The 127,155-nt window shown below is 42.7% G+C and overlaps 5 protein-coding genes across 13 annotated transcripts; 3 read left to right on the top strand and 2 right to left on the bottom strand.

Annotated features, from left to right (window-relative positions):
* The first annotated feature begins 6,113 nt into the window (after positions 1-6,113).
* On the top strand, positions 6,114-53,610 carry ABCC3 (ATP binding cassette subfamily C member 3). Its single transcript, XM_032199793.1, has 31 exons — positions 6,114-6,196; positions 19,774-19,950; positions 20,835-20,960; positions 21,829-21,966; positions 23,701-23,826; positions 24,611-24,672; positions 25,863-25,994; positions 30,103-30,321; positions 32,591-32,768; positions 32,997-33,158; positions 34,212-34,304; positions 35,651-35,854; positions 37,071-37,217; positions 37,625-37,712; positions 38,737-38,803; positions 40,500-40,626; positions 40,969-41,145; positions 41,976-42,143; positions 42,932-43,115; positions 44,065-44,170; positions 44,736-44,889; positions 46,183-46,390; positions 46,953-47,263; positions 47,997-48,196; positions 48,299-48,425; positions 49,175-49,276; positions 50,293-50,439; positions 51,428-51,586; positions 51,935-52,101; positions 52,657-52,851; positions 53,487-53,610. Exons 1-31 carry the CDS (start codon positions 6,167-6,169, stop codon positions 53,593-53,595), a joined length of 4,590 nt encoding a protein of 1,529 aa, XP_032055684.1. The 5' UTR covers positions 6,114-6,166; the 3' UTR covers positions 53,596-53,610.
* Positions 53,611-54,606: 996 nt separating this feature from the next.
* Positions 54,607-63,750, bottom strand: ANKRD40 (ankyrin repeat domain 40). Of its 2 annotated transcripts, XM_032199781.1 has the most exons (6): positions 63,540-63,750; positions 60,876-61,024; positions 59,528-59,998; positions 58,770-58,951; positions 57,109-57,162; positions 54,607-55,553 (listed from the first exon to the last, which is right to left on the bottom strand). In XM_032199781.1, the coding sequence occupies exons 1-6, from the start codon at positions 63,659-63,661 to the stop codon at positions 55,527-55,529; spliced, it is 1,005 nt and encodes a 334-aa protein (XP_032055672.1). In that variant the 5' UTR covers positions 63,662-63,750; the 3' UTR covers positions 54,607-55,526. The 2 variants fall into 2 exon arrangements, with proteins under 2 accessions (XP_032055672.1, XP_032055671.1); XM_032199780.1 differs by lacking the exon at positions 54,607-55,553 and having other exon boundaries at positions 56,761-57,162; positions 63,540-63,744.
* Positions 63,751-65,856: 2,106 nt separating this feature from the next.
* Positions 65,857-86,444, top strand: LUC7L3 (LUC7 like 3 pre-mRNA splicing factor). Of its 8 annotated transcripts, XM_032199482.1 has the most exons (13): positions 65,857-66,044; positions 74,695-74,761; positions 75,723-75,762; positions 75,992-76,136; positions 76,476-76,550; positions 76,626-76,730; positions 77,617-77,790; positions 78,270-78,553; positions 79,112-79,272; positions 84,146-84,286; positions 84,392-84,497; positions 84,916-84,981; positions 85,842-86,429. In XM_032199482.1, exons 1-12 carry the CDS (start codon positions 65,946-65,948, stop codon positions 84,938-84,940), a joined length of 1,422 nt encoding a protein of 473 aa, XP_032055373.1. In that variant the 5' UTR covers positions 65,857-65,945; the 3' UTR covers positions 84,941-84,981; positions 85,842-86,429. The 8 variants fall into 8 exon arrangements, with proteins under 8 accessions (XP_032055373.1, XP_032055372.1, XP_032055374.1 ...); XM_032199481.1 differs by having other exon boundaries at positions 84,916-86,441; XM_032199483.1 differs by lacking the exon at positions 84,916-84,981 and having other exon boundaries at positions 85,842-86,425.
* A 1,436-nt stretch (positions 86,445-87,880) lies between these two features.
* Positions 87,881-94,564, bottom strand: LOC116496549 (ankyrin repeat domain-containing protein 40-like). Its single transcript, XM_032199728.1, has 5 exons — positions 94,385-94,564; positions 93,650-93,798; positions 92,489-92,974; positions 91,747-91,922; positions 87,881-91,077 (listed from the first exon to the last, which is right to left on the bottom strand). The coding sequence occupies exons 1-5, from the start codon at positions 94,525-94,527 to the stop codon at positions 90,934-90,936; spliced, it is 1,098 nt and encodes a 365-aa protein (XP_032055619.1). The 5' UTR covers positions 94,528-94,564; the 3' UTR covers positions 87,881-90,933.
* A 14,784-nt stretch (positions 94,565-109,348) lies between these two features.
* Positions 109,349-113,259, top strand: WFIKKN2 (WAP, follistatin/kazal, immunoglobulin, kunitz and netrin domain containing 2). The gene is made up of 2 exons (XM_032199857.1): positions 109,349-109,549; positions 111,748-113,259. The coding sequence occupies exons 1-2, from the start codon at positions 109,349-109,351 to the stop codon at positions 113,257-113,259; spliced, it is 1,713 nt and encodes a 570-aa protein (XP_032055748.1).
* The last annotated feature ends 13,896 nt before the right edge of the window (positions 113,260-127,155 follow it).

Raw genomic sequence — 127,155 nt, 5'->3', positions numbered from 1 at the left:
AGTGTCCCATCAGAAGGGCTGTGTGCTCACCACATCCCTATGCCAGAGCTCTGCAAAACCCTGCAAGTAGCTGCATGAGAAATACAAGAAGCCTTTCAGCCTTTCTGTAGGGAGATGTTCTGGAGATGCAAAAAGAAAGACGCACCAACAAGTTTTAGACACCATCTGTACATCACCCCTACCCCCATATCAATAAAAAAAAAAAAAAAAAAAAAAAAAAAAAAAAAAAGGAATAAAAAGCGATTTAAAGAAACGTGCCCGGCTCCCTTTATTTCCACCAGCACGGTGCAAACGATGAGCTGCGATCGGCTCCTGGGGGAGGCTCCTGCAGCTGGGGAGTCTCGGACCCACGCAGGGCAGGGGGCGCGGTGCTGGCTGCGGGCAGGGCTCGGCGCGGTGCGCAGCGTTTTGCTACCACCTAGCGAGCTGGGAAGAGGTGCTGGGCTGGACGAGCTGCCGGCCAGGGCATGGGGATACAGCTCGGGCTACCCGGGGTTTTGGTCAGAAAGCCCCTGCCGTGTAGCTCTGCCTGTTGGGGAATTGCTTCGTGTCCTAGTTCGGTGTGACAGAAGCAGCGCAGTGCAAAAGAAAAGGAGGGTTTCTCCTTCTGCGGGGTTTTCCAGCCGCTAAATGTATAAATATCCCCTCCTACGGTAGGAGGAGAGGAAGGATTTGTCCCAGATTCAGGTGCTCTGTGGCAGCCCACGGAGCCACGCATTGCTTGGTGTTGGCAGGAGCTGCCCAAAGCCAGGCTGATGTGCAGCATTTCTGTGCCTGGGCTCAAGCAAAGCCCCAGGAGACAGCAGCGCATCCAGAGATGATCCCAGGGCTGTTCAGCATCTCAGAGGCCATGGCAGCAGTTCAAAGGCTTCTTTGTCTTTGCATGTGCTGATGTTGCCTTGAAACATTTTCAAACGCAGAGCCCAGCACATCTCCCTGCGTGTGCCAACCTGTGTCCGCTCTGCGTGGGCACTCGCACACAGCAGCAGCATCTGCGACCCGTGGGCTTGGACATGGAGTTTAATCTCTGCTTGGCCCAGCATGGGAGGAGGATAATCACCCTGCCTTGCGTGGCTCGTGCTGGCTAGGCGCTGGCTGAGTGCTTGTCACTAGATGGCAATGCCACGAAGTGCTTTAACTGGGATGTTTGTGTGCCTTAGATAAGGCTGCACCTGAGGTCCTGCTGTTTCTGGTCGGCTTGGCGTGTTCTCCAGCGCCGCCAGCCACCGCCTCGCTGGCGTTTTTGCGTTTGAGGATGATTGGGGTTTAAGGGTATTCCATGTGCTGTATTCTATGCTTCAGATGTGTTTACAGCACTATATAATGTTGCAACGCCCTCTGGCATTTTCTATTATTGCTTGAGTCACCGGATGCTTTAACTGGCAAGTCCTCAAGGTCCTGAATAGATTATCTTTCAGTACCTATTTAATAGTGCGAATAGTGCAACCAAAGACCCCTAAGCTCCAGCTGGAAAATAAAAAGGACGGTTAAACCACTTAATTACTTATTGTGCTAACAATTATTTTGCAGAAAGAGAAGGTAGATTCCAGCTGTTCTTGGGAAAATCAAGAAGGAGTTAATGTTGGAGTCATTCTGCAAATTAAAAATGCTGCGGAGGACAGCATGTGCCGAGCTGAGACAGGTGAAGGCAGCACAGAGCCTCTCTGCTGGGTGTCACCATCCCAGTGTGGCCGAGGGCCAGTGACAACTCCCTGTTCATTCAAACAAAGCAGGACCCTGCATTCACAGCGGGATTCCTGCAGCCACTGTGACTTCTGCGAGCCAGTTTTGTGATGAAATCCTGAACGGCTCCAGCCCATTAAAACTAGGAGAGGCTTACGCGGTGGCCAAGCTGGCAGGGGGAGAGGATAACCTGTGGCAAGTGTGTTGGGGGCTGACATAGATTAGTTCGGGTCTTGGCCTCAGTAAGCTCAAGTGCCATGTGCTGCTTGTCTGTGGCTGTTTGTTCATCACTCAAATCTTTTTCTGCAGCTAAACCACCCACAAACTGAGGTGTGTTACACCTGCCATGGGTTTAATTAACCTCTTTAGGCACTTAAGAGTATGTATGTGAAATTATCTAAAATGGGACAGAGACACCCAGTGCCTTCAGAATTCAGGTGCTTGCAGCTGAAGCAGCTCCAGGACCACTTTGGGGCAATCTGGACGGTTCTCAGCAGTCCGGGTTCTGCTCACGGCTCACAGGGAAAAAATGTGGGAGCACAAAATGTGGGAGCACTCACGGAACAGGGGAGGATGGCATTACACACAGTGTCCTGGAGGAGTCATGCGTACACCATTTTCTCTTCCAACAGAGCACTGGGCGGATCCCACCTCACCCCAGAGCTAACAGGAGGACTTTACAAGGCAGCTGGAGGCCAAATGTGGTGTGGTCCCTCTCCCTGCGCTGGTTCTCCAGGGAAGTGCCACCTCTGTGATTCCAGCCAGGGGAAAGGTCTTGCCTTCTGCTCCTACAAAGCCACCCAGCTGATAAATGCCACAAAGCAAAGGGTGAAGCTGTGAGTAAAAGCTGAGGGCTGCGTATTCCCAGCCTGCTCACTCGTCTGTTTTAACTATGGGACTTCTAAACTGGCCATCGTGCTTTCCAGAAAGAAAGAAATTAAAGTAAAATCCTTTGCTGCTAGAAGAAAACACTATAAGCAACAGTGCTGATATTTTCAAAAAAAAAAAAAAAAAAAATATCTTCAGCTACTCATGCAGTGTTGACTTTAAGCAGTTTGTTGCAAGTCCATATCTTACTTGTTAAAACACCGTGTCATCCTCTTTCTAACAAGTGAATTTATAGGGCTGTAAATGATGCTATAGTGGCCTGTTTTTCCTATCATCCGTGACACCTCTGCAGGTCTCAGAAAGGGAGTTTCTGTGCTGTTCAGCAGAGAACAAAGGTGATATTTGGAGTCAACTAACAGTAAAGCTGTAAATCCCAGAGTTCAAGCCCTCCCCAGCCCTCACCCCTAAAAGTCCTTCTTTATGCTGATTTCCTTGAGAGTAGGTCACGCTTCACTTTCAGGGCCTTGCAAGTCCTCATGAGGTGAGGGTTTGAAGAGGTGCCTGCCTTTTACCTGGCATTGTGCTTACACAACTGGCTTTTCTCTCAGGGTACCTCCTTTCTGCCCAGCAATCGCTCTAGTTTATAGCTAACCTGCTTCTGTGTGGCCTTGGGTGTGCCTTTTAGGTCTTTCATGATTGCGCTGATTTTGAACACTTGCCCTACAAGTTAGCAGGTGAAAAGTCCTTTTAGCATGCAGCTGCCATGGAAAAAAGGATGCAAATACATTAATGAATGAACTCAGATCTGATCTTGCCACTCCCCAGAATAAAGATATGGTGAGAAAAGGTGAGTTCGTGACCTTCCTGACATTCATACAAAAGGTGCCATTGCGTTTTTCTACGTAGCCAGCCTGCGTTTTGGGGAACATCACAGAAGTGATTACATGTTCTAGGTACAGCCATCTTCCTTCCACCATCAAAAGGAAACAGGACCAAAGAGTGATAGTGCTTCAGGCTCTGCTTTGCAGCAGGTTCAGCAGAATCTTTCACCATAGCCCTTCCCAGGAGCTTTTAAGTTTTCCCTCCATCTTATCTGTCAGACTGTTTAATATTTCTTTCATTCTTGCTTTTGATTTTTTTTTCCTTCTCTGCCAGCTTTTTTTTTTTGACAGACAGCACCTGGAAGTCCATAACTACATTGTGAAGTCAATGCAAGGCGGCAGGGTCTGCTGTGAGGTCCAGACTGGACTTTTTCCTCCAGTCCGTGAGCTCTGGAGGGGCACAAGAGGTGAGCTGGCACCCCCGTTGCACCCACTCAGCAGAACCATCCCTCTTTAATGAGCTGCTACCGAAGGCAGAAGCTGCCCACCGCAAACTAGGAAATGAAGCAAAAGGCAGAATCATCTATCCCACCTAATTTAGAATCCTGTGAGACCCAGGGAAAAACCCTGATGCAGGACCTTTCCCTACAGATACGGTGGAGCATTCCTTCTGAAGTCAATATCTTAATCAGGGATTAAGGCACATAGCACATATCATGGAACCATGTACAGTACACTGATAAAACAAACCTCGCCCCTCCTGTACACACAGCCTCTGGTAACTGTTCTTGAGGTACCTTTTACCTGTGACATCTCGTAATGTTAAAGCCAATCTTAATTTAAGACAAGTTTCTAAACTTCACCGAATTGCAGGGGAAGAGGTTTAAAGAACCACAAAGGAGAACTCCTAGCTATTGCTGACTTTCCTTTAAACTTTCACTATGAACAAACACTGAACAGAAGTTCCTATGTCAGATTTGCAAAGAGAGCACACGGTGTCCTTCAATATCTCGCTCACACAGTTGGCTAGGGTTCCTGTAAGTATTCCTTCAGAAGGTTGTAATGTGATTGTGCTGATTAGCCTGGATCAGTCTGAGATTTCAAATCTTGCAGGCAAACACCCAAGAATTTAATCTTGGGTGAGATCTTATCTTGCTACAATAGTAAGTTCAGTCATTTCTACAGCAAAAAATAACTGTGTCCCTGTAGCCAGATTATAGTAAATGGCTAGAACAAATGCTTAGCACTGTTAGATGAAAGCATTTGGCTTTCTCCAATAATATCACCTCCAGTGGATATCAAACCTAGTGTCAATGGCCCAGGCATAAAAGATAAGCAGATTTTTTTTTTCTTTAGAACAGAAATATTTGGGGTGCACAGCAATTCTGGGCTTCTCATCTTTCTTCTTCCCTCTTTTGAAAATTTTTGATGGCAGCCTTCTTATTGACGGTTCTTCACCATGGACACTGGAACTCTTAAGATATTTAAGTAGATTTGTGACAACGGGGAGATTTGGGTGAGATGATGATATTGGACCAGATGCTACAGCAAGCAGGTCAACAAACAGCAGGTGCTGGAAGGGCAATAATTCTGAAGGACAAGTCCTGTCCAAGAGGAAAGCAAACAGTGTTCTTTCATTGTGAGGAAGTAAAAGCCAGGTTGTGTACAAGGTGCACTACAAAATCTATTAGTTACACATATATGTGAAATTTATTGACTGGAAGCTTTTAAAATAGAGCCACACCACTGCTTCAGCCTAATGTCTACAGAGGATGCAATTAGCATGAAGGAAGTGGCTGCAGATAGACAATAATTTAGGCACTTGCAGAAGTGGCCAGGCTTAAATGTAGCTTGGAGAACTCTTGATTCCTGTTAGTAGGATACCAGTGAGGCTAGGCTACAGCCAGGCAGGAATACAAAAAAAAAATAAAATAAAAAAAAAAATAAAAAAAAAATAAACAGAAAAAATAGGGAACTAATAGGGAACTAAGGCCATTTTCCTGAGATTCCAGACATCCATGACTCAAGGTACACCACTGTTTATGAACAGCCATCTGTTCTTTCTTGTCCAGCACCCTTGGTTTCAGAGCTGTGTGGCAGGGGCTGTGCCGGGGAAGCACAGGTCTTGGGCCTGGGTTTGCTGCTCTCTCTTCACATCTGTGGTGCTGCTGAGGTAACCACACGTCAATCCCTTCTAGAGGAAAGACACTGAGTGTCTCCGAGATGTAAATGTTGGTCTGAGCAGCTTGGATGGTTGGACATGGACAGCCTCAAACCCAGGACGCCAGCAGACATCTCTAGGTGACCAGGGACATGTGCAAGCCCCTCAGCCCTCTCTCTGCCTGCTATGTGGGAATTGCCAATGTCCCCCTCCAAGAGCAGACCCTATTTATCTCCACAGGTGGCACAGAGCAAGGAAAACGTCTTCCTAGGGGATTGATCCTTCCATGGGGAAGCCACCCTCACAGAGCAAGAAGCCCCACACTGGCAGCACCGCCTGCCTTTCAGTGCCCAGAGCCACATGCCCACGAGGGGAGACCTGGCACCTTCTCCCCGGCCCTAATGGCTACAGAGGGGTGCCTGAGGCAGCCTCGCCGAGGCGATAAAGGCCGGCCCGGCGCCTCCCGTCCTGAGGGGCCGATGGCAGCGGGGCGAGGCCATGGCGCCTGCCGCCGCCGCCAGGGAGGGAGCGAGGGCGGGCCGGGGGCGGGGAGGTGCGGGCCCGGCGAGCCCCGGCCCGCCCTGGAGAGGCCGGAGCCGGCTTCTCCCGCTGCCCGGCGTGGGCCTGGAGGAGGAGAAGGAGGAGGAGAGGCTCGGTTCCCCTTGCCGTGGCCATGGAGGTGTTCTGCGGGTCCCGCTTCTGGGTAAGCAGCGCGCCCGGCGCTCCGAGGAGAGGAGCAGGGCGGGGGCCGGGCTGGCAGCAGCCCCCCTGAGGAGAGAGGGGGGCTCCCCCGGGGAAGCGGGCGTTGTGCCCCCAAGGCTCGGAGGTCCCCGCTGAGGGTGGGCAGCACTCCCTGGAGGGTCCTAACGGGACTTTCGTGCATCCTCTTTGCATCCTCAGCAGCCCCTCTCCGTGGGCTTGCCCTGCCGAGTTTGCCCAGCGCTGGGGCTGGTCACAGCTCTCTCGTTTGGGCTCCGTTGAAGGGGTGCGAATCTGTTTTGCAGCTCTGCCAACAGCTGGGCTTCATAGTGATGTCCCCGATCGTTGCTTTCTCCGAGGGTCCTGTGCTGGCATTGCTGATGTCCATCAGAGTGCTGCCTGCCAAGCGCCCCGTTGCTGGCGGGTGGTGGGCTCCTGGCAGCTGAGGCTGGTCCCAAGGCTGGTGGTGGCTTGAGTTAGAGACTGGAGCCTTCAGCCCTTTGGAAAGGGGCTTGGAGCAGGTGTTGGGGCTGCAAGCAGGAAAGTTTGGAAAGTGCTGCTGTAGCCGTGTGTGCGTGCTGGCTGCTGCAAGTGCTCGGTGCAGCGTTGCTCCGCGGTACAGTAACAGCGTGCTGTTGTTTCTCTCCTGTTCCGTGCAGGCAGACCTTACGAAGTCATGGGGACTTGAGCATGTGTGGAGAACTTGGAGCTGCCTTTCAATAAATCATGTTTTTTTGCATGTTAGTTTGTCTTACGTTGACTTAACTCGAGAGGGATTTTTTCCAACAAAAGACCAGCAGGAATGAGGAGGAGTGGCTGGTGATGAAGCTCTTCTTAGTAACTGCTAGGAAGGTATTAAAGAGCAACACAAGAGCAACAAGCAGTTGGCTGTGCGGACTTAATGCTGGGCTTTGTCTTCAGATAACTAATTATCTGTTAAAATCTCTGTCAACATTGCATTTTAAAAAGAGGGCTTAGGTCCTGAGCCATTGGTTACATTTTTTGTTCAATCTCATATTTCCTTGCCAAGCACTCTGCGCGCTCACTGCTACAGTGCTTGGCGGATAAGCTTGCTCAAACAAGTATTTTCAGCTCTTATTTCTACTATAAACACTTATAAAACAGGAACAAGCACAAACAGACCAACACTGCTTGCTAGCTATTGACTACAAGGAGAAGTTTGCCTTAGCTTCTCAAGGAAGGCTTGCTTCAACTTCTATTGGTGCTGAAAACTTTTGATAACTATTTATTGATACAGTAATGTAAAATGTTCCAGCAGTTATGCAGGCTTTTTAGTACTTTGGTTCATTGCCTTGTGCAGCACTGTTACTTTGCTGTGCTGTGTCTGTTGTATGTTACGCTCAGATAGTTTATCTTTTTTGTAACATTGCCAAGGCTTTTCAACACAAAATTTACAGAAAGTAATATAAAGGTAATCCAGATAAGGGGGTTTAATTAATGAACACTTCTGTATAGCCTAAATGATGATGAGATCTGAATAAATTTAACAAAACATAAATAGTGATTAAAAATATATACCTTCTGTCTTGCTAGAAGTAATAGCGCCAATATGATTAACAGCAGTTAATCTGGAACATGGCTGAAATTTGGTAGTTTGGATTAGCAGAGGAATGCATTTTCTATCCAAATGTATAAAGGAAGGTGTCAGGTGTGTTACAAGGCTCTCTAGAAACTTGTGTAATTATCACATGCTTATACATAAACATAAATTACTACTAAAGAATAAAGAGAGACTGGTTGAAAAGTGAAGAGCAGCGTACCTCAAACAAGGAAATGAAATACTTTCCCTTTCTTTGAGGAGTGCCATTCACCTGAATGCGGAACCTGTCCCTTCAGTGCTTGCCGTAGGAGCAAGGTTATGAGTTACTAGGTCGTGAGCAGTGTCCAGCTTTTCTTTTAGGTCTTAAGGCTGGCAAGACTCTTCTGGCTAAGTCCACCCAAACACTCTTACATCAAAGTCCAGTAGTCTCTTGAGATTCAACAGGATCTGTTGCCTTCTTTTGATAAAATATTCTGCTGGCTGATGAACACTATTACTCTTCAGCTTACTGTGATTTCATACTTCAAAGACATGGTCTTTTTTTCCAGTTACTCCAGTAATGGAAATGTGTTTTGTCAAACTTAACTTTTGGTTTCTCCCAATCTTATTCTATGTACGTGGCTTTTGGACTGTGGGGAAGAGTTTCTAGGGAAGGAAGCTTTGATTTCTTGTTGCCCTGCAGTGTCAACATTGTCATTAGTTATGAGATAGTAAGTCAGTGATGAATAACGGGCAAAATACTTGGTCTGGAGTTGTTTAGAGTCAGAACAACCTTCCATCTGCCCAATTGTTTTTAAAAATGCTTCCCAATAACTTTGTGGGATGGAAGAGGTGACCCAGTGACCAGCAAACTGGACTCAGTAGCCAAGAGTCTTATACCCTATTTTCAGCAGCCAGGGGCATATTCCCTATTAACAGGAGGTGTACGCTGTGAACTGATGTTATGAGAGAGGTTGTAAGTGATGGTCATGAAGATGACCCTGCAGTCATCTTGAAACAATTTGCTTTGCAAATGCACAAATGTTCAATAAAAAAAGCAGGCATCTTGATGTCCACAAAAGTTGGGGGTTTCCGCTCAGCTGTACACTTTAAAAGGGGAGATCAGGGTGAAAGGCAGTTGCTGGCCTGTGCAGCCTGTGCACATAAACTAATGGTGTTCAGCCTTGCAGTTCAGATCAAGGCTTTGATAAAATGTGAACTAGTTTAAATGCTCACTTTTTCATAGCTGGTGAACTTCAACTCTTTCCCCATATTTTGCCAAATAAACTGAATATTTTTGGAAGCTGAATGGCATACTGGTGTCAGTTTTGAAACTGTTTCGAGCGAAAGGAAACACAATCTTCCAATTTAAACAGTTCTTCATTTTGGAGTTTAAACCAACTACAATAGTTTCTTGTTAAAAGGAGATCAGAATCAAAACAAAACAGTTCAGAGTTAGCTCATGAAAATATTTAGTTTGAGCTGAATCAACTTTAAGAGATGATTGACTTATCTTGGGTTTTTTGGCTTATCGAAAGTGTTATGGTTTCAACTCTTCACCCTGATGCAGGGTGGGGAATTTTGCTGGAAATGTCGAGGGGCTGGCTTTTTGTGTTTACACAGAGGTAAAATAATTTCCTGTCCAACCCATTTTAGAAATGAAAAACTAAGGAAAACACTCTCGGTCACATTAGGAATTTATGAAAGCTTCTAGCTACTGCTTTACCTGTTGAACATGCAATCTGCATACAAATATGGATTATTCTATATATAAAAGAGAAACAAGCTGAACATTTTATTTTCAAAAGGCAGTACGAGCAATCTCATAATCTGAACGCTTAGAAATACACTGTATACTTAACCTGAGAATTAGAAGCTAGTTGTTGATACCGCCTAGCTGTATTCCCATGCTGAATGCCTTTTGGGAAGCGGCAAATGTGATAGCACACACCTATGGACTATCTTGTGTGGGTGTGTTATTTACTATTGTTCACAATTACCTCCTGTTTTATTGTCACATACTTACTGCTGGAATGATGCACCAATTAATGTGACCCACAATCTCTGTACCGGAGAAGCAGACACTGCTGAATTATTGCTTTATTGCTCGTGTCCTCTGCTGCAGTGGGACATGAGTGGTTCCTCTCAGAAGTGAACAGGGTGGTCTCCCAGGGGGAGTTCAGCTGCAGGAGTGTTTTGAGCAGGTGAGGAAACAACGTGAGCTTAGAAAAACAAACTGTGCTCCAGGTTACAGACTTGTCTTTCTGTGGCTCAGACTCTCTGGGTGTGAGCAGGCACTATGGCTGTTGGGATAAACCACTTCATCTCTGCAGTATCGGGTACTGTTGGGATGATGGGTTGCATTAACACTGTAACCTACAAAAAGTCTGTGCATAGGCATGAGGAGGAGCTTCTCTTTTCTTATTTTTTTTCAGCACAAAAAGAACAAGTGACAAAGTACCTCATGTGAGAGACCACGGCTTCTAGTCAGTTGTTGGTGAGATCTGGGCTTGTTTCTTTTGATCTTGCTTAGCCTATAAAGCTTGGATTTCTCAGCTACTTGTGTCTTGGTATCCTGACATCTGTTTTTTCCTTTTTTTTCTGTCCCACGTGGAGTGCTGTCTCATTGCGCATCCAGAGGCTCTTGAGTAATTCACCAGGAAGTTGCAGCAACTCTCAGAAGTAAACAATACCTCAGACTTGTCTTTGAGAGAGTCTCATATATCCGAACACAAGCACCCCATTAACCTTTATGTTTGCAGATAGTCCTTCACTTTGAATCATTGTGTGAAATTTGGTTGGGTTTGGACTAAATGTCATGCTGTTCCCTGGAAATGCAGCTTCCTGCCCTGTTAGTTCACAGTGCCACTCTTCTCCCCTCTGCATAATTTCTCTTCTTGCTTCCTCATGTATCATGCTTACGTTTCTGTTTTCAATTCAAGATGACTTAGAATAGGTGTAGGAGGGGAAAATACATCTTGCAAGTGAGATGACAGACAACGTGCTCGTAACACGTGTACGAGTTTATTAAAACAAAAAAGCTTATGTTATCTGGCCCTAAATTAATAATAAAACCTAACGCCTAACATTTCAATTATTCTGTTGCTGTTTCAGCTCAGCTAGTTCCAGCAGAGGCAGAGTGAAGCGAAAGGTGGTAGCAGGTCATTGCAGAGGAGGGATTCAGCAGTAGGGTGGCATCATCCGGACTGGCTGTTCTGTGTACATCAGCTTCCCCTTCTGCCACGCTATAATAAACACAGAAAGTTCAGTGTTTATAGATCCTTTAAAATGACACAGACCTGCACATAATCTTTGTTAACTGCATTCACTTTCAGATAACAGGCTCCCAATTACATAAATCTCTCCACAAACTATCGTGTCGGGCGTCTGTGTTCTGTCTCGTGTTAGGTCGGCGATCAAAGTAGGTGGCTTGAGTGGTCTCTTCAGACGTCAGGTCTGGGAAGTTATTCTCTCGCAAAGGGTGGCTGTGTTGGTAACATCCTGAACTTAAAAGCAATTGAGTACTCATGTTTAAATCCTTAATAATTAACATTCTCGAACTGACTTGAATGGAAGCTGTTAATAAAGGATATGGGCATCAGATTCTGCAATGTCAAGAGAAGTATAAATATTTGTTATTAGATCTGGAGCATTAGCAGGGACCTGTTACCATTCATCTGTGCATGAACAGTAATAGACTGTATTGGAATCTGTCTGGGAGAGAAAAGTCTGGATTTGAAACTTGTGAGCAAAACTTAGTGCCAGTGAAAGCTGCCAATATCGAGGATTTGTGGAGTCCCTCAGTGGCAGTTGCCAATTAATGAAGCTCATAAAAATGACATTTGTTTCACTGGAATATGTGAATGCGATTGCTCATGTTTTTAAAGGGAATCGGCGATTGCCATTTCCTTCAAGCCAGCATGCTGACAGGGCAAAAAATCAGGGCAGTCCTTAGTGCCCAGCTGCATGCTGCTTTGTGGGAGATGCTTCCAGAAGGCATTTTGGTCCCAAAGCCCCTCTTGTCCTTCCCTTCCGTGGGGTTTTGGGGGTGGCACAGTAAAGCTTGAGGGTGCCTCAAGGTGGAGCAGGTATGGAACTGGGATCCTGTTGTAGGGAGGCAAGGTCCCCCCTTGCTTTGACTGTGAATTAAAGCCCCAGAAGGAGACTATCTGTAGCAAATCCCAAGGTCAGATATGTTCATCAGCTTCTGACACAGCTGTTTCTCCCTGGTCACAGCTCTGACTTTTTAGTTTAAGTGTCGCAGTCGGTACGTACAAGCTGAAGTGGCTGGGACTTAGGAATTCGATAAAGTTTGCCTCCTGAGAAAAAATGTTTGAAATAAAACGTGGCATACTTGAGGAGCTCCTTAAAATGGAGCTATGCTACTGGAGATATAGCCCTTTCCTTTCTGCGCACGTAAATCTGTAATATATTAAAATGAAGAGGCTCTTACTGTTTAAAATTTAATTTAAAAAAAAATTCCTTTGAGAAACCTATTAAATGGGATCTTTGATTTTTCCAGTGAGCTAATGCTCCATTTGTCTCCTGATACTGCCGCGAATATGATGGGCCATTATCCAGTCACACGTTATTTGGCAGAGCTGAAGGACAGCATAGCAGGCAAGCAGCCAGAGGAACGCATTTATGCTTTTACACAACCAACAGCCTTGCTTCTGTCTTGGGCCTGTGTGAGCTGACACCTCGTCCCTGTGCTAACGTGACGGCAGCGTGAGGGGCAAAGTCAATGCAGCAGAACTTAGATCCTTTGCAGTAATACCACGTGTTGGTGTCATAAAGCTCTGAATCAGACCACGGTAAGGAATGAGGGAAGAGGGAGGAGAAAAAATGTTTCACGAGAGGTGTCCTGAATTTCAAAGTCATTTGGTTCCACAAATAATGACTTATTTTTCTTTTCCAAAATTTCTCAGAATACAGAAATACATTTGATGTTTATGCAATTAAAAATGTATAATCCTCATTTCTTCCTTTCCCCGCAGTTGAATTACATGTATTCTAGAATCTCCTCCTCCCCTTACACACAGTTTTCTTCCTCTTTCATTTCCCTTTGCTATTATGTATATTTGGAAACATGGAAAAATCAAAGGGAAAAATTCCCCGCATTCTGCATATCATCTTTCTATTACTGACATGGGAGGTGAGAGCAGGCAGTGGAACAAAAAGCATTAAAAATAAAAATTAAAAAAAAAAAGGAAAAAAAGAAACTTTAGGCTTTTATTTTTTATTTCCTTTGAAAAAGCAAGATATGTTCTCCAGGGAACTAGTTTACTATCAGAAGTTCTGTTGAATGGAAAATTGTAGCCATTAGCAATCTTCATATGTAGCAACACTATATTGTCTGCTTCTTTTTTCCCCCCTTTTTTTTTTCTCTTGTCCCACTACAGAGTTGGTAACTCTTAAATGTTGGTGACCTAAAAAAAAAAAATAAATAATAACTTTCTGTGTCTAAGACTCTTTGTGGCAAAGTGTGCAAGTTCTGCCTTGTTTGGGTATTTGGTGTGTCGTTACTGTAAGCATTTTGCAATTGGGCTGTTGCTGGCCTACAGAAATTCTTTAATGATGGCACTCCTCTTCATATCAGCGCTTCCTGGGCAGGTTCAGTTGTAGGATGTTTGTATAGATCATAGTTAAACATGATTAGTTTAGAAATACAGGTTTTCTAGATGTTGAAAATCAAGTTTTAAGCTTTACGTTCGCATTGCTCAGCTGGTGTTGGATAGAAACTTTGCGTTCAATTTGTTTGGGGTAAGACAACGTACCAGGATCTTATTCTGTGATTAGCATATTCCTTTTCTGTAGTCACCTGATTCCATCTTTTCTTTATCTCTGAATTTTTTGACTTCACAACACCGAAGGCCAGTCTTCCCTTTATGAAGAAGGGGAGAGAGTAGTTGAGGGAGAGCATTCATTTCCTGATGGTGATACCCGTAGCGGTGCTTTGCCAGGTTTTTCTCACTGAAACTACTGTCATGGTTTCGGGCAAGACTGTGGCATTTGCTCTTTTTCTGAATAAAAATGACTGAAATAAGTAGGTCTGCAGACTGAGAGATGAGTATAGTTCATGCAGATTAATCCCAGAAGGTAGGTAAAGTGCGAGTGCTCGTCTGTGTTAGGTGAGCCTAGGGCAATTCTGGGAGCAATAAGCCAGGCTTCATTTTGGCATTAAAGCTCGTTAGCAGCCAGTGCGGCCTTGCCCTCCAGCCTGCTGCTGGGTTTAATTCCCTCAGGACTTGGTCTCCCCCAGTGACTGTCACCTCAGGCCACCACCTCTGTGGCCTTCCGTGATTTTTGGATGTTCAGTCCACAACCATAAGCTACCTCGTACAGGCTATAATCTTGTGCAAGGTTATTTGATCTCTTAAAATAAACCACTAAATTTACCATTGGAAAAGAGAGTTCAGTGTCCCACATGCTGTCCTTCACAAATGTAGATAAGTGTTGCAGTGTGTTTTGTAAACAAAAAACCACTCTGGTTCTTGCCATACTATTAAACATGTACTTTCAGCCCCATATTCTTTCCAAGAAGTGTTGCTCTGGTGTTGCAGTGGAGAATGTCATTGTCTTTTGCCCTGTTTTAAAGGGGGGGGGGGGAGTTGTTTGTAATCACATAAGGGAATTGAGTTGTGCAGCAGTCACTGTGGATTAATGAAGCATGTTACTCTTTCTCTGCGCAAGGGTGAAACTGTGCCTTTGGAAATGCAGATGAATGATCTTGCTCTGAAAAGGCCATTTGAAACTGGAAGCCTTCTGGAGAAGTAGAGCAGAGAGCTTGTTTGCAATTGTGCTCCCAGACGATTACTAGAGTTTGCCCTGAAGAGTTCACCAGCGGGGAACAAGCAGAGGGGATGGACAGCAGCTAGAAGAGGGAGGTGAGACACGGGCTGAGATGAAGCCTGTGCTGTAGCTAAGACTGAGCCCAGATACTTTTTGGTGTTGTGGTTCAGAGCTGTAACTGCAGAGCAGTCCTTGTGTTTGGGAGGATGCCGTGCGATAGAGCTAAGAGCAAACCATAATTATTTTTTTGCCAGGCTGTGCAAGTGAAATTCACTGGCAGGATACTTAATAAATCTAGGGGCAAGAGGGTAAGAAGTCTTTTCTGCATTGAAGTCCTGACTGTCAGTCTCTTCTACAAGAGAAGCTATTTCCATGTTCATTTGCTGCAGGGAAGAGTTGTTACTTTCAGTTATTCACTTCCCTTTTCCTGTGTATCTTTGCAGCCAGCTTTTTTTTTTTTTTTTTTTAATCTGATTTTTAATCTTAAATAGCCTACTGACTGGTGATAACCAGCAGAGAATCAATGGTACAGCACATATTAACCTTGGGACAGTGTGAATGACATCAGCACAGTGGCCTTCACATTCCCAGCAGATAAAGAATGAATTTGTGTTTCCTGCCACTTTTGCAATTCTTTGTGCTCTGTAGTATTCTTAGGGAGAAACATGTATTAATTTATCCATTCAGTGAAGATAACTGCTTGAGTTTACGAAAGATAAGTCTTCCCTAGGGTTTGGAAGCTTTCCTTTGCAAGCTGTATGAGGAGCATTATTGCAGCATCAGCTGTTTGCTGGGTCAAGCCAGTGTAAGGCACTTTTATTTTAAACTTCTGTGGTAGACTAGGAGTTGGTTTAAACTTAAAACCAAGACCAGAACCATAACTGGTCTTTCTCAGCATGCTCCATTAATACCATCATTGGGGCTTGGGAAAGGGAGAGACAGGAATTTCGCTGCTTGTTTTTCAGTGCAGCTTTAGGCTCTGTTTGTTCCTCTTTCTTTGAAAGCTGTAAGGGGTGATGTGCAAGAAGCCCAAGATACATTGCTCTGTACAGTTGTTTCCCTTATGGCCATTACCAGTTTTAAAAATGGCCTTTTCAATAGCAGTATTCTTTTCCAGAGGGGAAAGTGTAATAGAAAATATTAAGTATTAGAACAGATTTAATGTTGCTCAGGGCTTTCCTTATTGAACATCGTCCTGTAAACCAAGACCGTGTACTTAAAACTGATCATCTAAATGTGAGCCCTGCTGCACAGAGGGTCATGTTTATCCAAAGATTGTGACTGGAAGGCGGGTATGACGGAAAGATGCTGCAAGGGGCAACGTCCATGACATTTGTAGCTGGCCAGCAGGAAACCCCACTGATCTGTAAGTTTTACTCTCCAGGAGACCCCTTGTCTGCTGTGAAGCTGTAACGAGCACCTCTGATCTTTTTCCCATGGATGTTGCTGTTACATTCAAGTATCGTTACAGGGTTAAGCAAGCTGTGTCTCCAGGCAGTTCAGTGCAGCAGGTTGGGATTTCTGTAATGCTTGTCCCACCAGCAGAGCCTCCACCCGGATCCATGGTACTGCATCCAAGGGAATGCTGCGTACAGACAGTTGCCACTGAGCTCTTTAGTAGTGTTGAGGAGCCACGTGGGAGTCACAGGTTGTTGCCGTGAAGATTGTGTTGCCTGTGGGGAAGCCGGCTGCTGGTAGTTAGCTGTGGTGGAAATGCGAGCTGTTACGGTTCCTCTGGGATGACTTTTCGGAGGAAGTGGTGTTTCCCTGCATGTGCCTCATGTGAAGTGCTGGTTCTTGGCTCACCCTCGCCCTGTGTCACCCCAGCCCCGTGTCGTGGAGCTGCTTGAAGTGTTTCCAGTGGGTTTTCCCTGAACGGGCCCTGAGGCAGAGCTGTGATGCACGCAGGGAGGTGAGCAGCTCTGGGGACAGCACAGAGCTGTGAGCTGAGGAATGTGTGTGCTAGCCAACTTCAGCATGTTGGACCTTTCAGCAGCCAGCTCAAAGACCTCAAACCCAGACAGCCCAAGGTGGACATTTTTATTCTCAGTCAGAATGGGATGCAGGCAGCATTTGGTTTGCCTTTCTTACCAGGACAGAGTTCAGAACAAGAAAAGGTAAAGCCAGGTTAAGGCAGGAGCCTTAAAGGTAGGCGTCAGATCTGGTCCCCTCCAGCCCTTGCTTCTTGTGTTTGTTCTGAGGGGTGGAGTTCCATGACTTGGTTGCTGATTTAAAGGGTATTTAGCAATATTTAACAACGTTGGCTTGGTTGGGATAGATTGTCTTGAGCCTTAGTGTCGTATTCTGACAAAAAATGAGCTGCCTAGGGTTGGAGTGGATGTTGGGATATACACTTTCCATGCGGTGATTTATAGCACAGAGTGGAACTGTCAGCTCCATATATAAATAGATGCAGTCTGGTAAGAAATGCATCTTTTGGATTCCCAGATTAAAGAAAAAATTAAAGAAAAAATCAAATCATTATTCACATCATGGTGAAAGGTATGGCACTATTGTTCACTACAGTCCAGTCTTAGCAAGAGTTTTAGGGGAAGGAGGTAATTGGTGTGGAATTACACTTCTGAAATGTTTTAGGTACTGACTTCTAACAAAAACCCTCTTACTGTGTGCAAGAATGGAAAGAGTCTGCTGTCAGAAAACACCAATGCATTGAAAGAGGATCTTTTTACAGAAACAGATCTCTTCCAGGAAAGCTCACTGATCAGGTTCAGGGTGGAACTGGACCCGGGAAAGCATTACCAAAAGAGCAGGTAGTCAGGTCTGCCACCTTGGTTGCAGGTTTCTCCTTCGGTCCACACCTCCCTTTCCCAAGTGCCATGCAAGCACTGAAGCAGGAGGCTCCTGTTGGTCGTGGAGTCGGTGCTGGTTGTACATTCACATGATTTTGGAAAGGTTCCACTTTCATTCTTAGGGATAATTCAGCTGAATTTCAAAATCTTAGATGTTTTTCTAGGACATAATTTTTGTTTTGTGGCCAGCTGTATTTATATGCTCAAAAATGCAAGTCTTTTGCCTAGTTGAAATAAGAGTTAATGAAAACCTTTAAATGGCTTGGCAGCCATACAGTCTGTGTCTTGGATACAATAGTCAGCTTGTGTTCAGTCTGAAGTTAATGGACATCTGGGGCAGCTTCTAGGTGGCTGTCAGACAGAAAGCCATTTCTGGGCGTCCTGGTCTTATAGGAAAGGTTTAAATTAAGTGTGCTTTTTAATTTTTTTTTTCTACAAATGTTCCTGTAAATAGAATCCTTGTTTTATTCTGTGCCCAGTTATTGCTGTTCTTCAGTTTTAATTTTCCCAGGATTTTTTTCAAGCAAAAAGAGCAGGAATGCGAACATGCTCAAGACACTGCAAAACCACATTTAATTTAAAGAGGAAGTGAGCATTTTATTGAATAAATGGTAGATAAGTACCAGCTTTAGAACTGAAGAGCCCTTCAGCTCCAAACTTCCTGAGGGCATCTCCTGCCCCAGGCAGGGGAGCTGCTAGGGGGGCTTGTCACATTCAGAGTGTTTTGATGATGAACCAAAAGTGGGTCCTCTTTAAATGTCATCTTCCTTTTAGAGACCGCCTCACTGGAGGAAAGCACAGAAATAGTTTGAATATGAGGCTGGAGTTTTGTTTGGTTTTGATCTTGTATTTGAATTGCAGTGTAATTGCCTCTGTGTTGTTGATTCAAGAACGGTTTCCCCTAGGTCTGGACAAACCCGTTTAGGGAAATCAAAATGTTTTTATTCCCCAGGCCCACACTGGGTGCTTGCTTGTATGCCTTCAAAGGAGCCATTTCTCGGCTGGAGAGATAGTGACCCCATGGCACTAAAGGGTGCAGTTGGGATGCACAGCCAAGGGATTTGTGCCACCCTCTGTCGCTTCCAGAGGTCTCTGCCATCCGTCTTTCAGTGCTGCCAAAACTGAAGTACTGAGTGACAAAACTGTTAGAGTTCAGCCAAACCGTCCTGCAACCTGCCAAGACTTTTGTAGTTTCATTGTACTTAGGAGCTCCTCTTAAGTGTGTTAAGTGGATGGATGCAGTGATGCATGGCCCTTCTGACAGATCATTGCCAAGATCCAAGGGCTGTAAGCACACTGTGGCTCTTCACTTCTAATATTAGCCATTGTTTTTCAGCATTTCATCTCTTTGGGACTGGTAAACAAAAGCAGGCTCAGAAATTCTTCTTCAGAATTTACATTCAGACATAGTCAGCCCTTCGTTTGTACGGGGTGGGGAGAAGAAGCATGGCTTAACTGAAACATGCTTCTACCGAGAGCTCATACCCAAAAATAATTAGGTACAAGTAAGTGATTCTAGCACAAAGATAAGATATCTGTGGTTCAAGTATGCCTTGGTTTTATCATCTGCTTGTTACTGATACAAGAAAGTAATTTTACATTTCCTGCAAGTAAGTAATTATCTACCACATTGGAGATGACATGTCAGATGGCAAATTGCAAGTTGTGAATTTCCAGTAGATTTGATTAAAAAAAGGCTCCCCTTAACTACACTGAAATTTCTATTTTAGTTTGAACTTTTATAGCTGTGCGTTTGTGTGTGGTGCATTCAAATTCTTCGTTAAAAATTGCATGAGATTTATGGTGCACTAGGTCACTGATGGAAAGCATTTCTTGCAATGTTGTCAAGAAAACCATATTCCTACTTGCATGTAAAATACATTCCTGCCACCTTTGTTTAGAACAAGGAAGTAATAATTGTTAGAGGTATATGAGCAAGAACGATGAGATTTTAGTCAAATGCTTTTTTTTTTCTAGATAGGCATACCGTTGATCTAAATCTGGTTGTTTTCTCCAATGCTGGACATTCTTGCTGGATGAGTTCCAAAGTCTAGGGTTTTGCCTTGAGAGAAAACTCTGCTTTAGCACCTGCAAAGTCCAGGCTGGGAATGTCTGAGCAATGTTGTAATATCATCACCTGTAACTAAGCCGTAGCAAAGAGACAAACAATGGAATTGTATACCACAGAATGTGTGTGCTGCTCTGAGATGGAGGGCAGGAGTCTCTCTCTTTTTTTTTTTTTTTTTAAGCTTCTGCCAGTATTTATAACTGTATTTAGGCCTTTTACTATAGCAGATTAACCACAAGCTGTTGGAATAGCTTTTACTAAGGCCATTTGCTAACTCCAGCAGAATCTGGATACAACTTCCTCAAGCAGATGTTCCAGTTGGCAGTGCTTCTGCCTCTCTGTTAATAACTGTCTCATTTTTTTTTCTCCAGGATTCAAATCTTTCGATACACACTGATAATCCAGACTTGACGCCGTGTTTCCAGAATACCATCCTAGCATGGATTCCTAGCATTTATCTGTGGACTGCATTACCCTTTTATCTTCTCTACCTAAAGCACTCTAAAAGAGGGTACATCGTGCTTTCCGTGTTGAGCAGGTTCAAGACGGTAAGATGTCTTTGCATTGTTCTGCAAGTAACCTGCAGTTTGTAGTTCATGAGCATTAATTCTGTGTCAAAGCAAACACTGCAGGTGGGGTTTAAACAAAATTATTTCTGGTTTATGGGGGAACTTGCTTATAGGAAACACGTACAGATTTCTGAGGAGGCATACGAAAGGATAGCTCATCTGTTGGGAAATCCTGCGAGCACACCTTTCTGTGTGGGGTGAGGAGTTTATTATTCTGCAGAAAAGAGCAACACCACTTAAAGAGCTCACCACTGGTGAGCCAACACCAGTTAAAGCTGCAAAACAAAGACTTAAAGGTAACTGTAGTGAAAACTTCATCTCATTGTGAAAATAAGCACAGGAAAGTATTTTTTCAAGCCAGTCTACCCACTTAACAGCTATGTGACTTGTCTGCGTCTTGTGCCTAAGAGATGGCTGATGTCAACAGTTCCTCTGGTTTATAAATGGCTAGGTCTAAGGAAAGCAAGCAAGTCACTTCCCATGGACCATGAGAGAATTGGGTTATCCTGGAGAAAAATTCCGGGCATCTGCTTCAGAGCGTGTCTGCCTTTAATCTACATGCTGCCTGTGTTTCTAATTAAAACTGACTAGTATGGGAGGGGAGGAAAAAAGAAAAAACCCAACAGGTAAATACATTAATCTTTCTCCTAGTTGTTTGCACATCCCTTGCAAAACAGTTGAGACTGGATCCTTGGTTTGATTGCAGCGGGACAGTTCCATTAGGCTAAATGCAGCTGGTCACTGTAGCAGTGTTTTGTTTTTCTGTCTCGATGGGAATCTTTGAATCGTAATGGTTTTGCTAGCCATGTGATTGCCCTTGAAGATGAATTTACCAAATGCAGTTTCTGTTTGACTGCTTTCAGCTGTTCGGTGTCCTGCTGTGGTGCGTGAGCTGGGCAGATCTCTTCTACTCTTTCCATGAGCTCCTGCAAAGCAGAACGCCACCACCAGTCTATTTTGTGACTCCCTTGATTGTTGGCATCACTATGGTTCGTAGCTGTTTTCTGTTAAGTGGGACTAGTAAGAAAACTGTTACTTACATGCATGAAGGAGGAAAGGGGTTCCTTTACATTTATTGTCTAACCCTGTGCTCTCTTAACTGAATGATTAGTATTTGGATTAGTGAAACAAATTTTGCCAACTGAAAAGACCACAGTTACAGACATCTCTCTCATGCAGACTTACCTATGTAAATTGAAATCTTTATAATAGAGAGATTGTTCTCCCACCTTGCTCTCATCTATTTCTCCAGGCTTGTGATCCAGGTGTGGAGAGAATTTGGGTATGACTTTGCCTAAATGGGGAGATATGATAGAGCTTGGCTTGTGCATTGTTCAGTATTGTACTGGACTTTGTCAGATTATTTTATCTGTTGGTTGTTCCTCCATCAAACAGAAACCAAATTTGCTTTACCTAAGATAACAAACAGGCTTGGGGCTGTTGTGTGAAAAATAAAGCTGTAAAATTTGCCCATTAAGTTTTTAATTCCCTTGGTAAGCTTAATTTATTTTTAATGCTGTTTTCTAGACAAGTCATGGTTGTCCATCTGGACAGGAGAAATGACAGGTCTTAAATTTGTTTAATATATTACACGCTAAAGTGTAATTGCGTGTGGCCCTAGGTACAACGTCTGGTTTAAAAATTGGATTATGTAGCAGAGGCTCTGAAAGTGATAAAAACAAATTATTTCATAAAGTTATTCAAGGCTTCCCTTAGACAGAGGAAGTTTTATCATTGACTTCTGTAAAATGATGATGGGGCCTCTTTTCAAAGTGGTCCTGCTGCCAATGAGAGTGTGAATAAGGGGAGCAGTGGGATGGGATTGTGTTCACATGTTCCTGTACTTACTTTTCACAGCTGTTAGCTACATTGCTTATTCAATATGAAAGACTGAGAGGAGTTCAGTCCTCTGGGGTGCTCATTATCTTCTGGTTTTTGTCTGTGCTCTGCGCCGTGGGGCCTCTCCGGTCTAAGATCATGACTACAACAGCACAGGTAACATGCCATCCTTGTTAGCACTTGGAGAACAGGAAATGTAGCATTAACATCTCTGTGAAGGGAATGAATCACCAAGTTTGGAGTCAGACCTGAAGCTGGCTTTTGCCAGAAAGAGAAATTTGGTTCCGTTGCCTTGACTCAGACTGGTCTAACTTGAAGGGAACTGGGGTTTCTCCTGCAATGTCACAAAGATTTTGCTTAGCCCAAGGCTATACTGGAAACCTGATAGACATCTGAGGGCTGTACCAATACTCTGACATACACACACACACACACGCATGAACAGGCTCTCACTATTTATTTGTTTTCCTCCCCTTCCCTTTCTCTTTTCAAGCCCCCTGCCATGCTTCAATAGGAATGGGCAGTGATCGAAGATAATGAGTTTTAATAAATAATGTTCCTTCCTTTGTTGTTCCGGCAGCTTGACCGTATTATACAACTCCAGAGGCTTTCTTTTTGTCAGTGCCCAATGTGGTGAGGACAGCATTTTGACTCCAACTGTGGCTGTAAATAGAGACCAGAAAGTTGGAGGGAGAGAAAAGAAACCTGGGCTGTTATGATTCCCATTTGAAAGCATAGCAGGTTCTCCCACAGTAAGAAAGTTGTTTTTCACAGAAACAAATTTCACTAAGTAGGGCAAAGCAGATTGTTTCAGTGATTAGATCATCAAAGACTAGGAATGAAAGGAAGTATTTGGAAAACATTAAGGTGATTGCTTCTCCTCAGTGAAATCAGTGTTGATTCTGTTTGGTGATTTTTTATACTTTTTTTTTTTTTTTTTTAAAACTACTAGCAGTGTTATCCTTTTACCAAGGATCTTGCTGTGTCAGACTGTTGTAAATATTCCAGCAGAAACTGAATCAAACCTTAAATGACAATCTGTGTAGAGCTTTTTCAGAGGGTAGCCTCAATCACGGTGAGACCCACTTGTACACTACTTAAAGTCAATTTTAAAATTGTGGTACTGGTGAATAAGTACAAATATTGGACTATAAATGATTGAATCCTTAATCATCTTAAAATTCTGTGTGCAGAGCCTTAGAACATCTGTGGGTAATATCCCTCTTGTTCTTGCAACTGCCGAGGACCAAATAAATATTCTTTCTCTTACACTTAAGGACTAAAAGTTTTAAGTGAACAATGAGAGCATTCACAATGACACTGGGTTATGAAAGAACCGTGTAAGGGACATGCACTCATAGCAAGAAGTTTTAAGTCAACTGCATACTCAAATGAGTGGGAAAGGAAATATCTCTAGAGCAGATGGAACTGTTGTTATACAATGCAGTGCTTTTTCTTGTAGCTTCTTCTGAAAGCATTTGACATTGATTGCTTGTCAGAGAGAAGATACTAAAGAAAATGTATGTTCTCTGATCCGGGTTGACAATTTCTATGCTTACGACATGATCTGGCAAGAACCCCTGGAGGTAATTTAAAAGGATGTCATGTAGTCCCGATTCCAGAGGGTGTCTGCATTCAATGAAGATGCATAAGCACTTTGAAGTTGACAGAATTTAATGAAAAGCTTGGAGATAAGCATTTTCTTAGGCACTTTACAGAGTATGTGCATACTTTTGTAAGATAATTCCTGCTAGCAGCTACTTCACAGTATTCAACTGTAGGGGAAGAAAGGAATTGCCAAAAGAAGCTGAAACAGACAGTGTGTCTATGTGTGTTGTGGGTGGAAATACAATAATAACAACCATTTACTGTGTTTCTTTTTCCCTTTAGGGCCATGTAAATGAAAGGTTCAGGTTTGCCACATTTTACATCTACTTTGCTTTGATAATCATTGAGTTGATTCTTTCATGTTTTAAAGAAAAGCCTCCATTTTTTTCCCCTGTTAATACAGACCCTGTAAGTATTTTTATTTGCATTACTTATACTTTACAGACTATATAATGTTTTGAGAGTCCTAGTGAAAATACTTGTAACTGAAAAAAGCTTTGGATTGTCATTGAGATTCCAGCTGTACTTGGTGACCCCCTTAAGAAGCAATAGGTATGGAGAGTACTAGTAACGCGTAATGGAAAAAGGCTTCAAATCCCATTGTTAATGACCGAAACCTGTGTGGTGAAAACAACTCTCCTACTTGCTGCTTCATAAATTTCGTTTATGACAACTAAAGTGTAGTATTAATTATTCCAGGGGTGATTTTTATGAAGATGGTTTTCTACCTGCTTAACATTCATTTAGCTGAAGTCTCTCAGGGTTGACCCAATAAACCAATTTTATATGTGTTGAGAATAGATATGGAAAAACATTAATAACAGAAGGTATCAGTGGTGTCACAGGTTAAATTTCTTCTCCATTTCATAAAATGGTCTCTATAATTAGATTTATTCTTGAGCCAGACTGAGAGAGAAACTGAGTTAATTTCCTGAATGAAAATTTCAGAAACTGTAGAATGACGTTTCCCTTTATGTAAGTGTGATTTAAAGGCAATATATTAAGCAATTTTTGAAAGGAGTTCTGCATGACATGGGAAATGAAATAAATCAATTTTTATGTCCTTTTAGGACATAGGTACATACGTGTAATATACCGTATAATAGAGCAAAACTGATCAAAGTGAGCTGTTGTCTTGTTGAAGTAATAGTATATATCTTGATTTTTTTTTTCCCGTATAACTTTACCATAGAATCCATCTCCAGAGTTAACTTCAGGCTTTCTCTCAAGATTGACGTTTTGGTGGTTTACAAGGTGAGCCTCTCTTTTCAACGTGTTGGACAGCTGACAGCCCTAAACTCTATTTATGATACGTGTTGTACAGAGTTACCAACATGGAGGTTTTTGTCCCTGCAAGTAATTGATGTTGGATGCTCTTTCATTCACAGCACTGTCAGCGCTCTTACCATTTACATGTTTACAAACCACTTTTAGAGTGCTCATACTTCCCAAACTTCTTTTCTGAAAAGTATGGTAACAATTTTGACATGCCTAATAGGATATGCAGTCTGGTTGTGCTTACCACATGCTGGAGTGTGACCTGAAAGAAGTTGTAAGACTGTGTTGCACTTGCAGGTGATAGTGGCAACTTTTCACCCAGCTGAGATGCATTTTGTTTCCTGTTCAGGTTCATGGGTGAATGCTTTTTAATGAGGACATTTCCTGTGCAAGAGGAAGCTGGGTTATATATACAAATGATTATTACCAACTGATGATACTGCTGTAATATGGGATGATATTAAAGATCCAGACATGAGATTTTCTTTTACTCCATGATAAAGAAGTGGCATAGTTACCAGAGGCCATGTTAAGACTTGTTTTTTTCCAAAGTAGTTGAGAGTGTTGAGATCTTCTCTCTTCCATCCATGTATCTTTATTGTCCTGGCAACAGCCCTGTAAAATTCATTTTAGAGTGAGATCTTTCTAAATTTCTAGAGTTCTGAATTTTCAGCTTTCCTGTAGAGATTTATGGCAACTAGATGTTTCTATCCCTTGGCAAAATTTCACTTACAGTTGTAGTTTTCATTTATTTGGAGAGAGTAATCTGATTTTCCTTTAATTTATGTGAGCTTTACTTTTGCATTTTGTTCACTTCTGACAGTTAATTCAGATAGATTCCGTTATTTTTATTTCTAAATCTTCAGTATTTTCATTTAACACCACAGTTTCATTCAAAGGCTTTCGAATGTTGGCTTTTGTTGTATTTTATTGAAAATACCACTTTAGGAAAAATGTACATGTAATGAAAACTGTGTTGTATCCTCTCCTTAAGTGCAAGCATAGAGATGAGGAAAGGGAAATGAAGGCATAATTATCACTTTTCTTCTGTGGAGATGTATCTTCTTGCTTTTGTTAGCTAACTAGTCCTAGAGTTGTTGCTAGGAGTTGCTTTTTTTTTTTTTTTTTTCCAAACTGAGTTGGACTGTTTTTCTCCATATATGCAGCATGGCAATTCTTGGTTACAAAAGACCCCTTGAAGATAAGGATTTGTGGTCACTGAATGAAGAAGATACTTCAAAAAGTATTGTACAACAACTAAGTAAAGAATGGGACAAGGAAAAAGCAGAGTGTAAACAGTAAGTATACGAACAGTTCTGCGAATGGGGATTGATCTGAGTCACTTCAACATTAATAAGCTGTTCATCCCTAGAAGTGAGCCAAGTAAACGTGGCACTTGTCTCTTATTCCATCTGTTCCTCATTAATATTAACAGTCAAATTGGCTTATTTTAATATGTCTAGGCAGAGGCAAGCAAGAGCCCTCTGGGGCTTCTGTACCACCTACACACTTTTTTAACGAGGTGCTTAAAATCTGCATGGGCAGGTAGTGTCATTTACCATGTGGTGAAGGGCTGAAGATGTATAAGCAGAAGGGGATGAGTTGGTTGGATAGGAGAAAATTAATAACTTTCATTATTGAGCTGGTAGATGTCTAACCCTATAATTGCATCCCTCCTAGTCATGTTAGAACACAACTTCTGGGCACCATAAAACAAAAGGAATTCTTGATTATCGCCATCGTGAGGGTTTGGCCTGACATTAATTTTAGCCTGAAGGCTCTCAGCAGTAAATAATTCTTCACTTCCTACCAATAAAAGTATGAAACTGTCCCAACAAGTGAAGTGTATTGTGTATATAGGGAGAGGAATAGCCTACTTTAAGAGTTGAGACCCTGTTCTTGTTGCCTCAGAAGTTATCAGCAGAATTCCCATGATCTCTGATGGAAATGGAATGAGGGTCAGAATTACTTGCATATAGTTGCATCCATGCTGGAGAGGATATCCTTTTTATTGCATGTTCTGTCCCAGTGTAATCTTAAGAAGTTACCTATTGTGTAACTGTATTTCCTTCTCTGTTCCTAACTCCTTGGTTAGTGTCCAAAACGTCTCCAAACAAATAGATGTGCTAATAGTGTGTTTCAAATGAAAAATGTCAATAAGGAGGATGCCTGGCCTTCCATTTCCTTTCATTGTGGAGATTTCTTCTCCATATGGAAGCTTTCCTCTGTTATTTTCTGTGCATATCCTTGCCAAATTGGAAAGACCCTTTTATGTGATAATATTAGGAAAGTCATAAGCTTTTTGGCAAGGCTAAATATGATGTGGAGAGTTCCACTTCACAGCTAAAATTTGAAAGATTTCCAGCACTAACACCAGCAGCTTGTCCCCTAGTGCTGTGTGTGTGTGTGTGTGTGTTGTGGTTTTACTTTGGTTGGTTGGTTGGTTGATTTGGTTTTTTGTTCACTTAATGTCTCTACTTTTACGGTGTGGAATAACGTGCATTGTCTGGGTTCTGGTCTCTTGCTGCCCAGACATGAATCTTAGTCCCCCAGGCTTTCATATAATAAGAGCACAGCCATTTTACAGAAGTGCCTGGGGTCCAGGAAAACTTTTGCTGGAAAACCAGAAACTGTGTCTGGGGTTTTGTTATGGGGTTCATTGCGTTTTGGAAATCATTCATACAAACTGGGGCCGGTTGGCAATGAATTCAGCCTTAAATTCTGGCTTATACTAAGCTCAGGTAAAATTCTGTGGAGACTACGTTAATGAGCCTGAGGTGGAGAAAAGAGCAAAAACAAAGCAAATCCCTGTACTCTGGATTGCTGTTTCAAGTAACTCTGAAAGCTGGGTGGCTCTGTTTATTCTCCATTTATAAGTAGGCATTCTTAATTACTTCATGTCAAATAACATCATTGGTAGTTGCTTGGAAGCCATTGGAAAGGCTTTTCTTTTTTTTTAACTCTGCTGATTTGATCTCCTCTGGGTAAGGTTTTATGATATTAAAATGTTGTTTCAGTTCCGCATGTGTAGAAAGTGTCATGGAAAATATTTGCAGTGTACATAGTAATGACTTCTTTCTAAAAAATTAATCAGTTGCAATTCTGGCATAGCTAAAGCTTCAGACTTATTTCATTGTAATGATTATCATATTCCTATTTTACCTAAACCTACAAAACTCCTTTTGCATATTGTTTCACAGCTCTTTTAAAGCACCCTTGTGAATTACTGTTAAATAATTGCTAATAATTGATTCTCTACTAATGAGTTACAGAATAGATCAGTTTGGATTTAAGTCGGATCACTGTGGATTCAAATCATTATTATAGATAATAATAACAACAATAATAATAAAGCATGCTAGTAGTCTTTTTGCTTTTGCTCATTTGACTGTATGGCTGAAGTCTCTGCTTACTTTACTGGTAAGTGCATTGCTGCTTCTGAGAAAGCTGGAGCTGTGCTGGAAGGATGAGAGCGCACTGGAACCTATTTCACCTCACTTTTTAGTTAGCTTCTGATTTTAGAGGCTTTGCTTATGTAGATGAATTGAAGATATAGTGCCTTGTCGTTACCACTGAGAAAGCTATGTGCTTCCCATGAGATAATCAGCATTTATTATCTGCCCAGCTGTAAATAATGGAAGCCAAGCACATGCTTTTTGCTTGGAGAAAAAACTGGGTGTGACGAGTCCCACACACTGCTGAAATCCTGGCCTCACCTAGCTACCCGTAGTAAACACTAGATGTGTTTTTTCTCCCTTTGGGATTTTTGCTGCAAGAGATCTATTTCATTGCTGTTAGCTCACTGTAATAAACATTTTTAATAGCACAAAGCCATGGGCAAGTAGTCCTGTTTCTCCTTCAATGCGTTGTAACAGCCTGGTTGTCAGAAAATAAAGCTTTACTCATAAACTCTCCAGGTTTGATCTGGAAGAACAAAGACTACACTGTTTATTCTCGTCTGAAACAAAACAAAGCGATAAAACAAAAAATGTTGTCTGGTTTAGGTTCCCCTACCCCACCCTCAAACTGTACTGCAAAGAAATTGGGATTTGCACATGCCTTCATTTGAAAGGATGTGAACAAGTTTCTACCTGCGGGCTGTTAGCCACAGCGATCATTCTGAACTCTTGTAGGCTGTTGGAATTACCAGCCTCTGTAGCCAGCCAGCTCCAAAAAAATCTGCATGCTCTTTATGAAGAATCATAAATCCCACCTCACTTGGTTGTACTTGCAAGTTATTTTTCAAATGCCTTTTTTCTCAACACTAGGGTCTCTCTTCCATCTGTCCTTTCTTATAAGGCTTATGTGTCCCTGACTCACATTTCCTTTCCTCTGCTCCACCTGGATTTGGGATTTAAACTTCCTGGCTGACGTTCATGGAATTATTCTTTAGGTCCCGTAGCCCTCAAGACTCCACAGCAATTTGGGACATGTTGATAGAAAAGCTGCCAGGCTGCTCTTTGAGGAGGAGGTAATTTTTCAGAGCACCCAATCTGTATTGATAGGCTACAGAAGTCAGGCACCTAAACCCAAGAGGTTCCGCTGTTAAACTTGCCCAGAGCCCTGGAGAGCAGCACAAACTTTTGGGGTGAATTTTTCCTTAGTCATTCTCAAAGATCTTTGCAGAAGATCCTGCTTTCATTGGCTTATTTTGCATTTGGAGAGAGTTAACAGAGTTTTAACTGCTTGATTTGTCATTTGAGTAAACTTTAGGCAGCTAAATCCAGAGTTTCTCTTCTGGAAGGAACTTGGTCATCTGTGTCCCAGATCTCAGAGATAGCTCAGCTTTGGAGGTTTTTGTTTTGCACTATGGTTTGTACTCTGTTGAAAAAGTCCCGGGAACGCAAAACTCTGAAGTGGGCTGTGCCTGCTTCCTCTCGCAGCTTGGCATGAGGTTCAGTGCCTGTCTCCAGAGGGACTCAGACTTCTCAGAAAGCAGCTGTGCTACCAGATAAAGGTAAAGGTTTAGTGCAGCTGGTGACAGAATAAAGAATAGTCTCAGAAGGACTAGGTGAGGGTGCCTATTCGTGGCATGTAAATACCAGCTGTTAGAGGATCCTTTTAGAAGAAACTGGAGATTCGAGGTCAATTTAGTTGTCTGCCAAAGGAAGTCAGCCATTCATCTCCTACTCCTTTGGGCCTCATTCTCATCCCCAAGTGATTGGCTTTCTGGCTTGTGGGGTACACCTCATCCTTTTGAGGGGTGTTATGCAGAAAAATAAAGGAAATCAAGACTCATCACACAAGAGGGGGCTATCCCTGAATGTGTCCAGATCTTGCCAGAAGTCCTGCTGTAGCAGAGCAAAGAAAGGAGCTAGGTTTTTGGATGCCACTGCAGTACTGTACACATAGGGCAATGACGTTCTCATCATCAGTTGTCACTACTTGATTGATGTGTTCCCCTAGGAAAGAAGATGTGACATATAGGAAGAAATCTAACCACATGCTGAATCATGTTGGTGATGGTCCAGATGAGGCAGAAGTTCTGATTAGAGACAAGAAGCACAACAGAAAGCCTTCCTTCCTCAAAGCTTTGTTGAGGACCTTCGGACCATACTTCTTAATCGGCTCCTTCTTCAAGCTGATACAAGACTTACTTTCTTTCGTCAACCCTCAGCTCTTAAGGTTGGTTTACTGTGTGAGTAGTTTCTATGTGCAATTTCTATGGAGGCTTGGCTTTGGCAAGCAATATTTATTTTTGAAATGCATAACTAGTTTCCCTCACAGTGCTGCATGTGTAAGTTTCCCCACCTTCCCCCTGAAATGCCCTGAGACAGGAGTTCTTTATTGTGGACTAGGCTGCAAATTGGACAAGCTTCTTTGAAATGAAAGATTCATAAATCACCCATCACCAATAGACAGCTTTGGATTACAAATTACCTGTTGTGCTGTGCAACAGTCCAAAGTAATTTCTTCCCAGTTCTAAAAGATTATTTGTGAAATCAATGCAGAGCACTTCTTGCTGGATCCAGTAGTCTCTGTATATCTGATACCCATATGGGCTGTTGGTGGTGGCAGCTGTAGTGTGACAATACAAATAAAGTGTGATGCTCAAGTACGTGGTGCTTTGGCAGTGCTGCTATCATCTGGGATAGATTTTGGAGACTTTAGATAAGTTTGTGCATTCTTAACAGTATGTAGTGATGAGAATGTGCAGTAAATTTCTAAGCAACAGAAAATAATGGTTTAAAAAAAAAAAAAAAAAAAAAGAGGAACAAAAAAGCAAGAGCTTGACAAAACTGGTATGTCCTCAAATTCTCCCTGAATGGGGAACATCCCTATTTTCCATCTTCGGGGACACTGGTCATTCAGATCCATAAGGCTATCTGCACAATCCCCACATTTTTCTCTCTGTTAGTATTATTCCTGAGGTGAGAATGTCGCCAGATAATCATTAACTAACAAAAACATATTGAAGCATTTCAGAGAATGGTGGTTGCTTTCTATCAAACCATCGCTTCTTGTTTCCAAACACGTGGTCCTGTTAATGCATGAAGGGTTTGGATGGGGGCCATAGGTGAATGTGGGGAAAGGGAGAAAGGAAGGCTCTGTTTCTATACAAATGTCTTAAAATAATGTGGAGCTGTGTTCAGAGACAGTGTTGTTTTGTGGGTGGTTTGTGACATACCCAGACACTTGCCGAAAAAAGGGTCCAGCCCAATATGGTGACATTAATAGCTTGCAGTCTGTCTTCTTCCAGTGTCCCTAGTGAAGAGGAGGCAGCTGGCTTCCTGCTGGGAACACATTAACTATAGTCTATTCTGGGAATTTCTGAAAATTGCATAAATTCCTGGATATGTTGTCAGTGATATCTCAAGGCATATGATGGGGAATTTCTGCTCAAGTCTAAACTCCTGCAATCTTGGAAAATGCAATTCTAGTGGCAAAAGAAAATGAAAAAGCCATGGTTGTCTGGCAAGTTGCACATAAATTAGTTTTCTGTTTCTAAAAAGATTGCTGAATCTTGAGGAAGAGTTTTTTTCTTCTGAAGCTGTCCACTTAAGGCATGAATGAATGGTGTTATGCAAAAGGAAGATCTCAGATCTGAAGCTGAAGCAACCTCATGCTTCTAAAGCAAGGCTTTGGGCCTCCCTAGTAGTTTCCAAGTGTTATTTCCCCCCTGCTGGTTATCTGAATCAGGGACCCAAATCTGTTCCTCTCTTATTTTGAAAATTCAATTCTCTGGTCAGTAGTCTGGAGTCAGAAATGTGATTTTTGAGAATTCTGGACATTGCAATACGTTGTTCTGCTTGTTTGTTATATGACAGCTGTTTTGGTCTTGCAGGGAGAGCACCTATCTGCAGTAAGAAATGGTTATTAATGAAAGATAACCAGTTTAGTGGTACTACAGTTTTACCAAAAAAGTGAGAGTAGAGAACTTCCTGTGCATCCATCCTGAAGGATTTCTTTTAATCTAGCTTTTTTTTTTTTGTGGGAAAGCACCCCAGGCAGAGGTGCTTGGGCTGCTGGAAGAGTATTTGGGTAGGAGGGTGGGAAGCTGGTTTTGCCTGCTTTACTGCAGTGTCCTACGATGTTGTATTGTTCACCTCTTGCCCTGTGCAGCTGCTTGGCAAAGCCCAGACACGGAGCTGTGTGTTTGAACACCAGATTGCAGGGGAAATCTAGACTTTCTCGTCATATTTCATTTTCTACGGGCTCACTTACAAATGGACTTTCTCACTGGCAAAGCTCAGGTTTTGCTGTTGTATCTTTGCAATGTTGTTTGGCTGAAGTCATAACTCAGCTTGCATCCTGGAGAGCTGTTTACTTTTTGTGGCTAGAGAGAGGATGTGGCAGGATGCCATAGCTGAGGGAAGCTATGTTATGTCCCATTAAACTTGCTGTATGTTTTCTTTTTTTTTTCCTTTTCCTTCCCTAATGTTCTGAAAAACAGTGTATTAATCAGCTTCATTAAGAACAAAGATGCCCCAGCCTGGTGGGGATTTTTGATTGCAGCTTTGATGTTTACCTGCGCTGTGCTGCAGACTCTCATACTTCACCAGCATTTCCAGTACTGCTTTGTTACTGGGCTGAGGCTGAGAACTGGGATCACTGGAGTGATATACAGAAAGGTAAGACTGGAAGCATTTTGTGGGCCAAAGCACCAACACAAGCAAACCATGTTATGAAGTCTTTTTCTTTGGAGATTAAGAATTAATGTATGTGAGAATAATTTTATTCTTGTTGGTGAATCAAATTCATGGGGAGTATTGTGTTTTCTTAATTCTTGAGGATTTCTTTTCCATCTTTCTTCATATGTGTCAAGATTGTGAATCCAAAGAATCTCTCTTATTTCTCAGTCCTTAGTTATCACAAACTCAGCAAAGCGCTCATCTACTGTTGGAGAAATTGTCAACTTGATGTCAGTGGATGCCCAACGCTTCATGGATCTGGTGACTTTCCTGAATATGTTGTGGTCTGCACCACTCCAGATATTTCTAGCTTTGTATTTCCTCTGGCAGGTACAGACATTGTCACATTTCTTCAGATTTTTTTTTTTAAATGACGTACAAGTATAAAGATTTTTGATCCTTTGACCTACCGCTGCTTTTTTATAAGCTTATTTTTCTGCCTGGTTTTGGTAAAATAACTTTCAGTGGTGTACAAGATCGATTAGTTTTGTAGTCGTTTTGTTCAGCTGACAGGCAAGATAACACATCTGAAGCCAAAGGTAGCCTTTATATTTCCTTTGTCCCTAGGATGCTTCAATAGGTGCAGTTTTGGACTCATCACTGTATTCCCAGTAGTAGATACAAATGAGAACTCGAGGGGAGTGCTTAAAAAACAATCGTACAACCATATTATGCCATAACAAGAAGTTTTGTGTGAGTCAGCATGAAACAAATCTCACCCGGAATAAACATATTTTTTTCCATTGCTTCAGTGAAGTTTCTTGTTTATTCCGAGTTTCGTTAGAGCACTGATTTCCTCTTTAAAATGTTTCTTTGCGGTTAATCTGTGTAAAGCAGGAGCACCAATGTAACTATACTGATTTATTCTCAAGAGCCATAAAGCTGCAGTAGGTTTATGAGTTACTGCTCTGCTGGTAAGCAGTGTAGTTAGCGGTTTGTGTGTGCTCTTATCCATATTGAGGGCACTGGGTTAATTCAGTAATTACAGTTCCCTAGGTCAGGGAGAAGTCAGTAGAAAAAATCCCTTCTCTGTAGCTTATTTGTTCATTTCTAGATTTGCTCAATAGCTCTGTGTCTGTGTTAGCTCAGACTTTTTTCCCCTCCCACTGGGAACCGCTTACCAGGTAAATCACAAAGCACTCTGCTGTCACCAATACTGGTGTAATGGTAACTCAGGATGGATGTTGTCTTATTTTTCTGTCTCCTCGTTGTTGTGTGGATTCAGAATACTTCACCAGGAGGAGTTCAGCTGCCTATGCAGAATGCTCACCAGTGAGGCAAAGCATTTCGGTTTCTGTAACCTGCTGTTGTTTTAATGCTCGCCATAGGGGATAGCAGCACTTGGGTACAACAACAACTTACCTTTTTTTTCTTTCAATCAAGGCTTTAGGGCCTTCTGTGCTGGCAGGAGTTGCTGTGATGGTTTTACTTATCCCATTGAACTCTGCAATAGCAATAAAAACCAGAGCATTCCAGGTAAGGTACCAGCAGAGAAGGTGGTATTATCTAGATTTCTAACTGTGCTATGAGAAGTGAAGGCATCAGCAGTGTCTTGGCCATTTCTGAGATGCCATTCACACTACTTGACTTAAAAGTAAGATTGTGCTGATAAGTTTAATAACTGTATCCTCTCAGATGGTAGTTTTTCCATAGTGAATCAAATGCTATTCAAAGGTGTGGCATTGAGTCATTGACTCATGCTGCTGCAACAGCTTCTGGCATTAGCAAGGAGTTTTTATCTCCGTATCCCCTTCACCTGGCAGCTTCTAGGAACATCTAGGGAAAGGGCAAATGTAATTCTTTGAGCTATGAATGACTTTTTAGAGATGGAAAAAGAAATGTGGCAACTTGTTTCTTGTATTAATGGCCAGTGTTGACTTTCATCACTACTGAGCTGGGGCTAAATTTGAATTATTATCTTGAGGTAAAAATATCTTCTATTCCTTTTTTTCCCCTACACTTAGTCTCTAGTCAAGAAAGGTTGAAAAAACAATATAATAGTGCCCTCTGGCTTTGTGCTACAAAACTCTCATAAGTAGTTTGTGCTGTGTAGCTTATCAGTAGCTGTCTGAAAGGTTTAAAAGAGAAATCAAGCTACTGATGTAAAGAGGGTAAGAGCTGGAAAACAAGTATAAATGATAATATTTAAACACAACCTTAGTAACATGTTTAAACACAACCTTAGTAACAGAGTGGCATTATTACATGCCTTAAAGAGACATCCAGACATTCCATTAAATCTCTTTGGTGCTAACAAGTTAATAGTAGCATTCCTTTTTTTCCCTTGCCCACAATAAGGTGCTTGGAGATGCATAACTAGGTGTGTGTGAACACAATTTTTCATTTTGTCTATACTGCTGAGCAGGGATTTGGTTTATGTGAAGTAGCTGAATGAAGCACTGTGTTCTAGTGTATAGAAGAAAAATAAACTAGGAGTAACCACAAGTTTCAAGGGATCCCATGAGAAATAAAACTATGTATATCAGGAACAAAATCTGAAGAAATCAAAGGAAGTAGGGTAGTATTTTATGAAACACCTGAATCTTTCGTAAGGGTGGTTTTGAAAATGTAACTCCTAACACTGAAGATGACTAGAAGGCTTTCATACTCATCTTTTCAACAATTTTCTTGGATTCCTGGTTTCTTTGGAAGTACAGGCTTGCACAGTGAGTTTACTGATAATGGTCTGGCTTTCTTTAATCTCCTTCTGCATCCTCTTTAGAAATAGCCCAAGGACCATCGCAGCTATGAGACAACATGTTTAAAGCTCTCATCTAGTCATTCCTGTGACACACTGTCTCCTGTGTTTACCAATAACCTAGGTAGAACAAATGCGGTATAAAGATTCCCGCATTAAATTAATGAATGAGATTCTGGGTGGCATAAAGGTGCTGAAGCTGTACGCTTGGGAGCCATCATTTTCAGAAAAAGTGTTGGAGATACGAAGGAATGAGCTGCGAGTTCTGAAAAAATCTGCCTATCTCAATTCCTTGTCCACCTTTGCATGGATCAGCGCTCCATTCCTGGTAAGTTGAATTTGCATGATTTTTTTTAAATTGTACAAGCATATCGTTGAAGGATATGTGAAGTTCGTAAATAGGCCCTCTACTTGCCAACTGTAAGTTGGAATGATATATAAATACCTTTCAAAAAAAAAAATATTATTCATGTGCTTTGAAGCAAGGTTTCTATTTATCTAGAGCCCATTTGTTAATCAGTATCAAAGTATTTATTGGTAAAGCCTGCCAGTGGAAGCTGAGAATAGCTGTCTCAGGAGAATTTCCAACCACTTCAAAGTATTTCCCACAACAAATTGAAACTAGAATTTGAAACATCTGAGATACCTGTGTATAAGAGCCCTCGCCAAAAAGCTTTGAGTCGGTCGAGTCAGCGTCTTACACTTTCATTTCTGCCTTTCCTTTTACAGTGCTCTGTTTTAGTGGGAGAAGGAGCTGTTAAATTATGCTACTACCTTAGAAAAAAAGTCTTAATGTAAAAATATAAAGCCTGAATGTCACGTTGTCAATTCTGAAATGATTTTTTTCCTCATTTTTCTTTATTTTGCACCACGATCCCTTTTGCATTAAGAGTTTTGGTTTGCATGCATAAAAACATTCAGATAAGTGCTTTGTCAAAAATGTTCTTAGCCAACAGTTGTCAAGATCAAAGGCCCAACCCTGTAAAAACGTTCTAAACGGCCTCCAGATCATGCCTCTTTCATGTTTCCTTCAAGTTGGGTTCAGTGCACATTCCTCTGCCTGCTCACTGCTGGTGTACTGCACAGGGAGGTACCTTTGCAATGCATGGTCCCTGCCATACAGCGAACCAGCAAATAACTTGGCTGTTACTGCCTTTCTTATTGATCAGTAAATTTTGTTTGCTTAGCCTGCAGTTTACAATGGGTAAATTTGATTAGGTGGAGCTGGAAATGAAGCCAAACCACAGCTAGATAAACGCTTTTCTGAATTTACCAGGGTTCTGTAGTTCACCAACTAAAGCTCCTAGTTCACCTAAACGTTAGCCATTAGTAATCTGACGGTTACTTCGTTCTGCATGCCTTTTTTTGTTGATAACAAATATCAACTTACTCATGTGACAAGCATGTTGAAAAGGTCAAATATGGAGAATTTTCCTGATATTGTTGTTGATACGTTTATTTCTAATATGCTCCATGCTTGACTACTTTTTAAAGTGTCAAAATGTTACACACATCTCGCAGTAAACTCACCTTCTGGCTTTCAGGTAGCATTGACAACATTTGCTGTATATGTCTCAGTGGATGAGAATAATATCCTGGACGCAGAAAAGGCTTTTGTCTCCCTCTCCTTGTTTAATATCCTGAAGTTTCCCCTCAATATGCTTCCACAGGTCATTAGCAACATTGCACAGGTAAGGAAGGTCTGCTGCGTAAGTTCTTTCAGACACAAAGAACACCAGATAGCTCTGATTTCTGGAAAGCAGAGCTGCCACGTATCTGCCTGTTAGCTAGCTTTCTTTCCAATATGCTTTCATTAGTGCTGCCATGTATCAGAAAGCTAGACATCTGAGTAAGCTTGTGTGTGTGGCATTTCACATATGTAAATTTTGCTTCACTCAGATGAATGTAGCTTCGTCTAATAAAGTTCACAGTTAAAAACATGAATTTCAGCATAAGACTGCTTGCAGGGAAAGAATGAGTCACTGCTCAGGAAGCCCATGGGGTGGCTTAAGCCATTCTGCATGCTTATCTTTTCTGTAGTAAGAGCATTAAGTCCCCATTAAAAGAATGACAAAATAATGCTGCTTTCTTTTCTTAGACGAGTGTTTCCCTAAAGAGAATTCAGCAGTTCCTGAGTCATGATGAGCTTGATCCAAATTGTGTGGAAACGAAAGTGATTGCACCAGGTAAAGATATCAGTATTTTTTTAAACTATGTTAATACAACAAGCATCTTGTGTTTGTTTTGGACTGGCTGAGTTAGCAAAAAAGCAAAAAGCAAATGACAACAATATTATTTATTTTTTTAATTTCTTCTCTGAAGAATGTGTGTTTTATCATTTACTCTATATGGAAATTACAAAAGCTTCTGGCTCTATCTTTGAGCTTTGCACTGCATTTGTTGGGCCTGAGTTTGCATCTGCAATCTAATGGTTGCTAATGCCACTGAATAATGAAGTGCATCCACTGACTGGGGTCAAGAAGACCTTCTCACACCTTTCACACTGCGCAAATGGTCAGAAATATTATAAACAGGAGTTCTGTTTTATTCTATTGCAAGCACAATATCCTAAAAGAATGAGCAAACCATTGGAAAGCTGTGTTTTCTCCTGTAATGGACTTTGGTGATACTACGGTTTGAAACCTCTCTTGTGTGTGATGCGGTGGAGGAGGAGGAAGAGGAGGAGGGATGGCTGTGTAGCTGCCACGTGCTTATTGTTATACACCGCTCCAACAGGAGGTGAAGAAAGCCTGCAGATCTGTGACTTGTTATTGTGGCAAGCAAAAAGCTGTGCAGAGGCAAATTTAATCTGAATCATCAAAGTCAACAGCATGCTGTTGGTCTCCTACTGACTTGAAAGTGGTTTCTCAAGTACAGTTGTGCTAATGATTGCACACGGATTCTGAGAACTGCTCTGAGCAGCAAATGTTGGGACCAGCCTCACCTGGACAGAGTGAAGCAGGACTTTTCTGCTCGTAGGTCTGTAAGCTCACTGTCTATAGCTTAAGCTGCAACCAGTTATTTTCACTCTGATGAACATTCCCATCTCGTGACCCAGTTGCAATCACTAGACTGTGCTTTCCATACCAATAGAAAAGGGAACTGCAATGTACATGAAACCTGTAAAGATTCCTTTGTGTGCAAGTCTCTCAGTCACGCTATTCCGTGTAACAGTTTTCCTGCCTTCTCTGTTGCATTTTTGTCATGCAGGCTATACCATCTGTGTTAAAAACGCAACATTCAGCTGGGGAAAGGACCTTAAGCCGTCTTTGAAAGAGTAAGATTTCTTTATGCAACTGCAATACATCTACTTGCTTCCCTTTTTTCTGGCTTTTGGAAGGTCAGTTTGAAAAACATCTGCTAATATCTGCAGGCTTTTTTCTGGGAGAGGTTGTTACCACGTGCCCCGTAGTGCATCTCGTCTGACTTTAAAACGCCTAGCTAATATTCACACCTCACAGTATTCAGGCATTACAGAACAGTGCTGTAAAGCTTTAACTCCGCAGCAACCAGCCTAGACTAGTTATCTATTAAAGGACAGAAAGGCTAGGTAAATTTCTTAAATACTTTTTTTGTTGTTGTTTTTTTAACTGAAGCAGTAGACAAATTAAATTGATCTGATTGCTTATGAAGGCAGTTCTGATGTCTGGGTTTGGGTTTAATTCTAGCTCATGGGCATGTGAACAGTAGTCTCTTCTTTTAAGGTTCTTGTAGCAGGCTCATCCCTGTGGCTATACATATGCCATTTCCAGGCTATGGAGGTGTACGTTTCACTCTTTTGCCTATTTGTATGAATACAAACAAAATTTGCCTGGAAGCACATACGTCCCCGTGTTATGCTTTGTTGCCAGATCAAAATCACAGAAACTTGATAAGTATTCATAGACTTCTTAGTCTGAGCAGCTCGTGATGCTGTGCTGAGTTTATTACATTAACAGGCTGTTCATGGATAACCTGCCAGCAAGAGGCTTAGAGTTCAAAGGAGCTGCTTTGGTTCAGGCAACCAAATCTACAGTCAGGCTGACTTCAGTGTTCTGGGTTTTGTATCAGAAAGAACCATGCATCTCCAGCACAAATTGCTAGCTACCTGGGCCTAAAAATTAATTGGTGACTTCCTAAAAATAGCAGTAAGGCAAACCTCAGCCAGAGGGAAAGAATAATGGGAAGAAGGAAAAACAAAAACAAAACAACAAAAAAACACATTGCTTTTGAAATTTCTTGCTTTCATGTTTTTAAAAACAAACAAACAAAGCATTCTCGCTGTGTGCAAAATATCAACTACCTCCTGGGGAAGAATCTGCAAAAGCATTAAAGCCTTAGTTCTGCATCAGGATCTTTGCAAACAGAAGTTCTGGTCGATTTCATTAGTGAAAGACACTGAAGGCAAAGAGACTGTGTCCATCAGTCATTTCCATATCACCTTCAGAACTGGGACCTAAAGCAGTACCTTTTAGGACATCATGGGGAAAACAGTAAAGGATTTTTTTTTTTACTGGGAAAGATTAATTTGTCTTTTGTAATTGTGAACCCTGTTTATTAGCACTGGGAATATTTTAGTAAAATGGTTAGGACATTTTTAGGTGTGATGTATTCACTCACTGCTTCAGCACAGTTGCTCCTGGTTTTTAAAATCAAACCCAAAAGATTTCTGGAAGATTGCTTTCAAAAGGCTTATTAGCCCTGTTTGATTTGCTGATGGACTGATGTGACACAGCAAAGGGTCTTAGAAGGCTTGTTACCAATCCCACTGATTTACAACCAACAAAACAGATTAATGTTAGGTTTCCATTTACTCCTGCAGTTCTGCTTGCAGTTGACTGTAGATGAGAAAGGGAGGAGAAAACCAGTGACCAAGCTATGCTTACTATACCCTGTCAGGCTGATTTGTCACTGTGTATTTCAGGCCATTTAAAGACCTCTAATGTCTTTAGTAAACTAATATTTAATTAATTTCCAGCCTGTTTCCTCCACAGTATAAATCTGTTGGTCCCCAGTGGTGCTTTGGTTGCTGTTGTTGGCCATGTTGGCTGTGGAAAATCTTCTCTGGTGTCTGCGCTCCTGGGTGAAATGGAAAAGCTGGAAGGAGAAGTGGCTGTGAAGGTTGGTATTGTTTCTAATGCTATTTAACAGTGGTACAGACATGTGGTTCTTATGCCTACCGTTGCTTGCAGTGCACATCAGGCTGGAGAAGACATTGTTTGCTCCTATGTCAGCTTGTCTGTGTGTTTATTTGGGTTTTGTCCACATCTGTTTACTTGTGTTTTACATGAAATGACTTTCTTGATTCCATCAACTGTAGATCAGCAATTAGTACACATATGTACAGTTTGGTTATGTATCAAACAGGATCTATATATGTGTGCTGAAGATCTTAATCAGAGTTGTAAGCTTGAATTGATGCTTATAATAAACTGGAGTTGCCTTTCTCCTATCTTGTTCTAGGGTTCTGTCGCTTATGTGCCTCAACAAGCCTGGATCCAGAATGCCACACTGAAAGATAATATTTTGTTTGGCCAAGCTCCTAATGAACAAAAATACCAAAATGTCCTGGAGGCCTGTGCTTTAAAAACTGACCTGGAAGTGCTGCCAGGAGGAGATCAGACTGAGATAGGAGAGAAGGTAATTTTCTTCAAGTCAGACCTGCTTGATGATTCCTCTTCTGTCAAGCTAAAGAGAACACTGTAAAGTCAGCACTTGGTTTGATCTTTACGACAGCATCCCTATTACAATCAGTGCTGAAACATGCAGGCAGTTCTCTGGGAGTTAGTTGGACTTAAACGTGTTCCCAACTTTGAGTGTTTGTACTGCATCACATAATTGCACACCGAGCCCTGGTGGATCAGAGCATTTCCATTTGTAGTCCAACTGTAAGCGTGCATCTGGCCAGAATACTTGAGGTCCTTCCTATTCCCATATGGATAAAAAGGGAGGAAACATATGGTGTGCTTCAAGTAAAAGAAGTAATATGATCATCCCTTAACGTCTCATTTTAACAAGAAACTTTTACGTCAGTGATTGCCAACAAAGCTTTCTTTCATAGACCACTAAATCTGAGATGGATTTCGTGAAGTTGGGTGGATAGATGGATTTGTATGTAAGATAAGAGACATGGAAGACATTCCAGGTGCTGCAGCCCTGCTTTGAGTGTTTTCATTTTATGTCCTTGTTGACAGTCTTCCTTTTCATTGTTTTGAGTTTTAACAGCTCCCTTTAGGAGCTTATTAAGTGAGAGGCTTATTCTGTCTGCAGATTGCTGGGTGAGTGGAAGTTTGGCAGCGAACAGATTTAGAGGCGTTCTGTTCTTTTCCCTGGCTCTGAGTGCGTTATTCTCTTCAGCATCTCGTGTTTCATTTAGCATCCATGTGTCTGGTGGTGTATGAGCCATAAAAAGTCATAGCTGTTGTTTGAACTGATTGGTGTGATATATTTTGCTCTCTCCTTCCCTTCAGGGCATCAACCTCTCTGGTGGCCAGAGGCAGCGAGTGAGCCTTGCTCGTGCAGTGTTCAGTAACTCGGACATTTACCTGTTAGATGACCCTCTTTCTGCTGTGGACTCGCATGTTGCAAAGCACATCTTTGACAAAGTTATTGGTCCAGATGGGGTACTTAAAGGAAAAGTAAGCTGACATTTAGATTCTCTTACAAATGCACATAAGCTCTGAAACACTAATGGGTAACAGGAAAGTTGTTTCACCACCGAGGCTTTAGTGCTGAATCATTCCTGAATTTCTGTGTTTAATTGGCAGTGCAGACACCTTTTCTCCACAGCACAGATTCTGTGGTGAGCTGCTATTTAGGTATGTGCAAAAGTGATGTGATCTAGTCAGAACATGTAGAGGCAAAAACCTGTTCTGTCTTTTTAAAAACCCAACTATTTGAAATGTCCAAAATCAAGACATTTGTAGGATCTTGTAGAGGTTGTCAGCTTAGTATTGCTTGTTACTCAGAGGTGGCACAGTGAGGAAGTTGCAACAGCTTACTAATTTTACAGAAATCTTTGGCAGTATGCAGCCAAATTACAACCTCTCTGCTTCCCCTTCTACTCCTGTTACAATCTTCTCAGACTGTCTCAGTGCTTAAAAGGGAAAGAGGGCAAAGAAACTTAGCACGTGGGAAAGAGGGGAGTGATGACTCAGTTGTTTTACTTCCCTTTGTGGTTATATCAGCATGTAGTAGGAAGCATAGTAAGTTCATGTAGATTTTTCGAAGCTAATTTGACTAACAAGGGCAGTGTATTTCTCTTGGCATTTCACCGTAAGATGATAATTCACTCCCTGTCTCAAAAATGCAGTATTATTTGACTTGTTGGGTAGCATTAATGCACTGCAGCATTTAATCTCAACGACAACTTAGAGATGTATGTTTTGTTTTGTTTTGTTTTTTTTTCCTCTTTTTCCCTATCCAGACCCGTATTTTGGTGACCCATGGCATTGGTTTCCTGCCTCAGGTAGACCATATAATTGTCCTGGTAGATGGCAAAATCTCTGAAATGGGATCTTACCAAGACCTTCTGAAACAAAACAAGGCTTTTGCAGAATTCCTTCGAAATTATGCACTTGATGAAGGCATCGAAGAGGATGAACTAACAAGTACAGTACTGCTTTTTCTTAAAATATGTCTTTCTCTGTCAACCAGATGACAGGTACTTTCTCTGTATACTGTCCACTGCTCCTTCTTGACATCCTGGCTTTTGTCTTTCCTTTCTGCACTTCTATAAGAAATGCTGTCTTTGGCCAGTTCTGTTTTATTGATAAATGTTTTCCCAAATAAATTTAGTTCAACAATTGCATTTGATTTGTCCTAGAAAAAATGATTCTTGTGTTTGAAATTATTTTAAAGTTGAGAATTTCTTTTACAATTGACAAGGTTGAGCTCATCAGGAAAATGGAATAGGAAAGAACAAACTGGGGTCTGCTATTACAAGGGCTACACAGAATTTGGTATTTTTCCTTTGTTTTCATGTTGTGTGGTGTGGTTTTTTTTTTCACACAAGTTAAATGATATTTTAATCTTGGGTTACCTTTAAGGTTGTTTTTATGCTGATGAAATATTGCAAGATTAAAGCATTTTGGTAAATGTTTCCTTTGTGTGGCAGTGTTCTCACGCTCTTTGATTGCAGCACTGTGCTCTAGGCAGACATGCAGAAAGGAACATGCATGGCATCTTTTAGCAATAGCAGAGGCTTTCAGTAGGTCCTGACATGAGACCCCATCCCAAGATCATGCCTAGAGCATGTTCTATATGTAAATTTAGCTAGAACTAACTATAACACTATCACTTAGCATTTTGGATGCACTAAGGCAATGAGATGTAAATGCATTTGGTCACCAATCTGCCTCACAAGACCTTTGCAATTTAGTAAAGTGATGCACCGAAAGGATGTGACTACTGCCATTGGGGGTGATTAATGATGGGATTATGTACTGTGATTTTCCTGCTATGCTATTGATTTTCGTTACCCTTGCTTTGCCTGGCCACTTGTTTCTCTGCTTTCTGTTTTACTCAGCAGAAACTCTGAGATGCAATCTTGTCTTGCAGTGGTGGAAGAGGAAGAGGTCCTGCTAGCTGAAGACACCCTCAGCATCCACACCGATCTGGCAGATAACGAACCTGTGACGAACGAGGCCCGCAAACAGTTCCTTAGGTAAACATGAAGTCCTCTTGTGTTTGTAATCTGTATCTGGGGTAAAACACATCTGAAAGATGTTAATCAAATACTGTCTCTCAGTCTGCGACTTCGTTTCCTCTTAGAAATAAATTGTTTTAGAGTCCTTTTGAAAGTAAATGTGAAAGAACACGCAAAGATCAAACACCTGTTCCTGCAATCTTCTTTTTAATCCAAATTGAACCAACTTCTTAAAGCAACTTTTTAATAACCATACCCTTGGAACACTCTCCAGTTACTGTTGATGTGAAAACAGAAACTCGGGGGTTAACTTTGAAAAGCCTGTTTTGCAATGAGGACTCTAATGCCCTGTATCAAAGTGTCCAGTCCTTGCTACAGCCTTTGTTAGGAGCTATAGTTCTGGCATTACTGAACATCACTGTACATGCATGAGGATCCTACATACACCCATATCTGCAAGTGAGGCTGGCATGGGAACAGAGCAAAAGATCTGGGATGAAGTCCAGTCTGCTGCATCCCATTCTTGCTTTAGCACAGCCACAATATGCCCTCTTTCTCCTAATGACTCTATTGTTTTGACTAGGCAACTTAGTGTAATATCTTCTGAGGGAGGAGAATGTCCCAACAAAATGTCAACGAAACGGAGAGTCTGTGAAAAGAAGCCAGCTGAGCCTCCTCTGCCAAGAAAAAATCCTAACGAGAAGCTTATTCAGGCAGAAACCACTGAAACGGGAACGGTATAGTGTGATTTTCCCCCTTCCTTTTTCTTCATTTTTTCCTGCTTGAAAAAATATCTTTTTTACTTTTACATTTGATCCAGTTCTGTTAAATGCATTGTATAAATTATGACAGCACGTTTTAGGAATTAATCTGGTGGCCACTGATCCTTCAAATTTGGGCTTTTGGCAGGGAGTTCTGCACCTGGCAAAGGCTGTGTAGTTAGGAAGGGATTCTTTTCTTTCCAGCTCCTGCCACAGTCACCTGATACTGCATAGCACTGCACTCTGTCAGCTCTGTCTTTGCGTTGCAGAGCTTTCAGCACTGTTGGTCTTTAAACTGTTTGGCTGCTGTGCAAGTCCAGCTGCAGCACTGGGTATTTGATGACCTGCAGCAGTGGGTTCTACGAGCCAGCTGCCTGCTGCGTGCCAGTGGATCTGTTCTGTCTAAACGATACCTGCCACACCATCCTCAAGAGCAGTTTATGCTCATGGGTACAAAATGGGCTGCACTCTCCGCGAGCAGGGCCAGTGAGTAAAACAGGAATAGAGAAAAAAGAGAGGAAAAGGGAAAAAGAGAAGATAGGAATAAAGACATAAAATCCAGGGACAGGAAGGAGTGGATGAAAAAGGCACAGGGTGATCTTGTCAAAGAAAACCCCTTCCTGCCACTTCAGAAGGTGTCCTACCACTCGGCATGTCCTGTTTACTGTCTGATGTACGTGCTTCGTAGCACAGACATTTGACTGTTTCTGTGGATTATTTTAGCTGTTAAAGTCCCTAATCAGCAACACTTGTTCTCTAAATTGTTTTTCCTTATGCCTTTTTTAGAGATTGTTGTGTCCTGAGTCTCTGTCTTTTTGCCTATCTGCTTTTTTTTTTCTTTTTTTTTTTTTTTTTTGCATTACCTTAAAACTTATTGTGAAGACACCTGAATGGAGGCCTAAAATAGGACCTGAATAGGCCCTTTATGTAGTCCTGAGCTGGATTTGCTTTTGCCTGAAAGTCTTGGTTGCTGTTCTTGTTACCCATCCTTTGCAGCTATTTGATCAACCTCTTCCCAGCCCTGTCTGGCAGTCTTAAAAAATAAAACCCCACAAAACTAATACAGTTCATCAAAATGGAGGAAAAGAATATTTCAGATAAGTTTCTGACTTGTTTAGGAAGTTACCCCCCTGACATGGAGACCCTCTGCAGTCTGTTAGATTTTGAGCAGTTTTGAACTCAGCAGTTTCTCTGCTGAAGGATTCTTTTTTCTGTCTGTACTTCTGAGTCAGTAAGTTGTACAAACCAGCTTTGGTGTGATTTTTGCAGGTAAAGCTAACAGTGTTCTGGCAATACGTGAAGGCTGTCAGCCCTGTCATCTCTTTAGCTATATGCTTCCTATACTGCTGTCAAAATGCTGCTTCGATTGGGGCCAATGTGTGGCTCAGTGACTGGACCAACGAGCCAGTGATAAACGGGACTCAGCACAACACATCCATGCGAATTGGAGTCTATGCTGCCTTGGGCCTCTTGCAAGGTAAGACCAGATAAAAATCATGATGTCTTAGTACTTATCAAAGAGGAATTAGATGGGAAAGCCATTGTACTAGTTGCTGGTGGCCCAAAATTGCCAGCAATATCTTATCCTAAGCAAGGGAAGTAAAGAAACCTAGAACCAGAAAGTCTGAGCTCGGTCCCCCACTTGTGATTGTGCTGTGAAGCCTTTGGAGGGGTTTCCATGGGTGACATGGAAGTCTGGGAGAGAAAAGTTGGAGTGAGACTGTGAAAACTCAGGTGCAGAAAAGACAGAGGTTGGGGTGAAGTTGTAGCATTAGGTCTTCATGGAGGCTTGCAGAGGGAAGATGGTTATGCATCTGTCTTCTGTGGACAGCACGGTGAAATCCATGGGGCATATTCGTGTCTGTAAGGCAGCAGTGACCACAATGCCACGGTGCTGATGTGCATGGTAAGAGGGAGGTGGACTTGGAATATGTAATAACGCAAAGAGGCTTCTAGCACAACAGAAGCTGCTTGAGAGTCAAAGAGCTACAAATCAAGTACATCATGCTCGCTGGTTAACACATCTCTTCACTTGGAAGGCCTCATAGTGCTCGTCTCCTCTTTCACCCTGGCGATGGGAGGCATTAATGCAGCCCGGACGCTTCACACGGCTCTGCTGGAGAACAAACTTCACACACCGCAGTCCTTCTATGACACCACTCCAACCGGCCGAATCATCAACCGCTTTTCAAAGGACATCTATGTCATTGATGAAGTCATCCCACCGACCATCTTGATGTTCCTTGGAACATTTTTCACCTCTTTATCGACAATGATTGTGATTATAGCAAGTACTCCACTCTTTGCTGTGGTTATAGTTCCACTTGCAATTCTGTACTTCTTTGTTCAGGTAACTAGAAAAATATCTCACTACCATCATAATGGCTATTACTGCATTATTTGTGGTTTTTTGTGTTTTAAGAAAAATCTAGGGTAAAATTGCAGTATCTGAAGTAACTATGTTTATGTAGGCAAAACATTATTTACTTCTCTCAATAAAGGAGGTGTCTCCTGTGGAACATCGTCATAAAATGGCATAACTTTTTTTGCTTTTAAGTAATAACAAGCAAGCCTACTGTTAGAGATAGAACTGCAGTGCATTTTAATATATTGAAGTGTGCATGTATTTGACATACTGACAAGTTGTTAAGGTGGAAAGGAGTTAAATGCTGAAAATAGAATCAATTTTATTGACTTCTGAGCAAAAATGAAGCATATGTTAGTATGTAAATAGAGACCTGATAATGGAGGTACAAATTCATGGTCATTTTCGTGGAAAATGAGGCTCCTACAAATGCATTCATTTTGTTAGGCTATGTTACCTGAATGTAAAGTGACATAGATAAATTCATCTTACAGTATATAGAAATGGCAGTCATCCAAAACTCTATTTTGGAATGAAACAAAGATAACTTGACTTGAAATACTTCATAATTATAGGGAATACTTTTAAGGGTTTAAGTGCATCATTAAAAATCTTTTAAATCCTTAACCTAATAATCCCCTAACCTAATAATCATTTAGCTGATAATTAAAAGAGTAATTATTTCATGTACCCTTCAACTTTCTCCAAAAAATGGCAGCGATTCTATGTAGCTACCTCCCGTCAGCTGAAGCGTCTGGAGTCTGTGAGCAGATCTCCCATCTACTCACACTTCTCAGAAACAATATCAGGAGCCAGCGTCATCAGAGCCTACAGGAGACAGAAATCCTTTGTAGACATCAGCGATCTGAAGGTGGATGAAAATCAGAAGAGTTACTATCCTGGCATTGTATCAAACAGGTATAGAGGAATATAACTTCTTGTTTCTGCTTAGTTCTTTGTGTTTGCACAACAGGTCCAAGCAAGCATTTACCATTCTTCTTATGTCTGCCTTTTGACCAGGTGGCTGGGTATTCGAGTTGAGTTTGTGGGGAACTGTATTGTCCTTTTTGCTGCCCTTTTTGCTGTGATTGGTAAAAACAGTCTGAATGCTGGCTTGGTAGGACTTTCAGTATCTTATGCATTACAGGTACGTGTTGTAGCACTCTTGATAAATTAGCAGTAATGAAGTACTTGTCTAAGTTGGAGTTAATAAGAAAATGATAAAAAAGAATTGTGGAATATCTGGAAACAGTAGAGATTTACACTTAATGCTGACAGGCCATCAGTAAGTCCACATGCAGTAGGAGTTTAGGGCACTTTGGGAGCACTGAGAGTGTGCTGCACCCCAGTATCTCTAGTGGCAGCGTGCAAGCAGCCCAAGAACGTCAGGTGCACCTGCCAACAACAGCTCATTTAAGCAGCATGGGCTTAAGGTGTCCCATGTTTTGCCTGCTACATAGAACATCTGTATGTTTGGGTAATCACAGGGAGATCAACAGGATTCATAAATAGCAAGATAAACTGTACTCACCCAACCTATGAACAGTTCAGCAGATTTAATGGTCTCGCTCTTGTCAGAAGCTTTTTAGATACAATGAGTGTGCAGGACTGCTGTAAGCAGTTTTCAAGTGAGACACATGACTTTGGGGAATGAGTTGACACCAACTTTTGGGGGGGGGCAATTATTAAAGCACTCTTCAAAGACATGCTTCTTCACATGAATACCTGGTTATCTGTGGACTTCTTGTTCCAGTATCTGTATTAATGTTGATGCAAAGGTAATTACTCCATTTGTAATATCAGTGTGAATCCATGTCTTAACAACAGCATTCACTTTTGTTGTTAAATCTGCTGTTGTTCCTCTGTGGGCAATATTTTGTTCCTTGTCTTCTCCAGGTGACCTTGTCTCTGAATTGGATGGTCCGAATGACTTCCGATCTTGAAACTAACATTGTGGCTGTTGAAAGAATAAAAGAGTATTCAGAAACAGAAACAGAGGTCAGCTACTTAGAGTCCAGCACGTTCACTAAGAAGCATGGCAAAATTTTAACAAGCAATGTTTACCTGGTCTTTCTTCAGACTCTTGACAGAGAATTCCTCCACTGAGAGTATTACCATTTAGCCTGAACAAATGTCACACTCTGAACTGTAATTTATGCTACCACAGCTCTGAATTATTGCTGCTATCATGCAGTCTGTGCTTAGCATCTCATTTTCTGCTAGTGTGAGTGGCTATAGCATAACAGATATGATTTTCACTATCAGAATATTGCTCCCATTGGGTTTGAAGTGTTTGATGTGTCGTCCTACCTGCGTAGATGGTGCTGTGATCCTGCCTCTGAGCACAGCTGCACTACAATTATCAGTCTATGCACATGTTTTCAAAAGTATTTATACTTAATCAGCTTAATCAGACCTCCTCTCCCTTGAGAGAAGAACATCTCCAGGAACACTGCGCTGCCTAATCCAGAAAAATCATCCGATCATTTTCTTTTGTTGCCAAATACTTTTAAAGGTAGCAGATGGAGCTATGCTGGGAAATCTGCTGCCCTGTGGACATGGTGGGTTTTGTTATCCCTGTGTATATGGGAGACTAAGAATTAGGAAATGGAGACTCTGAGAAGAGCTGTAGTGCAAGTTTCTGGAGATAAAATATTTGATCTTTAAGAAAAAAAAAAGAAGGTAGACAAGATGTGAGATGTGTATTATAAGCCAGAGCTTGAGCTGGCATGGAACAGATAGTGTTCTGTTGATGTTAATGGAAAAAAAAAACGTTAACTTGTATCAGGTGAGGATTTGACTTCATATGCTCAGATATATTTTTTATATTTATTTCACAACAATGGCCAAAATGGGTGGATGCTTAAGAAACTGTTTTTAATTTGTAACTGGAAATTCAATTATCAGTTATACATGTATTTCTAGTAACCCATAAATGCTAATGTTTGTGTCTGAGTTTGAATTATTAATTTTTTTAACCTGTATGAGGTGTTTCTAATTTCTGTGTTCTTCAGGCTCCCTGGATAATTGAGGATAAGAGTCCCCCAGAAGACTGGCCATCCAAGGGCGAGCTGGAATTTGTGAATTATTCAGTGAGGTACAGGAAGGGCCTGGACCTAGTGCTGAAGGATCTAAACCTCCAAGTGCACGGTGGAGAGAAGGTGAGTAACCAGTTCCATGTCTCTGTTGTAACTTTGCTCTGGGCCTCCAGTGACAACCACGGATAAAGGACAGGGGCTACGTGAACAGCTGCCTCAGTAGTGCAGACTACATAAGATGTCCAGCAGTAATGACTGTGGCAGCATCCTTCAGGCAGGAAGCAATAGAACCGACTGCGTGGGTCTTTCTGGACTTTAAAAGTTAGGCTGGCGTCGCATTACCGCGTAGGAGGCACCAGTGATTGCAAGTGACAGAATTTCAGTGACAAAAATGCTTTTCTGAGGAGATGTAGATGGGAGAAGGAATTCCAGCTTTTTCCACAATCTGGCTTTGCCTGTGAAATTTTTGGCATGGAAGGAAATGACATTCTTTGCTTTCTTAATCGGGAAATTGTCTTTGTTCTGGGAGATTCTCTTCATGCTTCCATTGAAAGTACTGGGCTTTGTGTGCTGTTGACAGAACAACTAGCATGGGAAAGTCCTCCAGTCAATAGGCTATTAATAGGAGAGGGCATTATCGCAGAATGTTTGAGGTTGGAAAGGATCTCTGGATGTCATCTGGTTCAACCCTCTGCTCAAGCAGGACCACCTTGTAGTACATTTTTATCCTTATACTAAGCAGATAGAATGACAATTGCCTTCTGGAGTTCTGATATATGTGCTTATGATAAAATCTGAATTGTCATCTAAAAATCTAATTTTTCTCCTTGTCTGTTATGCTAACGTAAGTAATCCCTAACATGGGTACTCCAGCTAATTGCCCAAACTCATGTAGGATGATTGTAGGCCTTTATACATAATTATGGGAATGACAACACATACATTGTAATGTATGACACAGTTTTCTAGAGAAGGGTTGTTGCATTCTTTTTTTTAGATTCCTATCTTGTATAAAACCTCTGAGAGAAACCTTGGCATTTTGTTTTGGTGGTGGTAGTAGTATTTTGTTTTTAACTATATGCATTGCTGTTAATCCTCCAATTTGTTGTAGATTGGGATTGTTGGCAGAACTGGAGCAGGGAAGTCCTCCATGACACTCTGTCTCTTTAGGATCCTGGAAGCTGCAAAAGGGGAAATTAAAATTGATGGTGTGAGAATTTCAGAGATCGGCCTCCATGACCTTCGATCAAGGCTAACAATTATTCCTCAGGTACACCTTCTGTGCATCACAATAAAGGAAGGTTATCAAACCACAAATAGTAGTTAAACCACAGAGGAAAATGCTTTGTTGCATTCAAAAAATGGGTTCACGCAAACAAGTCATTGTATTTCCTTATGTGGTCCTGTCCTGCCAACTTACAAGCTGATGGTGGGTGATAAAACAGAGTTTAGAGTAAAATATCTTTAGAGTCTGTGTATAATGTGTTGTATTTTCATAGTGGATAGGACTGGAAGGTGGCCCACCTTCAATGCAATAGACACTTAATAACTTGTATATTAATATCTGTACTTAAAACAGCTAAAGCACTTGCCTAATGGAAGCTTGTTTTCTATCCAGGATCCTGTTCTATTTTCTGGGACACTGAGGATGAACCTGGATCCATTTAATAAGTATTCAGATGAAGAAATATGGAAAGCTCTTGAACTGTCTCATTTGAAGAGGTTTGTCAGCAGTCAGCCATCCATGTTGGAATACGAATGCTCAGAAGGTGGAGAAAATCTTAGGTAAGGAATGTTTGGATTAGAAATTTACACTAAGCTTTCATTCAGCTCTAACAGTGAGTAACGCTTGAGCACAAGTTTACACTGTAATTTGTTGTGTCCTAAAGTACTTGGCCACCAATTCCTGTCCCAAGAAAACCAGTAAGGCTCAAACATGTTATTGCTCTTCTGCCTCTTCCAGGAATTACCTGATTCTCTTTTGCTACTGGGAAGAATTTCTCCCAAACCAAAATCTTGTCTTATCAGTATAGAAAGAAATTGCAGGATGTCAGGGTGTTATCAATAGGCAATCCCTTATCCATGGTTTGGTAGGAAGGGAAATGCTGCCGTAACATGTAACTGTTGTGCCGAGTAAGAGTCCTCTGAAAGTAGCTGAGTAATGCTGCAATGTGTATTTATTTCCTTGAGGGCTGACAGGCTGGGCTGTTAGCTAAATAATTTTTTTTCTTGTTCGGTAACTTTATCTGATGAGTAATCTGCTCCAGAACAAGAGATTTTTAAACAATGGAGAGCAAAGGAGCAGTGGGGCCTCTGTGAAAGCCTTGTCTCTGTTTGCAGTGTTGGCCAAAGGCAGCTCGTCTGTCTCGCAAGGGCGCTACTTCGCAAGACGAGAATCCTGATCCTAGATGAAGCAACGGCAGCTATCGATCTGGAGACAGATGATCTTATCCAGATGACAATTAGGACTCAGTTTGAAGACTGCACGGTGCTGACAATAGCACACAGGCTGAACACAATTATGGATTACACGAGGTAAAACACTTAATGGTGCATGTGTTGGGGCTTGCCAGTGTGCTGGGTATGTGAAGCAGGGTCTGATTTGTCTCCAGATAGTCACGCTGGTGCTCTTGTCAGATAGTACATAAGCAACGATGTTTAAGCCATATAATCCTAGGATATCTGGGCTTTATTTTGCTACTGTTGGCATAAGTTCTAATTCATTAACCAAAGCTGTGCAAGAGATACTACCCAGTTGCATGAATGGCACTATCAGCAAATGTAGGGATCCATTTTTTAACCAGCAGCTGCTGTAACCTTTTCACTTGTTGTATTAATTATTTCAAACCCTATTACTATACTTAATGATCTTTTTCAAGTCGTTCCCCAAAGCCTCTCCATGGCTTTGCAGTACTATGTTTTACAAAGCTACCAATGGAACCATATTTAGTTTTTTTTCTGGGAGATGGTGATTGCGCTGTACTTTTTGAAGTCAAACAGCAGTTCAGGGAGAACGTCTGTCATCTGTTGTGCTTCAGTGTGTGAAAATAATTGAGCAAAATAGTCAAGAGAAAGATTAGAGCAGTATTTGCTTTATGATAGAAATGGGTATCACATTTCCTGTGAGGAATTTTGACATATCTTTTACTGCCACCTTTTGTTTTGCACAGGATTCTCGTTTTAGACAACGGAACCATAGCTGAATTTGATACACCTGCAAACCTTATAGCATCAAAGGGTATTTTCTACAGTATGGCTAAAGATGCTGGACTAGCATGAGAAGATGACCCCTTGTTGAGGGTTTTTTTGGTTAATTTTTTTTTTTTGTAACTGACTTGCCACAAAAGTGACTTGTGAATGTACTGTAATTTACAAAAGTTTTTGTAGTGGACTTGTGATATATTAACAAAGTATTTTACAATTTTAAGGACCAGAAAGTGAATTTTATATTTTTAAATATTTTCTATAAAATATTTTATTATATGCTTCTTTCCCAAAGAATGCCAAGCACTCTGCCAAGGAAATGTATGTATCACAAGGCAATATGTACTGTATTCTGGTTTATAATTAGTAAATTATATTCATGGTACAAAATACACCTGTTTTGTGTCTTATGTATAAGGGTTCATTGGTTTTGAAGTGGAAAGACAGGCCCAGTGGCTCAGCTTGAACAAACAGTGAAGGAACGTTTAGTTTCTGAGTGGTTCCAAGCTGCTCATTGCAGGAGAATAGAGATGAACACGTCAGCTTCAAGTCTGTGATTTATCCCAGGACCTTTGATATCCCTACCTAGTGAAACTTGAGGATTATAAAATTCTTCTTCAACTTAAGGGTTATGAATAATTTGTATTTAAAACTAAAGCTACAGATATGGCTTAATGTAAATAATTATGCAATTTCTGCCAGGTTATTAGAGCCCAGCCTGCAGGGACATGATAAGCACACAAGTATTGCCATTTTTTCTACCTCTCCTGTATGAAGTTGCCATGAGTAAGCCTCAGCTTAAGCTGAACATGCATTCTGTGTAGATATTATTTCACTCTTTCAACTCTTATCACCTGAAATAATGTTATTTGTTATACAGAAGTATCTACCTTATTGTTGATAGAGAAACCTCCTCAAATTATGGGGAGTATTGTGTTTAGGCAATATGTGCTTCTAGAATCTGATAGAATATCCTTTGCTTTAGTTGTTCACTTCCTAGGTGGTGTAGGAAACACTATGGAAAACTACCTGGCAAGAAGAAGTTATGTTTTTCTATAAGTAAAGTTCCAAAAAAAAAACTTTGAGAAGACAAAAAATAATCATTTATTAATTGTTACAAACGATACTTCTTAAACTGAAACAAGAAATCTGCAGCCAAGCATTCATTTGAAATTAACATTTCACATAGCAATGCACAAAGTAATGAATTATTTATCATATACAGTAATGTAATGGTTATACACTTATCAGATTAAGTTAGGAGTGTTAATAGTATCTTCTGTGTATAAACTGCATAATGTATAAAAATATTCTTCTGAATGCATAGTTATCTATCAGCATCTGCACAAGATTATTAGTGTAACAATGAAGGCAATCAGCCTAACAGCTGAGCTGTTCTCCATTACTTTTAACTAGTTAATCCACAACAGCTCGGTACCTTTATGGATTTAGCTGGCATTTAGAGAGCCGGTGCATAAACCACGGCTGTTCTGTGTGCCAGGGACAACGCAAAAGACAAGGCATGACATGAGGAACAAGAATTTTATTATTCCATTATACAGAAGGTAATATACTACCAGCATTTTAGTATAAGAAATCAATATTGCCGATGACTCAGACCACATTTGACCTCTAATGCCTTCACAAGAGGCTATTTTGTGGTGACAGAATGTTTTGATATTGTCCTTAGGAGACCGAGCTTCAATCTAGGTAATTGATGCAGGAAATTTGGGTGTTTGCACGGCTCTGTGCTTTCAGGTGAGCGCTGGGCATCTGCCTACACAGCAGATAGGGAGAGGGCTCCCCCTTGTGTGCTCACTCACTCCTGCTGAAGCTGCTTCCCAGCGCTCAGAGGACTATTCACTGGATGGGAGAGCGTGGGCAAACCTGGGTACCAGTTCCTATTGTCTTAGCTGTAATACCGGCGACAGCTCTGACTGCCGGGGAAGAGCAACTTCTGTTCCTGTCCCTGTCTCCGAGAAAGGAGAAAAGGCTGTGGAGGACACCTAACGCCAGTCAGAGGGAGTCATCTTCTGTGAGAAGAGTGGTAAGAGTTTAGAGGGTTTTCATCTCAGCACTTCCTCCAGCTAGTTTGGGTGGGTCCCTTCTCTGCAGGCTACTGCTGTAAGACCCATTTCACAGGTCCATGTGCAATGTACAGCTAATTTGAGCTGTAAACTCTATCAGACAACACAAAAACAAAGTCCTTTGGTGCTGTAGTTTCCAAAGAAACTGGAGGGGCAGGGAGGGAAGAGGGGAGAAGACAAGCTGTGGGAAATTCAGTTTGGTATGATCTGTCTGCCTGTTTATATCGAGTACTTTAGTTTTTTTATCTAATTCATAGTACATACTTTACAGTTATGCTATCAGAATACAACTCTACCTCAAATGCAGATGACTGAGTAAATATTAAAATCCTAAAAAGTTAGATAAAATCCAGCTCGCTGTTTTAAATACTTTTCAATTTATTTATATCAGAATTTCATATCACAGCAGTCTGATTTTGAATTTTATGGAACAAGAATAGTGTTTTTTTCAGTAAGCAATATGGGTAAACACAAGTCATTAAAAAAAAAAATAGCACATTGCATAGGAACATCAAGACTTTTATATTAGCTCAGAAAACCCTGGGCATTTCATTAGTTTCTTCTTACACAGGCAACTTTTAAAGTTTCAATACATGATTTTTCTCAGGAATGTAGGTGTAAGAAGTCAATAAAATTACAATTCTTGTGCTTCCAAAGGGGAACATAAAAGCAGCATTGGAGAAATGTATTTTCAATACAGTAACAAAAATAGTATTTTAAATTGCACATGTCAATACCATATATTGACAGACAACAATAAAATGGATCTATGATTTTGGTTGAGAGCACATTTATGATTTGGATAATCACGGTCACTTTTTGTTTCAACCTGAGAAATAGGGAAAGGTGTAAACAGGTATTAAGAAATCACAGGTAATAAGTCACTTAATAGTATTTAAACTAGACATAGTTTTGTGCTTCTTACACAGATTTAAACCCTCCTGTTTTTTTCCTTCTAAATATGATCTGACTAAAAATAAATTATTTAGAAAGTGAGTGCTAATGGTAACGGACTCAGTACAAATATTAAATGGGTTTCGTGGCAGGTTTTTTAGCATGAGTACCTCTGCTATTTTATAGCAAATTATTAGAACAGTTTAAGGTAAGCCTTTCCCTGAGAGCTGCTACCTCTACAGTATTTCAAGATTATCTCTTTTTTTTTTTTTGTAAGGAAAAGTGTTGCATTAACAGGTATTTTTACCAATACTTCCTTTGCATAATTTGCATAACCTACTTTCATATCAGACTAATTACTCTTAGATTAACTAGAGGCTGTAACTGTGCATAACATCTTTAGTTTATTTCAAGGTTAACAAAATAGATTTTTTTCACATCATTAGCCCTTATAGATACTGTATTTCAAATATTATTTTAAAATGAGAGATACAAATATTTTGTTTTACTCTTTAAACAATTAGTATGTCAGTTCTGATGCCTTCTTGTTATAACCACTCCGTTCAGAAAGTGTTGGGACTCTGAAAAGGAAGTTTTTGTCGCTTACTGTTAGAACAAGCTCCAGTTCTTGGAAATCCTGTAGCCTTGCAACATCTTTGTCCTTTAAATAAATACAGTCAGTTGTTAGGTGATAAACTGTATGTTCAATTTAGCAGAAGTAAATTAAATAGTAGGCTTATACTAAAACAAAGTATGTATTTATCCCTAAATATGACAGTTCTTTACAGTAAACTGGAAAGCAGACATCCTGCTGCATCTTGTATTTGTTCTGGGATCCGATTCAGTTACTTGCCTAAGTCTGGTTTTAGAAGGAGTGCAACACTGTGACAGGGAGTGCAAGTGATAAATGGAATTGTGCTTCTAAGATCTACTGCATGCTATATTCCTTGAGTATATGCTGCTGAACTCCACCTCAGCCCCCATTCTTCCCCCTTTTGGTAATTCTTAGAAGGTTATGAATTGATTTCTTGCATCCACTCAAGAAGGACCTGCAGACCTGCACACAGCTTCCTCTAGAGCAGCCCACCAACACCATCCTTGAGCTGGCTTCAGCAGCGTCTTTAGAGACCGACGGAAGACACCCTCCCCCAGTACAGCTCGAGCTCTGATCGCCTCTGCAGCAGTACTCTGCTGCTAGACAGCATTCAGTAGAATCAAATTTGTGTCAGCACAAAGATCAGTAAGTGTCCTGCAATCCTACCAAGACAGTCTGGAGTAACAAGAGCTGGAGGTACTCCCTTCAACAACAACCTAAGTTGCCAAATGATAGAATTGCTTAAGTCTTTTTTTTCCTTTTCCTTTTTTTGACTAATAAATAGTAAGTCATCTTGTACTCGGTGAAGATGCAGTACACTGAAGTCTATTAATCCAGTACTGATCAGATTAGCTCCACGACTGAAGCTAACAATGCTGTAGAGGCATTTGAGAGTGAAAGAGAGGTGAACCATTAATCAGGAAAACGGGTCAGCAGGTCCATTTTCTGTCTGCTGAACAGGTAAATGTCACAGAAGTGAAAAAAGTTACATTCAAAGACCTGCACTCAGAATATTTCTTAAATAATTTTAAAAAAGGACTGTGTACAGTCCTTATTGAACTAGAAAAACTCAGTTAAGTGCTACAGGCCCATTAAACACTGCTAACAGGTCACAGTAGTATGGTTTTGCACTGTAGTATGTAGTGGAGAAATCAGATATAAATAGGGCTCAATACTGAATGTTTATGGAAGGAAACGATAAAGAAACTTAAGAACTTTTTTTATAGGAAGACAAACCACTACTAAGTGCTGAAAGTTGAAGGGAGTTTTTAGTTGCCCAGTTCAAAGTGACCAATCATGAAACACTTAGAATATAAATAGTAATAATAAAAATTGGTGACTGTTTCACGCATACCTTCTGCAAACATTGCAGTTGACTGTTACGGAACTTTGGCCAGACCATTAGGAAGTCTGAAGGAATCTAGAACACTATAAAAACACTACAGTGCTGTTTGAGTGCATGGGTCATTGGTGAAACACGCACTAACAGACACAACTAACCACCTAACTCCTCCTCTTCAGTGTTTTAGTCTCTAAGACAGTGAGCATTGCTACAAACTAGTCAACTTTTTGTAACACGTGCATAATGCAGGTGATAAATGAACTACTACTTTTGATGGTAACCTAAAAATCTTTTTTTATAAGTTACTGCATTCAAAATTAAGAGTTCTTACCTTTCTTAGCATTGTATTTGGTAATTTTCTGATCTTCTGTACATGTTCAGGGTTAACACCCAGCTCACGGCAACTCACTCGGAGCAGTTCCTTATAGGTCAGTTCTTGTCTGTCCAGTTCAATTTCAATGAAGTCATTTTCTTTAAGACTAGGATTTTGTATTCTAACTTTAAGCACCAGTTCTATTCAAAATAAAAAGGTACATTCATAGGCAGATGTGTAAAAGAATTGAAAAAAAAAATGTACTAAGTATTTCTACATTCTATTAGCCATGTTTTTTTTTGTTTTTTTTTTTTTTAATCATTTGTAATAATACAAGAATCCCCAGAAAGCAAACTACTGGACAATATCCCTGCTTGGGCAGGCAATATTTACCCACAGAAATGATAGATCACCTCAATACTCAGGTCTTTCTGCAGATTGAGCCAGCCGAGATTCTCTCCAGCTGACTGGTTACATGCATTCTTTATTTGAAGGGTATGTCATTTAGAGAGGTAGATTACCCTAGTTTCTGTAGGCTTTCATAGCATTTGAGACAAACAGCAAATGTTTTCATCAATATTTTAATAACAGTTCCAGCAAAAACAACATATCTGCCTCTTAAATTCCCTTCAAATGTTTTCTGGATGCCTAATGCGCAAGAACTTGAAAGCCTCTAGAAGTACTGTGAGTACATGTAACGCTGACTAGTCCATTTTCACTGTCCGAGGTGAGAAAATTTCTAAGAAAAAGGTGAGAAGAAAGGCTTTTACTGTTACCTTGCATATTAAGTGGAAAAGCTCCTGTGAAGAAAACCGGCTGAAACGTTGGAACAGGCCCCGTGCAGGAGCCGTTCCCTAGCTGAGGTCCAGGCTGTTTTGATCCAACTGGCGAAGGAGGACTTCTGCTCCAAGATGCAGGTGTCTGGTAAACGGGGCCGTTCTGCACGGCAGGATTTGAGCATCGTGGTACGGCGCAGCCTCCGGGCAAAGATGGGGCAGCTCCCTTACTGCCTGCTGCCTCAGGAGCAGCATTCTCCTGCTGTACTGATGCCTGTGTGCATGTCTCAGGTAAGGGAGAAGAGTCAGGATCTTGCAATTCTGCACACGAGATACTCCCATTCACAGAGGGATCTGGAATATTGTTACTCATGGTATTATAAATGTAAGGGAAAGGTGGGTTAGCCAGATAATTAGGGATGATTGGCAGTTCTGAATCGTTTTTTAGCTCTGGGAGTTCATCATCTTCCACTGTAAAACAAACAAAACAACATTATCCAAGAATCCAATACAAATAATTCTGGGGGTGCTATTTCCTTCTAAATACTGCCTTTTTTTAAACCTTTATTTATTTTTAATCTGTAGCCAGCACATTGTTACATGGTCTCTAGTGGTATAATGCTATCATCTTCATAATGTATAAGGCAATGAAAAACAAAGGGTAATATAATGTTTGATATTAAGGCAGGGGATAAAGGGAAAAGAACACGCAGTCCTGGGAGAACTGAAACATTAGCAATTCAACAGCTGGGAGACAATAATGAAAACAAAGACAAAGGAATACAAAGTGGAAGAGAAAGGTTGCTAATCAACCATATTTCAAATTACTTATCACTTCTTGCAGCAAAGCCTACTCCACACCAGCAGTTACAAAATGCAACAAAAATGCTCTTGCAATATGCTTTAATGAGCTGTTTCTTCAGGCTGCTAATTTTCAATTTATTGAACAGTGTCTAAACTCCATAGAACAACAGGAAAATTACTTATTGCTCATACGCTGTAAGGGTTTCATTCAAATTTGAGATATTTTCCCCTGTTCTCCTTTTGAAAATTGGAATCTGCATCTATCTGTGACTGATTTAATCATGGCATTTTTCAAAAAAAATAGTTTTTACTGTTTTTCAGTATGAAAGGAAAAAGACTTGGCTAGCTGGGTATGGAATTTGTTGGTAATCCTTTCTTAAACTTTGGTTTCTCGCTAAGCAAACACCCTAGAGATCAAGCCACAGTTATTATGAAAACTTAACACAATATTTGGCAATGCAAAATAACACTGGAACATAAGTGCTTTGCACAGCCTCCTCCCATCATCTTTAAAGAGCACGTATCCCATAGGCAATAGATTTACCTCCCAGCATCTTCCTAATTTCCCTCTTTGACGTTAATTGGACCGGCCTTTCTCCTTTCTTGGTGAGGATCTCCTTGTCGGCACCAGAGTGCAGCAGGTAAGCCACCACCGGAGCATGGTTCCGTTTGCATGCCCAGTGCAAACAAGTCCTGCACATGGAAGATGTTAACACTGTTTGAAATACTAAATTACAGCAGAATGATTTCCACTCATTCTTGCTGCATATTAGAACAAGATCTAATGCATGTCTAACATAAAAGCAGTTTTAATAGCAATGCCCCTTGCAAATTCGCACTTGTTTTGGAGCCTGCAGTGACACCTGCTGATGTAGTTTTCCTTTGCTCTAATGCTTGTGATACCAAGTTACCACAGCAGTATTTTTAAAGTTCAAGACATCCTTAGCGATAGTACTATAGACTTCGTAGACTTACACGTTATAATATAACCTGCCGTACAGTCTTACCATTTTTCCTTATCTTAGGTTCTAGTCATGTATTACCTTTCTCTAGTTTTTACCTTTTAATGTTCTAGCTCTAGTTGAAGGAAACTCTTCTAGAAAAAACGAACATAACCATTCTCCAAGGTGCTTGTTTGTTTGAAGAATCAAATAAAATACAGCAGAACTAAATGACATACTTATAATGGAAAAAACTTTCAATTGAAAGTCAATTTCAATTTTTTTTTTTCTTCTTCATGAAAGAAACACAGTCAATATACTGCAGTCGCGTCTTGACCAATAACATCCAACTTGGTATATAAAATTCTGTTCTTTTAAGTTTTCATGTATAAAAGGATGTAAGGGAGAAAATAAAGACTCTGATCTATTGAAGGGGTACAAGTTAGACAAAACCACAAAAGGACAAAATAACTTGCAAAACCCTGTTCATTGTTATGTATTCTGATTTAAGCCTGACTTACCCAAAACAAAAAGCTTATTTCTACAATTTCTTCTTACTAAAATTAATGCACCTTGATGACAGAAAGTATCTTTGAATTAAAGGTAATGGCACTAGTCACTGCAGCAAGTGTTGTTATGTAGAATTAAGTCTAATTGAAGTGTCATAAGTGTCAGTATATGTGTACACATTTTTTTCTTCACAGATGATCCTAGGAACTGTGTTGCCAATTCTTTTAAAGAGCTGACACTGCTAACAATATTATAGAATCCTATACTCCATCTCCATGGTTGGGCTGTGCATTTCAGATAGAAAGTACCATTTTAAAATGGGATAAAATAATTTTGTTAGCAGAAAGCATTCCTAACTTCCCACAACATCTGAGACAAGCTTCAAGAAATTCAGACCTGGTTAGGGTGGTTTTGCTGTGTGGTGCTTTCTGGACCTCTCACAAATATTTCCGTAAGTGTGAATAGTTTCCATAAATTCAGAAGTGGCACACTGCTGAGTCATAAACTCCTTTGGACCAAAGTGGTGGGAGAAAGTGCACAGTATGTGCCAATATTTGCTTTTACTGCTCATGTGATGACCCTCCAGTGAGGATTATAAGCTGTTTCTGTATGTTAAATCCCCAGGATTTGCGTGGGACCTTGCACATGTACAACATGTGCATGTGTAGTTTGTTTGGAAGGTCCGTAAGCCTCAACAACCCTAGCCTCATGTTGGAATCCACCCTGAGCATTTCATACGGTCTCACACAGAGGAGTAATACCTACCCTCAGCCTCAGCACCTTCTTTGCATCAGGCATACTGAGAGGCTCACTGGGAAAACTTAAATTCAACAAGAAGGCTTCAATAACAGCAAACTTCCATTTGTTGTCACAGTTAAAAATGACCAGATCGTTATTTTTAAAAATACTTATGTCAGATTTCTTTGCTACGTGACGGTTTTAGATACAAACTAATTTTGACCACAAGCAGCTGCTTATCCTACACACCACGCGGATTCAAAGTCTTAGGAATCACTGATTTTTACAAGCTCCAGTTTTAATCCTCACACTTTGAAAGCTGTCGGTGTCCCACGTTTCTCAAAGTTACTGGTCAGGCTTTTGCCTGTAAAACTCCAGCTGCTTTCTTAATTTTATCCTTCCTTTTTTTTTTTTTTTTTTTTAATTAGAAGTTCAATCACAATGCAGCAGGGAAACTACAGCCTGAATTAACTTCAGGAAAACAGCTTCTGCAAATGCCTGAGCACATCCTGTTTCCTATGCCAAAGGGTCTGGGATGCAGTCCCAAACCTACAAGCGTTGGGACAGGACATTGCAGGAAAGTCTCGGGTTTAGGGTTGTCAGCTGAAGAGTTTGTGTGTCACTGAAACAGCCAGCAACTTCCCACGTAAAATGGAAAGTTATCTTCAAATCTGGTTTAGAAGTTAATAAAACAAGCCTTGTTATAAGGCAACACTCCCTGGCAAGCTGAAGTTTACTTTCTGATGGCTACTTTGCTCTGTTGCCTTACATTCTCCAAAAAAACTGGAGAACAATGACCTGAAGAGGCACCAAGGCATGAAAAGCAGCTGGCTTCCACCTGGGGTTTGCAGCACCCACAGCCTCCTTACTGACACTTGTCTAACAACGACACCTCCCTGACCCTTTCCTCTCTTCTAACACCCGCCCAGGGGAGCGCCCGGCGAGGGGCTGATATTTTCATTTCCCTCAGCCCCTCGCCGAGCAGCAGCGATGTCCCCGCAGCCCCCCGCGCCCCTCACCAGCCGTTGACTTCGTTCTGGGAGTTGGGGTCCACGCCGAGCCCCAGCAGCCTCCCCACCTCCTCGGCGTCCCCCAGCGCCGCCGCCTCCCGCAGCCGCTCCTGCAGCTCCTTCGTCTCCATGGCGGCCGGCCCCTCGGCGGCTTCCCCACGGCCGCTACGGCCCCCCCCGAGCTCCGAGAGCCATCCCCCGGCCGGGCCCCGGCTCCCTGCGAAGGGTGTCGACCCCCCCGGCCGGCTTTAGGGCGCCCCGAGGCGCCCCGCTCCCCAAACTCTGCTGGGGGACGCTATTCTCTGTGACAACCCCGGCCTGGAGCTTTAGTTCCTACTCGCAGCCCTGCCTGCTGGGCCGCGAACTCTTGGGCATTTTGCTCTTGTGGGCTCCCAAATTGTGAAGTTGGCCTTTTCTAGGGAGTTCGCTTTGTCTGTGAGAATCCTTTAATCCCTAAAGTCTACCTGTAAATCAATGTGAAAGGTTACCTGTTGTTTACAGTATTCGTTTTGAAAAGCCATTTCTGATTGCTCTTGATTTGTCCTAAGGCAAGCTTCAGGAGTCAGCAGAACTATTTAAAAATATATATATAATAATAAATCACGATTCTAAAGAGTCAAAACAATAACTCCAGGCTCCAGGCAGGCATCTAGCCAGAACCCTGGCCACTTCTCCATTCGGGGACACCTGCAGGAATCATGAGGACCCCCATTTGGTAGCTACTCTCTCTCTTTGGTGTCTGAATGCAATTGGAGTGATAAAAAGAAACTAGCCCAAAAGAAACAGCCCAATTCTGCTCCCTTTTTCTGAAGCAAACACCCACCTCCCATCCGTCCGACAAGCCCAGGCTGGAGAATATTAAGACATAGGATTCATACCAGTTGTGTTGCATTGATTTAGTGAGGTGTTTCCAACTGTTGAAGTAAGTTGTTATTGTGAGAAACAAAGTTGTGTTTTTGCAGTAGAGAACTAATTTTCTGTATTCCAAGGTAGTTGTATAGTCATAATAAGGAGAAATGCTAAGTAGGTAAGTGGACAGCAGAAGGCTTCACTGTTCCAAAATAAGGTAGAAACTTGAGAAAAACAGGATGAGCAGTGTGAGAACAGTAGAACAAAGATCACAAGTTCTCAAAACATAAGAAAGGAGAAATTAAAGGGTTGAAAAAAAATAAAGAAAAAATATACATATGTGGTATAAAGGAGCATTGAGTAGCTTGTGAACCTGTAGTACTTAGCCAATGAGGAAACAGGGGAGGTGATCACGCATCGGGTAATAGGGAATAAAAGGTTAGGATTTGTTTACTAAAATGTGCTCCTGATTGACAGGATGCCCGCCATTGCAATTGCAAATAAAATAGCTTCACAGAAGATCGTGTCTGAAGAAAATTATTTGAGATTTTTCTCACGTTATCTTATTAAAAATTTGCAAAGTTTAGAAGAACCTGGCAGTGCCTTGTGGTGCTGTGCAATGGGGGGTTTATGGGCATATTTTGGAAAGGGAACTCTGCAGGCAACTCTGTTTGCAGAAAGCCCCCAGTGATTATGAACAAGGCTGCTATGAATCCTGGGGGTCTTTCAGGGTCAGCACTAATACAGCCTTCTAGGTCTTTGGAAAATACAATTTAATTAAAAAAATAATAATAATTTAATGCAGCTCGGATGATGAAAATGATTCTGAGGAAGTGGGAAATAGTTGAAAATTATAAAGGTGAAATTCAGTAATGATAATGTACAAAGTCACATCGGGGAAGGAAAACAAAACAAAACAAACTGAAACTGACGGAGTGTTAATGTGGTAAACTATAAATCAGTAATTTGTAACCTTATACCGTTATTGCAACAACAAAAGAATAGTGTTCCATTTGTGCAGTAACAAAGTCCTGCATAGAATAAACCCCTTCTTTCAGGGTGATACAGACAAAGCAAAGGGAACCCAAAACGACTAATAAAAAAATAGCAAATTTTATTAAAAAACATGACTCGTGAGGACAAGTTTGAAAGAACTGTGCACATTTATTGGAAAAACCAACACCTCAGGTGCCCTGAGGCACATGAAGCATTTCCAGCTGCGAGAAGCGCTCAGCCACCCCTCGCCGGCGGGCCCCCCTGGGCGCTCACGCACCCCGCAGCACCCGGGGCGACCCCACAGCATTTTTCCGAGAAAACCTCGGGAATCGGGAACCGCTGAGGGGCTAGGTGAGGAGCTCGGCGGCCGCCCCACACGAGGCCGCCACCGGCGCCCCGCAGCAGGCCAGGCCGCAGAGGCGGTTGGCAGGCGCGCGGGGCATTGTGGGCAGGGCGAGGAGCCGCGCCGCCATTTTGTCTCTGTCACTCCGGCGGCGGCGCGGGCGCTCGGGGAGGAGAAGGCGGCGCGGAGCCGGCGTTTGGCGGCGAGGATTCGGCCCGGACGACGCGATGATATCGGCCGCCCAGCTCCTCGATGAGCTTATGGGCCGGGATAGAAACCTGGCCCCGGATGAGAAGCGCAGCAACGTGCGGTGGGACCACGAGAGCGTGAGTGCCGCGGGGCCGCCTCTCCCCTCCCCTCCCGCCCTCCTTCAGGGCCCGGCCGGGAGCGAGGAGCGAGGCCCTGGGCCCGCATCGCCCCCGGGGGCAGCAGCAGAGGGGCAGGGCTGGGGTGTGCAGGCCGATAGGGGGGTTCCTAAGGCTGGGGTAGGGGCTGCGGGGCCCTCGGTGCGGCCCTCAGAGGCTGCGGCCCTCCTGCATGGCGGCCGCGGGGCGGGAAGCTCCGGGAGCCCTGAGGTGAGGAGGAGGAGGATGAGGAGGAGGAAGGTCCCGCCGTAGGGAAGCTGAGGGAATGGGGTGGTGTTGGGGCCTTGTGTTTGGGTTTCAGTCTGAGGGGAGAGAGGGTGTGTTGGGAGCGGTGTGGAGAGATGGGGAAGTTTGGGGGGGGGTGTGAGGGAGCTGGGTGTGTTTGGGGGCGCTGAAATGAGGCTGGTAGGGGCAGAAACAAAACTTCCTTGGAGCTTGCTGGCTCGTACAAAGGGAGGCGGGACGGGTGTTAGGGGTTTGAAGCACAAGTGTCGCTGGATCTCGCCCCGAACGTGGTGTTGGGGGAGGAAGCACGCAGGTTGGGGTGCAGGCATCCTGACTGAGCAGCCTGGAGGATAGCGAAGAACGACTTTTGAAGCAGCATTTAACAAACAAAAACTTGATTCCTTTTGTACTTTGTCAGTCAGGATAGTGCAGTGTCGAGAAGGGGGGAAGGAGATGGGGACTAGGCTAAATAGTGTTATTACTTAGTACTACTTAACGTGTTTTTTTCATTAACATCGTGATGTCATTCGTATTCTGCAATAAACAGCTCAGACAAGACTTCTTTTGTGTTATTTGGGACTTTTTTTTTTTTTCTGGGACATAGTTGAGTTTTAGTGAATGACGATTTTTATTGACATCCATCCTAATGGTACTGCAGCCGACTTCTGAAAAAAATCAGCAGTAATTACAAAGTTCCTTAGCTGTTTCTTTGGGAGATATGAGAACTCTGCTGCAATATATATTTTTTTTTCATCATTCACGATGTAGCTGTGTGTTGCAGTATATGTTGAAAAAAAAAAAGCGTCGCAATTAGGATAGCTTGTTTGTTACGGTTGGTAGGAATTGCTGTAGTTTAAGCTGCAAGTAGTGTGCAGTTGAACTACCTGGGGCTCCTCCCACCTTAGTATTTTCTTGGGATGTTTTTAAATTGTGTCAGAAGGGAGAAATGCTTGCTTTTGGCTGTTATATGTTGCATCTGCATCCCACGGGTTGGAATTTTATGTTTTCAAACAAAACTTGTGTTATTTTAGAGATGGCTGAAACACGTGTTTCTCTGAGTGCATGAGATAAGGACAGATGCCTTTCCTGCTCTAGACTGGAAAATTCAAGCATTTTTTTAAATAATTCCTGCTTGAAAAATGCTGCTATGTAGTTAAGTTGTTAGTGTCAGAAGAAAACTGTGAGTCTGAATTTCTTAATGTCCTTCTAGACCTTTTTAACCAAAGATCATTATTCAGTTGGGTGTTCAGTTAAATACTTTCTTTTGATTCTGAACTCAAATAGGGATTGTTCAGCCCTGCAAATAGGAAGTAAATGGCTTGAGCCGGAATCTGGTTAAGATGACTTCTATCTTTAAAAAGGGATTTTTTTAACTATGTTAGGCTGAAGATATTTGCTATAACTATCGGGATCTATCTTTAAGGTGTTTTTAATTTCTTTATTGTTTATTTTTAGAGACAGGGCCTTGTCTATTCTTCCAAGTCCCCCTTGGACAATTTAGAAAGTGGAGAGCTGTGCTCTCTCCGAGGCCAGCAGCAACTTTACAGGCCGAGGGTTAAGCTTCAGCCTTGCAGGAGCTGCTGTTACATTTGTGCCACTCCTGATTCTATTTATGAGATTTATAGGACCATTATTAAACACAACCTCTCTGAAAGGAGGAATGTGTTAATAGATAGCTACAGTCAATTGATGGATTTGTAGCAGAAATTTACTGCTATTAAAACATAAAGATGTGTTTCAACTTTTAACTCTTTGCATCCCATAACAATTAAATTAGGAATGCTGACACGTTCAGCAATTGCAAATAAGGTTCAAATAGTAACATCCACTCATCTGCTTGACTGCTGTTTTATTTTTCAGGTTAAATGCATGTTAGTGTCCCCTCTGGTAAAATGACGTATCTGTCAACATGGGGCCTTTTCATTGTAAGCATGTTGTGCTCTCATACCAAAATTTAAGATTTTGTGTCACATATCATCAATTTTTAGATGTGGAACGTTATCAAAAACAAGCTCATCCCTGTTTATCATCTGTAACTTACGGATGGGCAGATAAAAAAACAAAACAACAAAACTGCAGAAGATGCAATGTAATACAAGATAGGAATAGGTTGTTAGGAAGTTATGAAAGCAGAGTGTGATAGCTGAGCATTTATTTGCAGTATTAATGAAATGTGTTTATCATATATTGAAAAGCCTTTAAATTCTTGTTTTTATAACTTCTACGTGACTAAAGTCTTTAATCTTAAGACATTGCCATCCCAGGTGCTGTATATTTCAGTATTCCAGAGTCTTTTGGGATGATCAGTTCTAGATCTAGCATAAAGGCTTCCTGTTTTGTGTGTAGCAGGAAATTATTAGTAGCATATGTTCTAATCTTTCTGCTAACTGTCGTATCCGTGACAAGTTGTATTTCTGGAACAGTAACTAAAAAACTGCACTGATTCAAGCATTCTAGTTTATTGTGCCACCTATGCAAGACAAGTCGATGAGTGATGGTGTGAGAGTTCTGAGGCTGTTCTACAGCTCAAGGACGGCAAGCGTTGGCTACCTGCGTTTCATGGATTGTTTTGAGATTGTGATGGTTTCTTCAAGGTAAATACAGCATTTTAGAAAGTAGGGAGAGATGGAGAGCAGTTACAGACAAATGACTGAGCAATTATCTGTGATAGGCATACAGTTTTTCAAGATACAGATTCTATATTTAAAATATGATTTAGTGGTGTCAATTGTTTACAATCTATTACATACTTTTTTTTAATGCCGGAAGACCTAAATTGGTTTGCATCTAGTTAGAAGCTCAGAACTTACTCCTCTTTCTTTTGATTTTCTTTTTTGGAACTTGACTTAATTTGTACTTGTTTGGGTAGAATATTGTTATTGGGAAGGTTATCTTTAAGAGCCAGTTTGGGGGAAGGACTTAGCTGTTCTGGGTGGGGGAGCATTGCTTACAAAACCTGTGGTGCTTGAGAACTGTAAGGGTTCAAAGAACTCGTCTACATGAAGCAATTTTCTCTTTTTTGTTGTGTAGGTTACAACCTGGATATTATTCTCTGCCTTTTTACTAGGTCTTGTGTGCCTAAAGGAATGCGCTTGTAGAATTGTTTACTACAATTCTACTCTTGTAGAACAGGAGCATGTTAGTGTAGAAGTGTTAATGGTGTAGAGCTGTCGGTAGTTTTTGTCTGGGGGAAAGCTTTGAATTGGTCACAGCGCTTGATGAGCTATCTGGTTTTGATGCCAGCTTTCACAATTCGAACTGAATGCTACTTTCCCATCTCCAAGGGATTTTAAGGATTAGTAAATTTGTGATGAAGTGGAGAGTTCCAAGTGTCCATTTTCATTCCAGTGTGTTACTGAAATACATGTATGACATCTGAGGACTTTGAGACAGGAGCCACGGCTAATCCTGCTGCAACAAAGTGCTGACAACATTCTGCTCAGTCCAGCTTCTTGATAGCAGAGTCATCAGAATAATTTTTGGGAAAAAAGTTCATTATCTGCATGGCTAAGTAGCCATGCTCATCACCTGTTGTCCTGTTTATGCAAATACGGAATATATTTCCATATGACGTCTGAGTAGTGCTAAGTGCAGCAGTCTGATAAGCTACGGATGAGTAATGCCATTTGAAGCATATCACCTCTGGTTCAGCCCTTTAATGGCTCTGTGCTTCTTCAGCCGTTTCTTGGCCCTTTCTATTCCTGTTTGTGATTGACTACTTCAGACCAGCTGTAAAGTGCAGCTGGCTGGTAGCTATCTCCAGCCTGTCAAGGCAGATGTAACATAAAGTGAAGCTAACCCTGGATGATAAAGTTTTAAGATAGCTGCAGGATTCTCTCAATTAATGTTTTTCCATCAAAGCAAAACCAATTGAAGAACATAATGAAATAGGTGCGAGGGAGGGAGAAAACTGTGGCAGACACAGCCCAAACCACTGTGATACCAGTATTTCACTGCAGGCTGTCTCTGAGGAGAGAATGTCAAGGACTTCACTAGGTACCATAGCATCCAGAGCTAGCAGAAAATTACTGCAACTTTTCAGTGATTTTCTTTAATAGTTAATACAGTGTCTGACACAAGTTTAAGCTATGTATTCTAGTGGTGGTCACTACAGCTTTTGGTACTTCTTCCTACCATCAGCTGGTAAGAAGAGGCTTTTTCCAGAAGTGCTGCTTCATAAGGTCATTTAAATTTTTTGTTTTGTTTTGTCAGGCTTCTGACTCTAATAATTTTCCCTTTGCTCTTTTTGTTGCTAGTTTCAAAACTGTTCCAGACCAGTTTGCGGAGTTTTTGAGCATGCAGCTATGAAGACTTCCTATAACTCTTTCCCAGCAGAATATGGTCAGGCTGTTATTGTTGTGCTTTTTGTGTCCTAGGAAATTCTCTGATTAATCCCAGCAGTTTTTCTTGGGAAGTGCCTTTTCACTGACCCTGTACTTGGTTGTGAGGTCAAGAAAATGAAATGGAAGGGAAAGAGATCCTAGAAATAGGAAATGCTATTTCTTTTAACAGAGGAGCTCATCTGCAGTCTGGTTTCTTGAAACAGCTTGACGCTTAAGTGAGATTGTCCAATTTCTTTTTCCTCATGGCCTCCTGAGAAGAAAAAAAATTGTGATTTTTGTGTGGTTGTTTTTAATTATTCGCTATAAATTGTTTCAGAGAACAAGCTTAGGTGGTCTTATGACTTACTGCCAAAGCCTCTGCCAGTAATTCTGAATGTCTGCAAAGAAGGGCGAGTAAGTCTCTGCATAAGCTGCTTTTAAGAGGTGCTGAATTTAGTCCACCCTTAGCAGGTGCTGTATTTTTTGCCATTTTTTTGGAGAGCACTGTTACTTGAGATTTTGTCTCCAAACAGTAGGCCTTTGGTGTTACACCTGCACGTTTGCTGTGATGCCTGGTTGTAGGGAGACCCATTCAGCTTTACTCATGCAGCTTTTCAAGATGCTTCTGTTCTGGACCAGTCAATCTTGCATTGGCAGTGCAACTGATATTGAAAGGTTTGTACAGTCAGTGATTTATTTTTTTTCTTGGTTCTCCCCAGGAATTCAGTGTTTCTTCAGACAGCACTTAAAGCAGGTGAGAAGTAAAGCCGCTACAAAGCTGTTTTCAGAATGGCTCTGCCACTTTAAATCTGCAGTCACCAGTTTTACTTGGATTAGAGTTAATTCCCAAAGTATAGTCATACTACTCAGACAAATTCATTTTCCACTCATGCTTTGGAAGTATTGTTTTTTTATGCCCCATATAGCTTTTGTATGACCTGAAGATACTTAAACTTTAATTAGTGGTTGTTGGAATATATACAAAGCCTTAGTTGCTGTGCTTTTGTTTTGTTTTGGTTTTGCTATGGTGCTGCTTTGTAGAAATGCCACAGTGACATCACAGAAACAGCCACCTAAACTATAGCCCTGTGAGATGTATATGTGTGTATAAGTAAGACATTTTCCTACCTCTTTGTGTTGAAATTCTGGTAAGATGCTTTTTCACTGTATTTCACGTGAAATATTTAGCAGGGTTTGAATTCAACAGACTAAGTCTAAATTGATTTCTTTTAAACTGTTCTTTTGTCAAGAAGCTGTATCGTGTTCTCTTAGGTTTGTCCTCTTTGGGTCCTCTGTGGGTATTCTGGATAAAATTATGCAGATGTAAGAAAAAATAAGGAGGAGAGAATTGTTTTAATAACATTTTTATTTTCATATATCTATTATGGCTTTTAAGAAGATAGTCCTTTTGAAAATCAAAGTTTTCTGGGAGATGTCCTGCTTTACTAAATACTAATTTCAAGTTATTCTGAGACATTCATCCATGCCATTGGAGCTGTTTCAGAAGAAGAGACACAATTGTGTGTGCCGAATCCATCTTTGTCTTCTGTTGTTAAAAGTGGGAGATGAGCAAAAGTTCCTAGAAAACAGGTGGCTAGTTGAGGAAAACTGGTCATACCCCAGGTGAGAGGTGCTTGCTTTCTTAACTTGGAAAAAACATGAGGCACAATTAAGTGACAAAATTTTTCCCCTTGAGACCATGGTGTGTATTGGATAAGATACTAGCATACGCTTAATTTCTGGTCAGTCTGTTGCTGCTTGCACACGTAGCCTGGGTGTTGCTCCTTTCCTGAGGATTCATCAATGAAAAGCTCCAGAGCAAAGCGGAACTTCAAGCTGATACAGCTTGCTGTCTCGGAGGATATGAGTTAAAGCCTGACTGCTTCTGACATTTAAGCTAGTAATGTAGCAGTAACAGAGCTACTTTACTGATTTGGTTGTGCTGGGCAGGGGTTTTTGTTCTTCTGTGTAGCTGCAGTCACTGAAGCATGGTTAGGTGAAGAATTAACTGAAGTGCAAGTGATTGGAACCAACTCTGGAGTGAAGGCATTGTTTCTGAAATCCTGACGGTGGTGTTGATCTTAAAGTGAGGGGAAGCTTAAGATAAAAACACGCTTCGCTTTTTCCTTCTACACTAAAGATATGGGTAGCTTCCCCCCCCCCCCCCCCCCCCCCCCCCCCTTGCTTTAGTTCTCTGCAGATGCTCTGTCTTTGTGAACTTCAGAAAAAGGGAGTGTTATCTGCATGGCCTGACTGCAGAGAGTAAAAGAGGTGTTTTTTGTTTTGTTTTGTTTTGTTTTTTAAACCATCTAGACTTGAGACTATTTACTGTTGGGGAATTAGCTTTTTTTGTTGTTTTCTGGTTGGCTGGTTAACGCTGTTGCTTTTTTTCCATAGATCTCAAAGTATTTTCAGTGAAAGCATGGGTTGTGGTTATAAAAATTATTACTGCCTGCTGTATTTAGTGCCACAGTGGCCTAACCTGGATCACAGGAGCAGTATTTACATTATGCAATAAATTACTTTTTTTTTCCCTTTTTTTTTTTACGCCCACGGGCTGTTGTAGAAAGCTTGGTTGTGTTCCTGTGTAATTGCAAAGCAGTCAGTCCAATTTTAACCTCCGTAGTCTGATTTGCAGTCTGGCAGTTAGCATGGAAAAATAAATCACTGTAATTTGAACAACTGGTGTCACAGGCACTACGCGAGGTGGTTGTGTGGGGTAGGTCTTGGATCCCTACTCACACCCACTTGTTCAGATGCTTCAAAATACTTTTTAGGAAACAGTATGCTGCTGCTCTTTGTCCGCAGCATGAGTGTGTTAGAGCTAGGCTGTAACACCCAGTAGCAATTACTAGATTTGCCAAATATTAGGAAGTGGTGTAACGTATAGGAGGTGTTAGAAGAATTTACAGGCTAATTTTGGATCAGCAATTCATTAAAAATTAATGGTGATCAAGTCTGGGGAAGGGTCTATTAAATAAATAATTGTTCACAATCTCTGGTGACCCTCAAGGGTGAAAGTATTCCTGATTTGAATCCAGTTGGCTTTTCTAATGGATAAAGATACAGGAGACGTCTGAACTTCAAGATCTGACCAACTCTGCTAATTAAGCCGATGTACATGGACGAGTATAAATCTGTATAAAAAAAATAATGAACATCTTCTGTGCACGTCTTCAGAAGTACACAATATATTCTTTGCATGTCGTTCTTAGAGTAGGAATTTGTAAAAGCATTAGATTGAAGTGCAGGGAAGCTCTTGAATAGTTCGTGAAGTTACCTTGTATGTTCCTAGGTCTCATAACTGACACCAGAATCCCCAGCCCTGAGGCAGTGCCTCTCGCTTTGAGTGCTGGTGTCTCATAGTTACCTAGCCAGCAGTGTTGAAGGGATAGAGGCTGAATACAAAGTTCTTACAGATGAGCAGAGGACAACTTGCTGTCCTGCTTGCATGACAGGCATTTTCACAGTTAAAGAATTGCACAGCAAGTTTTTTTTAATACTTCAGTCTTTTCAAAATAACAGGTTACCTTGCAGTTACAAATAGGTTATGCCTGTTATCTTAACTATTCAGAAGTAAAATTAAGTTTTTAAGAATTAAAAATTTTAAAAATTTAAATTTAAAAGTTTAAAATTTAAGTTTTTAAGAATTAAAATTAAGTTTCCATCCCTGGAAGTCTTCAAAAGATGTTTAGATGTAGAGCTTAGGGATATGGTTTAGTGGGGACTGCTAGCGTTAGGTCAGAGGTTGGACTCGATGATCTTGAGGTCTCTTCCAACCTAGAAATTCTGTGATTCTGTGATTAAGTAACACCATTGTGTCAAGGGAGAGTTGGAGTTCTTGGTGTTTTGTCATTAAGACGCACATTGTAGCACTTGCTGATGCCAAGTAACACAAAGATAGGGGGGTGTATGCTGGTAAAATTTTTGGAAGTCTTGCAGAGGGTACAGAGGGTCTTTTTACACTGTAATTTAGAAAACAGAAATGATCACTAAAAATTGTCAATTCCTGAGGGAAGAAAAAAAAAAAGCTTTTTTTTTTTTTTTTTTTTCTCTTCTTTCAGGTTTGTAAATACTACCTTTGTGGCTTTTGCCCAGCTGAATTATTCACAAATACCCGTTCTGATTTAGGTAAGTGTATCTGTCTTGTCATTTTTATTCATGTAAATATAATTACAATTGACCTTCTCTGTGTAAATATTTTTACTGGTGAATGCTCTGTCAAAACACTTTGGAAATAGCCTTTTTAAGGATTGCCAGTGACACAATATATTAAGATTAATATTTTTTCCAAATCCTTCTTCTAAGTGGGGAAAAATATATTTTTAATGGCGTAAGCTAAATTATTGGGTGTGGAGTAGTTTTCTTCTCCTAACATGTTGTCTCCTAATTTGTTTATGCTACCTGGGTAGTGTTTTAACTTATTTTATTGTCACTCTATGTTTTTGAGCTTATTAATTTGAGAGAATTGTACTGTAATAATTACTGCTTAAGGCCTTCTCTAAGTTATGTGTAGCTTTCAAGCTATGGTATGTGAACAGCATGTAGTTTAGAGAATGCCACTAGGAAAAACTTGCTTCTTTTTTTAGTGATAAATTCCAACTCCACTGAAGAATTTGATAGACTGAGGAGGGTGGGAGAATTTCAGCATGGCTACCCTTCATGATCACAGGATACATACCTCTTAATTTTACTCTGAATATAAATACTTCGTTCTTTATAATAAAAATAGATAATTAATGTTTGGAGTTTAAGAAAGTGCTTGATGAGATTATCTTTAATATGTAAGTTTTCCGTTTTTAAAGGCCTCAAAATATTTTTGTGTGTAGTTTTACTGACAAAGAAAGATCTGGAAATTCTGTTTTATATTACAATTTTACAAGTCATTCAGAATTCCCTTTGTTTTTCTAATTACTATGACATATTGGCATTCTTTCTTTGAAACTCCAAGCAAAAGAAGCAGAAATGCAGATATAAAATCCCTGGGAACAGTTAAAAGATCTGTTCTGTCTAGGTGTGCAAACAAATGCCAATGATGTGAGAATTCGGCAGTCAGGAATGCAAGCTTAAACTTTTTGTGTGGTCTTTTTAGGTCCTTGTGAAAAGATTCATGATGAAAATCTGCGTAAACAGTAAGTATGCTGATCAATATGCTAATGCAAATAGCATTCCTAGTATGTTTGAAATTTGTAATAGCAAGCTAACCATGAGAAACTAATTGCTTATTCATCTACACAAACATTTATTTAAACATATAATATTCAGTTACCTCCAGCAACAATTTAAAACAGTGCAATGTGTCGCTTGTTTTTTGTGTACTATGAAGTGATGTGACCTTTCATTTTAAAAACATTTCACCAGGTACGAGAAGAGCTCTCGTTTTATGAAAGTGGGCTATGAAAGAGACTTTTTGCGCTATTTACAAAGCTTACTTGCAGAAGTAGAACGCAGGATTAGAAGAGGTCATGCTCGTTTGGCGCTGTCACAGAATCAGCAGTCTTCTGGGGTGAGTCTGGAAGAATCATTGAGGCAAATAATTTTTCCTCTAGGTAACACCTTCACATTCTCTTTACCTTGGCCTCAAATGTTGTGTTCAAGGATGGAATTTTGTTTGGAGGAATTAGCTTGAATAGTTTACTCTTGCCGAGTGAAGCAAGTTCTGTGTTGAGAGGTGTTTCATATGTTAGAATAGATAATTATTGGTCTTCATGGGAGAAGACGCAGGAGAAAGTTATTCCTGACGTGTCTGGAATATGAGAAAATACCTTTGAAACATACAAATTGCTGTCTTTTTCTTTAAACTTAAATATATATAAATGAATGACACACTTGTACTGCTCCGCAGGCAGCAGGACCTACTGGTAAAAATGAAGAGAAGATTCAGGTGTTAACTGACAAAATTGATGTACTACTACAACAGGTGAGTTTTATACCCTATAACAGATCTCTTGCTTTCATTACTTGCTTAATAATCAGGTTTTTTATTGTCCTTCAGATTGAAGAACTAGGTTCAGAAGGGAAGGTGGAAGAGGCACAAGGAATGATGAAACTTGTTGAACAGCTAAAAGAAGAAAGGGAATTGCTGAGGTCTACAACTTCAGTAAGTAACATGTTCGTAGTTCTGTCAGTTGTACTTGAAAATTTGGTGCAACATTTGATCCCTAATAACGATGTCTTTGCGCTGAAAGTGTGAAAGTTACGGGCAGCATTAGGCGGTAACTTGATGCTTATGTGTGCTGATTCAGTGTGCTGTCTTGAGAGTGGTTTTCATGCGCATAAATTATGAAAATAATTAAACAGCAATTCTAGAGGTGTGCGTTCAGCTTACACTAGTTCAGATCTTAGTTAAATTTTGTAGTGTAGCCTCGTGTTGTTTTAAGTTGTCAGACATCCAAACACCGCACAGCTATTTGCTCACCCAGCTTCGGTGTCATCCACAAATCTGCTGAGGGTACACTTAAGCCCACTGTCTGTGTCACCAGAAAGACGTTAAAATAGTAAAATAGTGCCAGCCTCCATACAGACCCTTGAGAGATATCCCTTGCCACTGGTTGCCACCTGGACATTGAGCTGGTGACCGCAACTCAAGCTCATCAGTTGGTGTTAGAAATAACTCTATAAGAGAAGACTGAGTTTTATTTTCCTTAATCCTGAGATTGCTAGGAAGCTGCAGATAACTAATCCTTTGCAGTGAGGAATAAGGTTTGTTTCAGCTGTTTTCTAGTTGACTCTTTCTTTGTGGCTCACATGGAATGGGCATTTGTAGCCTGTTCTTGCACTGTTCGTCCTAGCAGGTACGATGCTCGAAATACAAAGTATGCAGTGAGGAATTTCAGTTTTCACTAGTGAAAATTATTCAACAATATTAGTAAAGTATTAAAAAGCATTAAAGTATTAGTGCTATTCAACAATAAGAGTAAAGTTGTAAAGATCTTCGCTATCGTGTGTCCAAAAAAAATAATGTTTCTTTTTTTTTCATCTAATATGTTCTTTTGCAGACAATTGAGAGCTTTGCCGCCCAAGAGAAGCAGATGGAAGTTTGTGAAGTTTGTGGAGCCTTCTTAATTGTAGGAGATGCACAGTCCAGGGTAGATGACCACTTGATGGGAAAGCAGCACATGGGTTATGCCAAAATAAAAGCTACTGTTGAAGACCTAAAAGTAAGCATGTCTTAAGTTACTGAGCATAAAAATTGCTCAGAGGATTCCTATGGTAAAGAGAAGGCCGGCCACTGGACTTCCTCAAGTGTTTGAAATACTCCAAAGATAGTATATAAAAATGAAATGGAATCCTGCTCTGCACATTTAGCATTGTGTTTGCACTGATAGTCTTCATTTTACGTGATTATACTGTATGTAAGTAAAGAGGTAAACTCAGGAGTTTGATGTGGCCTTTGTTAACATCTGTAAGGCCTGTGTTCCTGTACTAATGACAAGCAAAAAAAAAAAAAAGTGTTCTCCATGAGAAAGGAGGCAAGTTTCAGTGATTTTCAAAAGTGCTTCTGTGTAGACAGTCCTTTGGACAGAATTAAAATATTTTAAAAGCTTAAACTTCTGCATCTTGAGATTGTTTGAACTAAGTCATATTGAATGACTTACCTTGAATAATCTTAATTTCTTCCCATGAACTTTTCTTTAAGGAAAAGTTACGAAAAAGAACAGAAGAACCTGACCGTGATGACAGGCTAAAGAAAGAGAAACAAGAAAGAGAAGAGAGAGAGAAAGAGAGGGAACGGGAAAGAGAAGAGAGGGAAAGGAAGAGGCGACGTGAAGAGGAAGAAAAAGAAAAAGAGAGGGCCCGTGACAGAGAGAGGCGTAAAAGGAGTCGTTCCCGGAGTAGACATTCAAGCAGAACATCTGACAGAAGGTGCAGCCGTTCACGAGACCACAAAAGATCAAGAAGCAGAGAAAGAAGGCGGAGCAGGTATGGGAACAAAATATTTTCACATAACTTTTCCAGATGTTAAAATCTTGTGAGGACCTTATCTGTCAGCCTGGGTCACATCACTGATTCATTAGCTTCACTGTTCTTATCTAATTTGTAGACATGCTTTACTGGTTCTAGGGTTAAACAGGTTTGGATGCATATTTATTGTCTTCCGTCTGTTTTTGGAAGTAGATAACACCGTTGTGGTGAATGAAGGAGCTTTGAGTATGCTGATATTTCCAGAGGACAGGGTCTAGTTTGGTTTTGATTTCCTTTTCTCCGTGACCCCTCTATACCCTCTTAATTTTCCTTGGATTTTAATTTATAGTGGTGGATGTTCTTAAGATTTTTGTGGTTGGATGTTTGAGATGAAGAAGGCAATGTGAAGCCAGGTCTTACTTACTGAGAAATATTTGTATACAGTATGCTAAGCCTTGTTTTAAATACCTGTTTTTTGTGAATAATCAATGCATTGTAAGTGTAAACCAAGAGCAGTTTGTGTATTCTGAGTACCCGCTGACATTTGTATTTTACAAATTTTTTCTAAATGTTAAGGAGTCGTGACCGAAGAAGAAGCAGAAGCCATGATAGATCAGAAAGGAAACATAGGTCTCGCAGCAGGGACAGGAGACGGTCAAAAAGCCGTGATCGGAAATCTTACAAGCACAGAAGCAAAAGCAGAGAGAGAGAACAAGACAGGAAGTCAAAAGAAAAAGGTATGTTTGTGTGAAGACCAAATTAATATTAAGTTCTGTAAACAATATTTTCCTAAAGTCTCAAAAGCTTGTTGTCTTTCTGTCAGGGACTAAAAGTTCTTCTTAGCATCAAATTGGAATTGGTTTTATAAGCTGTATATGTTGCTGTTAACCCATTCAAAGCATTTTATTCTTTCCAGTCATTGTTAAAGCACATGCGTGTGTACATACACCCTGGTGTCCTCCTCTCATCTGTTAAGTAGTTTCTAAAAGCTTACAGCGTACTACTTTTGTCTGCAAATTAAGTGTGTGAGGATTGTGATGTATTTTAAGACCTGCTGACCTGTTTACATTTAGAAAAATATTTGCACTGTAATCAGTTTTTTTATGAGTGGGAATTCTTATTGTTAACAGGTATTTCTGTAATTATCCTTTACTGGTATGTGTTTTGTGAGAGATCTGTAGTTGTGTTTCTACCTGTAGCATCTATTACTTCTATACACTGTCATGTTCCTTTACTTTTCTTGCTTAACTACGCTTCTAGTTCTTTTTTTTTTCCAATCTATGACTGCAGTCCAAGATAAATCTTTGCAGAATTTCTCTGATGCTCTAAATTACAATTCCGTGCTCTCTCCCTGCCAGTCTTCTCCTTTCCTCCCTCCTGCTTGCCCCTCCCTCCCCCCCTTTTTTTCCCTCAATGAAGTGAGATTTGCCTTGTCAGTATTCAGGTGAGTCTCAAAGGAATGCTGTACTGCTAGTGCTCAGAATGCTTTATGGCAGTACATACATGTACGACAGCATTGATAGTGACTCACTGCTTCATCAAAGGCTGATATTCTGAAGCTGTACCTTTAAGTAGCATTTAAAAGAGCTGCAGAGAAAACACGAGAGATTTGCATTTGGTGAAAAAAAACGTTAATTCATTGTCATTGCTAAATTCCTACTTCAAAAGTCTTTGGAAAGTTCGGGAGGAATATAGTACTAACTTCTGGCTTAAACTACAGGCTTTGCTGGGGTACTGACTAATGTCCACTCCGAAACAGCCACCCCACTTCATCATCAGAGCTGACTGTCAATAATGGATGTAACAATTCTGTTATGTTTCTAAGGTACTTTTGAGGTTCTCTGGGATGAAAGGTGCTATGTGCATGTTTCTTGATTGCATAGGCCTGTTTGCTGTACCTTTTTCCATGTTGTTTTTTTTTTTTCAGCAGATTAATTCCTGAAATGTAGGTGATGCTTCGTGTGTTTTTGTTGCCTGATTCTCTTGGACCATTTTAATTTTTCTGATTTATATCACAGTACATCTTTAGTATTGATTCATCTCTGATTTTGCTTTGCCCTTTATTGGCAAGTGTTTTTTGCTGCCTGCTTGCTGGCAGTGGAACTGATGTGTAGTGTTTAAATTCAAACACAGAATCGTAGCCTGTATCTGTCCATTTGTTACTTTCTTCCTACCTGATGCTGTGCCTTTTTTTGCCTATTTTATGAACAGACTTCTGGTACTTGGTCAAGAATGTCCTCTTCAGTACTTTATGTGTATCTGTCCATATAAATAACTATACGTATTTATTCAAATTTGGTCTGTTTATTGCATTTATGGCTTTGCAGTTCTCTCCTGAATCTTTCCATAAATAGAGGAGTTAGTGAACCTTCTTCAGCATATCAGTATTTTTCGTTTAAACTTGACCAATTTCCTTGCTGGCCGTTTTATTTGTTGCTTGCTACCTTCTTCCTCCAGATATGAGAACAGTGGGGTGATGCTTGAGCTGTGATGAAATTTCCACCTGAGAAAATCAATAACTTCTTTTTTTTTTTTTTTAAAAACTATAACATTTATAGAAATATGAATAGGCCGTAGAGCAGGACCGTAATGCTGAAGAAGTTTGTGTCCCTCCCTCCAGTGAGAGGGAGAAAGAAAGGCAGGGAAAGCGATCAACGCTTGTGTGTTAAATACTGAATTTGTATGATGAAATTGTAAACACCATTACATCCTCACATTTGCCATGTGGCTTTGTAGGCAGTTAATTCAGCAGTTGGCTTTAGGGGTTCATATATCTGAAGCATGAGGCTGGCTACTCTAGTAGTCTTAACTACGTTTACTGCTCCATTGGGAATATTGGCTTCAGAATTTAATTGTCTTTATATATACCATTGATCTGCAATTACAGAAGCAGCAGCAAAGGCCTGACTTAATGCATGTGGTAGTGCCTTTCATCTTGAAATCTCAAACTGCTTTATAAACATGAAAACATGACTTAAAGGGGAAAAAATAAAAGCAAGTTACCCAAGACTTGCCCACTGTTACACAGTAAATCAGTGCCATACTTCGAAAATTCAGAAGTCCTGGCTTCTTGTTTACTAAAATACTGTGGAATGCTATGACCTTTCAAGGCTATAAGAAGACAGTGTATGTAAAAATGGAGACACAATTTCTGACTTGGGTTTCAGGAACAGGGAGACATTTGCTAAAGGAGAGGAAACTGACAATCAGAAAGACAAGTTGAGCATTAATGTAACTACTGTTGATGTAAACTAACCTCAGCATAGGTGGAATAAATAAGTGGAGAAAAAGAAAATCTGCTTTGCAAGTACCTTCATCTTATGAAGGGTTAACTTGCCACCAGACCACTTTTACTTGGCCCTTTACCTTCTGGATTCACAAACTTATATAAAAATAATTGAATTTGTGATTGTGTTTTCATGTTAGTCATTAAACCTCAGCAAATAATGTCAAAACACTCAAACTGTTGGTAATACAGGATATTATGTTTAACAAACTGACTTTACATTCTCTGAGTAGTAAAACCATTCACATTATCTTGGTAAGAATTCTTAAAGAATATTTCAGTTTCCCACATGAGCTCGAACAGAAAAATGTGCGTATGTTGAATTAGGAAGCAAAGTAAATACATGATTTTACCTAATAGATCACAGCTAAGGTAATATATGCGTAGTATCCACAGCAAACTAAGTGTATGTGCTTTTAAAGAAAGAAATCTGAAGGATTGAAAATGAAGTGAAGGAACTTAACAGTTGCTCCAGGATTTGAAAGTTTAGGTGATTGGGCTGTTGGATACACTTGATCAGTTCTGCTTGGCAAACTGGAGGTTTGCTATGGTAACACTATTTTATTATTGAAGGTGCTGGAAGAGTTTCATCTTTCATACCACAGGTTAATAGTAGTTTTTTTAACCTTAAACAAAATAATCCTTCCTGACCAAATTCAAGAAACAAAAGACAAAACAAAACCCTGCACACTGCACATCCATAGGGCTATTAAGATCTACCATATCTACATAGGACAGAAGATAAGATTATTGGACTGACTACTAGTCCTCTGCGGGGAAACAAGACTACTATTCCTCAGTGGATCTACGTGTGCATCGGAGATACCTATAAGACACAAAAAGAAGACTTTTTAACAAGGTTAGTTAGAGTGCAATCTACCTGCGGAGTTGCAAAACCGAGGGCAGACAGATACAAAATTTGTAGTTCTTCAGGTAGTTTTTTGGACGTCACTGTGTGCTTTCTCCAGGCACTGTGCACTGGATGTGCTGCTTCCAATGAAACCTCAGTAGTAGTGCTTTTAGGCAGTTGCCCTCATTTCTGCATGGGGGGTTTCCCCCTCCCTTTGGTGGTGTATTAAAAACAGTGAAGTTGGGATGTTGCTTCTGTAACGAAGCTTAATTTCTGCTTTGTCTTCTGAAGTATAAAAGTGTGTATCATGCCAGTCTAGGTGACAACATTGTTTAAAGTAACTTTCAGAGTGTTCAATCTGTGTGCTCCTGTTTTGGGGATATATATATATATATATATTTATATTTATTTTAATTGCCCAGATAGCAGGGAACAATCAGAAAAACAAGCATGAATGTTGTTCTGTATGATGATATCTGAGAGGTTGTTTTTTTATTTGTTTTTTTCTCTGAAGTGTCTTTACTAATGAAAGGTTTAATATTATGGTGTGTAGTAATAGAGGAGAAATTGTTATTTTTATTAAATTTGCAAATACTGAATTTACAGATTGAGGCATGTAGCTCTACTATTGAATGTTTTTCTTTCCATGGAAATACTTTTACTTCTGGCTTCCTTCCTCCTTTGAAGACTATTGAGGGAAAGACGAGTGTTTTTTCAGCAGTGTAGTGAACTCTTCAGTTGCCAGTCAGCTTTCTAATTCATGATGAAATTGTGGGGTCCTTTCCATTTTGCTCTTCTTTGTGTTTGGAAAATACTGCTTTTTATGTACCTTCCAAACTGTCTTTCCAGGCCTTTTTTGAGTGAATTAAAAATGCAGTTTTTATAGAATTGGGAATAAATAATGCTGACAAGCATACAGCTTATGTGACGCGCTGTCCAGTAAAGTTAATTTTGATTTCTACTGTGATCCCCACCTACAAAGCGAACTGTTCTCACGTATTGTTTGTTTCCTGAGTGTTTGTTTGGGGTTGCTAATTTTTTTTTTTAACTTGGTAAAGACTGACTTATTTGATAATGCGCTTATGCATTGTCCATACACATCACAAATTAAACTTGGGGACACAGAATCCTATAATAAGTAAGGAAGCCAATAGCCATGCATCGTATTTGCCTAACTTCTTGACTGCCTAGCTCCCCCCAGTTTGTATATTTCAGCAGACAGCTGCGTAGCTGCCTCTGTTAGATCTGTCCTTCTCCCCCTGCCCTTACTGTCCCCTTTACTTTTTTTTGGTACCCTGTCCATTGCAGGATGGTAGTTTGAAGCCTATTTCTATAACTTTGAGTATTACTGCTATTACTATAGACTACTGTATTATATAGAAAATAATTGTCCCATTTTGTATGCAATGTATCTCACATGTGCAATGTTTGTTTTTACTTTGAAATCCATGGTCAATGTCTTCTTTCATGGCAGAAAAGAGGGGATCTGATGATAAAAAAAGTAGTGTGAAGTCCAGTAGTCGAGAAAAACAGAGTGAAGACACAAATACAGACTCGAAGGAGAGTGATACTAAGAATGAGGTCAATGGGACCAGTGAAGACATTAAATCTGAAGGTGACACTCAGTCCAATTAAAACTGATCTGATATGACCTCAGATCAGACAGAGGTAAGTGCATTATTTCAAACTTTGATTAGGGCTTTTTGTTACTGTTTAACAGTGCAGCGTAAGTATGCACAGATGAAGATGGAACTAAGCCAAGTAAGAAGACATACTAAAGCACCTTCTGAAGGAAAAGACAGTGTAGTCCTGCAAAACATTTTGAGGTACATTGTTTTGTCTCAGCTATTTTGTAGCAGACTCGTGCCCCCATTAGTGTGCCTCTTTGGGACATATTTGTAATATAGTCACCATAGAAAAAATTAATTATCCTTTTTTTATTTGTAGGGATTTTGTTATCGTTTTTTAAAAAAAAGTTGCACTGTTTTTGTATTTAAGTCCATATTGTGTTGGTACATCAGCAGAAACTTTTGCTTTAATACTTAATATTTGAGGCACATGTTGGACTACTTTGTTTTTATATAAACTGCTAGTATTTCTTTGTCAAGGATGTTTCTAGTTTTTTTTGCTTTATTGCCTTGCATTCTAATGCAGTTTGTTCTGTAACTCGAGAGCCAGTAGCATTGGATTGATGGAAGTGTAGGGTTTATGAATTATTGCAGCTGACTACCATACCTCACACAGCGTTGGTGTTGTGAGCGGCCCATGAAAAGCCAAATTAAAAATCAAGGATTCAGTCAAACTAAGCAGGTACTCATGCCAGGTACTCCTTTCTCTACCCACATCCATGTTTGAATGCTGTTGCCTGTAATCTTTAAGCTTACTGTTGTGTTTTTGATTTTCAAGATAGTGAAAAGGACTTTTTATGTATTGTGTGAATACTGTAAATCTGATGTTAACAGAATGGAATTTTCTTTCAACTGTGTGTAGGGATGCAGTGGTGCCCAGAATTAGATATCTTTAAAGAGTTTAAAATGCAATAAACACTACATAATAATCGCCTTGTTACTTTCAATGCAATTCAAGTCTTTAAGAGGTATGTGTTTAATATTTCCTACTGCGTAGGAGAATTTGCAGTCAGCCGTAGCACAGAGAAGTGGAATGGCTGATAACAGACTTCTAAGGCAAATGTAAATAAAAGGCAGATGCCACAAGATGATTACAATGTTCATGGCAAGAATGTATACTGAAAACCTATTTGTTGGAAATAAAACTGTTAACATTAGGAGATGCAAATACTGTGTTAAAAAGAAAAGTTGGAAGTGTTTTCCCCACTCTTGATGTAGCTTCCTTACTTTCGCACAAGATTGTTTTAGTTCTGTTCCTGAAATAAGGAACTAACAATGATGCAGATGCAGCTGATAAATGAGGTTCTTGCAACATAAGCCATTAGTAGAGCTTCATTGTTTATGCTAGGAACCCTTGAACATGTAATGTTGGTCATTAAACTTTAGTGCTACATAATTGCTTCTAAAGCCGATACTGTTCAATGATGATGTTTTTGTAGAATTAAGATGACAGCTAACAACTGGGCCAGTATATAGGAATTGGTAAACTAAATGCTTTTTACGTTGTCTAATTGTCTGTTTTCCCAAAATTTTGCATTATAGGACTACTACGTGAAGAGTCTGCGAAGACGGCGGAAGACAGCTTAAAATGAAGATCTGCTTTAAAAAGAGGTGAAAGAAAGCTGTAGTGGCGTAGAAAAATATAAGTTGAGTTAGAATTTTTTTTATAAAACTTAATTCAGGACTGGTGTTTCCTGCCAGAGTTCAGAAAGATGTGTTGATAGCACATATGCTACTGAGAATATAAGTCCTGTATCCTTTTTTTCTTTAAGACTTTTTAAGATAAGAAACCAACATAACCTGAACACATGGCTTGCTCAGTGTTTAATTGCAAGTTTTCATTCTTGGACTTTAAAACACAAGAATAAATGTTTAGTATTTGTGTGAATCGAACTAAAATGAATCCCATTTTTACAACTAAGCTATTCCTAGCTTCTTGATATACGAGAAATGGAAATAAAGTATCTTTGAATTTCTGTTACAAATTTGATTGTCTCTGTCATTGAACATTTAATATTAAGTAAGTTTCTTTCCTAATAAATTTACTCATGTCTTCAAGCTTAGTCCACTAATTTGGATGTTTAGTTATTCTGTGGTGGTTGGGGTGGTTGTCTTTGTTTGTTCTGTGCCATCAGTTAGTATTTCCTTCACCCTTAGTTCCCATCAGTTACTGTTGTTGGATTCTGTGTCCCCTATAGTGTGGCTTATTCTGCAATTGGTTAAGAGGTTACAGAAATCTCACAATAAAAACGTAGGCCTTAAGCATTTATAGAACAGATAAACTTCTATACTAGTATCGGAAGGATGCCACTGCTGAGACTGACCATCAGCTTGCCTTTACATTTGCATTGTAGTATCAGTTTTGAACATTACTTAACAACTTTATGCAGCTGGTAGGCATGCACAATTTGCATGTTGCCACAGATAAGGTAAAAGAAACATCCTTTGGGCTTTCTCATGAGGCTATAGCACAAGCAAATGTATATCTTGTTGGTAAACTCCATGCTATGTGTCCTAGTCAGGAGTGAGACAACGTGTACTTCAGTGCTGTGTCTGTAACGCATTAAACTCACATTTTAAAAACTACATTATCCTTCGTGTCAATACTCAGGACTTGATTCTGTAGGTAACTGTAGTCATATATGGACAAAGCACTTTTGTTGCTTGTGCTGATGTCGGTGTGCTTGTGTCATCTGTTTGTGGAAGTGTACTTAAAAAGGATCTGCAGGTCGGTTCCTCTGGTGAAATGGAGAACTGCTTTTCTGATAAGCTGGGATACTACTTGCAGACAGCCACGATCCCTTTTTGACTCTATTTTTCCAAAGAAGATGTGGGTATGTGGGCAAAGCAGAAAGGAGGCTTTTTATTGGGAATACATGAGAATTCATGTGAGTGAAAGCAGGTAAAATTATAGTTAAGTTCTAATACTGTCATTTTAAAAATACCTTTTCCTCTCTAAACTTGAGGAAGAGACAGGATTTGCCCACTGCATGAATGAATGTGTCACTTACTTCATTGGCTAAATGTCTGCTTGCACCTTACGTTGCTTGTAATTATAATTACGTTATAATTGTTATGGGGAGCAGCAGTTTCCTTTACTTACTTTGGACAGGTACAAATGGTAAAAAATGAAGAACCTTGTAGTAACTTGGGCTGGGATTTACATTTTAGCACATCTAATAGTGGAGATTCTGCTGCATTGAAGATGAAGGAAAAATTCTGTATTTCAAAGCATAGGAAACATGGTGCCTTTCCAGTAATTTCCTTCAGATTTAAATGCAGTGAGTGTCTCCACAATACATTTGTCTGTGTGAAAAGTGTCATCTTCAGAGCTCAAGCCCAAGATAAAATCTGAGATTTTCCAGGTATGCTGTGCAAAAAACATGTAGCTTATTTAAGTAAGCACTTCCCCCGTGCTTTTGCCATACTGGCTTGGCACCTTGATGAGTCCTTTATTTGTTGTTCAGAACATATTGCTTTGTGATTTTTCAAAGTTGTGATAAAATTTTAACATCCACCCTACTTGTTTTGTGTCCCCTGTCCCGTTCCCCCCCAGCCAAGGAAAAGGGAAGACATGTAAATACTTTAAACAACCAATATTTTAATAGAACTGAAGAGTAGCACTGTCAGTTCAGTATCAGTTTGTAGTGCAAACAAAAGTTGTCCTTGGAAGAACAGTAAGTTTTGTAAACTTAGTTTCAGTTGTTACTACCACCAATTTATTGTCCAAAGAAAAACAAACAACGAAACTTAGCTAGTGTGCCTTAGTCTATCAAACTGCATAAAACATATAAAAATATTTCTCTGAAATGCATAGACTTACTGTTATTATTACAGTCAAATCATAATTAAAGTTTTAGTCTAATCACATTAACAGCTATTCTTTGTGGAAACTAGTGCAAATAAAGCTTTTTTAAACCAGCTGCTCCTATAGCTGAATGCTCATTAATTAGTGAAGGCAGTCTTTTACACTGATGTCCTAAGTACAGGAACTGAAAAGGAATCAGTTTTATTTTAAACCGTTTAACTATTACTGTACAGGTTTTCAAACAGTTATTGCACATCTTCTGAACTAGCCTCCAAGCTACATTGAAAAGATAGATAAATAGTTAAGATAAAAGCTCCTTTCCTGTCCTACAAGAAAAACAAAATGGGAGAAATAGTTAGGTATTTCTACTTCATGTTGTGTCATACTTTTTAGCTTACCAGCAGCTGAATCAGGCTTTAAAGTAGCCCAGCTCTTGGACAGAGAAGGACTTAGAGTAAGTAAGTGAAAAGATGTTAAGTTGCATTTCTTGTAATATGGAGCAGGTGGGAAAGGATGGTAATTATTTTCAAACCACTAAAGCAAGAATTTTAAGCCCAAGTAACTTAATGGAAAGCCTGAACGCAGACTCGAGCATCTTTTCTGCTGGCAGAAGGGGTTTCTGTATTTTTCTGAAATGCGTGCTTGTACTAACCTCCCTTGGAGGAGTCGCTTCAGTGATAACGCAGCTGTGCCACAGGAAGCTAAGAAATCGTAGCAGCCATACTGCTCCTACCAAAACACGTTGATTGTACTATTCATGGTCTCGATGTCAACACTGCAATCCAGATCATACAACAAACTCTGCCAGCTGTGTATAAAGAATCTGCTCTAATGCAGCTTAATAAAGCAGAGATTGAAGGAAAATTGGTATCAAATAATAAAAAAATAAACAACCCTCAGGTTCAGAAAAAATAACTCTACTCCCTATTACCCTTTTAACATTTTTGGTGTAAAGGTTTTTGTGTTAGTTTTTTTGGTATAAGAGAAAACAAAAAGCTTCTTAATTTTGCAGAAAGCTGGCATTAGCTCAAGAAGTTTCAGGCTGTTAATATTTCAGCATACTGCAAGTCAACTACCTTAATGAAAATTTGGACTGAAAAGGAGGGACTCCAACAAGGTGTGTTTTAATAATGACTTCTGCCATCCATTTGTGATTTTATGAATATTTTCATTACTGACTTGCTTCAGTGCTAGCTAAGCAGTCCTCATCATAGCCAGATGTTTCTCTCCCTCCACCCCAAAATCACATGAAAACACTTAGAGGCCTTCAGCCTTTTAGGTACTTGTCTGGCTAACAATTTTGACACTGCTTAAAAGTGATGGTAAAATTGCAGGTTATTTAACAATTGTGTTTCCAGTTTAGTATGGCTAATCAGGAGCATAGTATGCACCTTAGAGTTGTGATACCTCAAGAACATAGGTATGTTGTGTTTCTCCTGCTCCTCACACAGCAGAAGCTAACCACGCACCTTGTAACTGGTCTTTGAGGCTGGGCTATACAGAAGCTCCTTGACAGTACTGGCTTCTGGTGTGTCTAATATATGGTCTCCTCAAATGGTTGGGAAAATAAAGACAAAAGCCACAGCTTTATGATGCCCTCTCTACCGTTTGAAATCTAAGGGCTTTCTTTTGAATAGAAGTGCTAACTTGCTTTACAACTTAAATACTTCTTAATGATTTTTTTTTTTTTTTTTTAATATCTTGTGGAACTGAAGGGATGCCCTCACTTAAATTGCAATATTCTTGTAAGGGAAAGAAACAAGTTTTTAAAGGTGGGCAGTCTTACCTCACTGTTCTTATTTTAGGCCAGTAACAGCTTTTCTTCTGTCACCTGATGGCATTAACTATTCCTAGCCTCATAAGGTAGATGCAGTGGTGTCATACTATGGAACTGTATTTAGGTGGAGGAGAGTAAGGCTGTGTCTATGTCACACACTGCAGCATGGTGTGGTGTTGGAAGCTAGCACTGGCACAGACTGTGTGCAGTACCTTGCATGTGTACCAGCTCGTGTCTAAAAGCAGCATGGCCAGCACCACACTGCTGCAGGAAGCAAACATTTCTTTAAATAGCACTACACTTGGGGTACAGCTGTGCTTCAAGTGCAGGTGCCTATGGGGTTGGCTTGCACAGGGCAGTTGAGGTAACTGCCTGCTGCACAGTCAGGTCTTACAAATGCAGAATGCTTGTTGTCCTCGTTACTGTTGCACTGGAGTCCTGGGCCTAGAGGTGAATGTGAAAAACCCTTCTCACATTCAAAAAACACTGCTCTGTATTCATTTGGTATTTAAGTGACATTCAATTTGCTTATAAGTTTGCAGAGAAGTGGAAAGAAAATAATAGCATCTTGGTAAGACTTTGAAGGGGAAAGAGATTAAGGAATCCTACATTTTTAGAGAGCAGCCGTTCATTGTACGACAAAGACCTCTGCATTGTAATTTAAGCAGGAAGTTCAAAAACACATACATACACACACTATTTCCTGAATGTCTTTTCCATGACTCTTATTTGGTCAGAGTGGGAATGCTCAACATACTTTTGCATCAACAATTCAGTCTTTGCTGCCCTCTGTTGCCAAAAGCAATCAATAAACTGAACGGCACTGGAAGCATGTGATTTTAGTAGACTTATGAGGTATCCATTATCTGAATACAGTATCAAGTAAAAAAATAAAAGCAAAGGGGTTATTAAATATCAAAGATAAATTATTAGTTAAAATATTAACCCTAACAATAACTTAAGGTTTCATAGATGCTTAATTCACTGCCTTCAAAAGGCAGCAGCATATAATTACCAGGTTTTTGTATTCTAGAATGCATCTAGAAGAGTCAGTAAGTCAGCTTTGATGCTCTACTGTTGTAGCATGGTCTCTCAGTCAAGGTTGATGCAGCATTTCTGAAGGGAGAGCTGTCACTTTTCACAAGAACTAACTCCAGCTCTTGGAAGTCCTGAAGTCTGGCCACGTCCTTGTCCTTTTAAAGAACAGACAGAACAACAACTTCTGAACATATCGAACATATCTGGTCTTACTTTATAATAGCTGAAGAAAGCAAAAATTAAAGTTTAGGGAGTTTATACCCAATGACAGCAATACATAAAGATAAAAACTTCCTACCAGTATACACTCTCAAAGCATGGTTTTGTTGCCTTGAACCCCATGATGATTTGACTGTTTGTGCATGTCACTTAACCTAAGAGGTGACCGAACACATTTCATTTACAGAACACCTAATATAGGTGTTTTTAGACCGTAAGAGTATGTTTGTTTGTTAATAGCATATCTTTGAACTACGCACATAACAATTTGTGGCATTTCTTCCCCTTGTTATTTGTTCTCAAGACAAGCAAACACTGAAGCAATACACAGCAATTATACTAAAAGCATGCTAATGCACTGTTTCTCATGCATTAAAAGTTGATCTAATTGTTCCATACGCTCTAGGAGCTGAAATAATTGTTTGGACAAGAATGTTTTAAGCAAGTTATGATGAAGTTACAAGGCAAGTCCAATGTTCTTTTGAATTTGTAAGCTCAAATCAGTTTCTAACACAATGCCGTGTTTTGCTGATCTTTTTACAGAAATAACTTCTCTGGTACCTATAAAGTACAGAGTCAAATTAATCTCTGATTTCAATTCTTACCTTTCTTACCAGTGTATTAGGTAATTTTCTTATCTTCTCTACTTGTTCAGGATTTATACCCAATTCACAGCAACTCACTCTGAGCAGATCTTGGTAAGTCAGTTCTTGTCTGTCTAGCTCAATTTCAATGAAGTCGTTGTCTCTGAGATTCTGGACTCTCACCTTAAGTACAAGTTCTGATTGAAAATAAAAAAAATATCCCCTAAAAAAGCAACCAACCAAACAAGATCCCTAACACTAAAGTATTACAATTATCTTTTGAGCTCAGGTTTTATAATACAACATCTGTTCCCTCATGGAGAAATACCGTGCCTTCATTTCACCAGCAATTGGTGGTTAAGAGAGCAGAAATACACTGGGAAACATGTTTGCAATGCTAAAAATCTGACCCATTCAGTCACAAAGTCAAGCTGCTACCAAACTACCTGTGATGCATTTTATGCTATATGGTATTTTGCAAAATTGGAGATTTTCTGTTGCTCAGTCACAACGACTGATTGTTCCATAGGTGGAAAACAAAGTTTGGTAACTACTACTGTTTTTAAGATACAGTACAACAGTTATTTTTACTTGGGAATGCAGAAAAAAATAATCAATGTATTATTGTGTATTTTTGGCCAAAGAACTTAACATCTCTACCTCTGTTCAACGTTATTCTGACTGTGGAATGAATCCCTACCTCCATCAGTAACAAAAACATGGAATGGGATATAATAGAAGGATGAAAATTGCACTTAATTACCTTGCATGTTATACGGGAAAGTTCCAGTAAAGAAAAAGGGCTGAAATGTTGGTGCAGGACCAGTAGGCGAACTGTCAGTTTGCTGAGGTACAGCCTCGTTCGATGCTACAGGAGAAAACAGACCTCTGCTGTGAGACATGGGCGGCTGACAAACGGGGCCGTTCTGTACTTCAGGCGTTACGCATGTTGGTGCTGGGGTAGGCGGTGAGGGGCTGGGCAGCTGTTCCTCAGCATCTGGCGCAGGAAAACCATTGTCGCTGTTACACGATGTAGGTGTGCATATGCCTTCAACCTGAGTTGCTGATGAACAAGGACTAGTTTCACTCTGGGAAGCGGAAGAGATGGAAGCACTTTCATTCTGGGATTCTGCCAAGCTGTCTGGAATGCTTGCTTCAGTATAGACATAGGGGAATGGTGGGTTGGCCAAATAGTTTGCAACAACTGGCAAATTTAAATCTTTCGCTCCTTGACATTCATTGTCTTCCTCTATTAATGAAATTCAAAAATGTGGGAGTAGGGGATGAGAGAGAAAAAAGCCACCAAGTTATTGGATGCATCTTTCTCATTTTGAATAGTCAGTTGTTTCTTAAAACTACATCACATTCTGAGGTAAACACAAGGATAATACTGATTTCTCATAAGCATGTAACACCTGGAAGGCAAGTAGCTTCAAAAGAAAATAAAAAAAATATACATATTTTTACAAATAACCATTGGAAATTATGTCATTTCTAGCAGTGTTATTCTAGCATTTTTGAAGGAAAGGGCTCATAGTTATTCAGTAAATCTAATTTTGCAATGCTTTTAATAACACTGCTGCAAATGGTTTATTATGACCCATGCCAGCATCTTAAACCAAATATTTCTTCAGGTAAGTGAATGTGATACCATATCCAAGCCTTCTTTTCCTTGCTTCATATTTCTACAGTAAGTTAAATTCTTACATGAGTGATGATTACAGGACAGATATTAATGTCAAAGCAGCTCAAAAAGCTCCGCTCACAGACCAAAAAGCAATTAGAAGTTACGTGATACATGTTTATTTCCCGGGAGCTACCGAATTAGACAGTCGTCCTACCCAAAGTTTTGCCAGTCTACTGATCTGGGTGAAAGTATAAAAAGATCACAAATTCTAGAGTGCTTTTAAGACAGGAACAGTACCTCCCAAAATCTTGCGGATGTCTGGTTTCGAAGTTAATTGTGCAGCCAGCTCCCCGGTGGCCGTGAGGATCTGCTTGTCCGCGCCAGCAGCCAGCAGGCAAGCCACCACCTGGGCATGGTTCCGCTTGCAGGCCCAGTGCAGGCACGTCCTGGGGGAAGGAAACAGAGGGGTTGTGCTCTCAGATCTATCCTGAATCCTCCTGGCTGCCAGTCAACGATTCACCTGGGTTGCATGCAGGACACCTGGGAATAAAGTTTCCTTCATTGCATCACATTTTATCTTTGAAGTTAACAGTTGTGTTCCAAGTTCTCGGGGCAAGGCTGACAGTGAGCCGTGCTGGGGAAGCCTAAGGAGAGGTCCCAGCACAAACAGGTGGCGGCGGCAGGTGGAAGCAGGACAGGCTCCCTTCATTATGATCCTCTTTATCCATAAACCCCAAAGCCTTCTGAGATTAGCATTTCTTTTTCAGTAAACCGCAAAACTAAAGCACTGCGTCCTCGAAGCAGCGATGGCTGGGGTGAAGCGACATCAAATGCAGGATGCCCAGACTGACGTTGGAAACCCCGGGGCCAAAACCCCTCATCAAAACATCATCCAAAACCCCTGCCCGAGGCACGGGCAGCAGCGGCCTCCCCACCGCGGGCCGAGGGCTACCGAGGAGCCGCGGCCGCCTCCACCCCCGGCCCGGGGAGCCGGGTCCCCTCCGCAGCCCCCCGCTCCCCGCCGCCCCTCACCAGCCGTCGACTTCGTTCTGGGAGTTGGGGTCCACGCCGAGCCCCAGCAGCCTCCGCACCTCCTCGGCGTCCCCCAGCGCCGCCGCCTCCCGCAGCCGCTCCTGCAGCTCCCTCTCCTCCGAGGCGCTGCTCAGCGCCGCCATCCCGGGGCCGCGGGGCCGCTACCCAGAGCCCCGGCCCCGGGCCGCCGCCGCGGGCTCCCTCACGGCCGCCGCCATCTTGTGCCCAGGGGCAGCGGGCGGCGGCGGCGGCCCGGGGCCGGGCTCCCCTCGCCTTTCCCCACGGTTTTCTCCCGGCTTGTTCGCCTCGGAAGGGAACGGAGGAACGGAGCGGCCCCGGTGGGGTGGAAACACCCCGCTGCCTGCGCCGGTTCTCCGGCCTTGCGCCTGCCCTCCAGCCATGGGGCTGGGGCTCGGGCTCAGCAGCCCCCGGTGGAGAGCACAGCCCCGCAGCTCCCGTGGGCACCCCCTGATAATTCCCAGCCCGTGTGCCTCTGGGTACAATTAAAGCACTAATTAAATCACTGCAGCGTGGGCTGGGGCGTTCGTCAATTCCAGGGTTTCTATTTTGGCATCAGTGCCTGCCACCAATGAGAAATTTGCGCTAAGGTGATTTTTTTAATTATTTTTCATTGCTTCTCTTTTTCAGCACTTATTTGTCACATTATTTTTAACCCACCACTTAATTTAGGATCTGTGTTGCAGACACGTTGGGCAGCCGTGTTCCTGCTGTGGCAGAGGCAATAACACGCAGAGCAGGCCTGCAGCATTTACCACCCAAACCGCTCCCAAGCGGTTACCACCATAAACAAAGCTTCAAAACACAGAAGCAGAGGAGCAAACTTCACTGCAATCAGTCAGGAGAGGCTGAGGCGCGCTGAATGTAGACTTTTCTACTTCTTGTGGTGGTTTTACCATGTTTTAACATCCCAGCCAGACCCAGTACACTTCTAAACATGAACACCATTTTGGGCATCCCTCCTCAGCCGAGTCTGTGGGGTACGCGGGTGCTCGGCATCCCTGTGCAGCCCCAGTGTTCAGCAGCAAAGGCGACGTTTTTAAATAGCACGACAAAGGTCGCACCGTGACTCAGAGGCATTTGTTTTAAACCAGATCACATGCCTTTGATCTCATGCAACGGACTGCAACAGGCTTAGCAAAAATTGTTCTCGGCTTGTACAGAAAGACACAACCAACTGTATGAACAACAGCTTGGCTTAGAGAATGGTTTGCAAACAAGACTTCTCCTCTTCTGTTAATGTTTAGTGACAACTGCAAATACGGACCTCAGGGACCTGGAGGCCAGCCTTCACTTGTCACCTAGATTTATTATTATTATTATTATTATTATTGTTAAACTTTCTTTTTCAATAAAAGCTGTCCTAATTGATCCTACTTCTCAGCCCAGGTCAGCACCCATGACCACATTTGCCTGTCTTTAGCAATCATGGCATGCAGCTGTAAAACTCAAACACAGCACACACAAATGTGAATAACTGACCATATCTTATAGGAAGCAAGAATACTCTCTACCACACCACGACAGCTTTAAGCAATCCCAACTTACTAAACCTGGAAAAAATCCAGTAGGATAAAGGGCCAAAATAGCCTGTAGGCCTCTTCCAAAGTGGTACATGACCTCAGACCAACGGGGAAAATCTATTCAAGCAAAGAGAGCAAGATGAGGCCTAGAAAAATTAACCCCTATCCTAGGCCACGGGTAAAACTGCTCTGTGCCACTAGGTGTCAGAGCGGAACAGCAAGAAGGGCCCGAAGTGTAGATCTGCACTTCTCTCTATGGTTGTAAAACGCCTTTAAATTTTCCCCAGCACATCCATAGTGTCTCCATACAGCTTTGATCCTGCAGATTTCAAAACTCTGCACAGTGCAAAGGGGCGTTATGCAATGTTGTAACAAGGGAAGGGAAGCCCCGCTCAATGAGCGGATTTGTTTAGGGTTATGGGGCTTTTCTTTTTGCTTGAGCTCCTCTCCCAAGGCCACCACCAGGGCTTTTAAGGACTCGAAGGCGATGCACGGGGACAGGCTCTCTCACGCTCTCTGGGGATGAGTATCCTACTCTCTAGTGTTTGTGCCAAGCCCTGTTAAATGCAGCTCGGGTTCACCACTGCTTAGTTACACAATGTACTTCTCCCTGGAGTCATAAGATTTCCTCTCGCAAGAAACACTGTGTGGAGAGGATTAGCAGCGAGCATGCTTGACTCCAGCCGCCATTGCCCGTCCTGCCTGTGCCTTGCGCCCTGGAGCCTCAGCCCAAACTCGCATGTGTTACCCCATTTATTGGCACTAGCATGCACATACCAGAAACACGACAAGCCGAGAGCATGCTCTTTCTTTGCTCCTTCCCTCCCCTTTACCATATGGCAGCCGTTTTTGTGCCCATGCCTGGCAAGCCCCCATTCACACCTGTACATGTATTTCCGTACTGCGGGCAGCAGGGTCTGTGCGGGCTGCAGGGTGCTGGCCATCTTCTTTGGATGCTGCTGGGATCTGCACCCTGTGCTGTGCTGCCAGCCCAAAAGCTAGCGGTCAGTGTGCCTCCTAAATGTGCTTCCTAAAGTCCCTGGCCTTCAGCAGAAACACCAAGCTGCTGCTCTGAGCCACAGGAAGAGTGTGTGTGGGGGAGACAAAATAAGTGATATTTGGGTTTTTGTGATTTACAGGTGCTCAGCACTCCCTGTGCATTCACCACCCGAGGGGCATCTGTATCCACCAGCCGTGAGTGAAGTCTGGGTGGACTGTGGGCAGCAGTGGGAGTGCTGGAACTTGTACGGCAGCGCCGAGCAGTGCTTGATGTCCCGTGCTTTGACATCCTGCTGCTGCGTGGAGTAACCACAAGGGACCTGTCTGCGTAGAGTCGGGCCATTCTTTGTCCTTGGAACAAGCTTTCCAGATTCTGTTGGCTTAGTTTTAATTTCTGCCTTTTTGCAAGCTTCTGGGACCCAACTTCTGTATTGGCTCTTTTCTCCTTTTTTGGAGAAACCACAGTCTGTCCGTTAGGCCTGTGCCCCTCTTTTTGTTTTAAGGCTTGAAAAGTTTTTCACTCCCTTTGCATTGCAGGTTTAATTCCCCAGCTCCTTTAACCGACTTCTCAGTCATTTAAGGTTATTATTAAACATCTTTTTAAAGGTTTAATTCCCAGTTACTTGGTGAACGTAGATACAGCTGTACAATCCCATTTGAGGCACTCAGTCCCCACCCAACCCAACAGCACAGGCTTGAAGCACAGGCATACACACACAGATTTAAAGCTTTATAGCACTAAAGCAGGACTGGTGGAGAATGAAGATATAATAAACTAAAAGTCTAGCCCAATATTTGCCTAGCGCTAAGCTAACTTAACCATGCTAGCTTTGGGCCTTTCACTGAGTGTCTGAATGTGGCGGAGAGGGGCCCAGAAGAAGAAGTCAAAGTCACACAGGAGAAGCAGTTTGTGTTATACTTGTTTATTTTGCTGGCCCCATGGAAGTCCCTGTGTGAGGGCCTGTAGGAGAACTTGGTTAAATTCAAAGCCCCGTGTTGTCAGGTCTGAGTCTGCCTGATCCAGTGCTCGCTGTGTGCCAGAAGGAAGACACACACACACCCCAGAGACTGCTTCATCTCACCTTTGTGTAGGCACCCAAGAATAGGGCACGCTAATCGTGCTCTGGAGAAACCTGTTGTGTTCCACCTACTGCCAAAGCAGCCAAAGGTAACGAGCCTCAAACCCAAAAACTTCCAGCTGCCTCGTGTCAGACAAGATGAGCACCTGAGACAGGGAAGCTGAGGCCCTGCCCTAAGCCCCTCAGTTCTTGCTGAGGTAAATAAAAGCTTTCAGCATGCTGTTGAATTGTGAAGTTGTAGGGAACACACTGCTTGCCTTTCTTTTGACTTGTCTAGTTACATCAACATCCTAACAGAAGATCCCTGAAGAATGGACGTGATGCAGGGCTGAAATTTGATGGGTGTTGGAAAATATCATTGATTTTATGGAGAATTGTGATCTGCAGGAGAAGGATCTGCTCAGACAGCTAAATCCCTTTAGAAATCAGGCACGGTGTGTGGCTGTTTTTCTTTTTGTTTGTTAATTTAACACTGTTCCTATTTGTAGGACAAATAAATAGTTTCTGAACAAACAAGTCAGAGGACTGGAACCTGAGGGAGGTGGTACATCAGCTCAGGGACTCGTGGTTAAGAAGTCCAGTAGATTTTGATAACAACTGGAAATTGTTCAGTGGATTAGTGTCTAAAGCCAGTTTGGCTTCAAGTAATGGCAAGCCTGAGCTGCAGTGCGTGGATCCAAACTTGTCCCCCTGAGGGCTGTTGTTGTTTGCAGTCGTGGAGCCTGGTCCCTTCAGAGCTGAGGGGTGTCCAAACCCAGAAAGCTGAGCCAACAAGTTGGCTGCCTAGCCTTTCTCCAGGCATCTGGCTGAATTCCTCTCTGTCCATGTCTGTAGTCCCTCACCTTGCTCTCCCAAGCCATGAAATTGTCTTTTTCAGGGGACACAGGGTACAGGTATGCCTGGCTCCTGCTTAGGGCCATGTCCTACGTGAGTGTTTGGAGAACAAAAGCTTCTGTGGATCTGGTCCCAGTTCACCTCCTGCAGGTGTAGCAAGTCCACGTGCTGTTAACAAGACAGTGGAGATGGTTCACCTGCATTCGTTAGCAAAACATCAAGTGTTTTGCTAAGGCAAGGTCCAAGCTGGTTTCTGAAGGGCTGTGTATTTCTTTAGGAGAAGCTGCCCCCATGCAGAAGACCACATCAAGGTCTGAATTCTCCTTCAGTTGCATTTCAGCCGTCAAGGGGAAAACCACGAATGCAAATCATAACCAGACACACTTAGGAGCTATGCCCTGTGCACTCCTCATGGTCCTGAGACACGGCCAGCTGAAGCTACGAGTCAATTAGGAACTCTCCATTGACTTGGATGGGCTTTCAACCAGACGCTATACAATTCAACAGAGTAATTAGCAAAGCTGTAACTAAAGAGGTCTCCATGGAGATTGACAGCATCACCTCCCAGCTGGTACATTCTCTGCCTCCTATTCTAAATTTGTTCTCGCTGTCTTCCTGGCTCTAATCCATAAGGTTAGCTAAATCTTTCAACGTTTGTGATACATCAAAGCAGCGGAGAGAAGGACAAAGGCCGTTGCGAGGGGGCCGAGAAAGAAATAACCCAGTGCTTTAAGGAAAGCAACAGAAACTGTTCAGACATATATAGTCAGAGTTTGAGAATGGGATTAGGCAGAACAGCACCTCTGCCTGCCTGTCACTTGCAAATTCTTGCTAATACTTTAGGAGCTTATTGGAGGTCAGCACCAAACACCCAAACAGACTAATCTGTATTATAGACACATAATCAAAGTCACAAGGTTTTACATAATATATATTGGTGACACAAGAAGTGTTTGTTCGAATAATTTTGTCATCAAGATTAGTGGCCATGAAAGCCCCTACTGTGCGCTAACCTGGTTTTCTATGGCTACCCCATTGGTACGCCAGAGATTCCTCAAACAAATTGGGAAGGAGCTGAGAGAGTGCAAACCAAGTATATGTTCTGAAACAGCGACATGATTAGATTTTTAGCCATGGCAAAGTTTTATTATTAAAAAAAAAAAAAAAAAAAGTGCTGATCTCTCACAGCAAGGCTGTAGCTCCAGACACACAAAGAAATGGCTGCAGATATGGTTTTTGCATACTTAATTTTTTCAAGCAGTTTTGGGGTTGCAGGAAGTCACACATCGCAACCAGACGTTGCTTCTGAGGTGATAGCAAGCAGAGTGATGGGATTCACAAGAGAAACTTGCAAATCACATGTGAGTTTTATGTCCCCTTTCAGAGAGGGGGAAGCTGTGGCATGGAAGGAGTAAATGGTCTGAGCTCACAGAACGAGTCAGTGCCAGAAGTGGGAACGGGTCCTGTGTAGACAATATTGATTGACAAATCTGATTGATTTTAGAAATAAGTTAGTTAAGTATATGGAAGTAAGTGTATGGAAATTTTATATTTTTCCACACTAGAGAGAGATCTGTAACCACAGTGTCATGGAAACACAAAAGAAAAAAGCGTAACATTGAATTGAAGACCATTTCCTCTGGGATGGGAAGACACAGTCACAGCTCAAGCCACGGGTTGCAGAGACGATGATTTTGCAGGCACACAGGCCAACTTGTTGTCATGCCTGAGGCACACAAAGCCGAAGGTCCTGTGAGGGTACCCCACATCCTCCCACCCCACTACAGGCAGTCTGGCCCAAGTTCACCCCAGCAGTCTGAAGTACATAATTAGGAATCCTGTTGCCCTAAATATCAACAAAGAGAGAGCAAAAGCGATGCCGTCCAGACAGCTGCAGAAGAGAAACCAGCACTTGGGAGGGCTCGGTTGTCCTGTGGCTTTGCAGCAGTGGCTGAAATGACTCTTGAAAGCTCCTTTGTAGAAGCAGAGCTGACTGAGCTGGCCTTCAGGTCAAGGAAAATCAAGCGCTGGGTGGGATTTCCAGGAGGGTTTGGCTGCAACTTCACCCTGCTCCCCTTTGAAGTCAGGAGAATATTTACCATCGCCTTCAATCGGAGAAAAATCAGGCCATTAGAGAGCACGTTTGAAACGCTTGCCTCTAATGATGCTATGGTTCCTTTGTACCTCACTACGCAGAGAAGGCCTGCTGCGGCTGTCATTAAAACACAATCCCAGCAATTGGTTAGATAACACAATGAGCCCAACGTGCGGGCCTTAGGAAGGAAAATTTCCTTAGACAGGAAAATTATAACAATTAAACCACATGAATCTCTTAACCATTACCTACAATCGCTCTGCCAGCCACCATCACATCAGGCAATCAAGGGCTGGTTATCTTTCTTCAACGCTGCTGTCGAAAAGCAAAATGCTGCAGCTCCCTGAACCCCACTGCGTGCAGGCTGCAGGTGGACGCGTCATGCCACAAACAAGAAAAGATTAAAATAAAAAAGTACATTGAATTAGCTGAAACGAGAAAGAGCAACAATGAAAAAAGCCATTCAATGCGGACAAACAGCCTTTTCCCAGGGCAGGCAGGAGTCTCTCGTACTGGGAAGATGAAAGGAAGCAGAGCATCGCCGCTTTGCAGACAGCGCTTGTGAAATCTCCAGCCTGCATTCGGATCTGCTGCCAGCTGAATGCCAGGAGATGTGCACCCTGCTTATACCAGGGCTGCACTTAGTCACCTTTGGGTATTTCTAGTAGCGGTGTCAGCAGCCCAGCGGAGATTTATGAGCTCTTCCTGATGGCCTTCATCTGGATTCGGGCTCTGCTGAGTGCACACAATGTCTTGGAGCTGGCGGTGAAGCAGGGCACTGCAGGCTGAAGCTGAGCATTTCACCTTTCAGTAGGGCTGCCAAAATGCCCAGCTCCCCACGTATGGGGCTGGCTGCTCCTGGCTGAGCTTCGACCAGCAGAGCCACAGCCAGGACCGCGGACAACCAGCAAAGCCAAATGAAGGCAATAAGTCCTCAGTTAAAAAGATTTTTGTCCTAATTTAGATTTAAATTCCATGAAGACGGAATTGACGCTAAAAGGCTTTCATGATCTTTGCAGAAATGGAAATAGCTCCGTTTTGTGAGAATTAATTATTGTTTATAGCTAAGTTTTGGATACCAAACCCTCGGAGGAGCTCTGGGACTTCCAGGTTGTCCGGCCAAGCCAGCGGCCGCTGCCTGATGGCGAGCCCAGTCGCTGGGAGCCGCGCTGCTTCTCCTGGAGGGGCTCCCAGCCACAGTGGGGGCTTCCAAACTGCTGCACATTCAGTGGTTTGGTGAAGTCTTTGCTCGGCTGGAGCTGACTTCTTGCAGCACAGAAGCAAGCAAATTTGCAGCAGTTGTCTTTCACCTTACAAACTCTCAGCTCAGTCTGCTGAAAGGTTCATAAACTTTCCAAAAGGAGCAGCTCAGAGTGATGGTGAGCTGGTGCCTTCACGCTATGGGAATTAACGCTTGCAGTACAAACCAGGAGAAACTCTGGGCTTTCAAGGAGGAAACATGAGAGCTGGGGGAGTTAAATTAAAGTGTAACAGCATTTGCACAGCGGGTTAAAACCTTACTGTTTGCATAAGTTGACTCACATCACAAACAAAAGCAACATGACATTTCTATATTGAATTAGCCTTTTGAAAAGCAAATGGTGCCCATGGGGCTAGAAGCAGGGTCTCGGACTGCGGCCTTTCATGGCTGCTGCTGTGTGATTCTCAGCAAGTGACTTCCTCCCGGCTTTAAATTCCTTAAAATAAATAAGGGTGGTTGAATTAGGGTCATTTGCAGACTGGAGTGAATCTGTGCAATGGGTTTAATAGTATTCATTAGCCTCCTACAGCAGTACACGTGGTACTAAATTAACTCACGTTCCTGGAGGAACATCACGTGCTTTGGTGAAAGATGTGCTGAGCACCCAGCCTGCGGCTCGTACCGGCACTTTTATTCTGAATTTTCATTCAAACAGAACTGAAAACAAGAAAAACCGAAGATCAGCAGCAACCACAAATGTACTGGTTCGCCTCCGAGGATAGCACACCATGGCTTATGCAGGAACAGCAGTGCTGCAAGACATGGGAATATCTCCACCCATTTGCACACCATGGATTTGGTGGTGGCGTTTCCCAACGTGCTGTTATTCAAGCTAACCTTCCTGATGGACAGCAGGATGAATTAATTCCCAGCATTTGACATTTGCAATCTTCACAACCCAAAGACACCAATTCCGTAGCCTGCCTGAACTGTCTGTGGGATACCTAAGGCATTGCTTCTGGTAGAGCGAGGGAGACAGGCCGGCACAAGGCAGGCTCCTGCGCCCAGCCTTTCCACATATCTCACTGATAACCGGTTGATTATCTTCCTTTGTACCCTCTTTGCCTCTCGCTGTGCTGTTTCAGACAGAATAAACCTAGCAATAATGAACCATCATCAAACTGGCAATTGCTTCCTGCCCAGCTTACGTTAGCAGAGAAAGAGAAAGCAAATGATGATTAGTCGTATGTCTGCACTCAAAGATAAAACCCCCGAGCAGAAGCCATCTGCTGAGGCATAAAATAATAATTCTGGCACTAGCCTTGCCTGAGAGCAATGCCATCAGCTTGCACTGAAACACAACGTAATGCAGGCCTAATGCAGAGTTCTAGCAGGTGGCCCATAACCCTGTAATAAACTCCCTAACATTATTGATTTTTCCCCCCAAACTAAGCCCTTTTGTCTAACTACATTAACTTCTGCTTACTGAGCATCTGCGCACGAGGCGGGATGCACAGATACAGCGGCTCGTTTCGGTGAGCGATCGCTGCTCTAAATATGCCCTGGTTCCCCGAGCCTGTCCTTACACGTTGTTATCTGCTCAGATGGGTTATTTCAGGAGTCAGAACAGCTCTTGTTAGCTATGGGCGCTTACAGGGAGCGCTGACAAAAATCTTAACTAGGGGGAATCTGAAATATGCTTCCACTGCTAATTACACATACAAATAGCTCCGAAAATAGGACCCAGGCACACCATTGCTTCCCCTCAGCCCAAATCTGCCCCTGCTCATGTGCATGTGCTTCCAGAGCTCTCTGCGTGTCTCAGCCTTTGCCTTTGCTTTGATGTTCAGAGGTGCCTCACGTGGGGAAGAAAATCCTGCTTGCTCGGCCAGCCTCACGGCCAGGGCGAGCACGAGATGTGCTCTTCTAAGGCAGGCGAAAAGCTGCTCTGGGGGAGAAGGAGGCAGCACAGAGGGCTGTCACTGTGGGGTGGTGGCTGCTCGTTGCCCCCTTTCACACAAAGGTGCAACTCAAGCACGGGGCACGTGGAGGAGATGCAAAGCCTCAAGCCCTGAAGTGGCCGCATGCAGTGGGCAGCCAGGCTGGGCTCCCTGGGCAACCCCAATAGCCCAGGCTCTGAGCAGGTCCTGGTGGAGCTAAGGGAGTGCTGCAGCACTTAAGGGGGGAGATTTGGCCCTTTACAATCTAAAGCAAGCTAAAGCTGAGGTCCTTGAGTCATCCTTTGGATTTCAACGTGGGTTTGGAAGCAGCATTACTGCTAGAGGCAAGAGGTCGGCTGCTGTGCTCCAAAGGGGATCTGGCGAGGACATTCCCTCTAAAATGTCAGGCTATCCACCCTAAATGCAGTAAGCTTTATATACAGAATGGAACATTGCTACTTTCTAAATGAGGCAGTTTTTTAAAAACAACTTTTCCTTTCCATTACATTCGCATCTGTGCAGTGACAAAGGCCACCTGATGCCCACGACTGGTGGTGGTGGGGCTGCAGAACAGCTTGCCCCAGGGCTCCCTGTGTGCTCAGGGTCCCTGCAGGTGGGGCAGGTGTTAGTCCTCTGTCTGAGGGACTTGGTACCAGCCCTGCTGTGCCTGGATGCCCTGTGTGGGACCGGTGGCCCAGGCTTTGCTTGAGGCAGGTCTCGCAAGTGGAGTCCCATGGCTCCAAGCCTGCAAACTCCCTCCTTCGGGGCAGGGACAGGAGCCAGCCCAGCACCCCGCTGCCCTCCGAGGCTGCACCCACAGAGCTGAGGGCTCCATCCCTACGGACCATGCTCCTGAGGCAGCCAAACCCTCCCGTTGGGGCTCTCAATGGCGCAGCTGCGGCAAGCAAGCGAGCAGGCGGCAGCGCTGGATCGCGGCCGTGCCTGGAGAGGGGGCGGTTTGTGTTTGTGTTGGCAGAGCTGGCGTCAAGTGGCGGCCGGCCCAGACAGCACGAGAGGCCGAATTTGCAAGGGCCCCTTCGCCGAGGCAGAGATCAATGGGAGATGGGAGGTCGAACATTGCAGGGTGGCAGCTCCTGCCAAGAGCCCTTCCACAATAAAACCAGCACATTTATCCGCCGTCCGCTTAGTAACTCCAGATGAGGATTGCTCAGTTTGCCTAATAAATATCATCAACAGTTTACTGTTCCTTTAGCAGTGGTTTAAGAAAAAAAAAAAAAAAAAAAAAAAGCAGCAACACCACAATTATACTTGTTTGTGCATCAGAGATTCCCATTTCCCTCCTCAGTTGGAAGGGGCCACGCCAAACACTGGGGCAGCCGTCAGCACAGCAGAGAGGGGTAGGGACATCCCCTCAGAGCTTAGAAAGAGCAAGAAAACGGACAAAGAAATTATCATTAATGAAAATAGGCACAGTTAAGGCAAGTCTAGATCAACAGCCTTAACCAGGAGGCTGTGTGTCCTGGGAGGGATTTCAGGGCTGTGGTGTAGGGTCAAATGGGTGCCATGTGTCCCCACCACTGGGAACAGAGCAGGGCTGATGCTTTGTGCCACCAGGGCTCAGGTTTGTCCATGGGAGAGCCAAAGGAAGCTCTTCCCAGGTGCCCATCCAACAGCCTCAGATCAACACCTTGATCAGAAAGGGTGATTTTGGGGCAGTAGCAGGGTTTCTTCTAAGGTGTGAATTAATTTGGGAAGAGCTTTTTCACAGCAGTATCTGGCACCGAGTCCATAAGCCTAGATAAACCATAAATTCAGTGACCATAACAGAATTGTTTAGAGAAATGGAGCACAAGCATTATTTTATTTCTTATATTAAAGGAAAAAAAAAAAAAGCGTGATACTTTATAAACAAGAAAAAAACAGAAAAACTATGCCCAGGCACTTTGACAGTCTCTGATTCACAGCTGTCACAAGCTGGTGTTGTCCTGCAGTACCCAGTCAGATCCACTGTGCAGCTACCCTAATTTAAACCAGGTGAGCAATGAGCCTTCAGTGAAACCCAGAAGACACCAAGGGCATCAGCCTCCCAACCTGTGCTGGGACAGCTGGGGTCCCCGCCGTCCCAGGGCTGTCTACATGCTGGTGTCACCTCCTGGATGTGGCTGTGTCGCAGCCTTTCTGTGACATCCTGGCTGGGATGGGGCAGCTGGCGAGGGTTATTCGGAGCCTCCTTTGACATCAGGAGCTGCCTGGCGGCATTCACGGAGGGATTTATGGTGCTGTTGTCCTCTCTCTGCTGGCAGGGTTCAAGTGGCCAAGGGACAGATCCTTCCAGGGCTGAGTGCTCCCTGTTCCTGGAGTGGTGGGAGGGGGCACAGCACCTGTCCCATTTCCATTGGATTAAGGCAGGATTTGACTCCCTAAGAAGCTTCCTATGAAAAAGGTTTACTGAAAGCCTGATTTCTTAGTTAACATGAATTTCCTGTGGCTCATATATAATATTACAGTGACCCAACAAAACCATCATTATCATTAAGGATAATTTCTTTATCCTTTTTCTTAGTCATCCAGGCTCCTATGGAATGTCCCTGCTGCTCTCCACTGTGCCAAACGCTGACCCAACATTGGGGTGACAATATTTCAAATCTAGACATTCAGGTGGCCTTTCCTTGAATGATACCACTGATCTGCAAAAGGGACACAATTCAGTCAGCTGAGCACATGTCCCACACATCTGCTCCTTAAGGTCCCTTCCAACACAACCCATTCTGTGACTCCATGGTTAACCAGCCCCCGTTAAGCTCCACCAGCCTGGCCAGCACATGCTGAATACGAAAATTAAGTACCAAAAGCAGAAAGCCACAGGGGGCTTACCTGTCCTTGGAGAAGATCCATCAGGATGGAGGCGGCCGTAGCAAAGCAGAGGACTGCTCCCTTCACATGCCATGAGCCTGCGACTGCTTCTTCAAAGCCCTGCTCTGCTCCCCCATGTCTGAAAAGTACCTCTGGGCAACCCATCCTCAATCTGGGAAGTGAAAAATAAATAAGACAGTGTTATTCCTTCCTCCTTCAAGGAAGTCCCACCTGTGGTGGACCCTCAGGGTGTCTTGTCAGCATGGCGAGGAGGTGGCTTTGTGGCACCAGGCTGCGAAGCTCTGCCTGCAGACCCACCTCTGGCCCATCATGGCAAGGGGGTAAAACAGCCCCAGAGGACCCTGGTGGGGGTGGCAGGGAAAAAAATTACTTCTGTGTGGTGGCAGCCCCATGGACAGAGGGCAAATCCCCTGCACACCCAGCAGCTGTTGATGAGACCCCCCTGGACATCACCACCTCCAGTGCCGGGACAGCCGTGCGCGGCCAGACCCATGTACAGCTGGTTTCAAAGCCTGTCTGTAGTCAGTCGTACAATATAAAGTGTCTTTGTTTAGTCAACAGAACCACTAATACATGTGATTTTGTTGTTAATAGAGCTGTAAGAATTTTAAGTACCTCTTGGGAATGTGTCATTTTGGGTTGGCTTTTTTAGGCATCGCAGGGTGCTGCGCTTGTCTTTGTAAACAAGTACTGAACAAAACATTTTGCGCACAGCCGCACTTTGTACAAGTGTCATGCAGGTTTCTGAAGTTTCAGAGAGAATAAATCAACTGCAAACTGCTGCCTGGTGGTTGACTTCACTCTTTATACATAGCTAATTTGGACAACTGCTCTCCGCACATCATACGAAATGCAAATGCTGCGCATATCGTTCCTGCGGTCACATAAATCCCAACTGCTTGAGCCTCTGCCATGAGCCTGGGGTGCCACAGAAATGCCAGAGCTGGGGGAAGATTCTCTTGGGTTGCTCGCCCTTCCTTTTGGAGGATGTTCTTGGGACACATTGGCAGGTAAATGCACCAGGGAGGAGCAGGACCCCGGTTCCTGGGGCATTGCCTGCATTTAGGCCTGTCCATGGCAGCTGCTGGTCACGCTGGTTTGCTGCCACCACCACTGGGCAGAACTGGGCCCATGCTCAGCCACAAAAAGCAGCCCTACATGAATAACTCCAGCAGAAAAGGGGTCATGCATCCCACATGGTCCCTTCTCCCGAAGCAGCACTGCCGACCCGGCCCTCCTGAACCCCTCTTGGGATGCAAACTCACCTGGTCCTCCCAGGAGGCCCTGGGCACCCAGCAGGATCTGGCCAAGCCAGCCCAGAATTCAGCCCAGAAGCTCTAATCCTGCCAGGTGCTGAGCAGCTCGAGCTTCTGCCGTGTGCCTCTGCAGTTTGGCAAGTGTTCAGCACAAACAGGATCGGCCCCTTGCTGTAATAATCAGGGAACGACAAACTCAGCTTGACTGAATTTCCAACCCCCCCCCCCCCCCCCGTCCACCCCCCAATGCAAAAATGCTGTACATTCCTTTATGCAGGTTTCCATAGAGTTGAACTTCTACTATTTTTTTTGTTGTCGCCGTTAAAGGGGTCAGCAATGCACTGTATGACGGGATCTCACTGTCAGGAAATGTGGAGGAATTCAGGGACACTTTTAACATCTTGCTGGTGGGGTTGGAGGGCAGCAGTAAAAGCAGCATCCTGGAAATCTCCACACCACAGAGAAAAAAAAGCCCAGAGGAGCGCCGGGGGGGAGTTACGAAGACATTCTGCTTTGCAGATTCTAAGTTTAAATAAGTTATTTCTTCCCTGCTTCCTTTGTTAAAATATGATATTCTAGCTTTAATTGCTTCAATCCTATTACTTGTTCCCTTTAGCAAGTGATTGTGTAGCCCCTTGCCGTGGGGAAATCCCCTGATCGTGGGTCCCTGTTACTTAGACAAGTACCCTTTCAGAAGTAAATGCCATTCTTAGCATAGGGAAGTACTTTAGGTCTAAAGGGGTTAAGAAGGCCTCCCTGCATTCAGAAACATGCAGGGGTCCCACCGTGCCAGTTCCAGCCTTTTAAACTCTTTCCAGCTTTTTTTTCTTGCAACAAATCTGTCTGACTGCCACCAGGACATAGGAAGCGTGTGCCTGTCAAAGAAATCAAGTTTACTTTTTCTGACTTGTTAACAGAGGCAGGGTATAAATAGAGCTAACTCTGCTCAGACTATTAGCATTTCTCTTAAAATAAGGGGGTAACTTCCTAGGACCTTTAATCCAATGAGGTCCAGACCAAGCTGCACTATCAGGAGAGGCAGCAAAGGAGCTTGCTGAAGCTTTTACAGAAGTCAGGTGCATTTGGGTTCCTCAAAAATTTAAGGCTCACCAAAACAAGCAACCCCAGGCAAACAAGAACTACCTCCAGCTTGGTCACTGCCACTGCCCTGGAGAAGTTCTGAGATGTTGTTGGCGCCGTTCACTCGGTGGATGTGGATCTTGCTGGGGAAGAGCAGCGTCCTGTTGCTTCTGGAGGTCTCTCTGCAAGGGAGAGCTTTACCTCCCATACGGTATTCACACGCGGGGATATGCCCAAATGACATGAACCCCAACCTGTGGGTAGACGCGCAGAGCACTTGCAAGAGGGAGTGCGAAGCTGACCTGGTGAGTGATGCACATTTCTGTATCTCTGCGGTGCGGGCGGTGGGTTTTGGTGGTGAACTTGCTTGCTTGCACCACGGTCTCTTTCTATTCCATGTAGCAAGGCACCAGCACCGTGCTGGACTTGATCCAGACAATGCACGCATTTAATTGACCCGTGACCTATATAAAATAGAAAAGGTTTGATGAATTATCAGTTAAGCGGGGAGGTGTGTGGCAGCTGTCACTTACGCTGCTGTGGGTACGGCAGGCACTCTGTTTGATCATTTTCCTTGCTTTCTTGTCAAAGGAAACATCAGAATTTGATACTCCAGAACTCAGCATGCCTTGGGGCCAATCCACAGTATTTTAGCAGTGTCACGATGTTCTCTATTGTTGGTAGCCATCATCAATGCTTTATATTCCTGAGTGTGGGGGGGGAATTCTGTATGAAATCATTTGATTTAACATTTAAATCATCAGCCTTTTCTGCACTTTGAAACATAAAGCGTGCTCGGAGTGCAGAACAGGGGCATGGTTAAAATGACCAAGCAGATGTTCTCTGTGATGCTCCCAGCTCAAATTATGCTTAGCTTACCACCCTAAAAAACATTTTTCAACCTGTCAGCACTGCCAGCTCAAGCTGGCATCTGAAAATACCTGCTCTTCCTGCCTCTTACATCAACGGCAATGCTCCTGCAGCCCAAAGCAGGCTGACAGCCACACGTACCATGCAGAAAGAAGTCATTTGGTTCGTGCTCTACAGCCATGTTGTTTCTGCAGTGCTAGAAGTAGTGGGGAGAAGAAAAAAAAAAAAAAAAAAAAAAGAAAGAAAAAAAGAGGGAAAAAGGCTCATCTAGTAAATGAAGAGATTTCCTCCAATGGATCCCATGTGTTACGAATGAAGGTGTTCTTTTTACTTTCATCAGTCCCGATAAAGCCTTCTTTATTTCACCTACCAGGTGCAGCAATGAATATTAAGAGACTTGTAAAAACCCAGCAGCAGCAGAGGACATTGCTTTAATAATTTACTGGTCAAAACCTGAAAGCCAGAAGCCACTGGATAAAAATACTCACTTTAGCCTTGTCTGAGCAGAGTCCTGGGAACTCACATGCAGGAGTCTGACTTTGCTAAACCATGCTCCTTAACCTCAGCTGAAACCGTTTTGCAACTTTGCTTCTGAAACCTCGTAATGTGCAGCTGGAAATAGGGAAAGAGTTATGTTATTAGGTCATCTTTTTCCCAATAAGGAAAGGATACTGGACTCAGGGGAAACTATTGAGTTTGGTAGCTTAAAAAACATTTTGTTCTCACTTACAGAGAAATCTGCTGGATTTCAGGGGGTTGCAGATGTTTAACACATGGTGGAAGCGTGCCCTGTCATGTACATGGCAGCAATGTTCATGGTCCCTTAAAGTAATCCTTAATGAAACGGATGCTGTGATTCAGTGGACACACATCAAATACCTTGTCTGTAGAGAAGACAAGAATTCTCCTAAAATTAACCACAATTTAGAGCTGACTGTAGCTAAGATGGGGTGTAATAAATTACTAGAATAGCGATGCTGCATTTGAAAATAGGACTAAAATAGGACAGAGAAGCCATAATGAGCTGTTTGGGGTTTGTTTTTCTAAATACCATAGAAAAATTATTTTTGGAGCAAGAATTTCCTTACTTTTGAGGTATTCTATTATTTCCTCTACAATGTGAACAATTACAAATCCTTGGCAGTTTCACCTCCAAGAGTAGGCTGTTAGTCTCAGGGAATTCAAATAATACTTTACATACTTCTGTGGAAAATAAGAAGGATTACTGCCTACAGCCATATGATAAGTCTTTCCATCCGCTCTTGTTTCTCAGGGCTTGTCCTCAGGCATTTCGGAGTGCCGAAGGGGGGTTGTTAGCTCTGTAGTCGAGCAGTCCATGTGACTCTAGGAAAGACTTATGATGTGGTTAGTGTTTAAGAAATAGCAATACCTTTTCCTTCTCTAGAGGCTTCTCTTGAAGCACTTCGGAACCCCCAACGTGGTTAGCCACCTCCTGGGAGATGCTGGAGGGGTTTACACTTGTTGCTGGTGGGGACACCAAGTTTGGGATCAAGTGACAGACTTGGGTCCACTGAGCTTGAAACCTTAAAAGTTTCAGGGGTCTCTGCTTGCTGGGTCTCTAAAGAGGACTTAACTCTGTCCCAAGTAATCGGGTTGTTTTCTTACCCTGCAGGAATGCGAGACCTTTGAGAAGTGCTGTCCCAATGTCTGTGGGACAAAGAGCTGCGTGGCGGCTCGGTACATGGACGTCAAGGGGAAGAAAGGGCCGGTGGGAATGCCCAAAGAGGCAACCTGCGACCGTTTCATGTGCATCCAGCAAGGCTCAGAGTGCGACATCTGGGACGGGCAGCCCGTGTGCAAGTGCAAGGACAGGTGTGAGAAGGAGCCGAGCTTCACCTGTGCCTCTGACGGGCTCACCTACTACAACAAGTGCTACATGGATGCAGAAGCTTGCATCAAGGGCATCACATTGAATGTAGTCACCTGTCGATACCACCTTACCTGGCCGAACACCAGCCCTATCCCTGCAGAAACAACAGCTCGCCCTACCACCGCCTATTCCGAGACAACGATCATCGACATCCTGCCGCCGGCTCTCGTGAACAACCCCGTCCATCAGTCTGTCTACGTGGGAGAGACCGTCAGCTTCCTCTGCGATGTTACAGGAAGGCCCAAGCCAGAAATCACATGGGAGAAGCAGGTAGATGGGAAAGAAAAAGTCATCATGAAGCCAAATCATGTCAGAGGGAATGTTGTGGTCACCAACATTGCCCAGCTGGTCATCTACAACACCCAGCTTCAAGACGCAGGCATCTACACCTGCACGGCCAAAAACAGCGGTGGCCTTCTCAGGGCTGATTTCCCTTTGTCAGTCATCAAAGGAGAACCCACATCCAAAGAAGCTTCCCAGAACAAAACACACTTTCCAACTGATGAGTGCCTGAAGCAACCAGACAGCGAAGACTGTGGAGAAGAGCAGACCAGGTGGTACTATGACGCAAAGAAAAACAACTGCTTTACTTTCATTTACGGGAACTGTAACAGCAACCTCAACCACTTTGAGACCTATGAGAACTGTATGCTAACGTGCATGAACGGCCCAATCAACATTTGCAATCTGCCAGCCCTCCAAGGCCACTGCAAAGCCTACGAGCCCAGGTGGGCCTACAACAGCCTGACAAAGCAGTGCCAGTCCTTCATTTACGGCGGGTGCGGAGGTAACGAGAACAACTTTGAGAGCCGGGAGGCCTGTGAAGAGATGTGCCCTTTCCCGAAGAACACGCACTGCAAAGCTTGCAAGCCACGCCAGAAGCTGGTGACCAGCTTCTGCAAAAGCGACTTTGTTATCCTGGGCCGCATCACAGAACTGACCGAAGATCAAGACTCGGGACACGCCCTGGTGACAGTGGAGGAGATTCTCAAAGATGAAAAAATGGGATTAAAATTCCTGGGGAAGGAACCACTAGAAATCACGCTTTTGAACATGGACTGGAGCTGCCCGTGTCCCAACATGACCACAGTGGATGGCCAGCTCATCATCATGGGAGACGTCCACAATGGCATGGCTGTCCTACAGCCAGACAGCTTTGTGGGGACCTCCAGCATCCGGCGTGTACGGAAACTCCGCGAAGTCATCCATAAGAAAACCTGCGAGCTTTTGAAAGAGTTCTTAGGATTACATTAACCTCCTGCACACGTGTCAGCCTCCCAGACCTGTGTGTTATGTAGGGCTAACAAGCGCTAGGCTAGTGCACAAACTAAACGAGCTGTTTGAAGATACAGTGTAGGAATTATGCAGAACCCTTATTTTAATCCATTAATGATGCTTAGCAACAATGTAGTATGGTCTTTGGCAAGCACGTAAGACAGCAGCAAAAGGCTATTAATCTTGCATTGAAATCAATTTGTCCATATAGGAATGCCATTTAACTAGATGACTCACTGCAGTAATTATACAATTTTTATATAGCTTCCATCATAAATGACGGAATTCATAGCATTTGTGTAGTTAATTGGTACACAGCTAAGTAATATATAATGTCAACTTAATCTGTCTCATTTACAGTATGGAAATGTTATGGTAAGTCATTATAAGTAAGTCACACTTTTGTCTCCTCATAGCAGCACTAATATATTTCACGAGAAAAGCCTGTAAATTATTGTCTGTATTTACAATTGCGCACATTTAACCAATCTATGTGTTATGAATTTGCTTATTTTAATTCCTAGCAGTTTCCTTTGGATTGTACCTCGTTTTTTGAATGGCAACTACTACCTGCTGGCAATCCTTACCTGAGAAAACTCCCACTGAAGAACTCCCTTGATCCTAAACCCAGGACAACAGGTCCATGTAAAAGCCCAAGGCACACTCTCACCCCTGAAATTACTTTTCTGTCATAAGAACAATGTCAGCAAACACCCTTATTCTATTGCACTTTCCTATTTTCGTTTTAATCAATATATTGTCTGTCTATCACACAAAGTGCAAGGCAGGAGGATGGCAGTGTGCTGCCAGCTGTTTTGCTTTTGAAAATCCTTTCCATCTGAGCACATGCAGTGATTTATTGCTTAATTTCACCAGAAAGCCTGTTTTTATAGGCGAGAAAGTAAAATAAAAGCAAAATGAAATCCAAAATAGAAAAGTGCAATACACAGTCTGCAGACTTTTCACACATGCACAGACACAACGCCAGTGAAGCACAAATGCATAGACACAGACACACTCAGTAGACAGTTTAAAGATATTTATCAATTTGAGCCTTTTAGGGCATGCTTTCAAATGATGGAAAACATTTTGTGCTAGGCCACTGTATATACGTGCATGAATAAAAACCCCAAGAAAGACGGTGTGGGCTGTGGGTGTGAGCTTGCATATACACATTTTAACATTTGTGTGTCCCAAAAATGTAACATTTGCCTATGTAAAAATCCTTAAATAAAGAAAAGGTTGATCCTGGAAAAATCCTGCCTCTACTGGGGAATGTCCTTGCCTGTCAAAGTGGGACGTGAGGGCTACACGGTGAGTCTCATCCATAGCACCTCTTGGTTGGGGTGGGACACCTCATCCAAGGCACCTCTTGGTTGGGTCTCTGCAGTGCCCACCATGGCACAGAAAGCAACCGAGGGCTGGAGCAGCCCCCAGCCCCACCTCAGGGAGCTGAGGGAGGTGCAGTGAGCACTGCTCCATGCTAACATCCAACGGGTGGGCTGGGGGCCCTGCCTGCTCCTGCGCATCCATGTATGATAAGGCCTGGCAGAAGGAGATGAAAGAAGCAGGTGTTGCACTTCAGCATCGCATACAAGCCTCTACATCCCCAAAGCTTGCACACATCGGGTGTTTTGCAACTGTCAGGGGTTGCAGGAAAGAAATCTAAGAGTGGGGAAGGTGAATTGAGAAGTTAAAAGTGGAGCCCTACTCCACTTTTCATGGTGGGTTTTGGGCTCAGCAGCCAAGCGATGGGCAGGGACCCCAAGGAGGCAGAGGGCTGGGCTTCTCTCCTGGTGGTCTGGGCTTGGGCTGCATCCAACATGCTCCAGCAACAGGAACTGATCTAAATCTCTGCTTACGTGTGTAATTCTGGAAGAAGCTGGGTGGGAGGGAGAGGAGCCTGGATCAGACTGCTGACCAAGAAAATACCTGCTTGCTTTTTGTGTTGCACCTTTCCTATGCGTAAGTGAGAAAAATGCCAATTAAAGGTTCATAACACTTGCCTGTATTCTCGTGACAACTCCTTCCTGGGGCCACGAGGTGCCAGTCCCACTGCCCCGAGCCCAGGCCGTAGCATCTGTCATACAAGGAAGCTGTAGGAAGTGGCATGTTCCTGCCACACTTTCCAATGCTGAGGCATTGGAACATGGAGGTTTAATAAAGACTGGCTTTATATGGTTCTTTCTTCCAGAAGCTAAAGGATTTTGCAAGTGTGGGAGTGTTTGAGCGGCTCTGGAGACATACCCGGTTGTTCCAGAAGAGCTGGGATGCAAAAGCTGCTGAGAGCAAAAAGTAGCTGATGCATGGCTTTTCCAGCAAGCACATTACTGTGCTTATGTCTAAATGCAGTCTGAGAACTGCTGCTCCCCAAGGCAGAAGGAGCTGTGCCATGGGCATCCCCTCTCGGGGGGAAATCCATCCCTGGCCATCCCAGCAGCACCTCCCCTGGGCACAGGGCTGCCATGAGCAGAGCCTCGCCACCTTCTGACCTTGAAGAGCTTAGCTTGCCACTCGAAGCTAATATTTTAGTTCAGCCTCTTATTAAACCTTTAAGAAGCCTAAAATTCAAGTCTGACCAGTCAGCCAGCCCGAGGAAAGCACACGCACAGGGCCAAGTGCTGAAGGATGTAGTTAAAGCCCTTGCAAGGCTTATAGGTACTTGCACGGAGCTCCTGATCAGAAAATCCCTCTCGCATTGTTCACACACAGTTTTCTGTCCTGTTCTCTAGGGTGCATATTTCAAGGCAACCTTGAGGTTGTCAGAAAGCTGGATGGAAATGCCGGTTTGTATCAAAAGTGTGAGAGAAAGGGAAAAGCCTGTTCAATTTCTCTCCTGACCTGGACGCAGGCTGGGAAAGAACACGGTGGTGGAGCTGGAGGCAGGAGACCCTCTTCAAAGCACATGGCAAAGGCCAGCAGCCTCTGGGGCAGAGCTGAGTCAAACGTGTCCAAGCATGGAGAGCAGCAGCATTTCCATGGACACCCACCTGTGTTTGTTGGGCTGGCACTGAGTTTGGGCAGAGCAGGAGGTCTGCAGGTCCTGGGACTTGTGCCGAGCTTGGCAGCAGGTAGAGCCCATGTGTGGGAGGAGAGGGAGAAGGGACAGGGACCTGCAGGGACAGAGACCTGCAGGGACCTCTGCAGGGCTCAGGATGGAGCCGGAGGTGTGCCGGACCCTTGAGCTGCAGGAATGCACAGACAGTGAGTGATCCAGGGGCGCACAGAGCCGCTGGCACCAGCACCACTTGCCCACCTCCCGGTCTGGAGTGACAATGAAAAGTGCAACGCATTGATCTGCAAACCCTGCAGCTACAGCTGAATGGAAACCATCCAGCACATGGATCTGAAAATGAGTCACAGGTTACTGTGCAAACCATCTGCACAGCCAAGCTCTATTAGCAGAGGGACAAAATACCAGCAAAAAAGTGACGGCGAGAAGCTTCTGACAGAGCACACCCGTGTTATGGGACCTGGCAGCACAGGGCGTGAGGGCCCCAAGGGAGCAAGCACGGAGAGGTGGCTGCGTAATTCTCAGAGGTAGGGGCCTGCATCAGCACAAACCCTGGAGCAGCTAAGGTCAAGGGAAAGAGGAAATTGAGAAAGAGGAAATATTCGCGTTGTGGGAGTCAGAGATGAGGTCAGGCAGAAGCTTTGATGGGCAACCAGCTCCAGAAGTAGGAGCAAACAGAGATGGTGACACCACTGGAACATGATTCAGATGGCAGGGGTATTTAAGAGCTTAGCTTCCAGTTGTTTCAAAGGGAATTAGGGACCCCTGCAAGAATTACTGCCTGCCGTGGGCCTGGGCTCCTGAGGGCGGTGGCTGAAGCAAAGCTGCTGCACGGCTTCCTGCAAAAAAGGAAGGAATAATGCAGCCGGCACCAAACAAACACCATGCAACATGAGCCCTGCTTCCTCCACATGAAGCACCTCGTGCCTGGTTCACTGAAATTCGCCCCATGTGCACATAGTGTGAAATTCCCATATAGCCAATTGCCAGGAAAAGATTATGGCCGGGCTGGATATCTACATCAGGGTTGTGCAGAGCCAGGTTTCCAGAGGCCCCGGGTGCTGGGAGCTGCTGGAGTCAGTGAGAGCCCTTTGCTGCTCCTCAGCTGTGAGCACATCACCCCGAGCCAGAGCTGCGAGCCTGGAGCCTGTGTTTTTATACCAAATATTTAGTGTTTTCCCCTTCGCAGGCTCTGGTTACTGATTGACTACAAGTGACCTCCAACTGCCTTATTGATTTACAGCGGCTGTCAAAGGACAAAAAATGAGCCCCATGCTCAGGATCTGAGAAATACTGTGAATGGAGGTTGCACAACTGAATAAATGTTCTGCCAGCTCTTTAAATCTTGAAAAAAATGCCAGCTTGAGCTCCTGATCTACAATGCAAACACCAGTGGGATATGAAGATAACACTGCAGCATTATTGGACATATCTGTTAGCCAAAAAAGCAGCACAGCCTGCTTAATTCACAGCTATTTATGGCTGGGCAAATGATATGACATTCAGGCCCAAGAGCTTAGAAACTCAATGGAAAGTCTTGCAAAGGCTGCTCTGCAGTTCAGATTTCAGCCAGAAAGTTCCAATTTTGGTGTTTTACTCTGGGTCTATCAGTCTCTCTGCTCAGACAACCCTCCGTGGTGCCACCTCTGTGTGGTGGTTACAGGACACAAAGGCCCATGGGTCTCGTCCCACCTGGCAATGCCTACCCTCTCATTTGTCACAGTGAAATCAAGAAATGCAGGAGGAAAGGAGGAGGCTGGAAAAAGAGAATGAGGAAAAGAGGGAGGAGGGAGAGCATTTTTACACCTTAAACTGGCACGATGACACGGTAGTTGGACTGGATTAACTGGCATGAAAAGGAACTACCCCTTAAGGAGTCTGTACCTTCTCTTCCTCCTTTGCTCCACTCCTAGCAGCACGCTCAGATCAAAGTGGGTACTGTAACATGCGTAAAGGACATTACTTCCACTACTGCTTGAAATAAACAAAAAAAATAGCAGTAATAAATCTCCAGAATCAGATGGTATTCACCCAAGGGTAAAAGTACTCACATAAGAAATTGCTTAACTATTAACTGCAGCGGATAACCTTTGCTTGCTTCTTTGCAGGACCGGAGGGCTGGAAGGTGGCAAACATGGGGCTAATTTTAGAAAAGGGTTCCCGGGAACTGGTCACAAGAACTCAGCAAGTCTGGTAGAAAGTGTAAAAGAGAGCAAAACTCACCAGATGAATGAGTGTGGTGTAAAAAGGAAGAGTCTGGTCTGCAAACTTCATCAGGGTGAAGCAGTGCTCCGTAACTCTTTGAAGCAGTCACGAGGACAGAGATGGTCCAGCTGATAGAGCTGACTTGCATTTCGGAAAGGCTCTGGGGGGAGTTCTCACCCAAGATCTTTAAAGAAACTTAGCTGTCCTATAGTGAGACATAAAGCAGTCTATTGAGCCAAGGACTGGTTAAACAAAGGAAAGAAGGGGTGAGAATGAAAGGTCAGCTTTCATAATGAAGGGAAGTCATCGGCAGAGTCCCCTGGGGACATGTACGATGGCCTGGGCTGCTTAACGGAAATGATCTGGAAAGGGATTGGAGAGGCAGGTTACCAGCTTCGTTGTCAATACCAAGTCATTTAGGACTGCAAAAAGACAAGCCGACAGAGGAGCTGTAGAAGGACACTGTAATACCAAGTGACAGGATGACAAAATAGCAGATGAAATACAATATTGTTTAATATACATGGGGGGAAAAACAAGCTGTAACTTCGCATTGCAGTGATACCTTCAAACAAGCTATTCTTATTGGAAACCTAGATGATTTGGGACTGAATTCCCCTCAGTTTGCTGCTCTCTGAATTCTGGGTCTCTGCCTTGAACCCACCTAGCAGAGCTCAGCTCAGGCCACACAGATGATGGCCAGGCTCGGCTGAAGGTTTCAAGGCTGGAGAGCTGCTCACGGAGAGGGAGCTGCTCTGAAATGCCGTGGTGGTCACCCAGAGCAGGACAGGACCCACGACCCTGGGGAGCAAGGGGCTGCTCCGAGTCGTCGCAGATAGATTTTCAAAGGTAGTTTGATGCATAAGGATAAATGCTGCCGGCAGCTGTTAGGAACTTGAAAGCAAATTCATTTCTATTACTTTTCATTCACCTGGGTTTATTTGGAAAAGCCAAGCAGACATCTCTATCACCTGCAGGAATATACATGCTAATTGGCAATATCTAGGAAAATAAATGTAAATCTGGCCCCGTTGCTTCCCAAAGTGGCACGGGCAGCAGCTGTGCTGCCCTCCGGTCTGAGTCCCTGTCTCTCTGCTCCCTGCTAGTGCCTCCAAAATCCCACAGACAGCATGGAAAACTCAGCAAGAATAACCACAATGGGGATTGACCACACTTCTGTGCTCCAGCGAAGGAAAAGCGGGGGCTGAGCCCCCCCAGAAACAAAGCCACAAGTCACACACATGAGCCTCAGACACGCACCCGTGACTGCGTTTTGTTCCAGGACATCCTTTGAAGGCTGTGGGACCAGCACAGACCAGAACCTCTGCAACCTATGGCCCTCAGCAGAGCTCTCCATGTCCAGTTCATGTCCAGATCCTGTCCAGTGATGTCCAACCATACCACTGTGGTCACAGGAGACAAACCCAAGCACCAGCAGCTGACCATACACATGCACAACTGCTGCGCCCACCACGGCAAACCCCAGATCCCACACAGCCACAGCTTCCAATTTTTGCAATGTTTGGGATGCAGAGAAAAACAAACAACCCCCCTCTCGTCCCCCAGCACTGAAATGACGTCAGAAGGCTGGAAATTGGGGCAGGAGCATCCAGCTGCTCCCATGGCCTGACACAAGATGGCGTGTGGCATCGTGCTTTGGGGCCTTGCCTCTCGCCTTGCACCCGCCGGGTTTCTTCCCTTCCTAACGTGAAATATTCTCACCTACTGTGCTTAGATTTGCCTTGCTCTCGTCAATTTAACTGTTTCACAGACACTCTGCTGTATAATTTAGGTTTTTCTAAGGGGAAAACAACCCCTGCGGAGCTGGATGGCTGGGGTCGCGCTTCGCTGCCTTTCATCTTTGCCTGGTAAGCGATACAGCAGAGAAATGTGAGGTTTATTGGAAAAAATAGATATAGTCGGCAGTGTGATAAGGCAGTCAAAATCCATTTGCAGAGCTGCAAGAAAAGGACACAATGTATAATTTATTTGGCGCTTTTTGTCTCCCTGTATGCAGATTGTCTGGTTTCTAAATATATTGGTCCAGTTATTCAAAATTATTCATGAATCTCTTCAATGAATACTTGACCTGCAGATAATCCAAAGAGTGAATATTGCAATCAAATTCTCCATTTCTGCTGTAATTTATCGTAGCTAACAGATGTATACGACTCAGGTAATTAACTCAGGATGAAACTCAAACTGTATATTTGATTATAATATTTGCAATTCACAATTTGCACTGTGCTAGCTGGCTCGAAAAGTCATCTAATCAAGAGACGAGCAAAAGTATCTTATCTCTGGCATAACTAAATCGCTGCTCCTCTCAGTCGGTTTGGCATTTAAGCGAAACAAGAGCCGTTCACGAGTACGTGCAAGCGGAGCTGCAGCACTGTGAGGGCTGTGCACAGGCAGGGCAGACCTGCACAGAGTCAGCAGTGAACAAACACAGATTAAAAGCGAAATGCTAATAGCTTTCTCAGATCTACAGATTGAACAGGTGTGAGAAACAGGACTCACATCAAAGGTGTCCTCATCCTTAAGGTCTCTGATAGCTTTTTCCAGGAAAATATCTGGAGCAGGGTCGGGTGGGCATTTTTTTTCCTTGACTGTCCAACCTATGTCTGCACTTGGAATTATGTTCACAGGGCCACGTGCTGTGAGCAGTGATGGAGAACTGCTCCTCGCCCACAGAGAGCTTGCAGAGGGCACAAGCTTGCAGATGGGACAGTTTTTACTTGTCTGGGTTTTCAGCTGCACAGGCAGCTCAAAGCATTTAGGATTCATGAGTCATGACTTGCAATATCATGAACTTGGCTTTAAAATCCTGTTATTTCTTTCTGCAGAATCATAGAATCATCTAGGCTGGAAAAGGCCATCTAGATCACCAAGTCAAACCATCAACCCAACCTGCTGAGTCCTGTCACTAAGCCTTGTCCTTCAGTACCACATAGAAATGCCACAGTCACGTCCCTTAAACACCCCCAGGGATGGGGGCTCCACCACAGCCCTGGGCAGCCCGTTCCAGTACTTGACCATCCTCCCCATGAAGAAATTCTTCCAAATGTCCAATCTACCCCTCCCCTAGCACAAACTAAGATCATTTCCTTGCATCCCACTGCTTGCCAGCTGGCTGGATAAATTCTCAGCAGTATTGGTTGTTCTTTTGATTTGCCATCAGATTGCAGATCCTTGCAGCAACCACAGTTTTCAGCTGTTCTTTGCCCCCACCAGCACTAAACACATACACTTTTTCTCATTTTTGTTTGTGAGTGGAAGTTTAAGGTCTTGCTTAATCACATAATCTCCAAAGCAGGAGCTTTAGGAGATCTGTCAACCACGACAAGGCTCACAACACTATACCAGGGTCAGAAAGAGCAGTGTTGCCATCTAGGGACTTGCTGTGAGCTTTAAAAAATGAGGTATTTTTTTCCAGATGGGATGCTCTAATGTATTTCAAATGGATAGTGGCCATTTGCTTGCTTGCTCTAGGCAGTCTATGGATGGAAGCAGGTACTGAGGGTGGCCTTTTAGGCTTGGCTTTTGTTTTCCTGCAAAATGACGAGCCCTTTCAGTTCAGCCCTGTGTGCCAGGCAGACACCCAGCCCCACAGCCAGCAGCAGCTTCACACTCACTCAGGGCACCGGGAATGCATCTATCCCGGCTCGCACCTGCACACCTGCTACTTTTTTGTTCAAATTTTCATGTTTAGTGAAAGTTTTTCAGAGGACAAAGACTGAAGGAGGATTTGCTGCTCCTGCTCTGGCAGGAAGATTTACACATGAGCAAATGATTTGTAACAAATACAGCGCAAGATAGATGGAGCTGCTTCTCTTGTTCACAAATTATTTGCAGACTATGGACTTGAAGAGGAAGAAAATTTTCCCTTGCTTTGTAAAATACACGCATGCATTTTTTTATTATTATTATTTATGACTACATTCACTGGGAAAAACACTCCTGAGAGCACCTTTTGCAGAATTATTGCAGCTCATGGGTTGTTACATTTGTAATCTGGAGAGAGGAGAGGTTCCTGTTCCACCCTCCTTTCTCCTATTTAGTAATTGCCTTGACCAGTGAGACTTTTGTCACGGGTTTGAGCCTCTGGGCACTGCAATGTCATAAAATCGAAGTCTGAGGCCTCCACCTTTCCCACCAGTGTATTGCAGAAACTGCTCCTGGGTTTTGCTGGGAGAGTGCAGCTCCCTCCATCAAGCTCCAGGGCAAACACATGCACCACACACACACCCCCGACCCCTTGAAATTTCTGCATGCATTCCTAAGCGTGGTAAATATATATATAATAAAGAACAATTTCTACAAATATTTCTGGCAGAAGGGAAACTTCTGGAACGTGAGGTGCCACCACAGAAGGAACTGGTGGAAGATGGACATGGGAAACGGGGACAGTGGACACCCTGAAGGGCTCAGGAGCTCCACATCTGCCAGTTTAAGGAAATCTGAAGCACAGGGATGGGACCCACGTGTGCCACAACCACCAGAGCCCCAGTTCCATCGCAAGGAGACGAGCCCTAGTGTTACTTTTCTGCAAGGAGCTCTGAGTATAGCTCCCCACTACACAGCATTTTGCAGAGAAGCCCACACATATTTCTGTCGTTGGGGGTGGTTATGTCCCATAAGGGACTAACTTGTTTTCTTTTCCTGTATAAAGCTTTCCTTTCCCTAGTTCCACAGCTGGAATCGGAAGGCACGGCCACGTACTTGGCAGTGCTGGGAGCGGGGCAGGTCCGCAGCCAGCTGCGCTGCATTCATGTGTGATTTGGAGCTTTCCTCTTTGGCCAGCCAGGTACCTGAAGCAGCTCCAAGCCCAGTTCTTGTGGTAGCTGCATCCTGCAGGAGTCACGCAGCCTCATGAAACATGCATTGGTACAGGCTGCCTAATAAAATCTAGCAGTTCATTAAAAAGAAGAAAAATATTATATTTTCACCCTGACGATCCAGGCGCTGCTAGGTGCTAACTAGGTCACTGTTCAAATCCCTGCCTTCATGGCTTGTGTTCCAGATGTGGGCATGTGTGTCTACATTACCTATCGATTTGTGCAAATCATGTAACATACACAAAACTCATTGGCCTGTGAGCTGAGCAAATACCCAATTGGTCTGTGCATCCATTATTGGTAGTAGCAGATGGGTTGCTTGCTTAAATAGATGCATTTGCAAACTCCTCTAGGTCTGCTTTCAAAACCAGCAGTTTGTTTGCACAGCATGGTGCAGCCAGCTCCTCCCCACCCCGCTCCCCAAACCTCCCCGGCCTGGAGCTCAGGTGCTTTCAGCTTTGCATAAAGAAATTCTGAACACGAATACGTTTTTGCAAGCACACACACAAAAAATCTTTCGATTTGTAATGTATGAGTAAAGCATTGTTTATGCTCATGCACTGTTAATTGGAGTCATCCATAATATGTCAGTCTAAGTGCAAAGTAGAGACAGAATAAAAACATCTACAATGGCCTGGTGCTGCAAATGCTGAGTAACTTTATGCTCTGGAGCAGATACTGTCTGAACAGAATCATTTTGTTCACTCCTGGAGCTGCACGTAGGGGATGTCTGTAGTTAGCAATTGCAAAGGAGGAAAATAAACAGCTACGTTTTCCTGCATTCTGCTATTGCACCCTCAGCTGACAAAAAATAAATAAATAAATAAATAAATAAATAAATAAAATCAAGGGGTGGAGGAAAAGCCCATTTGTTTGCTTTGTGGCTGCTTGGAGGGGTGTGCTCTCATTTTGGGGGCCCAGGGGAGCAAAACTGAAGCGCCTGATCTTTGTGGATTGTTTCCTGTTAGCATCGGAGGTGAAGGCTGACACAGAATGGAGCAGCCGTGCCAGGTCTCTGCAGGGCAGCTGGAGTGCTACGGGATATGAATGAAAGACATGGCGCAGGAAAGCAGGGCTGCTAGGGATTTTTGCTCATGCTTTTTAATTCAGCATTCCTACACGCAAAACCAGTGTCTGCCCTTGCAGGACTGTAGATAACATTTGGGGGACATATCAGTTCTCCTGCTTCAGGCCAGTTCAGACTCCTTGCCTGAAAAAAGCAGTTAGGAGCCAAAAGGTCCCTGAGGAGGGGCTGTTGTGCTCTGCCTGGGCCCCACCAGGACGGCATAAGGTCTGCAGGTTCTGCTGCTGTGGTCTCCTCCAAACTTCGTGCCTCAAGCCCAGCCCTTGGACCAGCCCTGCTATAATAAAGCATCTTTGCTTGCTTCAGGCCTGGAGCCCCACAGGGCACAGTTCAGGATCCCCTTTTAGGGGTGCAAGGCTCCGATTTCACCCTCAGTGAGCTGCAGGCCCCTCCTTGGGACCCACATTGGTCCCAAGAACCAGCTCCCTGCTCTGGCCAAGCTGCTCCTCTGCCTGCCATCTGCCCAGAACAGCCCCCGGCATCAGAGGTTTTTCAGTGGCAAAGCAAGATCCAAGCTCCTCTCTACCTCAAGCCATCAGAATATTTCCATTGACTTTAATGGCCTCGTGCATCCAAATTTTTCACATGCAGCATATAGGGCACACTAAGTGAAGGGCTCACAGCCCCTTGCACCCTTTCCAGTAGCTACAGAGAGAAGAGCAGCTGAGGATGCAGCATCTGAAGGCGCAGCTTTACAGTCCTCTGCTGTGTCAGACACAGCACCCCAATGAAGCAAACATTGCTTGCTCACCCAGGGAGCCCATTTATACGCACTGCTGGCCCCCACCTGCCTGGCACACCACAGCCTCAGCCATCCCGCACAGCGCCCTGCAGACCTTCTGGTAGGAAGCTGGAGGGAAAGGAAGTGCCGAGCAGGCTCATGTGCCCGATCAGCTGCCTGCACGGAGCCCAGCTGGCCTTTTCAGCCCCGCTCCCACAGCACAACTGCTCAGAGCAGGCACTGCAGCCCCTCAATGGCCACCTTTGTCGGCAGTCACAGGGCAGGAACACGCAGGATGCTGACGTGGCACCGCGGTCACCGGCTCCGGTCCCCTGCTCCCGGAGCATCAGGACCCAGAGCCTGCCTCTGGCTGCAAGCAGAGGACGGACAAGCTCCTTCCTAATCCTTATGTTAACTTTCATGTCTAAAAAACCCCAAACAAACAATCAGCAGAGGAGGGAGGAAGCGGAGGCATTTCCCTCTTCTGCAGTTCCTTCCTCTTTCTTCAGTTCTTATTTTCCTCCCTTCTTTCTTTCTTCCCCTACCTGTCGAAATGTGGTTACTACAACACGATCAGCAAAAAACTGCAATTTTGATGTGTGAAGCTGTTGAAATTTTAAATACTTGCTTTAAAAAACAAAGCAAAACAAAAAATCCGGAGGAAGAAAGTGTCCTTCCCGCTGCCCTGCCAGCCCAGAGCACCTTTTCCTCCCAGCGCCACGACCGCTGGGCTCACAGAGCCAAAGCTTCTTGGCAGGCAGGCTGCCACCCTGGTAAAGTCAATGTTTACATTTGTCACATATATTTTTAGTGCATCCTATATCCAGCCGTGCCTCATGGGCCAATTGCCATGTCGAAGCAAATGCTGCTTCATTTTTCAGAAGGACTGAGAGAAGAGAAATCCCCGAGGGAGTCCTGGCAGCAGCTGGCTGCAGGGTCCCTGTTTCACCAGTCCTTCAGGTTCCTCCAGTTCACAAACGTGAGCAGAGAAGGAATTTGCTCTACAAGAGGCCTGCTGGTGCCTGACCTCCATAAAAGCAAGCACCTCTCACGGCAGCAAGGTTCAGCCTGGGCTGACCGTGCTGGTAGAGGGACCATTGGGCTAAGTCAGTCAGGTTTTGTTGGGTTCTGGTTGTCTTCTGTGGCCTGCTTGGCACCTGAGAACTTCTAAGGGTTATAATAACATTGACTGGATCCCAGTTTTCCTTCTTTTTACCTTAACTCACTCGTCCTTGTATTGCTAAGACACAGTTCAGTCCTGCACATGGGTTAACCACTCGGCTTTGGACACCCCCAGCAAAAAGGGTTTGTGCCGCGGCCTTCAACATTCGCTGCTGTGCACTCCCACTCAACATCGGCTCCCTTGAAAATATCCCCATAAAGCATAAAGGCCCAGTTTAGGCCTATCCCGATCAAGTAGAGGATATCATGCAGATGAAGTGAACAGTGAGTAATCCTCTTCTTTCTCAGGTGGTGGAAAGTGTCACACACACCACAGGAGGACAAGGGTGGCCTTTATGGTGCCCGTGGCTCATCCCATCCCTGGCTCATAGTTGACCAGTAGCTGCTCCTCCAGCTCTCCTCTGCCCCCATCCCACAGCTCTAGGACAGGGCTGGTGACACAAGGCAGGGCTGGGAGGTGCGAGGCTGGTGGAGGTACCCCAGAGTCACCCGGAGCTCTGGAGCAAGAGGCAAACCTCACCACACCTCTGCCAGGCACAGAAATATGGTTCTACCTTGTGCTGATGGGGAATGGAGACCCAGAGAAGCCAAAGCAGCTGCCTGAAGCAAGAAACTGGCGAGCACGATTAGCAGCTCATATCCTTTCATTCACAGCTCTCCACAGCATAATTTATCATGTGGTTGAAAAAAAAAAAAAAAACAAAAAAAAAAAAAACACAAGTAAAGGAAGAAATAACTGGCTAAAGGTTGTGCAGCCTTGGCTCTCTTTTGTCTTTCAGCCTGCCCAGATAAACGTCATTATGGAAAGGCTGGGGACCCTGCAGCTCTGCAG

This window comes from Aythya fuligula, chromosome 18 (genome assembly GCF_009819795.1).
Source record: "Aythya fuligula isolate bAytFul2 chromosome 18, bAytFul2.pri, whole genome shotgun sequence".
NCBI classification, from domain to species: Eukaryota; Metazoa; Chordata; class Aves; order Anseriformes; family Anatidae; genus Aythya; species Aythya fuligula.
This window is presented reverse-complemented; position numbering and strand designations above follow the sequence as displayed.

Excerpts from the sequence above, each read along its gene's own strand:
- ABCC3 (XM_032199793.1), top strand. The coding sequence starts at position 6,167 with ATGGAGGTGTTCTGCGGGTCCCGCTTCTGG. Across the intron at positions 46,391-46,952 it reads TGCCTTGGGCCTCTTGCAAG|GCCTCATAGTGCTCGTCTCC; the intron begins GTAAGACCAGAT and ends TTCACTTGGAAG. Across the intron at positions 52,852-53,486 it reads ACAATTATGGATTACACGAG|GATTCTCGTTTTAGACAACG; the intron begins GTAAAACACTTA and ends TGTTTTGCACAG.
- ANKRD40 (XM_032199780.1), bottom strand. The coding sequence starts at position 63,661 with ATGGAGACGAAGGAGCTGCAGGAGCGGCTGCGGGAGGCGGCGGCGCTG. Across the intron at positions 61,025-63,539 it reads CAGAACGAAGTCAACGGCTG|GACTTGTTTGCACTGGGCAT; the intron begins GTGAGGGGCGCG and ends TTCCATGTGCAG. Across the intron at positions 58,952-59,527 it reads TTTTCCACTTAATATGCAAG|AACTGGTGCTTAAAGTTAGA; the intron begins GTAACAGTAAAA and ends TATTTTGAATAG.
- LUC7L3 (XM_032199479.1), top strand. The coding sequence starts at position 65,946 with ATGATATCGGCCGCCCAGCTCCTCGATGAGCTTATGGGCCGGGATAGA. Across the intron at positions 75,763-75,991 it reads GATGAAAATCTGCGTAAACA|GTACGAGAAGAGCTCTCGTT; the intron begins GTAAGTATGCTG and ends ACATTTCACCAG. Across the intron at positions 79,273-84,145 it reads CAGGAAGTCAAAAGAAAAAG|AAAAGAGGGGATCTGATGAT; the intron begins GTATGTTTGTGT and ends CTTTCATGGCAG.
- LOC116496549 (XM_032199728.1), bottom strand. The coding sequence starts at position 94,527 with ATGGCGGCGCTGAGCAGCGCCTCGGAGGAGAGGGAGCTGCAGGAGCGG. Across the intron at positions 93,799-94,384 it reads CAGAACGAAGTCGACGGCTG|GACGTGCCTGCACTGGGCCT; the intron begins GTGAGGGGCGGC and ends TCCTTCCCCCAG. Across the intron at positions 91,923-92,488 it reads TTTCCCGTATAACATGCAAG|AACTTGTACTTAAGGTGAGA; the intron begins GTAATTAAGTGC and ends ATTTTCAATCAG.
- WFIKKN2 (XM_032199857.1), top strand. The coding sequence starts at position 109,349 with ATGTTGTTGGCGCCGTTCACTCGGTGGATGTGGATCTTGCTGGGGAAG. Across the intron at positions 109,550-111,747 it reads GGGAGTGCGAAGCTGACCTG|GAATGCGAGACCTTTGAGAA; the intron begins GTGAGTGATGCA and ends CTTACCCTGCAG.